The following is a 143728-nucleotide window of genomic DNA, read 5'->3' on the forward strand; positions in this document are numbered from 1 at the left end:
GCAGCAGCTGCCCTCTGGTTGGCCACAAGGGGGCAGGAGGTCGGCCCAGCCTTATTGAAGTCACTGAGGCTGTTCTTATGAGCAGCCAAGTCCAGGATAGGGAGGCAAAGCCTGGGCTGCCTGGCACCACCTCAGTGGCGAACCCGCCTATAAGGCCTGCTATTTAACTGAGGTTAAAGGCATGACCTTGTGTGTTGGTGCAGCTGCCCAGCCGGCGCTGCCACAGGAAGGGGCTCCCGTCCATTGCCAGAGGGATCCCCACAATGCACCATGCACTCACACAGTGCATTGTGGGATTTCCAGGATGATGCGTCCCGGCCCCCAAACCTACGTGTTGTCTGGGGCAGCAGCGGCTCATCTGGATGCGCAATCTGTTCACCCAGCAACTCTGCAAGATCGTCTGTGGGGAAGGTAAGCTGCTCTAGCCTTCCCTGCCGTCCTCCCTCAAGCCTGCTCATGAGATCGTGAGAAACTGCGCATTGGGAAGGAATGACCACAGAGTGTGTTGTGTAGAGTGGCACATTCTCAGATAGCAGCCCCTATTGCCACCGTGCTCTACTGCTGCCCTCTACTGCTGTAATGGGCAGCTGCAGGTTCAAGCAAACATTCACACATGATCAAAAACAGAAGGTAGTAGGAGGGTTCTGTTTTCATCCTACCTTGGTAAACACTGAGGTAGAAATGTCAGGCTACCGAGATTTGTGCAAGTTGTGTAGGACGGATTCTCCCTGGTCCCCTGCTAACTCTCAACAGAGAGAGAGGAAAAAGGGGTGGGAAGAAAAGAGACAATATTCTAGCTCAAATAAAGCCAAATAAGTTTTATTCAGGGAAAGACAGCACACAGATAAATAGGACAGATTGCAGCTCCCAGCAGTTTAAGATCATACCCCCTGATTTGTCCATCCCAGAATACTTGCAACAACTACCTCAATACAGTATGATTGCAAAGGAAAAAAGGCGGCCAGATTTAGAGTCACTTGTCCTTGTTAATTAATTCCCTGAGAGTATGAGTCAACTAGGCAAAAGGAAGATATCACCTCTAAGTTTGTACTAGCTGTGATGAACCTGGCCTATATTTGTCATGATTTCAGAAGTTTGGCCATCTTGGCCTCCATTATAAAAGCAAAGCTTGTAAAGCCACCAGCCCTTACTGGGTGTGCGTGCGTGGTTGTTTTTTTTAAATTTATATATTTTTATTCCTGGACTTGGATAAGCTCCTTTTGAGCACTGAGCTGCTGAGAAGGGAGACAAGGGGTTGTACCGGTCCCGGAGCTTGTGCCGAGCTTCCAGGTGCCTCCAAAGAACAGCACAATGTAACTCCCTGACTGTTCTCCTCTTGAGCTTTGAACTATTGGCGCGGGGGTGGTGGTGGTGGTGGTGGTGAGATCATTCTTGCATTATGATTCAGAAGCACTCTGAGCACTGTTGAAGCTCAATGTGATGTCAGGCAAGATGCTGCTCCTTTCCTGAAGGGGGAGTCAAAGCCTCAGGTTAGGCACACCTGCACCATTTCAGAGCTCCTTATGTAAAACAGCTTCCCTGCGAGAATACTCTGAAAAGACTGTAATCACATACTGGCATTAAATGCACACACTCTTAACATTTTACATTGGTCCACTCCAGGCTATTAGTGCTGGGATTCTAGGACTAAGCAATTTATTGTGGCTGGGGAACCATGGGAGCTGTAGTCCAGCAATTGCAGGAGTCTCTCAAGTTGCCACCCCTGCTATGCAGCTATGCAAACAATCGATTAAAATTACATGTGGGAGTCATCTCACCCAAAAGGTGGCCACATTTCAGGGGAAAGACATTTAGGATGAAATCCTGTAGCACTTACAGGAATTAAGCCCCATTGAACACAAAGAGACTTACTTCCAAATACCCAGGATTAGGGGCCACCTTAAGTGGTGCAGCAGGGAAATGCTTGATTAAGAAGCAGAAGGTTGCCAGTTTGAATCTCTGCTGGTATGTTTCCCAGACTATGGGAAACACCTATATCAGGCAGCAGCGACATAGGAAGATGCTGAAAGGCATCATCTCATACTGCATGGGAGGAGGCAATGGCAAACTCCTCCTGTATTCTACCAAAAGAAAACCACAGGGCTCTGTGGGCATCAGGAGTTGAAATTGACTTGACGGCACACTTTAGTCACTTTAAGTGGCGCAGTGGGCAAATGCTTGACTAACAAGCAGAAGGCTGCCAGTTCAAATCCCCACTGGTACTATATCAGGCAGCAGTGATATAGGGAGATATAGAAGGAGCCAGTGTGGTGTAGTTAGAGTGCTGGACTAGGACCGGAGAGACACAAGTTCAAATCCCCATTCAGCCATGATACTTGCTGGGTGACTCTGGGCCAGTCACTTCTCTCTCAACCTAACCTACTTCACAGGGTTATTGTGAGGAGAAACTTAACTATGTACACCACTCTGGGCTCCTTGGAGGAAGAGCGGAATATAAATGTAAATAAAATAAATAAATAAAGATGCTGAAAGGCATAATCTAATACTGTGCAGGAGGAGGCAATGGTAAACCCCTCCTGTATTCTACCAAAGAAAACCACAGGCGTCGAAATCAAGTTGATGGCACACTTTACCTTACCCAGGATTACAATGCACGTTGAAGAATCTGCACAGTCAACACTTAACAACTGAAATTCCTGAGCAGTGTTGACTGTGCAGATTCTTCAACATGCAATTTGGGATGGCAAGGCACCATTCCTAACTGGAATCATATGATCATATTCAAATTGCATGGAGTTATTGAAAACAACACCTGCAACCACAGTTTGCTCCTCCTTCTGTTCTGCGTATTTCCTTCTCCGGGGTAGCCATCCTGAGGCTTTCCAGCTGTTGCTGGACTATATGTTCACAACTCATGGCCACCCACCTAGTCCTACAAGTTCCATAACAACAACAGCTGGTCAGATCATCAAGGTTATACAAATCTACTTCTGCAAAACTGCCACTGTCAGTCACAAGATCTTTTCAGACGTTTTTACATCTTCCATTTTTCACCAGTGTCTCACAGCTTCTGGTATTTCTTCAGAAACTCACAGCCTCTTTGGGACAGTTCACACATGCAAGTCAACTACTTAATTGTCTATGAGATCAGTCAGTGAGACATCAGTATGGACTGTGTAACGCATACATTCTGCAGTGATCCACAGCCATTCCTGCCTGGAACAAACACTGTTGCAATCATAGGCATGGGTGGGTCATTGGAGCTCTGTCTGTGTAGGGTTCATGCTGAGGTTTCTCCATGTAACTGAGAAACCTCAGCATGAACTGTACACCCATGGTTAATTCATATGCACATGAAAGGAACATCTTGGCTATACAAAAGCCCAGAATCAGGGCTGCTCAACGTCAGCCTTCCCACATATGTTGGCCTAGAACTCCCATTATCCCTGACCACTGTGACTGGGGATTATGGGAGTTGTAGTCCAAAAACATTAACTAACTAGCTCTGAGGCTGATCACATTGTTGCCTAGCAATGCCATAACGCTGCAGCCCTGTGATTGATGGTGCTGTGGGGTCCTTGCCCAGGTAACAACTTGCATGGGACTGTTCCTCTTGTCTGAATGAGCATAATTTTGTGATATAGGGTGACATCAGGTTTGCTGCTGCTCTGACCTTGAGATGGAATGTTCCCTTGTCTTCAGATGTCTGAAACCCAGGGATGCTGTTAGGCATGGACCTAAGAAGATGTACGGATCCTTTGCAAGGTTGTGTAGTCTCTACCCCACCCCCCATGCACTCTGGCCCAGACCTGTGGGATTATGGTGGAATGTATATATAAGGATGCTCGTTTTGCAAGGTGATGGGGCTTAGGTTCATTAGGTCCAGGATCCAAAATTACCTAGCTGCACCTTTACTGAAACCAGAAACATTAAAAAGCAAAAAACGAAGGAAGAATTAAACGTACCTATTTTGACACTCAGCCAAGACAACTGTGTGTGTGGGGGGGGGGCGCGTGGTGGTGGTGGCGGCGGGAGCAGGGTATAAAACGAGAGCATGCCCCTAGGATTCAGCGCTTGCGATAGAGAGGGATACTGTGACTAGTAGAAAAAGAAAGAAAGAAAGAAAGAAAACACACACACATCGTCATCTCTAACGAAGACATACATCTCCTAAAAGGGAACGGACTTTTAGCTGAACCGACTTTTAGCTGAATATTTGGAATTAACCCTTCCGCTGCTGAGAAAACTACGTTTCCCAGGGCGCTCTTCGGCATTACGATTTGGTCCCATGAACCTTTGCGGCTTAGAGCGCAGGTCATTGGTTAGATTTGAAAAGAACCCGCGGCTCAGGTGAACTCGGGAGCAGGATGGTGGCCCTTGAAATAGTGGGATTGATAGCATTTAGGCCCCAATAAGTGAGACAGGGCAGCTACTTGAGGTTGTGTTTATATTGGTGAAGAACGTCTTCGATCCTTGACGGAATCGGGCTCACAGATCGGACTAGTCCCGTGGATACGCTGCCAGCCAGAGCGGGTGCGCTGGTGGGCTTGGTGTGATCTCAGCACATTTTTTCTTTCCGGTAAGCTTCGACTTCTCTTACGAGATCTGTGCCTCGGCTCCATGCATATTAACTTAGAAAGAAAGAATAAGTCGAGTTGTGTTTTTATCTGTCCAAAGTAGATTGGGTAGTAAACATGTAATTACTAAATGCAGCACTGCAAGCAGAAAGATGTATGTTTGTATGTATATTTCGTGCGTATTTTAAACAATATGTAGTGATCTTTAACAAACTTATCTTGTATTCTTACCCAACTTCTGATACTGTGTAGTAGAGAAGGATTAGGAGCAGTTATGCCAGATCTTTGGCAATGGTTAAATCAGATTCCCGTCTCTTTATTTTTATTCTAAATATGAACAGTGCCACTATATTATTTATTTATTTATTTATTTGATTTGATTTATATACCGCCCTTCCGAAATGGCTTAGGGTAGTTTACAATTAAAACAGAAAACATTAAAAACAATTAAAACAGAGATACAAATATAAATACCAATTTAAAACAACTTAAAAAACAAACAATTAAAACCCTGAAAACCAGGTATTAAAACAATTAAAACTGATTAAAAACCCTGAAAGGCCAGGCCAAACAGATAGGTTTTAAGGGCTCTCTTGAACGACAGCAAAGAATCAAGATTACGAATTTCCGCTGGGAGTGCATTCCACCGTCCAGGAGCAGCTACAGAGAAGGCCCACCGCTAAATCGTCACCAAATGAACCGGTGACAACTGGAGACGGACCTCCCCAGATGACCTTAACGTGTGGTGGGGATCGTGTAAAAGAAGGCGCTCTCTAAGATATCTTGGACCCAAGCCATTCAGGGCTTTAAAGAGAATAACCAGCACTTTGTATTTTGCCCGGAAACATATTGGCAGCCAGTGTAACTGTTTTAAAACAGGCATCATATGGTATCTCCGGGTTGCCCCAGAGACCAATCTGGCTGCCGCATTCTGAACTAACTGAAGTTTCCGGACTACGTACAAAGGCAGCCCCACGTAGAGCGCATTGCAGTAGTCAAGCCGGGAGGTTACCAGCTGATGCACCACTGTTTTGAGGTCATCCTCTTCAAGGAATGGGTGCAGCTGTCGAATCAGCCAAAGCTGATAGAAAGCACTCCTGGCCATGGCCTCCACCTGAGATACCAGGGTGAGGTCTGGGTCCAGGAGTACTCCCAAGCTATGCACCTGCTCCTTCTGGGGGAGTGTAACCCCATCCAGCACAGGAAGATCTAACTCACCCCTCAGATTCTGAGCCCCCACAATGAGCACCTCCGTCTTGTTTGGATTCAGCTTCAATTTGTTCTCCTTCATCCAGCCCATTACTGCCTGTAGGTATGCATTTAGAGAATGAGTGCCATTTCCTGGGGATGAAAAGGAGAAGTAGATTTGGGTGTCATCAGCATACTGATAACCCCCGGCACCAAATCTCCTGATGACCTCACCCAGCGGTTTCATGTAGATGTTAAAAAGCATTGGTGACAGAATGGAGCCCTGAGGGACTCGATATAACAGCTCCCTTTTTGAGGAGCAACTGTCACTAAGCTCCACCATCTGGAATCTGCCCGAGGGATAGGAACGGAACCACTGCAAAGCAGTGCCCCCTATCCCCAACTCATTCTCTAAATGCCTGCCTACAGGCAGTAATGGGCTGGATGAGGGAGAACAAATTGAAGCTGAATCCAAGCAAGACAGAGGTGCTCATTGTGGGAGCTCAGAATCTGAGGGATGTGTTAGATCTTCTTCTGCTGGTTGGGGTTACATGCCCCCAGAAGGAGCAGGTGCGCAGCTTGGGAGTACTCCTGAACCCAAGCCTCACCCTGGTATCTCAGGTGGAGGCCATGGCCAGGAATGCTTTCTATCAGCTTTGGCTGATTCGACAGCTGCACCCATTCCTTGAAGAGGATGATCTCAAAACAGTGGTGCATCAGCTGGTAACCTCCCGGCTTGACTATTGCAATGCGCTCTACGTGGGGCTGCCTTTGTACGTAGTCTGGAAACTTCAGTTAGTTCAGAATGCGGCAGCCAGATTGGTCTCTGGGGCAACCCGGAGATACCATATGATGCCTGTTTTAAAACAGTTACACTGGCTGCCAATATGTTTCCGGGCAAAATACAAAGTGCTGGTTATTCTCTTTAAAGCCCTGAACGGTTTAGGCCCGAGTTACCTCAGAGAGTGCCTTCTTTTGCGTGATTCCCACTGCACATTTAAGTCATCTGTGAAGGTCCGTTTCCAGTTGCCACCGGTTCATCCGGTGGCGATTCAGAGGCGGGCCTTCTCTTTAGCTGCTCCTGCGCTGTGGAACGCGCTCCCTGCCGAAATCTGTAATTTGAATTCTCTCTTAGCCTTCAGGAGAGCCCTTAAAACATATTTGTTTGGCCTGGCTTTCCAGGGTTTAGGAACATAGGAAGCTGCCACATACTTAGTCAGACCATTGGTCTATCTAGCTCAATTGTTGTCTTCACAGACTGGCAGCGGCTTCCTCAAGGTTGCAGGCAGGAATCTTTCTCAGCCCCATCTTGGAGAAGCTGGGGAGGGAACTTGGAACCTTCTGCTCTTCCCAGAGCAGCTCCATCCCCTAAGGGGAATATCTTTCAGTGCTCACACTTCTAGTCTCCCATTCATATGCAACCAGGGTGGACCCTACTTAACTAAGGGGACAAGTCATGCTTGCTACCACAAGACCAGCTCTCCTCTCTGATTCTTAAATCTGTTTTAATACTTTAACCATGTTTCAGGGTTTTTAATTATTGCAATTGTTTAATTGTTTTAAAAGCCAGCGTGGTGTAGTGGTTAGAGTGCTGGACTAGGACCGGGGAGACCTGAGTTCAAATTCCCATTCAGCCATAATACTAGCTGGGTGACTCTGGGCCAGTCACTTCTCTCTCAGCCTAACCTACTTCACAGGGTTGTTGTGAGGATAAACTCAAGTATGTAGTACACTGCTCTAGGCTCCTTGGAGGAAGAGTGGGATATAAATGTAAAAATAAAATAAATAAATAAAATGTTTTTAAATTGTTAATTATTGTTTATATTGTGTTTAATTTACTTTTTTAGCTCTTTACTGTTTTAATGGTTTGTTTTAATTGTAAACTGCCCTGAGCCATTTTGGAAGGGCGGTATAAAAATCAAATAAATAAATAAAAATAAATAGGTGAATAGAAGGGGTACCTTTAGCTGGTCTAGCTCTTTGCACATGTGCATGGCCTGTCAAAATTTCCTTGTTTATGCTGTTATCAGAGCCTTGTGTCCCCTGTCTGTGGTCACCCAGGAGAGGAGGAAGAAGATGAACACACAGTAAAACAATTAAAAGCACGTCCCTATGTTACAAATGAAAATTAAAGCTGTATCCCGAGTCTGAAAAGATTCAAGAATACTATTTAACTATGTTCCATCTAAATGATGAAAGAACTTGCCATACTCGTAAAGTAATGATTGCCCTTTCTATTTGTGGTTTATGTTGTTTAAATTCAGCGTATGGCTGAATAGTGAGATTAGATAATATCTTCAATGGAGCTGTGAAAAGAATCAAGTTCCTGAATGCTTTGAATTTCTTTTTGTGCCCTGCTAACAACTGTAGGACTTCGGTCAATCTTGACTGATCATCCATTAATAAGTATGCCTGCCAAGTTCTATTAGTGAGCTGTTCCCCCTTTAGATTTTATATATTTGGACAGAAGTTTGTACACTAGTGCGGAAAGCTGATCCTGTGGTAGCATGCATCACTTGTCCCCTTAGCTAAGCAGGGTCTGCCCTGATTGCATTTGAATGGGAGACAACTTGTGAACACTCTAAGATATTCCCCTTAGGGGATGGAGCTACTCTGGGGAGAGCAGAAGGTTCCAAGTTCCCTCCCTGGCATCTCCAAGATAGGGCTGAGAGAGACTCTTGCTTGCAACCTTGGAGAAGCCACTGCCAATTGGACAATGCTGAGCTAGATGGACCAAGGGTCTGACTCAGTGTATGGCAGCTTCCCATGTTCCTAGTGGCATTACTCACTGCCCCTTTTGTCCACATTTAAATACCACATACTGAATTGGTACTGAATTGGCTTTCAAACTTTCTGCCTTTGAGGAACATATCTGCTGAGGAATTTTGCATCGCTGTTGCAAGTGACTCTGGGAGAGTAGTACAGGGCACAAACCAGGTCCACATGGAATGTAGGGAAAGTCCCAATGCATTTCAAGGGAAAACTTCTTGTTCAGGACTATGAAAATGAAAACGTATAAACAAATCCCTGGGAGCATGTAGGGAACTTATTTGAAAATAAATTGCTATACTGTTTCTCCTTCTGCTATAGGTATTTTTGGTGCGGTGCTGTCCATTTCCACATGGAATGTTGACTAGGTGCGTAGAACCTCCCTTTTTCCGAGGAATGGGGAGGGCATCCTAACTTGATGGGTTGTCAGCCTTCTCATGCTTCAAGACAAGGCCAATCAGATTCACATCTGTATATACTATGCTGCTCCAGCCACATCCAACCCAGTTCTGGTCTTGTCTCGCTACAAGGCAGTCCACAAGCTGCCCAGTCTATTCTAGCTTCTAGCTGCCTAAGCCTTGTTTTTCCTTTGCTATCCTCTACCTTTTTGGTTTGTGTCTCCACACTTGTTCCACTCATGGAGCTTTCACATTGCGGTGACATGCTGAAGGGCACCCTTTCGGAGGGCCCCCTCTCAGATGCTATGCTGGCACCCGCCTATGCGGTGTCTGGGACCGCTGCCGTGTGCACTGCTGAGCTTTCTGAGGGAACGATTGCTAGAAGCTCTGAGATGGCTCCGTGCCTAGAGCTCGTTCTGCCCCGAAAAGCGGCAAAGACCGAACACTTAAAGGGCCCAGATGTGGCCTAAAAAAAAAAAGGAATGCAGGCTGGCCTCCGGCGGGGCTCCGCTTTGTGGGAGGCTTCAGCAACAGGCAGTACGGGTGCAGCTATCACCGATGACAGTCTCTGAGATTCCCGCCAGAACCGTGGCAGCCATTATGGTCTCTCCTCAGCCTGTGCCTGTTTCTAAGGCTTTGCCTTTGGCCATGCCACTCGCTGCTTCTGCACTCGTACAGGGGGTGTGCTCAGAAACGCCTGAGACTATTACCGGCCCTAACAACGAGGCTTTGTCAGCCGGTGAGTTGCAGTGGTTGGGGAACTTTTTTAAAAAAACAAAAACAAAACAACAACCCAATGTTTGTCCCTGGTGTCTCCTTTGTTGGAACAGTTGAGTTCTTCAGGGCAGGTAGCTGCCATCACTCCCCCACCCCCTAGGTGTGAGGGGGCTGCTTTGTGGAGTGGGAGTGGCATCTGAAGCCCTGGCTTAGGTGCCCTTCCTTTTCTTCTTCCCTCGATTCAAGCCCTCAGAAGGGCTATTCCGCAGAGCAAGCGGAATTTCAGCGGAGTTTTCAGAGCAATTTTCAGAATTTTCAGAGCAAGCGGAGTTTCAGTTTTCCCTCCCCTCTAAAAGGAGGCTCCATAAAAGAAAAAGAGTGCCACTGTCGGATGAGGGCATTAGGGAACCTAAACGCCCCCTAGTGGCTCCTCTTTCAGCAGCAGCCTCTTCTGTTGTTACTGCTGTGCCTCCACCTCATTGCTCTGCTGCTGTTTCTTCTGACACAGAGTCCTCTGAGTCAGAAAAGGAAGAAGGGGAATTGTCTGAACAGAATCCTTCTCAAGAGAAGCCCAGCTCTTCTCATTTGTTTTCCTTGTCAGAGTTCGAGGTTTTGTTGGCCAAAGTGAAAAGTTATTAAGGATGTGTCCCCAGAATCAGGGGTTCCTTACACTTCAGGTTTAGATCTAGAGGTTTTTCCCTCTACCTCGGCTTCAACAGCCACGGTTCCTTTTCCCACTCTCTTCATGGATGTAATGTAATGTGGAAAAAATCTCTCATATACGGGCTAACTTAGACTCCGTCTCCACAATTACCTCGGTGTCTGATGTGGAGGTGTCCAGCGACTCCTCTTGTGTGATTAGGTTGGATTGGTTCCAGTTTGTGACTCGTGAGGATGTGGACAAGCTGATTGGAATGGTGCGGCCTACTACCTGTTCTCTTGACCCTTGTCCGACATGGCTTATATTATCTGGCAGGGGGGTTGTTGTAGAAGGCCTGGTAGAGATTATAAATGCGTCCCTGAGGGAAGGTAGGATGCCTCCTTGTCTTAAGGAGGCAATTATTAGACCACTTCTGAAGAAGCCTACCCTGGATCCCTCGGACTTGAACAACTACAGGCCTGTCTCCAACCTTCCGTGGCTGGGCAAGGTAATTGAGAGGGTGGTGGCCTCCCAGCTCCAGACAGTCTTGGATGAAACTGATTAGTTTGACCCATTTCAAACTGACTTCCGGGCTGGCTATGGGGTGGAGACTGCTTTGGTTGGCCTGATGGATGATCTCCAATTGGCAATTGACAGAGGAAGTTTGACTCTGTTGGTCCTTCTGGACCTCTTGGCGGCTTTCGATACTATCGACCATAGTATCCTTCTGGAGCGTCTGAGGGGTTTGGGAGTTGGAGGCACTGCTTTGTAGTGGTTCTGCTCCTACCTCTCAGGCAGGTTCCAGATGGTGTCCCTTGGAGACTGCTGTTCTTCAAAATGTGAACATTTGTGTGGTGTTCCCCAGGGCTCCATATTGTCTCCAATGTTGTTTAACATCTTCATGAAACCGCTGGGAGAGATCATCAGGAGATTGGGTGCAGGGTGCTACCAGTATGCTGATGACACCCACATCTATTTCTCCATGTCAGCATCATTGGGAGATGGCATAACCTCCCTAAATGCCTGCCTGGAGTCGGTGATGGGCTGGATGAGGCATAACAAACTGAGACTGAATCCGGCTAAGACGGAGGTACTCATTGTCCCGGATCGGAACTCGAGAGATGATTTTGATCTGCCTGTTCTGGATGGGGTCACACTTCCCCAGAAGGAACAGGTACGCAGTCTAGGGGTGCTTCTGGATCCGAGCCTCTCCCTGGTGTCCGAGGTTGAGGTGGTGGCCAGAGGTGCCTTCTATCAGCTTCGGCTGATATGCCAGCTGCGTCTGTTTCTTGAGGTGAATGACCTCAAAACAGTGGTACATTTGCTGGTAACCTCCAGACTGGATTACTGTAATGCGCTCTATGTGGGGCTGCCCTTGTATGTAGTCCAGAAACTACAGCTGGTCCAGAATGCGGCAGCCAGGCTGGTCTCTGGGTCATCTTGAAGAGACCATATTACTCCTGTATTGAAGGAGTATATACTACTGGCTGCCGATATGTTTCCGGGCAAAACCTATAAAGCCCTAAACAGTTTGGGCCCTGGGTATTTAAGGGAATGCCTTCTTCTGCATGAACCCCACCGCCCACCGAGATCTGCTGGAGAGGTCCGTCTGCAGCTGCCACTGGCTTGTCTGGTGGCCACTCAGGGACAGGCCTTCTCCGCTGCTGCCCCGAGCCTTTGGAATGTGCTCCCTAGTGAAATAAGAGCCTCCCCATCTCTGACAGCTTTAAAAAAAGTCTTTAAAAACACATTTCTTCACCCAGGCTTTTAATTAATGTTGTTTTAATGGTTTTAATGCTGTTTTAAAATATTATTTAAAAAATTTTAAATTGTTGTAATGTGCATGTCCCCCCCTTCCCCATTTTTGTCTTAACGAATGTTTTACTTTGTTTTTATTCTGTTGTAAACTGCCCAGAGATGTAAGTTTTGGGCGGTATAAAAATGTTTTAATAAATAATAAATAAATAATAAATGTTAGCAGAATGGGGGGTGCCTGTTACCACTAAACCTGTTTTGACTTTTCCTAAGAAATTATATACTGTACCGCCTGGCATTATGACTTGGTTAGCTACTCTCATTGTAGATGCTCCTGTGGTGCAATTAGTGTCGTGTGCGTAGCTGAATAAGGAAGGCGATGAGTTTTTTAAAGTCACCTGAGGAGAAGGCGGCGGATCATCTTCTATGAAAAGGTCACGAGGCCTCAGCCACTGTCATTAGAGCAGTGACTACCTATTCAATCTTTGCTAGGGCGTCCATTCTTTGGGCGAAAGAACTGATAAGCTTGGTGCCGCCAGAAAATGTTGAACTTCGGCAATGTCATTATAAATTGGCCAGGGCGTCTGCCAGGAGGGCGTCCACCTCTTGCATATATCAACTTACCTGGCCTGCCTTCTGTTCTTGGACAGCAAAGCACGACGTCCTTCCGACTTCTGCTAGAGTGTTAGAAGTTTTGGGGTTTCTGCAGTCTGGTTTAGAGAGAAGTCTTCATCCGAACACCTTAAGGCGGCAGGTATCTGCTCTATCATCTGTTTTGGACCTCAGGGATTCTGGTTCTTCATATTTGCATCCCCATATTAGTCAGTTTTTGAAGGGAGCGAGTAATTTGGCTCTTCTCCCTATCCACAGGTTTCCCACTTGGGATTTAAATAAGGTTTTAAATACCTTGACCAAGGCTCCATTTGAACCTCTCAGTTCTATTGCTTTGAGGTATTTGTCCAAGGTTTTATTCTTAATGGTGATAACCTTTAGCCGCCTTAAGCCATTTTTGGAAGGGTGGTATAGAAATTGAATGAAGAAATAAAATAACCTCTTTTAGGAGGGTCTCTGAGTTGGCTGCCCTTTCAGTGAGTGATGAGTTGTGCATTTTTCAAAAAAGAGTCAGTTGTTTTAAAGTTGGATCCTACCTTCTTGACGAAGGTCATTCTATTTTCCATAGAAGCCAGGAAGTGGTGTTAACTTCGTTCTGTTCCAAGCCCATGCATCCTAAGAAGCGTGTGGCATAAGTTGGATGTGTGAAGGGCTTTAAGAAATTATACCCACCGAACTCAGTCTTTTAGGAAAACGGCTCTTCCTTTGTTTCTTTTCAAGCAGGCGCCCACGGGACCCAAGCTTCTAAACTGTTTTTGGCCTGGTGAGCAAGAGCTCCCCTGGAGGAGACTTGTAAAGCAGCCACATGGAGTTCTATTTCTCCTTTTGTGAGACACTATAAGATTTCTTCCTTCTATGATCCCCAGGCAGCGGTTGGAAGAACAATTCTGCAGTGGGTGGTCTAGGCATCCACTCCCCGCCCTTGATTTCATTCAGCTTGGGTACGTCCTGTCAAGTTAGGATGCCCTCCCCATTCCTCGGAAAAAGAAACATTGGTAGACTTACCATGAATTGTTCTTTTTCAAGGTATGGGGAGGGCATCCGGCCCTCCCGCGGATACTGGGAAAGGAATGATATTCCTTGGGTGGCAGGGCTACTCCCAGGGTTCAAGATTGTGCTATCCCTGTTCTTTCTCTTCCTTTGGAGGTCTCTGGATTTCCCTGGTTGACCTTTCTTCTGTTCTTGTTCATTCTGTTTCTCTGGTGGTTGAAAGCCAGAGTTTTTTTCCAGTGTGGGGCTACAGATTTTTCGCTCACAGTCCCGGAACTGGGTTGGGTGTGGCTGGAGCAGCATAGTATATACAGATCTGAGATCTGATTGGCCCTGTCCTGAAGCATGAGAAGGCTGACAACCCATCAAGTTATGATGCCCTCCCCATACCTCAAAAAAGAAAAATTCACGGTAAGTCTACCAATATTTCTTTCAACATGCATGAGCTGGAGAATGTGTACCCTAGATGGTTCTTTGCAGTTGCATGTTGTCAGGGTAGTTTTGCAGTGGGCAAGCTGATCTTTTCACTGATATTGCTTAGGAACCTCAAAATTCCCCAGGAAACACTCTGAAACACCGTACTAAACCATAGCACACCCCCCCCCCCCCGATTCATATCCCACTCTTTCTCCGAGGAACTCAGAGCGGTGTACATGCTTATTTTTATCCTCACAACAACCCTGTGAGGTAGGTTAGGTTGAGAGATACATGACTGGCCCAGAGTCACCCAGTGAGTTTCATGGTTGAATGGGGATTCGAGCACAGGTCTTCCTGGTCCTAGTCCAACACTCTAACCACTGCACTATGCTGGCTCGTTCTGCAATATGCAAAGAAGTTCTGGTTAAAAGGACAAAGTGAAACATGCTTCATGAGAAGAATAGTATTTGGCACACTGGGCCAGGCATAACATGGTCACATAAGCCAAACTTCAATGTATTGGATGTTCCATTCAAGCAGCTGTCTTTCTCTCCACCATCCAGCCCCCCCCCCCTCCCAGCCACCCCTCTCTCTAATAGGATGGAGGCAAATCTGGATAAGTCAGCATTTCCCAGGCCATCCTTTGTTACTGCTGTTGAGATATCTCCAAAAACTAGCCCCGTGGATGCTAGTGACATTAAGAGAAATCTTTATGGGGATTTTTCTTCAACCTCCAATATAAGCCAGGTAAGAGAACTGAGCAACTGAAATTTCATTTTTAGCTCAAAATATGTTTTAGTCGTAGAGAGCACAGTAGGTTGCTTCTCTCTACATTTTACTTAAACTCATCATAAATATTGTGTGAGAAAGCAGCATACATTTTAATGATGATGTTTGTGTCTTTTGTGCCTGTCTTCTGTAATTCTTAAACGTATTAACACTTATTTAGCCAAGTGTGTTAAGCAGTATGGCTACAACTTGGCTTTTCAGTCCTTTATAACAGAAACCTTGTTAAGCTTTTATCCTGCCTTTTTTTTTTTTAATCCTGTCTCTTCCCACCCTCCCGCCCCCCAAAAAGAATATTTAAGGTGGTAAGCAGTCTCTATTCAGTTGCTTGTGGAATTAAACAGTTTGGCATCTAATCTCTGTGAAGGAATGGAAATCATTTGTCTGTTTGGTTGACAAAACCTCACAGAAATGTCTGAAAACTGCAAAAAAATATTGAGATGTAGAGAAACGAAAGGATAGGGCATCCAGAGGTTTGAAGGGTGAACTGAAAGAGAGGAACCTAAAGCAAAGGTAGGTGGAGAATGAAGTTTGAGGACCAAGACAGAGAAAACAGAGGCAAGAAGGCACTAATCAGAAATGGAGATCTGAACTCGTTCTGATCAGAAACTGTTGAGAAGGAGCTGTATTATGGGAAGTGAGAAGACAGTAGCCCTACTCAGACTTATGTTGAACTCTCATAGAGTACATGGCTACAATTAGTCATGTTTGACACAAGCACAGGCGTACACTTCCTACCTGTACCATGCATTCAAGGGGTCTGTACCCAGGTTCACTTTTAAAATTAATGCAGGTATGGTCCTGCACACAATTCTCCCCCCCTTCCCCCCCCTGCCTCCAACATAATGTCTGAATAGGATTACTGTTGGGAAACTAGGATGACTAAGGAAACACATTGCCAGGTAGAGTCTGGTGGAGGAATGTTGCCATTTTATTGTCACTGCAATCCTTATTGCCCCCTTAGCCTGGATGTGGGTCACTGCTTCTAACACTGTGCTGGTACAACCATGTCTTGTGTCATGTGGGTGGGGATTGGCGATCTCTTTTCTTCTGCAACTGTTTGTTCCTCCCACAAAAACAACTCCAAGAGTTGTGGGATTGGTGGGAATGATGAATGATTTACACTGTATCATCAAAGGACATAGACTGGACTGAGCATAAATTTGGGAGGAATGCTGTTACAAAGGAGCCTTTGGGAGTGAGAAGTGGTGAAAAAGGTGTGCCTCTGTATTCTTTAGAGTTATCTTTAGGGCAGATAAATGAAGATCAGGTGGAGAGCCTGATCCCTTCTTCCCCTTTCAAAAAGAGAGAGTAGGTGCATACTGGCCCAAAGTCTTGGTGCCCCGAACCCATGCTCCTGCCCCTTTTATCTGCAGCTGCCCTTTGTGGTGCTTCTTTCCTATCAACAAGTGTTGCCTCTGCTGCTCCTTGCTGCTGCCATGTCAGCTGAAACACTGCAGAAAAGCCAGCATTTTAAGAGTTGTGCTGCTAAAAGTCAAAGTGAGAAACTAGGCAAGAAAGTGTACCCAACTGCTGCTAAAGTTCTTAGCTTTGTGCTTTCTGAATTGAAGGTGGAGCAAAGTTACCCTCCTGCCCTGCTACCAGGCTGAAGGGATGTTGATATTCTTATAGTACCTGTCAGCAGCACTCATTGTGGTGAACAGATTACCTGCCCTTCCAGGGATGATTCATGAACTGCTAAGTTATCTGTATGTGAGGGAGAGATGATTGGAAGAAATGGCTTGGCTGCAAAAAGAAAGATGTAAGGTTAAAGGCTAGTTGTGAACCAGTCAGTTTAGCATATATGTTATTTCTTGGACAATAACAACTACATTTTCTCTTGCATTCTTTTCCTTTTGTTAGAAAGACAGCTTGGGATCCAAAGAACATATTCATGTTTGCCTTCGCATTAGGCCACATATGTTGTCGGAAGAAGAGGTTGATTCCCAGGTGTGACCTTCTAATTGTGTTAATTTAAGGACAAGTCTTCATTAACGACATGCCATCTCTGAGACTAAAAAACAACATTCTTTTTCTTACAGGACTGCATTTCTGTCCTTGACTCCACAAGCATTATATTAAAAGCCCCCAAGAGCTCCATGGTGTTCCATTTTAGTGAAAAACACTTAGGGCAGACAGTGCAAAAATTCACTTTTTCACAGGTAAGTTGAAGGCTGTAGGCTAGGGCTGTGCAGTTCAATTTGATGTCGAATTGGGAGTAATTCGCTGATTCAGCCTCAATTCAAATCGCCCTCAAAAATAGAGGGCCCAATTTGGGGTCGACAATAATCTCCCCCAGTTTGACCAAAATCGATTTGGGTGATTCAAGCACCATTTTGAGGCCCGTTTTGATGGACCGAGGTGGGCAGACATGCTAAGTCTGGAGCAGAGGGCTGGTCTACCCGCCAACCCAATGGGTGGACCAGCTCTCCATAGGGAAAAAGGCATTTTGAGGCCCACTTCCCCATCAAAACGGGCCTCAAAATGGTGCTTGAATCGCCCAAATGGTTTTGGGTGATTCCTCAAGACAGCCGGCCAAGCTGGCTCTTTTGGATGAATCAATTCAATGATTCTGCAATTCAGTTTGAGATTGAATCACATAATTGATTTGTGCACACGTCTACGCTTGGCAACTTGTACTATGGAAACAATTTACATTATCAACATGTTTGCTTCAGAAAGCATAAAAAATGAAAATTGCAAGGGGAAGGGTTTTAAATGAGGCAACAAAAATAATTTCAATATCTAAAATGGAAAAAACAAAAACCCAACCTCTGTTTGCTAAATCATCAGGTTTTTGGCCCTGAAACAACTCAGGAAGAGTTCTTTCAAGGTACTGTGAAACAATCGGTGCAAGATTTCCTGAAGGGACATAGTCGACTCATATTTACCTACGGTGTTACCAATGCTGGGAAAACCTACACATACCAAGGTACAGCTGAACTTGCACGATTTTTATTTTGAAAAATGCTTACTTGAATTGTATGTTAGCTGTTGAGACTTTCTTTGTCTAAGTATGCTACAGTTACATTAACTCTTGATGTACGTATGAAACATGACTTGTTGAACACCTCTACTTCCCCTGAAGAAATATTGCAGATATATGCAAGTTACATTTGCATTTAAGCTAAGAGCTGATGTCATGGCACCTCAGTTATAAACACATTAGGGTAGTCCTTGTGCAGTATAGTAGCTGGCATATTGTGCAACAGTATCCTAGTGGAAGCCAGAAACTTGCACAAGTTCAAGAAGATACTGTAGCTTCGTTGTGTCTGAATGCGCAACCAGCACAATTATGCAACTTATCTTGTGCAAGTGCAATTGCTCTTGTCAAGTTCACAGGTTACATACTGTATATAGGAACATAGGAAGCTGCCTTCTACTGAATCGGACCATTGGTCCATCTGGCTCAGTATTGTCTACACAGACTGGCAATGACATCTTCAAGGTTGCAGGCAGGAGATTCTCCCAGCCCTATCTGGAGATGCCAGGGAGGGAATTTGGAACCTTCTGCATGTAAGCATGCAGATGTTTTTCCCAGAATGACCCCATCCCCTAAGGGGAATATCTTAACAGTGCTCACATGTAGTCTCTCATTCAAATGCAAACCAGGGCAGACCCTACTTAGTAAAGAGGATAATTCATGCTTGCTACTACAAGACCAGCTCTCCTCCCATAAGTGCGGTCTTATTTCTTGCACTATCAGTTGTGCAAGTAGAAACATTAGTGAACACTGCAAACTCCAAGTGGAATGGAACCCTCTTGTGTTTTGAACATTGTACAGTCATAATGTTGCACATCACATTGGCCATTATCTTTCAGCTTAAGCCCCTCCACCTCACTTCATTATTCTATTTTATTCTATTTATACTGCCCAAACTTTCATCTCTGGGTGGTTAAAATAAAACAATTAAAACACATATAAAAAGTTAAAACAATTCAACAATTTAAAATCAACCATAAAACTAAAACAGACAATTTTTAAAAAGCTTGCGTGAAAAGATGGGTTTTCAGGTGTTTTTTGAAAATTGCCAGAGATGGGGAGGATCGTATCTCAGTAGGGAACGCATTCCACAATCTTGGGGCAGTGACCAAGAAGGCCCGTCTCTGTGTAGCTACCAAATGGGTTGGCGATAACTGGAGATGGACCTCCTCAGATGACTTCAGTGGGCAATGTGGCTCATAATGAAGAAGACGCTCTCTTAAATACTGTCAGCAGCTTCTCTAAGCTTTGTTAGGAGTCTTTCCTAGCCCTACCTGGAGATGCCAGGGGTTGAACCTGGGACCTTTTGCATGCAGAGTAGATGCTCTTCTGCTGAGCTACAGCCAGTGTTCCCTCTTACAGGGATTCCCGGATGATCTTGACTACAACTCCCAGAATCCCCAGCTGTAATGGCTTTTCCTTGGGGATTATGGGAGTTGTAGTCAACATCTGGGAATCCCTGTTAGAGGGAACACTGGCTATAGCCCCATCCCAAGCAACTGCCTGGAAGTACTATGTCTTTCAATTCAGATAATGCCACATTATAGCAAGTAGGTTGGCTTGATGGGTTAGACTGTTGACTTGTTTTTCCCCCTCTTTTTAAAATTATTTATATCTTAATTGTATTGTGCCCCCCCCCCCGTTGTGCTGGTCATAGACCGTAATAAACTTTGAATGAATGAAAGTAGGTTGGCTTTGTAATGTGTGAGTGCTGTTCACTGCTACTATGAGCCCTATATTTTGCTCAGCTAGGAGCATGTAGTGCTTTCTGTTGCTGATTCCTTAAAGTAAGAAGAAGAACAACGGAAACCCATACTGTGTGTGTCCTTGAGAATTCACCTTGTCCCTGCTCAGGGGATGGCTCAAATTTCAAGGTATATGCAGGTTGATCTCTGAAATGATACTTATTTGCTGTTCCTTGACTGTGCTCTAAAACAGCTTTCAGTATCCTTATATTTCTTGCATTCCATATGACAGGCACAGATGAAGATGCTGGTGTTCTCCCAAGAGCACTGGATATGTTGTTTAAAAGCATTCAAGGCAGACTCTATACAGAGATGGATCTCAAACCCCATCGATGCCAAGACCATAGAAAGCTGACCAAAGAGGAGGCAAGAGAGGAAGTAGTTGTCAAAAACTCATTACTTCGTCTTGTGAAAGAGGTATTGTATGACTACTTATTAGGGTGCCTGAAGTCACATCATGCAGTCAGTCTATCGGAGTCGAAAGTATCATTGACAAAAGTGTTTCTACCCCACTTTTTGACCTAATAGGTGCAATGTAGTTTGTACATAAATGTAAACGGCCATTTGATTGTATCCTAACCTCTTGTGCAGATACCCTGTACTCAGCATATTGAGTAAAGATTCTTTGTGGGGAACACCTCTGCAACAGCCTGTGCCTCCCAAAAATATGTTCCTGAGGGCTAGGGGATCCTTAGACATATTTTTGGTAGGCACAGGCAGTTGCAGAAGAAAGCAGGGATTGCTGAAAATTGCCCTCGTTAGCACATGTGGAAATGCTATCTACATATAACACTTATTCAGTATGTCTGACTTGGAGACTACAAGCTTTTTCCATGCACAGATGGGGTCTGTCCATTGGTGAAAAGACCGTTTGCATGAATATAGCTCTGCTATATGCAAGCAGTTTGCAGCCATAGGATACTTCTATGTGGAAAAAGTACAAACTAAAACAATCAAAGCTAGCTTAACCCGTGCAGAGCATCTGTGTGCTAGTACTTGATTGCTCCCCTCAGCCCCTGCCACAGCCCCCCTCACTTGAGCCACACTCCTGCTGCTGCTCCTCATCCCATCCGGTTGCTTCCACCACCTCACCCCTATTGGTCGCTCCTCCAGCCCCCACACCCCTCTTGGTCATGGCTGCAGCGTTGCTGGTGCCTATTGGCCAGGCTGCAGCCCCCTATCTCCAGAGACCTCCCCACCCTCACTCGAGCCCCACTCCTCCTCCTCCCCACAGGAGGAGCAGCAGTGGTTGACCGGGCCCTTCCTTGCTTCCACCACGGCTGCTCATTCCCCTCAGGCTGCTGACAGGCCCGGGCCCGTCCCTTGCCTGCCTGCCTGCCCGCCCCACTCAGCCAATGGCCTTGGTAGCCCCAAATAGCAGCAGTGGTTGACTGAGCCCTTCCTTGCTGCCAATAGGCACTGCCATGGCCGCTCATTCCCCTCAGGCTGCTGACAGGCCCGGGCTCGTCCCTCTCCCGCCCTTCTTTCTTTCTCTCTTCTTTTTCTCTCTTTCCCCCTTCCTGAGTTAACAGATCGTGTTCATCTTGTTTTCTCATTAATTCATACAGCAGCAGCTCCCATATCCCGAAGGGGCTCCTCCCTCACGACCCCTCTCTTTGCAGACCCCTGCCCAGTATCTCTCTCTCTACCTCTACAATCAAGAACATCTTACGACCAGTAACAGTTGCATTCCAACTGACCTTAAACATCACAGGCTCCTCCTCCCTATCTGCATATGGAATCCCCACTGCCCAATCACCACAGTGCTTCTGCTCATGAACTCTCATGAGAGCTGCCATGAGGGATTAGCCACAAGTATGCCTTAGAGAAATAAAATAAGTGAGTGTGTAGACACACACTAAATCAAATAAGCAGTGAAACTTAACCATAATCTAAACAAGATTTTCCTCAAGCAAGCCATCTTAGAACTCCAGAGACTATCTGAAAAACTGTTTAGTCAGACATCTAGGATTGGAATGTACTTCTCCAAGGAGGAAGTGCCTCAGCTTTGTTATCACAACCACAGCCAAAAAGGCCCTGTCCTGGATAACAATGCTATAGAACATTTTCATTAGCATATGTGGAAGGACAGTTTTCTATCCTACCACATATGGAGGAACCACCCCACTGCACAACCATGAATTATGGATCCTACCTCTGCCACCACATGTGGAGGAACAGCCCTCTATTCTTCCTGACCTTTTTACTGCTGCCACGAAGAGGACTCTTGGTATGGCTGGGTCCACTACACCAGCCCTTCACCTTTATCAAAAATTACTAACAAACAAAAAAACCCTCAGTAGTATGGAAAGGCTTATACGTGTGGGGTGGAGACAAATTGACGCCTCTATTTTTTATATAACCAGAAAATTTACTTTTAGGAAAAAAATTTCGTTCAATTAAAACACTACTTTTACAGCAATAAACTCAAACCGGTTCCTTACAGAGCAGGACAGGGGAAAACAAAAAGCTGGCAAAACACAGTCACTACTTGGCCCTATACTGGTCCCTACACAGATTCCTCTATGCTTTCTTTTCAGCTTCTGGCTTGCTGGGTAGTCTCTTGTTCTAATTACAGTACGGGTCTGGGACTCAGCCTGGCTCTTTTCTTCCAGTGATTTCAGCTTCTCTTCTTGCTGGCTGCTCACTCTCTGCTTTCCAGGACTCACTCTAGCAGTCTTCCAGATTCTCTTCCTTCTTCTGCAACCTCCAGCTCTGACTCTCTCCAGCAGACTTGACTTAGTCCTGACTTCCAAGACTCTCGCTTTATATACACTTTTTTTGGCCCGACTGTTCCTCCGCCCAGCAAATCAGAACAAACAGAAATTTCCCTCCATTAAAAAAAAATAAAAAAAAATCTCCCCCCCAATCAACTGTCAAAATGCTAAGCCAATCATGTAACAAGAATGAACTCTTGACCCCGTACGGAGACCAGACAACGTTCTATACATATTTACAATGGAGGAGAGGTTTGTACCTCATTCTTCCACAGCATATAATTTTCAAATGTTATAATGAAAAGAATGACAGTTTGCATCTTTTAGAATATTTTTGATAACCCAATCTTTATGCCGGTCTTGATTTTCAGGTGGATTATCAAAATGACATTTCTGGGGATTGCAGCAAAACCTCTGATCATTCTGAAGGTAAGTTGCTTATCAGAAGGAGCAAAATCCAATCTGCATATATAGGAAAACCTTGATATTCATGGGGGTTCCATTTTGTGCTACAACCATGGCTACAGAATCCATGAATATTGATACAGTGGGGATGGGGTGTGTGTGTTGGTACCTTCTTAAAATCACTGCTGTGCGGCAGGGATGGCTGAGGAGGCGGATGCAGCAGCAGGGAGATTGGTGGAGGCAGTCGCAGGGGCTTCTTCTCCTTCCCAAGCTCTCTTAGAACTGACCACATGGGTGCTCTGCATCCCATTTTGGGCCTCTCCAAGCACATGCACGGGGGTGCCAGGGAGGGATAAGGGGTCTCCACTGCTGCCTCCGTCATCCCTGAAGCAACCCCCGCCGCATAGTGGAGGTTTTAAAAAGTGCCCCCATTACTCCCCTGACCCACATATACGCGAGTTGCATGGGATATTTTGCAGTGTATGCAGAGGTTGGTTGCTTGTTCCTCAACTGTAGATATGCAAAACAATATCGAGGTTTGTCTATAGTCAATGGGGGATGGTGCACTCCCTCCTCTGCAATTCCGCCTTGGGCATTCTCTGTAAAAATAGTCCGATGGGGCTGCAGCGTACCTCCATGCTGCCCAGTTGATCCCCTGGCTGGAAGTGCCTGGCATGCATCATGGGCGGGCATGTGTGATGTGTGCATGCACACTGGGCACTTCTGGTCGGGTTATCCAATGGGGCATCAAGGAGGTTTGCTTCCACCCCACCGGACTATTTTTTACACAGAGCACCAGAGGGCAAGCGTGGTGGAGCAGGGAGTGCACCCTCCCCCGTCCTTAAAGCTATTTGCCCCATCTGCTCAAAGGGTGCCAGTTCCGTGCATATCCCTAGCCCATGTATCTTGTATGTCCTAACAGAGTTGGGGGATCCCTTAAAAGAAGCTGAGCAATCTAATATAGATGAAGGAAGAGGTGCAAAATTCTCTGTCTGGATTTCGTTTTGTGAAATTTACAACGAATGCATTTATGACCTGCTGCTCCCAATATCCAGTGACAAGAGAAGAAAAGTGCTGTGCCTTGCCCAGGACATAAAAGGCTGTTCATATGTTAAAGGTAATGAATATCTTAATTGCTGGCAACTAAGATTTCAGTAGCTTGAAGTCCAAGCCTTATTCAATGTAATTTTTTCCCCTGTCAAAAACCACGATTTAGTCCTGTGACGTAAGGAAAACTTTTCTTCCCCTACCACCCCCTGCCCCATGTGTTTCTGCTTCTCAGGATAGGGCAGACTACTATCTCTTGTGCTTAGATGTATCCTTCCCTTCTTTAAATTCTGTGTTTGTCAGCTTAAAATCCCTTTTGTAGGCAGTAGGCTCAATATGTTGTATTGTACCTTTGAGTCTGGGTTTATCATGTACAGTATCTTCTAAACAGGATAAAATCGCTTTATCATTTAAAAACCTTAGGGGTAGACTCATACTTTGGACTCTAAGGATTTTTAAAACTCTCGACACATACACTATCAAAAGTGCTCCTGCAATTTAAGAAATGCAAGATCAACATTTCTCTTTCCTTCAGCAAAGCACATTCTACAATATCTAGTTTTAAGGCTCACCCCATCTGCTTGTCAAAGATAAGACTACTAAAAGTAGTTCCACAAACATACAGGCATAATATCTGAGAGAGTTCACACATGGCTTGGGTGTGTAGATTATGTGGTAAAGTGCAGAAGTGTGACTCGGACTTTCCCTTGCTGCCCCTTCTGCCTCCTCCGCCCCTGACTTCAAAAGTCCCATTTGCACAAATATCCAATATCTTAAGCAGGTGATAGGGGAAGGATGAGAAACTGTGCATTACAGGCTATGCCTGAACTTGATGTATATTCCTATACATCATATATCTAATCTCAAGGTTGTTCACATGACTGGGGCAGTGGGGAAGGCTTGTTATACTCACCTTCTCCTTCCCTCAAAAATCAGTTTCTTCTTTTGGAACCACAAACTGTGCTCCCAGACGAGCAGTGCTGCCTGCCTGCAGCACACAGCTCTGGAGGCTGGAATGATGTGTCTTGGCCTCCGGAGATCCCACAACGCACCGTGTGATAGATGGTGGGATTCCCCAAGGAGATGGTTGCTCTAGGAACCAGTCTCTGTGAGTGGCTGGGCTGAGAGCAGCCCTTGCTTGCAAATGAGCAGCAAGCCCAGGCTAAGGGAGCACTTGCTCACTTAGCATCAGCTAACGGCCGGACTAGAAAGCTGGGTTAGGTGGTGCTGGCCTTCTGGGATTGGGCCCGATCCTGGCGGTTGTCATACATAGCTTGACCCAGTTTGGGTGTCCCTAGCCTGGTTAGGCTGCACGTAAGAACAGCCTCCTAGGCCGAATGAGAATTGGGTTTTGAGTCAAGGTTCTTAATTCATAATCTCTTCCCTGTTCCCACCAGTTTCTCAGTACTACACATTGTTCAATAGCTAATAAAGTAACTTTGGTATTTCTTAAAGATCTACAATGGATTCAGGTGTGCAATTCCAAAGAAGCTTTCAAACTCATGAAATTAGGCCTAAAGCATCAGAGTTTTGCTTCGACAAAACTGAATGCCAACTCCAGTAGAAGGTAAGAGATGGCCTGGATTCTGGAGGTCGTGATTCCTATTCTGTTCATCTTTATTAGATGCCAGTCTGTTTCTAAGCATCTTTGAAGGGGCTAGTTATTAACTTTTTAAAAAAGAAGGCTGTAACTGGTTTAGGACTGGATTATTCAATTGATTTCCTGTCCCCATATGAAGCTGCCTGCCTGCTCCAGTTGTCATTGGAGGCCCTGCCTCACATTCCCTTCCCATTGGAAGTCGGGTTGGTGGGAACTTGTGTTGCACCCAGATGATGAAACTCCTTGTCCTTTGAACTCTGCCTTGCCCTCTCACTACTTGTTTTTCATCACCTGGAACATTCCCATATGGGCCTTTAGCTCTCATCTCCACTGGAATGGAGGGTGTGCATTCGCATATCAGCCAGGTTTATGCCAAAGTCTGTGCAACATATCAGAGGGTACTCCATAAACGATTTGGGTTTCCTCCTGAGTATTGGAGCCTAGCCAGATTTATGTCCGGTGGGGGGTGGGGGGAATCCCCTTTTTGCAATGGAGTATCCAATATGCCCTGAACTCACAGTAAACCTGCTTTCTGGGAAAGCTCCTAGTGAAAATCTGTTCTGCCTGGAGCTTAATTTAGGGTGGTGGTCTCCTCCCTGATGTGTCCATACATCTGTGCTGCTCTTGGGTTACTGCTACTGTGGTTCTAATAAGCTGGTGTGTGTTAATATTTGTCTTAATTCATGTGTTTGACTTTGTATTTGAATAGATTGCAAGCTGCTTTGGTGGTCCTTGTTCGCCCAAAATGGGATGGGGGTAATAAGTTCAATAACACAATGAGACTGGCTCAAATGAAACTTGGTTGCTGGCCCTAGCAGATGCAGTAAGGACAGTGAGTATGCACATCCTTCCCACGCCACCTGCTGACATACCAGGGTGCCTTTCTCTAATTGCATGGGGTACCACCACCATAGCCACCGCCACCCCAGTGCAATTAGGGAAAGGCACTCGAGTATATCAGGAGGAGGGAAGGATGTGTGTGCTTACATATCCTTTTTGCATCAGGGTGGGCAGGAGGAGTACTGTCTGCACTGATCCAATGGATTCCATGCGGAATAACATTAAGGCAAGGTTGGCACAATGGCTGCTTTCTACTAACTTTTGTGAGCTTGTCAGATCCAGACTTGTTCAAACAGTGCTCCTGCAGATACATGCACTGTTGTTTCTCAGCTATTTCTTCAAGTAAAACTGTTCAGTTTTAGTGTTCAGTGTTCAGGTCTTGTTTGGAGTCTGTGGAGGCTTTTTTTAAAGAGCCAATGACTTCTTGGATGCCCAGTATGGTCTTCAATATTAACTGAGTGAGGCAGTAAAAGACTTTGAAATCCACAGCCAGGGTATTAGGAGGATATATGCATAGTGATAGAGCTTCCATTTTGTGTAAAGATATTTTAAAAACTTTTGTTTGTGTAGAGCCAAGCTGAACACAGTGTTCTTGACATGGTGGACGTTTTCCCAAGGCTAAGAATTGGGCTGCTCAAATCAATTGAAGGCTTCAATAATGCTTTTACCCACATTCAAAGATAGCAGTGCTGAAAGCAGATAAGTTTCTGTTTTATCTTTCAGCCACAGCATATTCACTGTGAAAATGCTAAAAATTGATCCTGAATCTGCTCGTGTAAAGCAAGTTAGTGAGTAAGTGATCTTGCTTTGAAAGAAAACCGCTTGGTTTTTATTTCTTCTAAATTTAACAAATAGCAACCTGAACTTTCTGCTCTGTGTGTACCCTTTTTCTACCTTTAGGTTATTTCTTTGTGACCTGGCTGGCTCGGAGCGTTGTACCAGAACACATAATGAGGGAGAGAGGTTAAAAGAGAGCGTCAGTATTAACACTTCATTGCACATTCTAGGCAAATGTATTCATGCCCTGAAGACCAGTCAGCAATCAAAGTAGGTTCTGGAAGAGTGTTTAGCTTAGCTCAAAAGAGTTTAGCTGGTGCTTTGTACCAAACCTATGCATATTTATTTTGCTGCTTCTCCACCGCCCCCAGTAAAAAGAAGTATGTATAATTCTGTTGCAGTACACTAGCCAAATTCCCTTGGGGTCTGTGTGTGTATGGTTCAGCTGTCTAAGAGAACTCATTGAACATCTATGCAAAACATCCCAGCTACATACATACCACCACTTCCCAGTGGACTGCTTAATCCTCTGTCCCTCATTGCTTTTCCCTCTGCTTCTCCTGTCCACTGTTGTCTCCATGGGAAACAAATTGTAACACGGGGAGAAAAACTCAAAAAGAGTGTACAGGCTTACCTCACTATCACAAATCCGTGGGTAATGGACACTCAAGCTCTGCAAACACGAAAAAAATCTGGCCAAAAGGGGGTTAATTCTACAGGTCCTCTGAGGTAATTTCTGACCGCCGTTTTGAGCATGGGGGCCATTATATGGGGGGGTGGGGGGGGGGGAGAAATTAAGAAACCCCATGATTTTCTGCCAGATTTGGCAGACCTTTGCACTTGTGAGGGGCATCCTTGGATTCATGATGGCCTGTGGCGCATGGTAGTGCACTTTATTTGGCCCATTTTTGCATTTTTGGGTGTGCCTGGGAACCTAACCCGTGTGTTCCCATAGACGGAATGACTCATCTGTGGTTTTGTTACCTGCAGTAATCCGTAGGAACAGAACCACTGTGGACAATGAGGTACTCCTGTAAAGAGTCCGAAGATGCCTTAGTCTCCCTGATGTCTTCATAAACCTCTGAATGGGTGCCAATAAGTTTTTTTGTTTCTAAAAAGTTCTGAGGTTGCTCTTCTATGACATGCATCATCCTTTCAGCACTAGGTCAAGCAGATCCTTCTATTATACATCAGTTACAGGACAACCAAGCAATTCTTAAAATCATCACTGTAGGCTGCAAGCCTCCCCCCCCCCCCCACAAATGGACAATCCCTCTTTATGTTGGATAAAATCTCCTTTTTACTTCTGACAGCGCAGTCAAAAGTATTGATTACAGGGCCTCAGCATAGACTGTAATGCCAATAAACACACGGAGCTGGGGAGAAAGCAGTGGGGCATTAGAACCACATGTAGTTCTCTGCCATGTGTCCCCCTGTGTCTTTGCAGACACGACATTTCACCTTCAGATGTTGGTCTACAGGGAGGCACGTGGTGGGCAAGTAGCAAACCTGCTTCCATATAATACATGAGTTAGCACTCAGCCCATACTTGCTTGAAGAAAACTGGCTACTACAGCACTTCACAAGCTAGCAGTTATTGCCCTCATCTGCTGAAAACAAAATGAGCTCAACTACTGCTATTGTAATGTCTGTTTCCTTCTAGGCTGCAGCAGCACATACCCTTTCGGGAAAGTAAGCTAACTCGCTTCTTCCAAGGCTTCTTCAGTGGTAAAGGGAAAGTGTGCATGATAGTAAATGTCAGCCAGAGTGCCTCTGCATATGATGAAATGCTCAATGTGTTAAAGTTTTCAGCAATAGCTCAAAAAGTAAGTATGTTGTGATCCTGAGTAAATTTACCTGAAAGTAAGTCCTTGATGGCTTATCAAGGCATTTACCATGCTTCTGAGCCATTTGATGCCTGAACAGTCTTTAGAGCAATAACTGTCCCGCCCCCGCCCCCCCCCCATTTCTTGATTACCACAACTTTGGAGCAAAGCTGCTCAAGATTATAGGGTGGCGTCCTCCGTGAGCTGCACATTAAAATGTTATAAAAACAGAGAGCACATTTGGCACACCAAGGCTGATCTGATATGCAACACTTGGCACCTTGTCTATCAGTATTGTCTCTGCTGATGGCAGTAGCTCTCCAAAGTTTCCGATTGGCCTCTTTCCCAGCCCTGCATGGAGATACCTCGAGTGGAATCTGGGATCCCTTGCATGCAAAGCATGTGCTCGGCCACTAAGCTATGGCTTCCTCCCGTATGGTGGCTTGTTACCTTTTCTAGTTAAACTTATTTGCTTTTTTGGCATTTCATTCTACCCTTTTCCTGACATGGATGGTAACTTCTCAGACCAAGATGAATTTGGTCTACAAGCCATCCAGATTCCTCTGGGAAGCTGGCATGGTGGTCATGGCCATTCCCTGCTTGTCCTAAGCACCTGATACTTGGAGACATTCTTCCTCAACATGATACTTCCATTCATTTGCTGTGCTGCATACTTATTGGTGGTCCTTCCCTCTGTGAGGAAACAAATTAGCTTAGGTTCATTTTTAAAATCTATCTTGCTACATGTTGTGATAATTAATTCCATAAAACTATTCACTAAGTGAAGAGCTCTGTTTTTGTCCGTCCTGAAACTTTTGCCAGCTGGCTTTGTCGGATACTGGCCAATTCTAGTTTTCTTAGACAAAAGCTTCCCCTCTCAAAACACATACTTGTACATACCACTACCCTGAGCACACATGAGTTTTGCAAGATGTATGCACTTCTGAGACCTGGTCTTTTCTATTCAAAGGTTGTTTCTGTAAGACCCAGCATTGAACTAGGCCATGTGTTCTGTCTTCTACATTTGCTCAATGACAACATTGTGTGTCTAGGTTTAAGAAACGGTATGCCATTGAATACCAGTTGGCAAAATGTGGGAGCAGGTTTCCTCCAGTATATCACATGGCCACCACAAATGACGATAGTATGACATTTTTGTTGTTGCCCCTTTTGAAACTTTAACTGTCCTCTACTGGGGCATGGCTATTGTCCTCAGCAGTAGGACAGTGAATTAATAGCTAGGCTCCCCAGACCTACTTGATTTGTGGATCCATAGAAAAATGTCTTGCCACAAATATTCAATTAACAATATAAAAGTGTTTTATTATGCTTACGACTGGTCAAGATGAATATAATAGTTTCAGCTAGCTATGTGACCAGGCCTTGCAGAGTTGGTGTGGAGCTTTATCTGCAGAACTGACAACATCTCACAATCTTGCTCAAGTATTCTTATACTCCATCTCCCACAATGAACATGTTATCCTTAACCTCTTAGAAATGGTGGTTGGCTAGAACCCTTATTGCTTGACTAGAATTCCTTATCCCTTCATATCGCCTGATACATGTACTTCAATTGTGGGTTTTCACATGGCAGAGAGCATTCCTTGATGTAGATGAATATCACTTTTGTTGTGGGCTGTATGCTTCCTTAACACACCTAGTTTAATACTATTGATAGAACTGAAAGTTGAGTTGATCTACACGTTGTGAACTTAAGATCTTTTGTTATAAGATGAGCTTGATCAGAATCATGGAACTTGACCTTGTGAGGAAGATGGAACGATGAACGTAGAAAATAAGATTCTGACCTTTTGCAGAGATCTGAAATTATAGTTCAGAGGTTATACTGCTCTTTTAAAGTTCAACAAACATGTTCAAGCCAAGCTAATAAATCACCTAATATTAATTCTAATATGCTCTGTTGATAAATATTTCCTCTACTAATAGATTGTGCACAACAGTATGCTTCTGGCTTTGCATACTTTAAACAAATACTGGAATTATTTTTACAAATAAAGCTCACTTAGAGCGGTATGAGTTGTTCATGTAGGTAGCAGCATCAATGGGATTTGCCAAACATAAAATATGAATTACATCTCCAGAAAATAATAAAAACTTGCCACTTTATCCCAGATAGTCACAACTTGTATAATCTGACCTTAACAATTAACTGCTGTGGTCTTCTCCACCAAAGCAATTCTTTTCCATGGTTATTTTTTAACCTTTTAGCTAAAGTAGAACAATGCACAGACTTTTCTAAATTCTAAGATGATATCTAACAGCTTGGCAAATGAAGCCATTTAGCATGGTTCTTGGCTTGTGATGGAAAAGGTGTGGCTTTCACAGAACTCTCCTGCGCATATGTGATGTGAATACTTTAAAACTGGAGCTTTTGGGTGGAAAGTTCTAATAGCAGCTAAAATGACTCTTGCAATTGTATGTCAATATGACAGTAATGTTCCCACTGAACAGGTTGTGGTCCTCGATGCTTCCAGTTCTTCCCAAGAGGAGTTGTGTGACCAGATGTCTATCAAAGCAGGATCTGAAGTTAATACTGAAAAGGTGTTATTACCTGTTAAAAGAACAACTATGCTTTGGGAGAGGACTCTGGAAGACGTGGCAGAAGATGAAGAAGAACTGGTAGCGGAGAGCTGTGGAGTGCAAAAAGTAAATTGTGTGGCAGAAGACCTATTTGGGAAGGAGGCAGAGCCTGAGTCACCAAGCCAGGCAGGAGACGAGGAAGACAATGTTTTGGTCATTGAAAAAGAAGACTATCAGGTATGCCCTTGTGCTGGAGTAGTAGTTCTGTAGACCTGTTGTTGCCTGATCTTACAGTCAGTCTAACCTGAGCTCTTTATTTGGGTGAGCATGCAGAAAGAGTATCTTTGAAAAATGGATATGTGCCCTGAATGTGTTGGCACTGATGGTTTGAACATACAGGAGAATCTCTGTATTTGTGGGGGTTCTGTTCTCTGTTACTACTGCAGATACAGAAACTGCGAATACTAAATAACTGGGGCAGTAGAAATCTGGGGGTTAAGTTCCTGGAGTTTGGGAACATGTCAAAAAAGGGGGTAAATGCAGGGGGAAGTGGTGTACCATGCTCCAAGGGTCCCCAGCAGCAATGCCCCTCAGGAGTGAAAAATTGGCCAAAAACCACAGGGTTTTTTTGGCGGTTCCTTGTATCAAAAGGGCCCACAACCTAAAAAGAAATACAATGTAGACACTAGCAACAGGCACAAGAAAGACTCTGTACTGGGGTATTTAACTGTAAATGCTAGGGATAGACCTCTAACGTACAGTACAAAAGATGTTCTATACCACTGAAAGCAGTCAGTTTGTCAGGCAGTAGCAGGGAGTGCTATGTGGTCGCTAAGAGTCGACACCGACTTGACAGCACTAAATCAACCAGCAGGAATTACTTGGTCTAAGCCTGTGTCCTGTATGCCCAGGCAGCCCTCCCCTAAGTGAGGGGGGAAAAGCAGGGCTCTCTTTAGTTCCTATGGAGAACTCCATGCATGTGGGTGCTGTACCCATGCATAGAAGGATCGTGTCTATTGTGGGTAACTAGAACTTCATTCTGACATTATTATTATTTAATAATTATTTATTTATAGCATTTTTATACCGCCCAAAATGTGTGTTCTCTGGGTGGTTTACAAAACAATAAAAGCCAATAAAAAGATCAACACATTAAAATTTAAAATGTTTAAACTATTAAAACACAGTTAAAACAATGTTTAATTAAAAGCCTGGGTGAACAAATGCATCTTGACTGCCCTTTTAAAAGTTGTAAGAGATGAGGAGGCACTTATTTTAGCAGGAAGTGTGTTCCAAAGCCTTGGGGCAGCAATGGAGAAGGCCTGTCCCTGAGAAGCCACCAGATGAGCTGGTGGCAACTGCAGATGAACCTCTCCAGATGATCTCAATGGGCGGTGTGGTTCATAGCAAAGAAGGCATTCTCTTAAATACCCAGGGCCCAAGCTGTTTTGGGTTTTATAGGTTATAATCAAAACCTTGTACTTTGGCCAGAAACCTATGGGCAGCTAGTGTAAACCTTTTAAGATAGGAGTAATATGGTCTCTCTGAGATGACCCAGAGACCAATCTGGCTGCCACATTCTGGACTAGCTGCAGTTTCCAGACTACATATAATGGCAGCCCCACATAGAGCACATTGCAGTAAAGTCTGGAGGTGACCAGCATCTGTTCTGAGGTCATTTATCTCAAGAAATGGACGCAGCTGGCATATCAGCCGAAGCTGATAAAAGGCACTTCTGGCCACTGCCTCAACCTGGGACACCAGGCAGAGTTCTGTGTCCAGAAGCACCCCCAGACTGCATAAACTGTCTGGTACTCTGTTATGGGTTAGAATGAATACTGGAAATTGGAGTATGGATTCAACAGCCTTCTCGGCTGGTGTAGGAGGTCACCCAAGCTTGGGATTACATCCCCCCCACATGCTCCAAAAGGCAGGAAGTAGTCATACTTGAAGATCCTTAACCCAGTGCATGTGGGCGGATCTCCTCAGTTCTACTTCCTGCCTTTGCTCCAGAAGGCTCGCATTACAGCTCGCAGGCTTTGGCCTAGTTAACTAGGCCTCTTCTTTTCTTCTGCTTATATTCCTATTGTTTTTGACTATTTCCAATCTATTCTTCACCTGGTATTCTACTACTATTAGTTCTCTCTAGTTACTAAAGAAAAAAGAAAAAAAATTTTTTTAAATTAAAAAAAAAAAATTCATATCTGTTCTTCTACTGTCCTTTCTGTTATTCATTACCTCTCCTCACCTCTTGCCGACCTTTTGGCCGATGTCCGCTAAAAAGACCTTCGGACTCCTGGCTATTAGGGAGAGATCCGCCCATCAGCGCCTGTTCCCGCCAAAAACTCGGGACTGCGCAAATCCTGTAAGGAAAATGGCAGATGTATCAGATGACCTTGCTGGCGCCTGTAGGCCACAGCGGTCCTCTCTGTTGCCAGATACCGGTGAGGAGACTGGGCGCAATTCATGCCACCAGCAATCCACCGACGCAGGTGGCGGCACCAGAATCGGAGGCTTCCCTACAAGGAGGCCCCGTTGGTGGCCAGATACCGGTGAGGAGACTGGGCGCAATTCATGCCACCAGCAATCCACCGAAGCAGGACACAAGTGGTGGCACCAGAATCGGAGGCTTCCCTACAAGGAGGCCCCGTTGGTGAGAGAGCTTTCGCCTGGCAGCGCGAGCAAGGTAAGCCTGTGATGTTTGGCCTCGCCCCCCCCCCAACTCCTTTCCCTAGCAGTTGGGCGTGCAGGAGGAGGACTGCCTCAGCGAGTATTGGGGCCACGCTGAAAGGAACGTCAGCAGGAGTGGCTGCCCCAGAGCCTGTCGGAATCAGACGGGGAAGACGTGCAGGATGATGAGGCAGGCGGTGCTGAGCCCGTGGATGGGGCGTCGGAGCACCCAGAAGGCCATGAACAGCTCCCTCCGGTAAGATCGGGACTTGCTCGGGGGGGAGGAGGTGAGTGCAGATGCCCCCTATGTGGCCCCTCCCTCAGGGCCTACTCCTACAGGGAATGTGGGGGTTCCCCCTCATGCTGCCACTGCAAAGGGCTGGATTCAGGAGGCCGTTCAGGTCTCACTGGCAGCGGCGCTTAAAGCGCGGAAGCCTGCAAGGCATTGCAAGGCAGGCTGTGATCCATGTGTCGCCCTCAGACTCTCAGGAGGAGACGGTGCCCGCTAAGCAGCCCAGGGTGGCTATACGCCAGGACTCTGTGCCCTTGTATAGGGGGAGGTCTTCAGATGAGTCTGGAGAGGACTCCCCAGATCTATTGTGACCCAGGGTCAGTGGGTCAGAGACATTGCTGGGCAACCCAGACAAGGGGCCCTCCTCCTCGGAAGAGGGGGAGATGATTGAGGACTCTGCTGCAAACTTACACAGTCAGAGGCTCTCTCTTATGGTGGATTTTCAGCCACTAATTAACCAGGCTATTGCTGCGCTTGATCTGTAGCCAGTTACAGAGGAACAGATCTCTCCTGTGTCCAAGGGCTCCTTGGTGCTGCCTAAGGCTAAGGTACCGCAGATTAAATCAGTGATACCTGAGGGCTTTACTAAGACCATCAAGGAGGAATGGGCAGCTATTGCGACTCCCCAAGCGTATGTTGACATTGGCTAGCAAATTGTACAACTTTGAGGAGGAGACTCTGGACTTGCTGAAGGTGCCACTTACGGTTGCTCACTTCGGGGCCCTACTTAGTAGCACAGTGGTACCCAAGGATGGGGACTCCTCTTCTAAGGAGCCAGAAAACAGAAAAGCAGAATCTGCACTGCGCAGGGCCCACGAGGCTTGAGCAGTGGCCATCATTGCTGACACCACTGTGTCCTTGGTGTCTAGAGCATCGGTCTTGTGGATTGGCGAGTTACCCAATGACCCACTAATCAGTCTAAGATGTGGCATAAGCTACTTCGTCTGCAGAGGGCGGCTGCCTTTTCAGTGGATGCTACTCTGGACAGTGTTCAGTTCTCGGCACGTGCGGTCAGTGCAGGTGTCCTGGCAAGACGCAACATATGGCTAAAATTTTGGAAGTTGATAATACGTCTAGGGCTAAATTAGCCGCTGTTCCCTATGCTGGGGGGAAAGCTAATTGGGAATGAGGCCCTGAAAGAGGTCCTCATTGAAACTAAGGATAACCGCAGGGCTCTGCCATCAGCTCCTAGGAAGAAGGACAAGAGTTTTAATCATAGACCAATGCAAACCTTCAGGGCGTTTAGACCTCAGTTTGTCAGAGGGAGCCTTTTAGGCCTTTTCGATCGCAGTGGAACAGATCCAGAGGCCAAGGCAGGCAAGGGTTCACTCAGCAGAACCATCAGTCTCTCGGAAACCAGCAGCGGGGCCCCCAAGCAGCAGTCCTGACTCCCACTCAGGCAAAGTGGGGGTCTGCCATTTGGCCTGTTTGGAAAGAATCCATCGACAGGTGGGTTCTTTCCATTAGCCTACACGGGTACGAAGTGGAGCTGGCCAGCCCCCCAGGAAACAGATTCCTCCTTACCCCTAGATCTGGGAAACCGGAAAAGCACAAGGGGTTGTCCATGGCCATTCAGTATCTGGTGGCTATAGGGGCCATAGAGGACGTCCCACCTCTTCAGAGAGGCAAGGGCATCTATTCTGTGATTTTTACGGTGCCAAAAAAGGACGGATCGGCCAGGGCAGTTCTCAACCTACGCCCAGTCAACCGTTTTGTGATAAAAAGGAGGTTCAGGATGGAAACCCTTTGTACCATCTCAGAGGCATTGCAGATGGGGGACTACATGACTTCAATAGATCTCCAGGAGGCGTATTTACACATCCCCATTCATCCACGCAGTCGACATATACTCCACTTCTGCTACATGGGGAGGCATTATCAGTACAGAGCCCTTCCTTTTGGTCTCTCATCAGCCACCCGAGTTTTTATGAAGGTTCTAGTCTGCTAGTGGCCACTTTATGCACTGAGGGGGTCCACCTGTATTGTTACCTCGACAACTTGCTCAAGAAGGGGCAGTTCAGTCGGCTCTGTCCAGAACAATGTCTGTGTTACGTGCGCATGGGTTTCTGATAAATGTGGGCAAGAGTCACCTGATGCCCACACAGAGCCTTCGTCATTTGGGCATGGTAATGGACACCTCAGTAGGCAAACTGTTGCTGCCACAGGATCGGATGGAGGTCTTAACGTCACTGGCTCGTGTGATTGCTTTGAGACTGTGGGCCAGCCTTCTCAATCTAGCAAGTTTGTTGGGTCTCATGGTGGCGGCTATGGACTCGGTGCCTTGGGCGAGGTTTTCATCTACGCCAGTTACAGTGGGGTTTCCTCCCTTACCAGCACAGGATTGCCCTCTAACGTGACAAGAACATTCCTCTCTAGGTGTCTCTTCGCGAGTCGATTCGTTGGACGGCCCGGGGAACCTAGACAAGGGCAAGCTGTTCATAGAACCCGAGAGAGTGATGGTCATGACGGACACCAGTCTATCGGGCTGGGGGGCTCACTGTTGGAACAGTGCTGCCCAGGGGCTTTGGTCGGTGGAAGAGTTGCTCCATAGCATAAACTGGCTCGAGCTGTGGGCTGTCTTTCTGGCCCTAAGAGCCTTCACGCCCTTGGTGAAGGGAAGGAATATCTTAATGTGTACAGAATTTCCAATGTTCGGGCAGATTGGCTAAGACGGCAGGAGATCCAGCCGGCAGAATGGGGCCTGCACCCTCAAGTATTTAGGTGGCTGACAGAGCAGCTGGGGTGTCCCCAGATAGACTTGTTTGCATATCCTCAGAATGCCAAGATTCAGAGGTTTTACTCACGTTTCCTGATGTTGGGGGCAGAAGAGACGGATACGCTATCGGTGCCATGGCCTCCGTGTCTGCTGAATGCATTTCCTCCAGTGCCGCTGCTCTCCCGTTGCCTCAGGAAGCTGCGGGGTTTCCGGGCATCCCTGATATTGATTGCGTCTTTTTGGCCCCGAGGGCCTTGGTTTTCCGAGATCGTCGACTTGACCGTAGGTCATCCACTCAGTTTGCCAGACCATCCAGTTCGGCTGTGTCAAGGTCCGATTTATCATCCTTGCATCTAGAAAGTGTTCAGCCAACAAGATTTACCAATCGACTTGGCGTAGTTTTCTGCGCTGGACAGCAAAGCTCTCCCTGCAGCTGGACAAGTGCAGGTCGAGGGGATTACTAGGTTTTCTTCAGGATGGCCTTGCGCTTGGTCTGAAACCCAACACGCTTAAACACCAGGCGGCGTGCTTGATCCAGATGTTGTTTCTTCATCAGCGTTTGTTCAGGCGTGGCACCCTCTTCTACGCAAGTTCTTGAGGGGGGCAGCTTTGTTGTCTCCTCTGGTCTGCCATCATTTTCCGTCATGGGATTTGCATATTGTGTTGTGGGGTCTGCAGTTTCCGCCATTTGAACCACTTTGATCTGTATCATTGCAGATGCTGTCCTGGAAGGTGGCCTTTTTAGTAGCTGTAACATCAGCCAGGAGGGTTTCTGAATCGCAGGCTCTGTCAGTTCAGAGTAATTTGTGTAATTTCTCTAAGGACTCTGTGAGACTTATCCCGGATCCTTCGTTTATCCCTAAGGTAAAGTCTCAGTTTCATCGTGAGGTGGTCATTTAATTACCTTCTTTTTGTCCGGATGCTCGTCACCCTGCAGAGAAGGAGTGCAACCGGACGCAGGCTTTTCGTAAGTCAGATGCTCTTTTTGTGGCCTTTAAGGCTTCTAAGATGGGATGCAAGGTCTCTTCAGCCATTATTGCTCAATGGGTTCATTCATGCATTACGATGTTGTATGAAGCCCAGAAACTTTCGGTGCCTGGTCAGATTACGGCGCACTCAACTACATCGGCAGCCACTTCCACTGTGTTATCTTCACCGGTGTCCCATGAAGAGATTTGCAAGGCGGCTACTTGGTCGTCGCCTTTTACATTTTCAAGGCATTACAAGTTGGATGAACATGAAGCTGCCAGAGCAGCATTTGGTCGGAGGATCCTGCAACAGGTCCTTCCGGGTCAGTAGCTCCAGCTTGGGTATTTTCCCTCCCGTGGTTGGTGCTGTGGTATGTCCCAAGCTTGGGTGACCTCCTACACCAGCCGAGAAAGGTACATTGGTACTCACCGTGAAGGTGTCTTCTGGCTGGTGTAGAAGAGGTCACCCAAGGCCCGCCCGGGTTGTGTTAGGCTGGAGCTGATGATCTGGTTGTAGGGGGACAGTTTTTCTGTCTTTCTCTGCATTATTGTTTGTATATTGTTGTATATTCTCTGTTGTGTTCTGTGGTTTTCATTCCGTAGCTTGAGCTGTTTTAAGCACTGAGGAGATCCGCCCACATGCACTGGGTTAAGGATCTTCAAGTATGACTACTTCCTGCCTTTTGGAGCATGTGGGGGGGATGTAATCCCAAGCTTGGGTGACCTCTTCTACACCAGCCAGAAGACACCTTCACGGTGAGTACCAATGTACCTTTTTGATTGGGATAATCTAATGCCAAAATATCCTATGTGAGCATTAAACTACTGCATGTTTTCAGACTAGTTCTAGCTATGGTATCTCTTTCTTTTGTTCTTGTGACCAAAATGGTGAAAAGCAATAGCCTGATGATTCTACAAGAACCTTCACCAATGCACTTAATGCGTAGCAGTACATGGAACATAGGAAGCTGGCTTGCACTGAGTCAGTAACATTGGTTCATCTAGCTTAGTATTGCCTTTGCTGACTGACAGCAATTCTCCAGGATTTCAGGCAAGAGTCTCTTCCAGCCATATCTGGAGATACCAGAGGTTGAATCGGGGATTTTCTGCATGCCAAGCAGATGCTCTACCACTGAGCTATGGCCCTTTCCCCATGGCTGATGTTTTCCACATGCTGACTCCACTCCATGTGCTTATGTTTAGAGGCTGCTTAATGTAATAGAACAGCTGAAAAAAAAGTTGATTGACGAAAGAAAAGAGAAACTATACATGGAGCTAAAAATCCGTAAAGAAGTCACAGAGGAGTGTGCTCAGTATCTTGCTGAACAGAATGTTGATCTCAAGTAAGTTTTGCTGTTGGCTTGTTTCTTGGGTGGTCGTCTTAATGTTACTTGACATGTAAATGCAAGTTCACCAGTCGGCTGTATGTGAATTGTGTACTGGTGGCCAAGGGGATAGGGGCAAACCTAGTGCGTCCGAGTTCTTAACACATGAAACAACTTTGAAGGTATCTGGTGTTGGTGGGTTGAAACGCCCCTGGAATGTAGATACTGTAGCTCATTTGTAGTAAAATACAGAGTCATGAAACTTGAGGGCTTCTTCAGATAATATTTCTGTGCTATCTCTACACTCTCGGTCTTAACTACATGAAGTGAGACAGAGTGCATGCTCCTTCCATTAGACACTGACTACATCTTAGGAAGCAATGATTGCACTAGGATATCTCGTTTTTATTTCAATGTAGGATTTTCCTGAATCTGGTAAGTTCACCATCCCAATGCACAGCTCCCTGACCTTTCTTTGCCTCTGCCCCCCAATTGTTAGGTGGTTCCTTGCTATAAAAGGAGCTTGTTTTTGGCACATTCCTTGTGACTTTTAAACTATTTAAACATGAGAACAACCCTTTCTAGGAGAGAGTTTATATTGGTAGAAAGAGTACAGTATAGAGTGTTTTGCTTCAGGAGAAAGACAAAACATGTAATCTTGCTTCTGTTGCTTGTTAGGGAATTGTTTGAGCATAAGCAAGAACTGATGGAGGACAGCTGTGAGGAGCGCATACGGCTGTATAAAGATCTGGTGAAGGAATGCATCCCACTGACAAATGGCAGAAGGGATGCAGAAGAGATGCACTCTAATGAGCAGGTTGGAACTTGGGTCACCGTCTTTTCTGTCTTCTAGAGATGGCTTATATACATTATGGGACTAAACAGATGTCATGGTTTCAAGGACTCACTGTGCCAGACTTTAGTTTATTGCTGCATATTAAATTGGGCTAAAAGGTATTCATGATGCTTGCAACTTGAGACATTGGATCTTTCCAAGGGACATCTCCTTTCAAAGTGAAACGAAAAACTCTTAAAAGAGGTGGATAAAAGAACAAACCACTGAGTTCACTGATCATAACAAATGAAACTGGTGCAGAAAGAGCAGCCTTTAACTCAATCATCTGCCCTTGCCTCATTATGCAAAGTTAAGTAGGCTGCATGAACAGGCCTGGCTGGCCTGGCAGTGTTTCTGATGGCCTGGTCTGCCTTCCCCATTAACCCTCATCCAGGGTCATGGTTTTTTACACACATGTAGGACCTCTTATGCTCAAGTAGTCCTATTGGTTACATTGAATGCTCCCCAATGTTTCCAGGCTACAGAACCTACAATAATTTAACATTCTCAACTAGTGTAGGAGGTCACCCAACATGGGAGCTCTAGGGCACTGTGGTTGGGTTAAAGGATCTTCAATTCTATTTCCTGCCTCCTGGAGCATGTCGGGGGATGTAACTCATGTTACGTAGGAGAGCTCATTGGGTGACCTCTCCCACACCAGCAAGAAGAAACCTTCACAGTACCAATACTCCTTTTCACTTCAGGGGAGTGCAGTGTTGACCAGTGTTTCCTCTAAGGCATGGACTTATGTGCACGCTCACATGTATTTTGTTGTCCACTCCATTAGTTTTTGATCCTGCTCAGGTTTAATCAAGAAGGTCCCACTCTGAATGCCATGCACACACACTGCCTTGATACTGCCAACCAGAACAAAACTCATTCTGCACACAGATGAAAAAGATAAGAGAGAACCCTGGTGGTGACCCCCACATTCCAATCATGGTGCTGTGTGTGACTGCATGATTAGCTAAGAATGTGAGTTCTTAGCTAAGAAAAAGGGACACTTCAAACTACTGTCTAGTCTATAGACAATATAGTCTCTTGATTTTGGGGTGGATTTCTACCCTGTGTCATAGTTTTATTAACATAAATATATGTGGTGAGGGGCCATATTTGCAGATATATTATGTACCAGAGTGCAATTAAGACTTTGACAACAGGAACATAGCTGGGAGTGCAATGGTTTGCTTGTTTACGCACATTTACATAGCTAGGGGTGAAAACTTACTGCAAAATCTGGATGAGAGTTACATACAGCAGAAGGTGTCCAATAGTGCCAGTGGTGTGATACTCGAGCAGCCTTGGTAACCACTGAGGTGTCTCTTGCAGATTCACAGAAACAATTTCCAATCTTTCCCTTTTTAAATTTTGTTTTGCAACAAGGTTGATGAAACTAGAGAACCTGGGAATACTACTGATCTTGTCTGCATGGTAGGATCACTGCAACAGAACGTCATGGATATCAGGCGGGGGACAGAAACTGTATTCGAGTTGCTCAGTGCTTTTGAAGATCCTCAAAGTACTATTGAGCGGCTTGAAAAACAATTGACTGAAGTTACAGCTGAATTATCCAAAGCTGAAAAGGAGATGTCATGCAGGTGTGAAGGTGGGTCTGGCAGGGTTAAAAACAAATTAAATGCAAGCTGGTTGTTATGGAAATCATGCCATCGATTCCATGCTTCCAAGGAAACTTGGGGGTTATGTTTCTTGAACAGCAGCCCTTCATGCCATAGCAAACTACTTTTGAAACTGAGAAGCTTTAAAAAAAATATTTGTGTGTGGGGGTGGGGAGTTACTGCTTTTGGTGGGGATGTGAAAAGTTTATCATCCCATTGGCCACCCCTAAATAAGTTCTTCTCGGTTGCTGAGGCCAGGGACATCTCATGGGTTATCCTCTCTCAAGAGCTCCAGGCAGGACAGAAAGTAAATAGTTAAAAAACTAAGCAACACCCACTACAGCCTGAAGGGGATAACCCCACCCCAGTTCTTTCTGTCCTCAGCAAGCTCCAAGGCAGCGTTTTTCTAGCTCTCTATTTTCCTAATAATATCACCCCTAAATAAGTTCTTTGGATTCTAGCCATGATGTAGCATGGCCTACTAATGTGACACTTCTTCTTATGATATAAGATGATGCCATGCTTCACAACATAGAAGTTAGACTGTATTTTTCTAGTTGAGGTGCTATGTTGGAGGCAAATATGTAGAAACAGAGACCTGTTTGGGAAATGAGCACAGATAAGTAAAATGGCAGAAATAAAGATCCAGTTCTTCATGGACCCATTACTGGTTTTATTCAGGTATATTCCATTGAATGTGCTATGAAAAGTAACATAACACTGAGTTAATTTTAAACACATTTTTCTTGCATAGTATTTGGGGTAAAAGAATCTTCTCGGTTGATCGTTGCCAGGGACACCTCTGGGTTATCCTTTCTCACTAGCTCCAAGGCAGGACAGATTTGATTGGTTGAAGACATTTCGGCCACGCCTCCTTGGTGCTAGGAGGATAACCCCTCCCAGTTCTTTCTGTCCTCGCTCAGCTCCAGGCAGACGTGTTTTCCTTCAGCTCCTCGCTTCCTTCAGTGTTTGTCTTCCTTCGTGAGTGTTTTTTCTCCCCCGTGTTTGCTGCCATCCATTCTTTTCCCTCCTCGCCTCGTTTAAAAAAAAAAAAAAGTGTGAGAGAGAGTCTTTTGTTATAGTTGTCTCTGCCCCCCCCTTCCCCGCTCCCCTTGTATGGAGTTTGAGCGAAGGAGAATAGTTTTTAAGTGCCCCGGGGCCCCCGCCAATGACCGTTGGTTCCGGCACTTCAAGCCATTAGGGCTATCTCTCCCTGAGGCCGCTATACTGCCCGCCTGTGAGTTTGACTGCCCACCACCGCTTGCATTCCCGCCTTCACCGCCGGTAGCTCCTGGGTCAGCGCTCTACTTTTCAGACCGCTCTTCCCCTCAGCCGACGACCGCAGCAGCGCCAGTTCTTCGGTCCTCTGCTGCTCCTCGTTCAGCGACGGCTGCGCTACCAGCGACGGCGACGGCCGCCTTGGAGCCGCCCGCGCCGATCGCTTCTGACCCCCACGCTGTTCTCCCGCCTGCGGGCCGCGAGACACGCGCTGCGGCGGCCAAGCGGGCTACACAGGCACGGTCTGCCTCCGCTCCCCAGCAGTTCTGCAGAGTTCCCTGCCCCGACCCGCCTCCCACCTCCCTGGAAATTCGTGAGATCGGGCTAAGGCACGAGCGGGAATGCGCCCTAGGGAAGGCGAAAATGGCGCAAAAATTGGGAGCTGGCGGCCATTTTGGACCTTCCTGGTCTACACTTATCAGAGGTACGGTCGCTAGAGCCCCCTGCTGGCAGAAGCGCAGGAGAGCCTTCAGACTCTGTAACTATTAACGTGGGGCTACCTGCTACTTCGGGAGCTTCTGTTGCTGCAGCCCCTGCAACACAAGATAGCTATTCCCCAATCCGTGCCTCCAGAATGGCAAGCATGGTTTCAATATGCTATTATCGATTCTGTCTCCCAATTGAAGCCTACAAAAAAGGGCAAGAAAAAATACAAAAAGCAGAAGAGGATCTCCTCCTCCTCTGGGAGCACTTCCTCCTCCTCTGAGGCTAGCCCACCTCCTAAAAAGGCTAAGGCAAAAAGAAAGCACCTCAGACCTAAGAAGGTTCAGAGACCAGAATGACGCTCTTTCCCCTCCCGGCATTCCTCGGAGGCCTCAGAGCACGAGTCAGGGGACCCCACTCCTCTTAACCCCAGGCCAGTTAACCTTTCACGGTCTGTTGTCTTGGACTCTGATATAGAGGTCGACCTCTCTAACCCAGGGGGTCTTCCACAGGATACCGAACCTGTGGACAGTGAGGAAGGGGATCCTATAGACAGGGAGGAAGGAGAATGGTCTGGCGGGGAGGACAATGAGGCACTCTCTGTTTCTCAGAGGCCCTTTGTGGCTGAGGATTATAATCCCCTAATGACTCGTATTTTAAAAACCATAGGGCTGTTTCAGAGCACACCCTCAGAGGTTGTCACTGCTGATAAGGGTGAGGTGGTCTCCGCCAGGTCCAAGGACATTCTCCTGCTCCTGCCTAGTTTATTCGAGTAGGTGGTTAAACAGGAATGGTGCCTTCTAGCGGCCAATTGAAAGCCTATGTCAATTACTAATTTTTTTTCTTACCAGCAGGCTCCATCTGACCTCCTCAAGACACCTTGCACGAATGCCCCCATAGCCCAGCTAGTCTCCAATTCTTTGGTACCCCGGGATGGGGAGGTGACTCTAAAGGATCCAGCTGATAAAAAGGCTGAGATTGCTTTTAAGAGAACACATGACAACTCTTCCTTATCTACCAGAGCGGCCACCGCAGCTTCTATGGCTGCGAGAGCCTCCCTCTTATGGTTGGATGATCTCCTTAATAATACCCCATCTTACCTGGTCAAGCTAAGGCAACAGCTGGTTAAGGTCCAGAAGGCTCAGGTTTTCATAGCCGATGCCACCCTGGACTCAGTAAGATTTTCCTCTAGAGTCGCTGCTGCTGCAGTTCTGGGGCGCTGTCACCTGTGGTTAAAATATTGGCAGGTTGACAACACCTCAAAGAGTAACCCTTGTGGTGACCTATGACGCAACCAAACCTTTTGGGGAGGCTGCCCTTAAGGACGTCCTCGTTGAGTCCCATTATAAACTTAAAACCATGCTTTCAACGGCACGTGAATTCGACCGCTCATTCAAAAGGCTTTTTTCACAGTGGCAGCCCTTTCGGGGTTCTCGCCCCCTCAGGGGCAGGGATAGGGATACTAAACAGCAGCGCGGCTCCTGGGGCCACCAGCGCACCCTTTTTCGAGGCAGGCAATTCTTCAGGCCACAGTCCTCTACATCCAAGCAAAAGCCGGCCCAATGATGCACTCCAAGGCTCCCTCGGGGGTCGCCTGGGTCGCCTCCTCCCCGCCTGGGAGTCCTCCGTGAGAGACAACTGGTTTCTCCAGGTCATCCAAGCTGGTTACAAAATAGAAATGGACGCCCCTCCTCCCCCTCGGTTCCTTCCTCCCCTCGCTCTTGATCGACTATCAAACACGCAGAGATGGTCCAGGTGATTCCCATCTCCTGGAGATCAGAGCAATAGAACCAGTACCACCGTCTCAGGAGGGGAGAGGCGTCTATTCTATTTTATTCACCGTCCCCAAGAGGGATGGCTCCCGAAGAGCCGTATTGGTCCCAAAGGACGTCAACAAGTGGGTCCGGCGAGAACGCTTCCGCATGGACACCCTACGATCCAACTCTGAGGCCCTACACCATCGGGACCTCCTCGCGTCCGTGGACCTCAAGGTAGCGTACCTGCACATTCCGATTCATCAGGAAAGCAGGAAGTTCTGCGGTTCAAATATGCGGGCCTCCACTACCAACACACGGCCCTACCATTCGGCCTCTTATCTGCACCCAGGGCCTTCACCAAGGTTCTAGCTCCGCTGGTGGCCCTGCTAAGGCTTCAAGGGGTGCGGCTCATGGTGTACCTGAACGACTTGTTTCTTCATTCGCGCTCACTCCCAGAAGCACAACAACATCTGTTGTTGACCCTCTCAGAGCTAGAGCGCCACGGCTTCATCATCAACCGCGAAAAACGTCAGCTCTCCCCGTCCCTCCAGCTTATCCACCTGGGGGTTCTCATCAACACAGAGCAAGATAGCCTCTTCCCCCCACAAGAGAGGTTCACAACGCTGACAAGAGAGGTACAGAGTACCTTACAGTCTCCATCCCCTTGGCTGCTCTCTCTGGCGAGACTTCTGGGTCTGATGGTCGCTCCCATAGAACTAGTCGCATGGGCCAGGCTCCACTACAGACCTCTCCAGTGGTTTTCTGCTTTCCCACCAGTATTCCATCGCTCGGAGGCGAAAGGTGAGAGTGAAGTTACCTCTATCTCTCCGGACAGCCCTCCACTGGTGGCTCTCCCCGGACCACCTCCTCAGGGGAAGGGATTCCCGGACACCCCCCCCCAAGATCATTGTGACCACGGACGCCAGCGACAGGGGTTGGGGTGCCCATTGCCGCAATCTGACAGCTCAGGGCATCTGGTCAGTCTCGGAGCAAAACCACAGCATCAACCGGAGGGAGCTTTGCGCCATCCGGTTGGCACTTCGCTCTTTTCACTCCACAATCAGGAAGCGTCACGTTCTGGTGAAGACCGACAACAAACCGCCAAAGCGCATGTAAATCGGCAGGGGGGCACGCATTCATCCTCCCTTCATCAGGAAGCGGTTCTCTCCTTTCCTGGGCGGAGAAAGAACTGCACTCCCTGACAGCTCATCACATCAGGGGAGACCTGAATGTTCTAGCAGCTTGGCTCAGCAGGAAGCATGTACAGCCAGGGGAGTGGTCACTCCATCCAGCAGTCTTCCAGCAAGTAGTAGACCCAATGGGGAAGCCGACGGTCGACCTCTTTGCCTCTCCGCTGAACGCTCAACTGCCCCTATTCATTACCCGGTTTCCCTGCCAGATGGCAATGGCACGGATGTGCTGTCAACGGACTGGCCCTCTGCCCTCCTATACGCTTACCCGCTGACCCCTCCTAATCGCTCCTTTTGGCCCCGGCGCCCCTGGTTCATGGAGCTACTGCATCTCTCCACACAACCTCCATGGGAACTTCTGGTCCGCCCTGGCCGGCTATCCCAGGGGCCAGTCCTTCACCAAGACCCAGGATGGTTAAGGCTTGCCGCCTGGAGACCGAGCGGCGAGCCCTAAGGAAATTCGGGTATTCCAGAAGGTCATCTCCACGATGCTGGCATCCCGCAGGTCCTCCACCAACCGCATTTATCAGTGCACCTGGAGGGCCTTCCTGAGGTGGTCATCTCGACACTCCATCCCTAGGGGCACTGCTACTCTTCGCCACCTCCTTCTATTCCTTCAACAGGGTTGGACAAAGGCCTTCGTTCCAATACCTTAAAACGACAAGCTGCATCGCTGGTCAGCCTAATCTCAGGAAATCCCCCTAGTTCCTGGCAAACGTACCCACACCTGGGATGTTTTTCTTTGGGTCGCAACTCTACTGTCTCCTCCGACGGTTCACCGCTTCCCTTCGTGGGATCTCCATGTTGTATTGAAAGCGCTCAAGAGACCCCCATTTGAGCCCCTCACAAGCCTCCCTCTGCGGCTGCTCTCTTTCAAGCTCGCCTTTTTGGTGGCAATTACGTCAGCATGACGAATTTCAGAGTTGAGAGCCTTGTTTATTCATAGATCGTTTTGCATCTTCTCCAAAGAAGCAGTAGGACTAATTCCACCCCCTTTTTCAGACCAAAGGTGGCTTCCGTTTTTCATCAGTCTCAAGATGTTTTCCTCCCTTCATTCTGTCCACAACCGACCCATGAGCGGGAACGACTCTGGCACAACCTGGACGTTCGGCATTGTCTCAAAAAATATATTGCACCTACCGCCTCTTTCAGAAGAACGGACCAAATGTTCGTCTCCTTCCACCCGAGATCCATGGGTTCTCCCGTCTCAGCACCCACAATCGCACGATGGATACGGGCATGCATCTCGTTGGCGTATAAGACGCAACGCTTACCTCCACCTTTAGGCATTTCGGCGCATTCCACTAAGGCAGCAGCCACATCAGCGGCTTTTTCAACCAATGCCCCAGTTCAGGACATTTGCAGAGCTGCTACTTGGGCCGCCCTGTCTTCAGGCAGCTTTTTGGTAGAAGGGTGCTCCAGCGGGTCCTCCCTCGGGAGCGCACCCGCCCCTGGCATTGGACAAGCTGTGGTATGTCCCAGAGGTGTCCCTGGCAACATCAGCCAGAAGAAGCCTTCACGGTAAGTGAACACCAATGCTCCTTTCCTGCCCTCATCTCCTGCCTGTGGGTTTCTCATGGGCATCTGCAGGGCCACTGTGTGAAACAGGACTAGATAGGCCTTGGGCCTGATCCAGCAGGGCTGTTCTTGTATTCATCCTCCCTAATATGATAGTTACTGTAAGTTTGGGATCTAGACAAAATTGCATCCAATTAAATATAGAAAAGGAGACTGCTGAGCAGGAATCTATGGGAAAAGTTGGCAACTGCTTGGGAGTGGGACAGAATACTAACCTGGGACTTTCTTTGCTAAGCAACTATGGAGACAGAACCTAAGTTAGAATTACTTGCTTTATTTACTGTATATTAGCTTGTTGACTCCTGTTGCATGGTGTGACCAGTTGTTACTTTACACGCTGCTTCGTTTTTTTAAAGAATAAAAAATGCTTTGTTGCGCTGCAGTACCAAACTTGGGGAATTCAGATGAATATCATGTCTGATTATTAGTAAATAGATTTGATCATTATTTTCCATGCCTTTGAATTTAATACTTGCTAATGTGTAAAATTTTTGTATTATAGAGGTGAAAATACAAGAGACTAGACTGAATGAATCTGCTAAAGTACTTCAAGATGCTACTGAGGTAAATGTTTGAATTCTTTGACACCAGTATTTACTGCTGTCCAGCGAAGTCTAATTTATTTTATGCTTTGAGTTTAACAAACTGCATGGATTTTAGTGCATTGTCATCTTACTACCTAACCTACTTCACAGGGTTGTTGTGAGGAGAAACTTGTGTGTAGTACACTGCTCTGGGCTCCTTGGAGGAGGAGGAAGAGCAGGATATAAAAAATGTAAAATAAAATAAATCTCTGTTCCTCCTCTTTTTGAAGAAAATTGCTCGACAGAACAAACGCATCCAGGAGCTCATGCAAGTTGTAGAGCAAAAAGATGATGAAATAAGTAGACTGCAAGACCTGATAAATCACTTGGAAACTATTATAAAAGACTCGGTAAGTGTGTTAGTTTTTAACTTGTTTGTTTATCTTGAAAGTAGTAGTTGCACACTAATATAGCAATACCAAACTAAAGTTATTTTTTGTCATACAGCCAAAATCTTTAACTACCAATTATCCAACTGAGCTTTAGATTTGTGTTTTTGTAAAGTAGCCCTGTCTTACTGAGAAGCAACTACTTCCAAATTTGTTTGTGATAAAGCACAGGGGTCTGCTGTTGAATGGAAAGCAAATGTTGGCTTACATCCAGACTAGTGTTGTGTGAGCGCAAAGACATAGCACAAGGACACTGTGCAAAGAAGGGAATGTCTGTTCTAAATTTAGTTTTTGTAGTTGTGAAAGATGTTGGGCAATATTGCAGATCACCATAACTTCATAAAGCTCTGCCAACTTAAGTGTGAGTGACTTCTCTCATTGCACTTGTGCAACACTAGTCTAGAAGTCAGATATATTTTTTGGTCTTTTTAACTACTGTCATCACCACAAAGCATGTCCAATCCTTTAAGTGGATCTAAAGCAACTTTATGGTTCCCAGATTCCTGGTTTTAAACTTATTACTTCCAACAGGATGTAAGACCTGCATAATGGAATGATCTACCTTGCTGCTTTTGGACATAGAAAATGCATTTGTTGGTCCAAGGGCATGGTCTGAAGTCATGTGATGCAGCAATTTTACTAAAGCTAAGCAGGTCTTGGTCTGATCAGTACCTAGACAAGAGACTGCTATATCTTGATGTAGGGTCACTGCTCAGTACATCTAGAGGGGGAATTGGGGGGAACTTGCAGAAGTTGTCTGCCAAAAATATTATCTGTTGAAGTCACTGCTGTCCCCAAAGGAGTAGTGGGGAGGGGCAAAGTTGGTTTTTTAATTGAGCTCCATTAGAGAGGTAAGCATCCCTGCAAGTGTTAAATAAATAAATGTATATATGCAAATCCTCTGTTATTTTTGAGAGGGAGTGGAGTGCAGCCAGGCCTGACTTGTATAACAGAATAAAACATGATAGCAATGAGCAGTGAAGTGGTGGAATGGGAGGAACTAGAGTGCACCAAGAAAAGTGGGGTGAAACACGGCAGAAGAGAACTAATGGAAAGGACTTTTTGTTTCCATTTTTATTTTTAATAAAGGTTTCAATAAAAAGGCCTTTGCAAGTTTCCACCCAACAATAAATTATCAAAATATGTACAAATATGGCAAGATGTCTTCTGTCTAATGAATCCGGAACTACTGTGAAGGGATTGGATTGATGTTCAGGTTTACAATTTTTTTGGAACCAAAGTTAGCAGGGAAATTATGTCAACATAATGATCTAGAAAACCCACTGGCAAACATTTAACATAGTTTCTAATCAATGCTTCTGCTACTACTTTATTTTATTTGCTTAGAGGGAGTGGAGTGCAGCCAGGTCTTACTACCATCACCACCACACTGCATGATCTGCAACTGAATGGCAAAAAAGCAATGGGTCTTCTGTGCCCTCCCCCCAAATTTTGGTGACATGGCCAGATGCTGGGAAATTCTCCAGTTTAATTTCAGATTTAAAATGTGAGAAGGTTTATAGAGATTTTTCATCTCTGTTGCAAATGATCAAAGGCTGAAGCCTGGAAACCTGAAAGCCAGAGCTTGCTTTGCTGCTCTGAATATGTATTTCCCCCCCAAACTTGACACCAGAATTGGTTTCCAAAAGGTCATGAAGAGAGCTTTGTACAGACAGCAGGACTTCTCACCCTCCTCTCAGACCACTGTTAGCCTGTGCTTCATGACAGGCTGCTCCTGAAACCTCTGGGAGCCAACTCTAATGTGTTATGGGGAGTGGCAAGGGGATTGAAGCTGTTCTGCATCCAAAGGAAGACTTGGTGTGTTGCTATTGAACTCTTTGGATCCCAGGCCAGTAGCTGAAGCACACACTTGTCTTTAAAAATAGAAGTAAGAGAGACATCAGTTTGAAGGGCCATGTATGGGATCCCCCTTGGGCCAAATGTCCAAACAAGCAAACTGCTAAAGATTACTGAATAGAATACAACAGTTGCCCAGTGAGTTCATGGCTGAGAGGAGATGGTTTGAATCAGGTCTCCCCTCTCCACCCCCATCCCAGTCTAATATACTAACTGCTACACTCAAATGGCTTTCAGTGTGTCTGCTACTACAGATATTTATATATTGCTCTTCAACCAAAGTTCTCAAAGCAGTTCACACAGAAAAGTAATACATACGTGAGAAGGCAATACATAGGTGAGAAGGGTAATAATACATACGTGAGAAGGAGGCATTGATTGGACCACTCCTAAAGAAGTCTTCTCTGGATCCCTTAGCAATGGACAGTTACAGGTCAATCTACAATCTCCCTTGGTTGGGCAAGGTGACTGAGAGGGTGGTGGCCAACCAGCTCCAGGCAGTCTGGGAGGAAACTTATTATCTAGACCCATTTCAAACTGACTTTTAGGGTTGGCTATGGGGTTGAGACAGCCTTGGTCGGCCTGATGGATGACTTTTTCCGGGGAATCGACAGAGGGAGTGTGACTCTGCTGGTTCTTCGGGATCTCTCAGTGGCGTTCGAGACCATCGACCATGGTATCCTTCTGGATCGCCTGGGGGAGTTGGGGATAGGGGGCACTGCTTTGCAGTGGTTCCGCTCCTATCTCTTAGGTAGATTCCAGATGGTGGAGCTTGGTGACAGTTGCTCCTCAAAACGGACGCTGTTATATGGAGTCCCCCGGGGCTCCATTCTGTCACCAATGCTTTTTAATATCTACATGAAACCACTGGGTTACGTCTGGAGATTTGGTGCTGGGTGTTATCAATATGCTGATGACACCCAAATCTACTTCTCCTTTTCATCTTCAGGGAATGGCACTCATTCTCTAAATGCCTGCCTACAGACAGTAATGGGCTGGATGAGGGAGAACAAATTGAAGCTGAATCCAAGCAAGAGAGAGGTGCTCATTGTGGGGGCTCAGAATCTGAGGGGTGTGCTAGAACTTCCTGTGCTGGATGGGGTTACACTACCCCAGAAGGAGCAGGTGTGCAGCTTGGGAGTACTCCTGGACCCAGGCCTCACCCTGGTATCTCAGGTGGAGGCCATGGCCAGGAGTGCTTTCTATCGGCTTTGGCTGATTTGACAGCTGCACCCATTCCTTGAAGAGGATGACCTCAAAACAGTGGTGCATCAGCTGGTAACCTCCTGGCTCGACTACTGCAATGCGCTCTACATGGGGCTGCCTTTGTACGTAGTCCAGAAACTTCAGTTAGTTCAGAATGCGGCAGCCAGATTGGTCTCTGGGGTAACGTAGAGAGACCATATTACGCCTGTTTTGAAACAATTGCACTGGACTGTTTCCGGGCAAAATACAAAGTGCTGGTTATTACTTTTAAAGCCCTGAACGGCTTAGGTCCGGGTTACCTAAGAGAGTGCCTTCTTCTACATGATCCCCACCGCACGTTAAGGTAATCTGAGGAGGTCCGTCTCCAGTTGCCACCGGTTCATCTGGTGGCGATGCAGAGGTGGGCCTTCTCTGTAGCTGCTCCTGGGCTATTGAATGCACTCCCAGCAGAAATTCGTAATTTGAGATCATTGCTGTCCTTCAGGAGAGCCCTTAAAACCTATCTGTTTGGCCTAGCCTTCCAGGGTTTAAAATAATTGACTGTTTTAAACTGTCTTAAATTGCCCTGATTTCCAGGGTTTTTATCTGTTTAATTGGTTTTATTGTGTTTTAATAGTTTGATTTTAATTGTTTTTATCATGCTGTAAACCTAAACCGCCCTGAGCCATTTTGGAAGGGCGGTATACAAATCGAATGAATGAATGGTCTCCTGTCCCCAAGGGGCTCACAATGTTAAAAAAAGAAAGAAACATAAAGCAGATACCAGCAACAGCCTTTGGAAGAATGCTCTGTTGGGGTTGGATAGGGCCAGTTGTTCTCCCTCTGCTAAACAGAAGAGAACCACCACTTCAAAAGGGGTCTCTTTGCTCAGTTAGCAGGGGCCTAAGTCTTAACCTGTTCCTTGAGAGCCAATGAAATATTGATTGAAAAATATGCCTGCAATGGAAGACTCATTAGGCCTTTTGTTAAAGATATTGAGGGCAAAATACACTGCTGCAGCCTAGGGCACATATATACCCTGTATATACCCTGTATATATATACCACAGGTTGCTTTATCAAATAGTTCAGATAACTTATCTCTTAACTTCACTAGTTCTTCCCCTCAGATGGATCAGGGCTGATAATACATCCAGACTACTGCTGCCCTGGAACACTGAGAACTTCTTCATCTGGCTTTTTAAGTTCTGAATGAGAAAGAGTATTACATCTCCTCAGATGAAATATGTATAAATAAAAGGGAGAAACCCAGAGCTTTCCAGCAGTCTGGGTGTCTTAGTAGCCTGCATCAGCAGAGGAGAATTGCTAGTGAAGTTAAGAGAGAGGCTATCTGGACTTTTGAGTAATCTCAACAGATGAAGTAACTGGATACCCTTGTGGGAGATGAATTTTTTTTGAACTGTTTATTTATAGTGAATTAAACCAACTTTAGAATTTTCTTTCAATGCAAGTGTAAACTAGAAACTTCAGATTGTGAACAGGGAAAATTGGAAATATTAATATAATTGCCTGCCTTATTTTAAAATAGGAGACCACAATTGCTACAATTAAACAAGAAATAGAACATAAAAACTCTACCAGGAAAGCATGCTGCACCCATTCTTGTGAGTCCATGGAGCAATATGTGGGTACTGGGAGAAAACGATGTTTAGAAAGTGAGGAAGATGAGGAGGAAGGTCCACCTGCAAAGCAAGGTATCGCTTCCTGTTCCGCACATGCAGAAAGACTTCTGAGGTCAAAACTTACTTGTATATCGGAGTGAAAGAAAATGCCACGAAGTGCATTGTAAAAGCCAAGGAGAAGAAAATAGACTGTTCAATCAAATGCAGATATGCATCTTGCATGAACTTCTCTCTCGTTTTAAAAGTCAAAATAAATGTGTTTTTGTAGAAAACCTGTTTTTCCTTTTGTATGTTATCTTGTGTCTGTCTTGTAGAATAGATGTAAACTGCCCTCTGTTCAATGAACCTTTTTAAGAGTGAGAGCGGCTATGATTCCCCTAAGTTTTCTGGTCAAAGAATCTTCATAGGAACATAGGAAACTGCCATATACTGAGTCAGACCATTGGTCTATCTAGCTCAGTATTGTCTTCACAGACTGGCAGAGGCTTCTCCAAGGTTGCAGGCAGGAATTTCTCTCAGCCCTATCTTGGAGAAGCCAGGGAGGGAACTTGAAACCTTCTGGTCTTCCCAGAGTGGCTTCATCCCCTGAGGAGAATATCTTGCAGTGCTCACACATCAAGTCTTCCATTCATATGCAACCAGGGCAGACCCTGCTTAGCTCCTATGTAGTCTTGATGCAGATATAGTATTTTGTGAGCAATTAACCATGGTTAAAAGATCAGGAGTGCCCTGAAAACTTTCACTCTTCTTCTATGCACAACACTACCCATGGTGTATCATCTGCACTGAGGCTAATGCTAACCATGGTGGTTACTTAACCCAGGGTTGACGCTAGTTTAATAGCTAGAACAGAACACACCATTTTATTAAGTACTATGCAACAAATTCTTTGGTATATAACTCAGTGCTTCTGTTGAGAAATGCCTTGTACTTGTGGTGTGTAGAGAAATCCTGAAAGGCTATTTTTGGCCCTGTGGAGATGAAAATTGGTTTTAATTTTTTTTAAATATTGTATCCTATCTTTAGATTTAGATGTCCAAAGCAGTGCATAATACATATTAAAACAAGAACACTTCAAAACTAAACATTAAAACTGTTTTTCTGTTGCTTCCCTTTCCCAGTGGAAAAACTGCCCACCTTGGAAATGGGTCTATCCAGGGCCTTCAGTAAAGAAAACAATGTGTCTCATTTTGTCCCTACAAACAAACTCTGTTTGTCACATAGCTCTCTTTCCCTCCCCCCACCATCTACTATGTTTGTAATAGAAAGATGAAATTAGTTGAAACAGTCTAAAAACTGAATTGTTGCTTTCTCTTTCCTCAGTTATCTATTAAGGATGTGCAGAACCAGTTCGATAGCAAAACGGGCCAGTTCAAGTGGCTCAAGTGTGACCCATGTTAAACCAGTTTGAGCTGGTTTATCAAACCAGCTTGAATACCCATGGTTTGCTTTGAGTTCAGACCAAACTGATCCATGCACACCCCTATTATCGTTATCTTACTGCAGAAAAACTGCATGTGTATAGATGCATGTATGACAAGGCTGCACAACTTTGGCCTTCCAGCTATGTTTGGACTACAACTCCTGTCATCTCTAGTTGTCAATAGTTATGGATGATGAGAGTTGTAGTCGAGCACCTACAGGAGGGCCAAAGCTGTGCAGCCTTTATGTATTGCCACTACAGTACTAGGTGTGTGTGGTTGTTGGTTTTTTGTTAATTTTTTGGGAGTAATATGAATATTCTGTACTAGGATAAAAAGACACCATATTACCTGATGTTACTGAGATTGCAGCTAAAGCTGCTTTCATCATCTGTATGTGCTTTGCTCTGAGAAATGGCTTTTAGCAAGTATTTTGCATGTGCCAATGCATGTGGATTTTGTAGCCATCTGCTTAGATTCTTCACCTGCTCCTTAACACATTGCACATTTCAAACATCTTATTAAGCATAATTTATCTTAATGTTTGGAAAATGCAAAGCCTTTAAAAAATCCATTTAAAATGGAAGAGAGGTTGTCTTGGCCTCTACTTTCTCGAATGTTCCTTTGCAGTCTTTGTTTTCCAGGAAAGGAATATTCTTCTGACATGAGTTGCCGTAAAGACTGGTGATGAAAAGCTGTGTGGAATATTAGTTTCTTTGGAAGCATCTGCTGTCCAGTGTTCTCTATAAATTTTTCATCTTTGTGCAGAATTAGTTTTGTTCTGAGCAGCAGTATCAAGCAGTGTGTGCGCATGTGCATTCAGAGTGGGGCCTTCCTGATTCAACCTGAGCAGATACTAAAATTAACTGAGTGGACATCAAAATATGTGTCTGCGTGCACCCCTTAGAGGGAACATTGCTGTCTTTATCTAAAAATCTAAACCAGCAGTGCTAGATCTTGCTGACCTATCAGCAACTGGAGGAACTCCATATGTTCCTCAGACCTGGAAGATGCATTCTTGCGTCTAGAGAAAAAATCAAGATGATAGACAAAGATTGCACTGTGCAAATGTCTTAGAGGCTTTTCTTGGGACTAGATACTACTTGCTGCTTATAGATCCTCAGTAGCTTTAAGGCTGTAAAGCTGCTATTCCTAGAAATTAAAGCTTTTTTAGGTTGAAACTAATGCCTGCCTAGGAAAGGGTTAGCTCAGTCTGGCAAAAGGAAAAAGGTAAGACTTGCCAGTAGGGAATACTAACTTAGAGGAATTATTCAGAAATATTTTCTTCCATCTCACTAAAGGCTATTGACTCTGCTTTAGTTTTTCGGTCATTAAGAGAAATCTTGCCACCGATGAACTGCCAGTATGTTGTTCACTTGAAGCAAACGTCCTAGGGTTGCCAGGCCTCGATTAATGATGGTGCCCATATATTTTAGACATTTCCAGGACAATTGATTTATGTTACCCTTAACCTGAACAAAAATGAAACTGAATGTAAAAAATAGTGCCCAGGGGTGTGAAAGCATATATCCTTTTTGGAATGAAGGTGGTGTTCTCAACTACCTCATTGTCCACAAATCTTTTCAAAAAATTGTTGCTTGGTACAAGTATTAACCTATGATTGAATAAATGTAACAACCTTTTTTCTTAATTTTTGTAGGGTCCAGTAACAGTTCAAAAGATGCCATCGAGACAAAGAACCTTGAAGAAATGCAGCCCCACAATTTCAAGGAAAAGGGAGAAATTGTAGCAATTGAAGAAAAGAATACACTACTAGAAATTGAGTTGGCTACACTTAGAGGACAGCTAGAAAAAGAGAAAGCTGAGAATAAGGGACTTTCTAGTGAGATAACTAGCTTGTCTCAGAAGCTTTCTTCTTCAGAAGAAAAAGCTTCTGGCTTGTGCAGGGAACCCCAACAACAGAAGGCTAATTGTGAGATGATGTCTGAATTAGTTGAACTGAAAGATGTAAATAAGCAACAAGAAGAGAAGATTCAGCTGCTCCTTAAAGAAATGGCGGCAGCCAGCCAAATGCTTGCAGACAAAAAATCTAAGATAAAAGCAGTTGAGGTAAAAATAGGTGAGCTAAGCAGGTTAGGTTCACAGTGCCCTAGTGCAGATATTGACTTGGCAAATGGAAAGGAAGTGGTAGAGCTTCCAAAAGAGAGGCATGAACAAGTGCTTGTTAAACCTGGTCGAAAGAGTTCATTTCACTGTAGTGTTGAAAGTATCTGTGAACTGACCAAGCAAATAATTCATCAGTCTGCTCAAAAGAGTAGTCAAATTCAAGACGTCTACCAACAAGTTGAGCAATGGCAGAAGAGGGCATTAAATGCTGAAAACGAGAAGTGTCAGTTAACCGTAAAGTTGAGTGAAACTGTCAATCGGGTGGAAATATCCTTACAGGAAAAGAAACATCTCCTTAATCAGTTAAGGGACCTTCAACAGGAAAATGCTCTTTCTTCTGAAAAATATAGGGAAGAGGAGAATAAAGCACTTGGCTATTTGGAGAAAATAAAAGAAATGGATGGCCTCTTGGAAGAGTGTAGGGTGAAAGAAGCCAATATGGCCTGCTTAGAACAAGCACTTAAAGACAAAGAGTCTGCCATGTTAGTAATGGAAAAGGAACTAAAAGACATGCAGCAGAAGCTTGACGTTTCACAATCAAACATTAAAAAGTTAAGTGATCAGGAATTGCAACTGAAGGAGCAAGTTCTAGAGCTGAGGAATAACTCAAGAACTATTGGACTTCAGGAAAAGAGTAGAGAACAAGCTCTGGAACAGTAAGTAACCCCACTTTCCCACCTGCATTATACAGACATGAGCATAAATCTAAGGTGAGATTAGATTTCTGTGGCTGGCATCCTGATTAAGGAAGTACATTTCTAAGAAGGCTCTGTGGGGATGCACCAGGAGCAACTGTCCCCAGTTCTCCCATGCACCTACTGTTGTGCCAGTGGACGAAGACTTGCAAGTGCTGCTTGCACTCTGTAAGATCAGAAACGGATCACCAAAGGCCAGTGACATGCTTCTGATCTTGCAAAGCGCTTCCCGAGTCTGAGTGGTGCTTGGAAGTCTTAGTCCTCTGGTGCAACAGTAAGCACCCATGAAGAGCTGCGTGCAGGTTCTTCGCACAGCCTCCTTACACATGTGTGTTGTTAGTCAAGATGTCAGCTTGTTTTTCTTGCTCTTCTTCAAAGGAACCCAGAATGGCTGTCGGAAGGTTCCTAACTAACTTACATCCAGCAGTGTTGCCTGTCAGTAGCTGAACTGCATCCTGAATCAAGAGTGACTCACTTGCTGTCTTATTGCTAACTTGTGTGGTGTTTGCTGCCTCCTGTTGCTTCTGTGTAGAGGGCAACTAAGGTATCTAAGAAGAATAATTTGGGCCATTATGTGAGCCCTTTAAAGTTATTAGCTTGCAGCTTTTGTGATCAGCCCAATTCAAGTCAATGGGCAATTGACAGAGTACTGAAAGCTCAGGTGTTAAGGCTGCAATCCTATCCCCATTTACTTGGGACTGTGCCCCAATTGGACTTGCTTCTGATTTAACCATGCTTGGAATCGGACAGCATGTTTATTAGCCTACTTTCCTGAACGCTTATGAGATCATCCGGCATTCTGTGTCTCCCCCACCCCCATCAACTTTGCAACTCCTGGACCAATATAAACCAAATTGGGTATAGTTGTAGGGACACACGAGGACACTTCAAGGGCATAGTTTGTGATGATGTCATCTACCCCAATCCAAGATGGTGATTGTGTGAACATCTGAGGTACAAGTGCACTAACTTGATGCCTGTCTAACCAATTTGAACCAAATTGGGTACAGTTGTAGTGAGTGCCACACAGGGACACCTTAGTGGTGTAGTTTGTAATGTAGTCATCCACCCCAATCCAGGATAACACACAAACACTTGAGGTGCAAGAGATCTAACTTATGGACGTTGATTTGAACCAAATTTAGTCCAGTTGTAGAGACTGTGAAAGGAAAGTAGGCTGATTTGTTCTTACTAGAACAACTTGTTAAGGTTCTTGGAGTAAGACTTCAAAAGTAGATTTATCCTTTTTGCCTTGAGTTCTGCATTGGGTATTGATTGTTTTCTACTCTCTAAAGTCCATTGAATGTAACTACTTGAGTAGATGATAATGGAACAGGACTGGAGTACACTGCATGAAGATCTCATGAACTTTAGAGCAGAATCCAATCCAATTGCTGCTGAAGTTAGTGGACAGTTTGCCATGGTCCTTATTGAGTGGGTGCATTTCTGCAAAGCTGCTTGCAGTGACCTGATGATATTGTGGCTAGATTCTGGTTTTGGGTATATGAATACTAGAGCCTCCAAGAGCTCTGCAGATAGCTTGTAAAATCTGTTCTTCTAATGCCCTTGATATGCTGCTCTTGCACCTTCTCATTTGAAAGTTTTGTCTAGCTTCCTGCAGCCGCCTCAGTGGGCCTCCTATTGGCTCAGAATTCCAACATGTCGCATATTAATGTCCCCTGGAGTTGGCCACAAAGCCAATAGAGGAATACCAGAAAAGAGTCAAATTGCATCTGAACCCCAAACCAACTGAGATGTTTTCCAGTGAACCAGAAATGAATCTTAGCCAAATATTTCTTGGTTGCCTTGAGCCTGAACCAGAATGGAACAAACTAAACTCATAAAAATGTAAACTGGTTCATAAATAGTTCAATAATGAGGCCTTTAGGTTCTTTTGAGGAGCAGTGATAGCTTCTCTCTGCTTCAATTATTTTTAGAGTAACTATACTTCCCAGTTTGTCTGAAGAGAAGAGAAGCAGCACCAGATTGGTATCAAGGTCTAGGAATGCCTGATGGTGCTCCTGGTATTAGTGTTGCTACCTACAGGCTATTGTCCAGCAACAAGGCCTCACTGTGGATGGTTCTTAACTTAACTTGATGTTGGAAGCTTCTTGTGTTTTCCTGGCACTGTATTTCCTCCTTGCTGTCATACCAATGCTAGCTGGACAAAGAAGCACCTTCTAAAGTGGTGGTTCTCCTATATTTAGCAGGGGCCAGAGCAACTGGCCTTGTAGTGTCCCCCTGGTGATTATCGCTGGTGTCTGCCTCGTGTTGCTTTTTAGATTGTGAGCCCTTTTGGGACAGGGAACCATTTTCTTATCTTCATTTTCTTATGTAAATTGCCTTGAGAACTAACTAACTCTGTCTCTCGAAGTGTGGAGTTTCCCTGGCTTTTTTTGGTAAACACCTTTTTAAAAATTGGGGGGGGGATCTAAACTAATACCTATTTTTTTTTCCTCAACTGAAAGAATTAATAGCGCATTCTGCATGAAATTTTTCTAAGGGATTCAAAATGTCTGAACCAGTTGCCAGATGACTTTAAAATTATAGTCTGAACTATAACTGAATTAAAGAGTTAAATACTGATGAATAAGAATGAAACCCAAAACTTGAATGGTTTGATTTCCAAAACACCAGGAAGCCATTTTGGCCAGGAGTTAGTTGTTTCATACATGCTTGGCAAAAAATGAATTATATTGAAGGGCAAATGCTATAGAGATTTCAGCAGAACACTTTGGCAGAATTATGCAAGAAAAATATGCAATGGCAAGTAGCAATAGAAAAACTTAAGAGCCTTGATTATGTTTGGTTTGCTAAAATGGTTCTGAGGCTTGGTGAAATATTTCTTATGGGTCCCACCACCCCTCCCCTGGCCCCTTCTTCTCTCTTCAGCTTAAATAAAGAGCTCTTGGAGAGCACTTCTCTTTCCTCCCGTCTGCAAATCGAAATACAGCAAAAAGATGAAGAATATGCTGATCTGAAAGAGAAGCTGGCTGATGCCAAAAAACAAATTGATCAAGTCCAGAAACAGGTTTGTTAGAGAAGTAACTTGGGTGCAGTTCCTCTCTTCTCACTTTCCCCATTTGGGAAATCACTGCTGGAGATGGGATATGAAATGACTATGGACTAGTGTTAAAGCACACCAGTGACACAGCTGAACAGGTCAGCCTCCCTACAACCCTAACTTAACTGGTAGCCAGATTAAGCAGTTATGTTGTTTTCCATGGGCAACTTTGTAGTTTCTTTTTATAAGGTGAGGCACAGTTGAGTTTTTAAAAAATAAAACAATTCTCATGTTTCTATGGCTTCATGTATTGTGATCCATATGATGGAATTGCCTCAACCTCATTTGGTCTTGGAGTGCTACGCTTTTAAATGTCCTTTTTCTGTCATTTTATACTCTTGTATAGAGACAAATGTTTGGCCCTTGTAAATGACAGAAGTAGATATTAGCTGATGATGCTATGAACTTAGAGGAATGGGCCTCAAGCCAGCTGTCTGAGAAGAACTGTGGCAAGATCAGCCTTGAACACCTATCCTTGTTTGCTCTGCTCTCAGATTGGTCTGGCGGGTGGGTGGTTTGCAGAGGGCTTGCTCTTTGCCCAGCAGCCACTGTTAAGGCATTGCTGAAGAAGGATGTCGGAGGATACTGGTCTACTGGTGGCGCAGTGGTAAAGAGCCCCTGGTGGCGCAGTGGTAAAACTGCCGCCCTGTAACCAGAAGGTTACAAGTTCGATCCTGACCAGGGGCTCAAGGTTGACTCAGCCTTCCATCCTTCCGAGGTCGGTAAAATGAGTACCCAGAATGTTGGGGGCAATATGCTAAATCATTGTAAACCGCTTAGAGAGCTCCGGCTATAGAGCGGTATATAAATGTAAGTGCTATTGCTATTGCTATTGCTATTACTGGCATGGCCCTTCATAGTGTACATTGGGGTAGGATTAAGGGGTGCATTTGTTGTTTTGTTCACATCTTGTAAAAGCATACTGTTTAACTAAACTTCATTAAAACATGTTTTGAAAGCCATCTTGAAAACCTTAATGGTGGAAAGGCAGGATATATAAATAAAAGACTGTGACTTAAGTCCAGATTTGCTGAAGTCTTGGCCAACCAGATGTGTTCTGTAAGTGCCTGATCAAGCTGCGTTCTCCTCAGCACTCCAAATTGCAACCTGAATTAGCTGAACAGGAGTCATGAGAGAGTTTTCAGACATGAAATGTGTTGTTTCAGTTCTTCGGAAGAAACCACAACTGAGCTTTATAAGGCTTTGCTTTGTATTTGGCCAATTCTGTGTGATGTTTCTCTCTTTTAGGTTTGCACGATGCGTACTGAAGAGAAAACACTGAGGAATAAAGTTGGTGAACTTGAAAAGGTTAAAAATCAGCTCACTGAGGAGCTAGATATCAAACAGAGAACAATTCAGCAATTTAACAAGGTATTCTTTCTTTTTAAAAAACAGGTTTTTGATTGGAGCTTCTTTCATATGATATGCAGGAAAATAAGCTGACTTAAAAAACCCACACCCCCAGAGCTGCTGTAGCATAGTGCTTTAGAACAGACAAGCAGAATGCTGTTTGTGATCTCTTGTTGGCTCCTGAGATGATTCAAGACAATTCTGCCTCCCAGAACTGATTGTCTGTCCATCCACCTGCCTGCCTATCCACTGTGTACTTACTGCAGCAATCCAGCTATGGGCCTGACCAGTCATTCTCGTCCCCCTCCAGTCTCAGTTGGCACACATGTGCACTGGAACAGTGCAAGAAGAGGAGCAGAGCCCTCCTAGCCAGCAAGCCCAGCACCAACTCTACAGTCAGGCTCACCTGAGCATCCCCCATGTCGACCAGTTCACCTCAGTTTTCCTCCCCTTAACCAGCAACACCTTGAACCCAATTACATTAAATCAAGATTTTATGAGTGCATAGTTAAATGGGATTGCTTTAGAGCAGCAATTTATTGTAGCTGGGCATGATGGGAGTTGTAGTTCAGAAATATCTGGAGGCTCCTAGGTTGGGAAACACTGCTTTAGAGTTGTGGTGGGATTGCGCACAATAAGGAAAATGAGGAAAGAAGCAAAAATGCACACAGAATCATGAAAGAAAAATACAACCAATAACTGAAGCATTGTTCAGAGCATGCTGGCTGAAGGGAGTATGAATCCTTATAGCATCTCCCCTTTGGATACCAACTTGGAAAATGAGAATTAGCAATGCTTGTCTTAAGCTGGGACTCGGATATTAATAGGAGCAGAAGTGGGAGAGGACGTCCCACTTTTCCAGGGTTGGACAGGTCCTGTGTCTTGTGAAAAGGCTCCCCCATTTCTGATACAGTCGTTTCTGATGCCCCATTTCTGATGCAGTCGGGTACCTGGCCAATGTGAATTTAGGGTTTTGCCTCCAAATTTAAGGTTCCTCCTCCTAAATGGGTTTTTTGGGCTTACATGATTGAAGGTGGCTCTGGATTGAACTGGTTCTCCTTCATGAAAAAGGGATTGAAGTTATACCTTGATTACTGAATCCACGCTGTGGGGTTTTTTTTTAAAAGACAAGGGTTAGTTTTATTCAGAGCACTTGGCAGGGTGCTGAAATCCTCAACTTCCCAAGTGGTGCTCTGAAGCTAAATCTGAGGTGTAGGGTTTGTCACGGAAGAGCCACTTAGAAATCTTTTACATTGGACAAATTCTTATAGTGTTTGGTTCATAGCTGCCCTCTATGCCTCGCCTCGCTGCTCCACTGTCTGCAATATGAAGATTGTAACACTGGTCTTCCTTGCAGGGGTGCTGTAAAGGTCAATAAAGCACTTGAAACACTTTAAGCACAGTACAATAAGTAGTATTATATAAACACATTTTTTAAAAAAGTTTGTTGTCACTCCATCTGAAACTATTGTAAAGATCTCTTGTAAAGATTGTTAAGACCTATGGGTCTTAAATAAGATCAGAAATAAAATGGTCAAGAACTTCTTGTGTGCTTAAGTGAGGTGCTTGGCTCTCTGCCAGATCTGATTATCTTTTCTATGTAAACCACTGAGAACTTTCAAACTGAGAAGCAGTGTATATACATAGTAGAGAAGCTAATTTGTCGAGAATTTGTGTACATAGTAGAGAAGCTAATTTGTTGAGAATTTGTATACATAGTAGAGAAGCTAATAAACAGTCTAATATGTATGATGCTCTGCTGCTAGACACAAAGAAAAAGCTAGATGGCATATCACTACTGTGCTCTAGAAAATGCCCCTCCTTTCTCTCCAGTGGTGGTAATAGCATCCCTATAATCTGCCTTGCAGGCCCTGCTGTCTTTGGCAGCAATGTGTTGCACTTGAATCCAGTTTAAATGGGACAGTTGAACTTCTGCTGTAGAAAGGATTTTTGGCTGGATCTTGCCTTTTCATGCACATCTACTGAAGAATGACTTAATTACTCATAGTGTAATGAGGCTTCAAGCTTTTGGTCCGCTAATACAATTGGTGTTACATTCATTCATGTCGGTGTATACCCTCTCTTTGTGTCCAAATTAGGAAGAGCTCAGCAAGAAACTGAAAGATGTTTCACAGCAGTACCAGAAAGCCTGTAAAGGTATGTAATGACGAGTGTTCTCCCTCTCCTACTCCCACATCTTCTTCAAAATTTGGAACATAATACTGGACCTGCATCATGATCCGTTGATACAAATAAATATGGGTTCTGCGCCTGGACAGATCAATTTGGGCAAAATTTGTTAGCTCCTTGTGGTGCCAATAACCGCCATCTGCATGAGAATGACCTAAAGATCTGAAGTGCCCAGTACAAGCAGAGGGGTTAGTCTGGCAGCTCCAAATTGTATTGGGCCTGGTGCCCATGCACCTTTCAGCTGGTGGCAGAAAGGCAGGGTAGTGGAGATGTTAAAAAAATAATAATAACCAGCAAGGACGGCTCACCAATATGCAGAACTAAACCGGGGCATCTGTTAAAAGATCCTAGATTTCCTATAGAGGGAGATCATACATGCTGAACAGGAAACTGCCTTCTACTGAATCAGACCATTGGTGCATCTGGCTCTGTATTGTCTACACCAGGGATTCTCAATGTTGGGTCTCCAGATGTTATTGGACTTCAACTCCCATAATCCCCATCCAAAGGCCACTGGAGCTGGGGATTATGGGAGTCAAAGTCCAATAACATCTGGGGACCCAACGTTGAGGATCCCTGGTGTAGACAATACAGAGCCAGATGCACCAATGGTCTGATTCAGTAGAAGTCCAATAACATCTGGAGACCCAACGTTGAGAATCCCTGGTCTACACTGACTTGCAGTAGCTCTCCAAGTTTTCAGGTAGGAGTTTTTCTCAGAGATACCAGGGATTTAGCTGGGGCCTTATGCAAGCGAAGTGATGGTCTGCCTCTGAGCTATGGCCCTAGCAAACAGTTGAACTATCTCTTTCCAGCCTCTGCAACTAGAAAATCAAAAGGCGCTTCAAGGAGACGTTAACCATTGTGAAACTGAAAGTGCTTTAAGGGAATTATTAGATATTTGTGGAAATAGAAGAGTGAGACATGAACCACTTTGACAGAAGTCTATAAATTATTGGTGAACTGCTATAAATACAAGAATTGATCATTTCCTCCCCTGTAATGTAGAATTTAAAATGAGGTATAAATGAGAGCAGGGATAATAGTGGGGGGCCACTATCATATTGCTTATTGGATGTCTGCATTTTCTACTTTGCTTTATCTATGGCATGAAATGGGGCAAAGGAGGTAGCTTTCAAAGCAAATTCAGATGGTAGTCTCTCACAAAACAACAAAACCCCTCCCTTGAGGCAGCAAAAGAGAAGATACTACTGGGGAATGTTTTAAACTTTTAGATCTATCTTCCAAAGAGAAAATAATTGAAGATATGAAACTGACTTTGGAGGAGCAAGAACAGACTCAGCTGGAACAGGATCAAGCACTTGAGGCCAAGATAGAAGAGTGTAAAGGTTTTGTGGAAGGTAAATGAGGAAGAATGACACACTTCCTACCTCCTATTTCTTTGGCATATTAAACTAACAGAACTCCTCATCAATTTGATTGGTGTAACTTGTATTTTTATAAAAAAACAAACCACCACCTTTTGAAATCCTTCAAAGATCTTGTCAGTATCTCTGGTCCAGTGATTGAATTCCTCTTGTGTTTGTGTTGGCTGACACAATAACCATGAGTAATTTCTAATAATGAAGTTCTGTGCAGTGTCTTGAACTCCCTATTACCTCACTCCCCACAAAACAGAACTGGAAGAATGGAAAAAGGGATACCATGAGCTAGAGAAGCAGATCAGTAGTTTGGGACAACAAAATGTTGATGCAGAATGTGAAGGAGGTGAAGAACTGGCTAGAGAAGAACTGAGGAGATTGAAAGACAAACTGAAGGTAATGCAAGGCCTCCTGCCATGCGTTTTTCTAAAGCCTGTAGCCCTGCTCAGGCATCATCCTACTCTTGGTCTCGGTACCACTCCACAGTACATCATCCATGCAAAAGTATACAGTGTACTGTGCTTGATTGGCCAGCAAACTCGCCTGACCTTACCCCATAGAGAATCTATGGGGCATTGCCAAGAGAAGGATGAGAGACATGAGACCAAACAATGCAGAATTGCTGAAGGCCGCTAATGAAGCATCCTGGTCTTCCATAATACCTCATCAGTGCCACAGGCTGATAGCATCCATGCCACGCCGCACTGAGGCAGTAATTGCTGCAAAAGGGGCCCAAACCAAGTACTGAATACATATGCATGCTTATACTTTTCAGAGGTCCGATATTGTTCTATTCTTCAATCCTTGTCTTCCTGGTTCCATGTAATATTCTAATTTTCTGAGATTGTGGATTTGGGGTTTTCATGAGCTGTACGCCATGATCATCACAATTATAACAAATTAAGGCTTGACTTATCTCGCTTTGCATGTAATGCGTCTGTCTCATATATCAGTTTCACCTTTTAATTTGCATTACTGAAATTAATGGACTTTTGCACGATATTCTAATTTTCCGAGTTTCACCTGTATTTCTTTTTCTTCTGTTCTGCTATCCCCTGGTATTGCTATGTCGATTATTTTGACTTGTTTTTCTTTCTTCTCGACTACAGTGATATCTGGTGTATTGTGTGGCAGATGTTTGTCTGTTTGTAGTCGGAAGTCCCATAATATTTTTACATCTTCATTTTCTACCACTTTTTCAATTTTATGGTCCCACCAATTCTTGGCTACAGGTAGCTTGTATTTTTTGCAGATGTTCCAGTGTATCATCCCTGCTACCTTGTCATGCCTTGTTTGTAGTCAGTCTGTGCGATCTTCTTACAACAGCTGATCAGGTGGTCCACTGTTTCATCTGCTTCTTTACAAAGGCGGCACTTGCTGTTTGTTGTGGATTTTTCGACTTTTGCTCTTATTGCATTTGTTCTTAGTGCCTGTTCTTGTGCAGCCAGTATTAAACCCTCTGTTTCTTTCTTCAAGTTGCCATTCTTAAGCCATTGCCAGGTCTTGGTGATGTCTGATTTTCCACTTATATTGTGCAAATATTGACCATGCAGGGGCTTATTTTTCCATTTTTCTGCTCGGTTCTTGACTTGTTCTTTCTTGTAGGCCTGTTGTGTTTCATTGGTGTTGAATAGTTTCGCGTTCTTGACCATTTGAAGTGCATCTTCTTCACTGTCCCTTATATATTCTTCAAGGCCTCTTTTCTCCTCCTCTACTGTTTGATGGACTTGCAGCATTCCTCTTCCACCTAAGCTGCGAGGGAGGTAGAGCCTATCTACATCACTGCGGGGGTGCAGAGCATGATTGATGGTCATGATTTTCCTGGTCTTACGATCTAGCATCTCTAGCTCTGCCTGGGTCTAGTCTATTATTCCTGCAGTGTATCTGATAACAGGTATAGCCCAGGTGTTTATGGCTTGTATGATGTTCCCACCATTGAGCTTGGACTTGAGGATTTTTCTGACTTTCCTGATGTATTCACTTCCAATTTTTCTTTTAACTTCAGTGTGTGCAATGTTATCAGCCTGGAGAATGGCCAAGTATTTGTAAGGTTCTTTCTCTTCCAGGTTTTTGATCTTGCTTCCATTGGGCAGTTCTATTCCTTCTGTTTTTCTTATTTTCCCTCTGTTCATTATTAATGCAGCACACTTGTCTAGTCCAAACTCCACTGCTATATCGCTACTGAATATACGGACAGTGTTTAGCAGTGATTCGATTTCTGACTGGGACTTTCCATACAACTTCAGATCGTCCATGTACAGCAGATGGTTGATTTTACTGGATCTTTTAGATGTTTGGTATCCGAGGCTTGTTTTGTTTAGTATTTGTGAAAGTGGGGTCATGGCGATTACAAACAATAGAGGGGATAGTGAGTCCCCTTGGAAAATGCCTCTTCTAATGCTAACCTGTCCAAGTGTCTCGCCGTTGATTGTTAACTGTGTACTCCACATGCTCATTGCTTTTTAAATAAATATCTGAATGTTTTTGCTGACACCAGTTGTTTCTAAACATTTTAGTATCCATGTGTGAGGCAATGAATCGAAAGCTTTCTTGTAGTCAATCCATGCAACACTTAGATTTGTTTTTCTTCTCTTGCAGTTTTTAAAAATCATTTTGTCAATCAGCAGCTGGTCTTTTGTGCCTCTGGTTGTTCGGGCAATTTCCTTTCTGTTCAACTGGAAGCTGTTTGTTAGTTAATAAGTGTTGCATCACTTCATCTGCTATTATTCCAGTTAATAATTTGAACATGGTTGGCAGGCAGGTTATTGATCTATAATTACTTGGAACTGCACCTTTTGCTGGGTCTTTCATGATGAGATGAGTTTTCCCAGTTGTTAGCCATTGTTCCATATCACCGCCTTTCATAATGTGATTGAACTGTTTTGATAGTTGTTTATGAAGGCTAGTTAAGTGTTTAAGCCAGAAGCCATGCAGTTCATCGTCGCCTGGCGCAGTCCAATTTTTAATTTTCTTTGCTCTTTCACTTATTAATTCTGGTGTTATTATTAGATCTTGCATTTGTTGGTTACATTTTTTGACCTCTTTCATCCAGCCTGCTTTTTTATTATAATCTATTGGATTGTCCCATAATTTCCGCCAGAATTGCACTGTTTCTTCTTTATTTGATGTTTCTATGTTTCTTGCAGTTTCTCCTTCTATGCTTTGGTAGAAATGTCTCTGATTCGACTGGAATTGGAGATTCTGCCTGTGTTGTTGTTGTTGTTGTTGTTGTTTTACATTTATATCCCGCTCTTCCTCCAAGGAGCCCAGAGCAATGTACTACATACTTGAGTTTCTCTTTCACAACAACCCTGTGAAGTAGGTTAGGCTGAGAGAGAAGTGACTGGCCCAGAGTCACCCAGCTAGTATCATGGCTCAATGGGGATTTGAACTCAGGTCTCTCCGGTCCTAGTCCAGCACTCTCGCCACTACACCACACTGGCTCTTTGACGGTCAACTAAGTAAATTGGAACATCTAGGACGAAGTGATTGAAATAGTTCAAGTTATTAACACTCTTTTCTGTGCATGAGTGCTTCTTTACTTAAACTTGCCTTAACATATGGGCTGTATGTGCCATCTTGGAGTAGTGCATGCATTATATGTAGGACTAGATGTTCCTCTTTTTTACTTTGTATTTGCTTGGTGCACTGATGCTACTGTGAGCAAACTCCTAGCTGCTCCATCTGGATGCAGGATCCTGACCCCAGTCATGCATTGGCCTTCTCTCGATTGGCTTTTTCTCTATGAACTGTGAACTACAATGGCACCTGGCCTGAACCCAGTGCCATCTAAGGGGTGTGTAAGAACAACTAGAAAAAGGCTTATTGTGTTGATACATGTAGTGTTGATCCTGGCCAGCTTTTGAATGGGGCTTTAGTTACTTGTACTCCAGTCCTGGAATAGAGGAGGGGCTAACAAACAGCTGGCAGCAAGAACACTGAAAAGCAGTCTGCACTTGCCTCTCTGTATATAATATCTATTTCATTAAACTATTAATATTTCTGATTCCACTCCACTGCCTTTTTGTTGCATCCCACAACTCTTTCCCTTGGATTTTACAGTACCCAAAGTAAGATCACATCTAACAGCAAAACACAATAGAAATGTGGTTTCTAGATGCTATATCTCTGATCTTGTAGTTACCATGGCTGATCATCACTGACTGGACTCTGCTGTTCATGAGGCAGCTGCTAAAGCACCTGAATGTGAATAAGCGACCATGGCTTATTGGCTCTCTCACTTGGCTGGAGGATCTCCATTATCAGATCCTCTTACCAAACTGGTTAGCTGGCTGCATCTCTCCAAAGCAAAACATGCATCTCTGCCCTCTTGAAGGAGGACGAGAGGTGAGGATTGCCTCACGTCTATGAAGATGGGCTGGCGGGAAAACTTATTGCAGAAGAGAAGCTAGATTAATCCAGTAACTGGTGACATGGGATGAATCTCCAGCCACAGTGGATAATGAGAATTGTAATCCGATATCTGTAGCACGGCTGAAGGTACAGCCCTGGTTTAGGATGTCAGCCAGTATCTGTAAAGGTTTTTTTTTTTTTTTTTTAAAGGTACTTGATCAACAAATAACTAACTAGTGAATGTTTAATGTCTCCTTGATAGACAGGCAGTCTTCTATAGAAAAGAAAAATATGTTCTTTGTATGACGATTTAGAATTTAACCTTTTGGGGAGCCTTTCCAATTCCCTAAGAAGAGCTGGGCTCACTTTTGATTAATTTTGAAACAGGAATGTGAAGAACAACACGTAATAAATCACAAAAAGTGGTTGGCAGAAAAAATGACCCTCTTAACTCAGGCAAAAGAAGCAGAGACTTGCCGTAACAGAGAAATGAAACGGTTTGCAGGAGATAGAGAGCAACATACCAAGCAGCTAGCGGAAGCAGTAAGTAGTAAACAGAAAACTTTAATTTGCATAGCAGAATAAAGGTTATAAATATTGAAAAATCTGCAAAACAAAAGTAGGCTCTTGAAGTGTTCTAGAAGTAGATTACATAAATCAAGTCGTGTATATCCAGCTCATTCTTGCTAGATTTTCATAGTGCAAAATGACCTCATTTCCCAATGTCATGGTAATGAGATTATTACTCTTCTTTATGATATTTCTATTGTGTCCTTTTTGCAAGGAGCTCATGGTGGTGACAATGGGCATTTTATCCTATTTCCTTGTGACTGGGTCACAAGGTCACCCGGTGGACTTTGAAACCAGGTTTTCCTGGCCCCAGCCCAAACCTTTGATCAGTCTGGAACATCAGGATTGCAAACTATAATGCTTTCAGTGTGAGGTTGTCCTTGAAGGTGGTGCAGAAATTTCATGTGGTCCAAATGTAGCACCACTATTAGTCAGAGCTGGCCACTTGGGCTCACACCTGTACCAGGAGAACATCATTACAGTGATGGTTACAGATTAGTTTTAGGGTGAAATCCAAGTTGCTGGTGATGTCAATGATGAATATTTATATACTGCTTTTCAATAAAAGCCCCCAAAGTGGTTTACATAGAGAAATAAAAATGGATCCCTGTCCCCAAAGGGCTCACAATCTAAAAAGAAACATCCACTGGAGGGATGCTGTGCTGGATAGGGCCAGTTCTCCCCATAAGAGGGACCAGAATATCTTAGAATGGCTCCTTGCCTATGAACTTCCAATGACTCTTAATTTGAAAGAACCAAGTAATGTGCTCAGTTGTAAATTGGAACACATGTTACTGCTTTTCTGCTGAAGTGCACAAAGTGGTGGGGTTCAACTGAAGCAAATAAGATCCCATATTGAGAGCATTTCTGTCCTTGTGGAACTACTGCTGTAGAGAATATTGGTCATGTGTTACTGCACTGTAGCTTTTATCAAGATTTAAGAGTTTTTAATCCTCCCATTTTAAAATAAAATAGCATGCCAGGTGGTGAGGATGCATTATATGTTACATATGTATCTGATCTGGGATTTAAGGTGACATATAATGTGGCCAAGTTCTGTATTGCTGCAATGCAGATTTGCCAACAAATTTTGATTATCTAGCTAATAGAGTGAGATTAAGATAAATTTTAACTGCTTTTTATTTGGTACTTTAAGTAATAACACCTGTACATTGTTTCATAGTACTGTTACTGTTTTGAATGGTATACTATATCGTATTGCTGTACTGGACACGGGCTATAAAAGTATTCATTCTAACTGAAGCAAAAAGAAATGATGTGGACATAATTTACCGTGTAGTAAAAACAAAAAGCATATAGTTTGGGACAATTCATATCTAAGGTGACTTGGCAGGGTTTTTTGAATTCATAATTCCTTGTCTTCTCCTCAGGAAAAACTTGTGACAGAAAAAGAAAACAATCTTAAAAAATGGCGCTCTGAGAGAGATCAGCTAGTAGCAGCCTTGGAAGTTCAGCTTAGTTCTCTGCTTTCTAGCAATGCACAAAAAGACAAAGAGATAGAAGAACTTAAAAAGTCTGCAAAGAAGGCTTCTGGAAATGTTTGTATAATCCATTTTCTTCCTTTTTTTTGTTTGTTGCTGCCTTTTGCTATCTAAGTCTCACCCAGAACTATTCCATTTTTACTTTATTATAAATGCAATATCTAGTGAAAGTGTTTTTTAAGGTAGCTATGTGTTTTTTTTAATACAGATAAATAAAATTTGTCCAAGCAAGCAGTGGTCTCTAATTTTTCTCATCTGTATGCAGAATGAGTTTTGTTCTGGGTGGCAGTATCAAGGCAGTGTGTGCGCAGATGCATTCAGAGTGGGACCCTCCTGATCCAACCTGAACAGGATCTAAAATTAACTGAGTGGACATCCAAAAACTTGTGAGGAGGCACCTGTGCACACACCTTAGGGAACAGTGCAAGCAAGTTACCAGTAGGACCTGGTTCACAAATGCATGCACATTACTTGACTGCATGTGAAATGATATGAAAATGCTGTCTGTTGTGTGGCATATTTTATGGCCTGTTTACACATGCAGATGATCACTTCATGAGGTCAGTAGACAAATGATGAGTCAATCCTGGCAGTAGGATGCATCCTGTCACCTGGTCAAACAGGCACTCAAGCATCTAGTAAAAAACAGACATTTGTCTTGTTTTTTCATATGCATTTATTTGTATCCCACCTTTTCCTGTTAAAAACAGGTACAAGGTAGCTCCCTCAAGACCAGAAAGTATAAGTGGTGATAGACAGTACTAGGAATGTGCATGAAACTGATTTTGTATTCTTTCAAGCTCAAAATGCAAACAGCTGAAATGTTTCTGCAGTGACAAAACAAACTCAAAATGTTTTGATTGTTCTTGGCCATAGGGAAACACGAAACACCCTATTGTTCCCTATGGGTGGCCACCCAGACCAAAGTGGATTGGGTGGTAGGGTATGATGGGTGCTACCTACTACCCACCCACCCACTCCAACCCACCAAAGAAATGGGCATATGGGTTACTTTAAACACATCTTTAACCTTCCCTCAACTAAAAAGGTGCCCCAATTAGAGAGATTGTAGATGCAAATATTTTATTAAAACTGCAGGTGGTAAGCACTTTTTAAAGAGGCAATCTCCCTTCTTTCTCACACAGGCAGAAATGTCTCTTCAAGGATTGAGCCTGTGATACAAAGAAATTATGCTATTTTTTTTTTACAAAGCAAAGTATGCTTTCTGTCTTACAATTACTTCTCTATACTAATTTAATCGTTCTCCTAAAACTCAATTGACTATAAAAAACTTTAGTTATTTGTATGAGTTTTAGTAGATTAATTTATTCAGTTTGCATAGATTGGCTGACAGTCAGACTAACCCTCCTCTTTAACATGTCAAGGTTTGCTGTTGTGTGAAAAGGGAGGGGCATTTTCCTTTGTAGCCATCTGTACCTCCTGAAATGGTTGTTTAAGCATCGCATGACCCTCGGGCACATAATCTGGAGAATAACCGGCAGTTTAAAAGGGGAGGGGGCATAAGCTGAAAATCATGGCCAATGGAAAACCCTGGTGTGTTGGCAGTCTGAATGTGGGTCACTAAGAATAGTTCTGAAATGGCAGGTGTGCTCTTAAATGTATGTGCACATCATAGCAGGCATGATCTATGAAGAACCATTCCCTTCTATATGATAGGAAAGCATTAAAGATCATGTGGCAGCCTTAATTATTGTGTTTTTGTGGCTGTTCACAAATCTTTTTTTTTAAGATGCAAAGGGAGAAGTTGTGTAGCTTTCTTACTGTCTTCAGTGTCTTAACCTTTTAAGCATTTAATCAGAGTATCTTGCCCCACAACCTTCATACTGAAGATCTCCTTGAGTTCTTTATTAGCGGTATTTCTGTTCTGTAACACACCAATGCACTGTAATGTGATGCATCTTAAACTTGTGTTTTACCAATCCTTTCAGAATTTGTATTGCTAAACATTGTGTACTGCTTTTCTTTTCTCTTTTCAAAAAAGGGTTGTGAAACCATAGAGGAACTTGGACAGTCTGCTGAGAGGGATTATGTAGAACTAAAACAGATTGGTTGTGAGAATTCCAAACCTATAATACCGCCCATGCTAAAAGCAACAGAAGAAGCAGAAGGTCTTGATAAACAGGTAGCCTTCATTATCTTAGAAACTGTATGTCTTGTTGTTTAGAGTAGTACTGCCCACTTCATAGCTTATGACACTTCCAAATACTAACATCTATTTGATTTAAGTAGTCCAAAGATACAATGGAATTTCTTTTTATTATTTATAAACTCTTCTACAAACATCAAGGATACAAAGACACTTTCTTTTTGGCCATCCAACTTTCATTCTGATCTTGTGAAATATCTGGGTAGAATCTGTTCTTTGCCGGAAGTAGTCTTGCTTGTGAAACGGATAGAAGTAATTTCCCTCAACTTCAGAACCCTTTAGAGATGCTGTAGTATTCATAGAGAAACGGCTTTCATTCTCTGAATGTACAGTCTCTCCATCAGGTTCTTTGCCTACTCCTCTTAATCTACCATTAGTGCAATTCACACAGTGGCGTTTTCTAGGCTTAGGGGAGAAGAGACCTCTTACATAGCAACTATACTATAAGTACTTCATGTTCCAGTTGATAGAGCAGGTACAGGAGATCCTGTACTTTTCTCATAGCTTTCTTGCAGTTGTCCACTTTTGTGTATCCAAAAGTGAAGTACAGGCAGATGGGAACAGCTGCAAGAGGGCTCTATTAGAAAGTGCAGGAGACAGAAGTAGGGAAGATGGAGTTGGGAAAGTTCCATTGCATTAGCTCAGAGGTTCCCAACCAGTGGTACTTCAGATGTTAATGAACGACAACCCCCATCATCCCCAGCCACAATAAAGTGTAGCTGGCATGATGGGAGTTGTAGTTTATCAACATCTGGAATACCACCTGTTGGGAATGCTTGCATTAGCAGAACTCTGCCTGCAGGCCTTTAGATATGACATGGTATTTTCTGTAGAATTCCTTCCAACCTTAAAAGTGCAGTGCAGAGGGGTTGGTTGGTTGGGGGTGGGTTCTGCTTGCTAGCAAGAGTTCTCAAAGCAGTTTACATAGCTAAAGAAATGAGAAAATGGTTCCCTGTTTCAAAAGGGACCATGCTGAAAAGAAACACCAGCAACAACCACCAGGTGGTTGAATGGGGCAGTTGCTCTCACCTTGCTAAATATCAGAGGCACTTTGAAAAGTGTATCTGTGCCTAGTTAGTAGGGGTTGCTTAGCAAGTACTTGGACTATAGATAGCAGTACTGATTTTAATTGGCTTAAAAGCAACCCGAACATTTGACTGCTACAGGTGCTCCTCTGTCTAAGGCTTTAACATAAGTTAAATCCCCAAACAGAAGAGCTTCTGTAACAGTTGAATGTTCTGGTTGCTCTTGCTAAGCCAATTGACTTGGATCTTTTTCTTTTCTCCTCCCACCCCTGATTTTGTTTATTTAGATAATATAAAAGAACAAAATTAAGTATGGTTACAACTCTTGAACCACAAGACAAAGCAGAAATTTTAAAAAGTAAAATGTTAAAATAAAAAAAGGACAAGCAACCAAAGAAAAAAACTGAGTTTGCATGTCTGCTGGCATAGATACAAAGATAATAGTTATAGATATATTGAATAACCTACAAATCAAACCCTGATCCCAGAAATAAATGATGACCTTGTCAGATATTAAAATAAAAGGTTTCCAGACCAACATAAATGATTCTGTTGAAATATTATTCATATAAGCAGTGACTTTTGAAATAGAAGCATAATCCCATATCTTAAGAAACCAGTCGTCTAAAGTTGGAATTGTTGAGATATGCCAGTTAGTAGCGTAAAATTGACTTGGATCTTGATAACTTCTGCAACTAGGAAGAACTTGATTTCTCATGCTTAGTAACTGTGGAAATAATTGCTTTCCTGATCTTAGTGATGCTTTCTCGGTAGCTTCTGACATATGTAGTACCCATGCATGCGGTTGGAGCTGGTACTTGCATTACACTGTGAGGAGGGCTTACTTAAAATTGCTACATACACGTATTGAAATATGGCAGCATGCAGGCTAGTTTATCATGACTAAGTTGCATTGAAATTCATGGGACTAAATTAGTAATGACTTAAGCAAGTCCCCATTAATTTCACTGGGACAGCATCCAGACTAACTAGCCATATGTCGACACATTCACTCAAGTATACACACCAGGGAGCCAGAATTGATCCCCTCTATCATGTACATGTACAGTAGGGGCAGAAGCATGTTTACTGCTATAATATCAAAAGCAACCTTACCTGGATCAGCTTAAAAGCTTCTGAACAGAACCTTTGTTCTGGTCTAGTTCTCATACACACATTAAGGGTATTCACATGCACAGCCTAACCTGGGTTAGGCTGTGCGTGTGAAGTGCTGGGAGTGAGGTTGCTCCCGGCACTGCACCTGTGCCAAGCCCCACTTTCAAACCCGGTGTTTAGCCGAAGTTAAGTGAACCCATGGTTTGCTTAACCTTAGCTAGTGATTGTCTGGGCAATCACCACTGGGTTAAACAGCTTCCCCCGGCCTACCACCATTTTTGGCAGCAAGCTGGGGAGGGAGAAGCAGCCGTGCAAGTGTAGTAGTTGCTCTCATTAGAACAGCCGCCATGCTTGTGCCCCAGGGCACTCTGGGATGTGGAAAGAGGGAAGTCATTCCACTTCCCATGTCTCCCTCCGCCACACCACTGCTTGTGTGGGTGAGTAGTGTGGTGGAGGGAAGGACGGCAGCAGCTTGTCTGCTGATCTCCTGCCTTCCCCTCAGTGCTGGGAATCCACATCACTGGGTCTGCTGTGACGTGTCATGGCTTCTACAACATGGCCGCTCACGCCTTTAGCAGCATGAGAAAGGTCTCTGTCTCTCTCTTGGAGGACTCCACCACCGCCTCTTGTTTTCCTGGCGTAGAGGTTGCCGGCAATGGATCCCACCACTAAAGCATGCCCCAAGATGACCAAAGAGGTGAGAATGTACTGCAAAGCCACCCACAAGTTGAAATCTGGTCAAATGCAGTCCCTCAGCTCCAATTCCCCAGTCATGCAGGTTCAGCAAATTCAGCCCTCAAGGCCGGAGGAAGCCCAGTGGACCACTGGTTTGGTATAGGGCCAGCAGCAACATCAGATCTCCCTCGCGCCCCCAGCAGACAAGCCAAGCGCAGCAGTCAGACAACTCTTGTCATAGTGAATGTCAGTACCTCCTCATCAGGCAATTCCCAAATGGGGGAGGGGGAGGAAGAAGAGGAGATTCCTGTCAACATCCAGACATTGCTCAGATGGCTGGTGACAGAAGAACTCTGCAAGAAGCTCACCTCTCCAGATCCCGCCAATTCCACCCCTAGCCACAAGGTCCTGCCATTTTTGCCTGGCACCCCAGATCCCGGTTCGGCAGGCAATAACAACCATAGGGAGCATTCTAGCACCAAAACATGTTCTGGCCACTCTTCCAGCAGTTCTGAATGTGGCTCTCCAGCTCATCATGAGCCACCCAACCGTCCCAAGCTGGGAATTGAACCACCCATGCTTTCACCTCACGGTTCCACTAGCCCAAAAGGGCTAATTCCCATGGAGATTCAGGACGAATTTGAAAAGAGGGACCAGTTTGATGCCTCTGTTAGATCAAGAGGAACATGAATTTTCAGAGGATGAAGCGGGACCTTTCCAGCCAATTCCTATTGCCTCTTTCTTCAGTTGGATTTTCCAGTCCTATGCATGGCATGTAAAAATCCATAAACTGGAAGAGGCTCTCCCATTTCTCCCCCTCCCTCACCCAGCAATGCTGAAGGATGCTTCCCTTAGCACAGGCACCCAAAGCAGTTATGCCATGCCCAGGGCCAGTGGTTGGAAACAGAGAGACAACACAGCATAAACTGGCTGGAACGTTGTGTGGTGTACTATGCCCTCCGGGTTTTCCTTTCAGTTATCCAGAATCAGCATGCCCCAGTTTCGATGGACAGTGCTACTGCAAAGACTCATGTCAGTTGGCAAGGGGGCACAAAGTCTGTCTCTGCCTGTCTTGAGCAAGATCAATCTATTGTCTCTAACAGTGGACCACATAAAAGGCAAGCTGAACACTGTTGCAGAATGGCTAAGTGGGTCTCTGATAAACCAAGCGGAGTGGTCCCTCAGCGCCTGGGTGTTCCATCATATTGTTCAGAGGTTCAGCATACCCATCATGAATCTATTTGCTATGCCAAGCAGCGCCAAACTACCCCAGTTCCTATCGAGATACTACAACAACAAATACTTATATACAGCTTTTCAACAAAAGTTTTCAAAGTGGTTTACATAGAGGAATAACAAACAAATAAATAAGATGGATCAAGGCCCCTGAAGGGCTCACAGTCTAGAAAGAAACATTAGATAGACACCAGCAACAGTCACTGATGGTGCTGGGGGTGGATAGGGCCAGTTACTCTCCTCCTGCTAAATAAAGAGAATCACCACATTTAAAAGAGACTACAAGACAGAAGGAGCCCAGGGCATGGATGCCCTAACAGCCCATGGCCAAAGGAGTTGGTGTATGCCTTTCCACCCACTGCAGTCATCCCTCAGACCATTCAAAAAGTTTGAATGTTAAGAGCAGAAATGGTTTTAGTCACCCCCTACTGGTCTCAGTGGCTGTGGTTTTTGGATCTGGTGGAGCTTTCCTCAGAAGTCCTCCTGGACCTGGGATTGGAACCTCTGCTTCTCCACCAAGGCCCAGTATTCTACCAGAGCCAGAGTGGATGAAGCTGTTTGCCTGGGGGTTGAGTGGAGGTCACTAGGGGCCTGCAGATTTCCCCAGGGAGTCCTGAGTATTATTCTGGCTTCCCACAGGTCCTCCACTAATAAGAAATATCAATCCACCTGGAGGACTTTTGTTAATTGGTATAAATCACAGTCAGTGTCTCCTTTGTCCGCTTCTGTGACACCTTTTGGGTTTCCTTCAGAAGGGTATAGATAATGGTTTCTGACCTAATACACTCAAATGACAGGTGGCTGCCATAGCATCAGTCTTGGGCACAAATGGTAGATTAGCATTAGCAAAGCATCCCCATGTGAAGAGATTTCTTAAAGGGTCTCTGTTTTTAATCCATCCACAGATTCCCCACTTGGGATCTGAGCATTGTTCTTTTGGCTCTCACTAAAGCTCCCTTTGAACCATTCAGGTCTGTTCCATTAAAGTTCCTTTCCTTGAAGGTCTGATCGCCATTTCTTCAGTGTGTAGGGTTCTGGACCTGGGGGCCTTTTCTATTTGCAAGGAGCTTTGTCTGATTTTCTTCTTCTTCTTGACTATGTTTTGTTAAGGATGGATCCTTCTTTTATCCTGAAGGTTAATTTTTGTGTTTCATAGGTCATAGGAACTGTGACCATTATTTTAAAAAGTCCTCCTTTGATTCCTCCAACCTATAGATAACTTTAGACCTGTCTCTAACCTTCCATTTTGGGGCAAGGGTATAGAACGTGTGGTGGCGTCCCTGCTGCACTGGGTTTTGGATGGTACAGATTATCTAGACCCTTTTCAATCTGGCTTCTGTCCTGGATATGGGACTGAAATTGCCTTGGTCGCTTTAGTGGATGACCTCTGCTGGGAGCTAGACAGAGGGAGTATGTCCCTGTTGGTTCTGCTGGGCCTCTCAGTGGTGTTCAATACCATTGACCATGGTATCCTTCTGATCTGGATAGTGATCCGTTGCTGGGAGACTGTTCAGCTCTGTGGTCATTGGGGTCCCACAGGGCTCGATTTGGTCCCCCATGTTTAACATCTACGTGAAACTGCTGGGAGAGGTCATCCAGGGATTTGGGCTGAGTTGTCAGCAGTATGACACTCAGCTCCATCTCTCTTTGTCACCTGATGCTAGGGAGGCAGTGGACGTCCTGAATTGGGTGCTAGAGGCTGTGATGATTTGGATGTTGGCTAAAAAACTGAGATTGAATCCGGGCAAGACAGAGGTACTTTTGGTCAGTAGGAGAGCCATTAGGGATGAGGAGATGCTGCCAGTTCTGGATGGGGTTGCACTCCCCTTGAAAGAGCAAGTGCACAGCTTGGGGCTACGGCTGGACCTGGCTCTGCTTTTGGAAGCTCAGGTGGAGACGGTGGCCGTGGTGCCTTTGCACAGTTTCAGCTAGTGCGCCAGCAGCATCCCTTTCTCAAGAAGGCAGATCTGACCATTGTTACCCATGCCTTGGTCATGTGACGGCTGGATTACTGTAATGTGCTCTGTGTGGGGCTGCCCTTGAAGAATATTTGGAAACTGCAGCTAGTACTAAATGCGGCACTAGAATATTATCCAGAGCTGCCTGCTGGGACCATATTAGCCCCATTTTGGCTGCCAATCTGTTTCAAGGTCCAATTCAAGGTGCTGGTTTTGATCTTTAAAGTCCTAAACCATTTGGGCCCTGGATACCTGAGGGACTGCTCCCAAGGGTTTCTGTTCGATGAGGTCATCAGGGGGCCCTGCTTGTATGCTAACAATGAGGGAGGCTTACCTGTCGTGTACATAGGACAGGACCTTCTCAGTCATTGCCCCCAGACTTTGGAATGCTCTCCCAGTGAGCCTTCGCTGCCAAGTCTCCATCACAGTTTTTAGAAAGCAAGTAAAATCTTGACTTTTTACCCAGGCTTTTAAATGAGTTTTGTCTGCTGCTGCTGCTGCTGCTTTGTATGTTATGGTTATATTATATATTTTTTAAAATTCTTATTGTGTAGTTTTTACGGTTTTATATGGTTGAATGTTTTATAAACTGCTTTGAGATTATTTTAATGAAAGGTGGTGTTGAAATAGAAAAATAATTTTCCTAGAGGAATTACAGTGCTTTCTACCAGAAGCACAGCCACCTCTGCAGCTCTGTCCACTGACTTTATCTGCAGGGTTGCTACCTGGACTTGTCCACATTTGTTGAGCACTATAAGAACCAGATTTTGGCCTTGGCAGATGCCTTTTTTAGGAGAATACTGTAAAAAGTGGTTCCATCATAAGGAGCAGACTCTCTCCCCCACCTGGAAAGGTCATAGTGGCTCTGGTAGGTCCAAGCAGTTGGATACCCTCCCCCACTGAGGGAGACTGAATTATTGGCACTTACTTGAAAGGTCATTCTTCTCAGTGGCATGGAATGTATCTATCCCATCCGCTTTTTTGTCCAGTCCTTGTTTACCTTTCTTTCCTTCTCTAACGGGTAGTTTCCTTTCTGGATGGCCATTGTCCCTCAGGTGTTTATGCTAGTGATAAGAAATATTCCTTGAGATTTTCCTTCCTTGTGCATGTTTTCATGATAGTGATAGTAAAGTGTGTTGTCAAGTCGATTTCAACTCCTGGTGCCCACAGAGCCCTGTGGTTTTCTTTGGTAGAATACAGGAGCGGTTTACCATTGCCTCCTACACATTGTGAGATGATGCCTTTCAGCATCTTCCTATATCACTGCTGCCCGATATAGGTATGGGAAACATACCAGTGGGGATTCAAACCAGCAACCTTCTGCTTGTTAGTCAAGCATTTCCCCACTGGAGTATTTTATCTTGAGGCTTTAAACTGGCAGCTGAGGGGATAGCTCCTCCCATATGACCGGTGTTGAGTTTTTTCCTGATTGGCCCTGTCTTGGAGCAGATGGGAGGAGCAAACCAGCCCCCTACCACTGAGGAAAAATTACCTCTCAGGTAAGTGCAGGTAATTCACTTTTCCACAGAGAATTTCCCAAAAGGTGTAACATTTCCACTACTAAATTTTTCAGGAGAAAATGTTACCCACTCCATCACTGTGCTAAAGTTAGACCAGTAAATTAGCAGATAAGTAACGTATTTGAACATGCTAAAAAGCAGTATATGTTAATATTTTTGCAGCGTTGAAAGAAAATGTTTGTGTGCATCGCTAAGTTGTCATGTTAAGATATTTTGAGTTTTCCAATATAATCTCCAAGTAAACTTTGAACTTGTTCAAAATGTAACTTTTAAACAATGTTAAGTGTGCTTGTTAGGTTTCCTCCCCAGTAATATACTTGAGTTCAACTACTTGGCTTCTTGACAAATTTTGGAATAGATCTTACAGCATGTAAAAGTAATATGGTGTATTATTTTTGAGGGGGGGGCTTTTTTTTTTTAAGAACTATAAATATATAGATCAAATAACATTATAAATCATATCAATTCAAAATGCATTTAGGAAAAGTTTGCATAGTAAATTTTTCTGATTTAAAATGTATGCAAATAAGATTCTGGAGTTCCCCCCCCCCCCAGAAAACCCACATCAGTGCTAATGAAGCTCTTCTCTTCTGATTCAGTGAACTCACTTGATGTTGCTTTTAGAATTAAGTCTTGTACTGTGTTTTCAATAGGGTACTGTAGACTGTTTTTTTTTATCTTGAAAAATTTCTAGATAAAATTTCAAGGAATCAAGATTTACTTGCTATTTTAAAGTTGATTATGAATAGTGGGCAAGAGTTTTTATTAAATGATTAGTCCAGACATCAGATGATTGTTTTAACACTGTATGCATCAAAACATGTTTCTTACACACAGTGGGGGAGGGGTGATTTTTGACTATCCTCTCTTCGCTCTGCAGCCCACTATGCCTCTCAAAAATATGTCCGTGAGGGTTGCAGAACCCTTAGGGACATACTTCAGGAGGTACAGACGGCTACAGAAGGAAGAGGGATCCCCTGTTGCATGTGTGAAATGCTTCCTAGCATGCACAGCAGTAATCTGCATGTCAGCCATGATTTTGTTCTAGAAAATGGCACCTGAAGTGGCATTAAAACAAAACACCCTAAAATCAAATCCACTCATCATCTATGAAAGTACCATTTTACAATCAAGCAGATGATAAATCTACAGCCACTGGATAATAAAAGCAGTTAGCCCATCAGGAATGCCCTTAAAGTCTTTTGGCACTGAAGAGCCACCAGTGTAGGAACCACTGGTGAGGGGAAGGTGTTGTCAGGGAGAATTCCTGGTTCCATGTCCTTGCCTTTTGAGAAGGAGGTAATGCCGAGCAGAGTACTTGCAACTGTATCCTCTACCAGCACTATTGGTATCCAAGAACTGAAGTACTTCTGAATTACATAAATGTTCATGCCTAGACAACTTTTTAAACTGTCACTTAACTTTTCCGCCCTTTAGCCTAAATTAAAACAAACCAACTCACTGCACCATAATGAGACTGGGGACACTGATCCATTGCTGCAAAAGTCTAGCAGGACATCATTGGTAGAAGACCTTCAGGTATGCCTCCATCCTTCAAGAAAGTTGCAATCTGTGATCCTGGAATGCTTTTTCTTGTGTAAATAGCCCCAGAAGTAAGTTCTGGAGCTTTCTCCTGAGTATCAGGACTAGTAGCAATTCAGAATTGATTTCAGGGTCTGAACATCTCTGTCCCGAGCTATTTGAACTATTGCTCAAACCTGTAAGAGGTGAGAGCTGATGTCTGGTCTTACTAGGAAGTTGCTGTGTGAACTTCTTGGAAAACTGACTGGATTTTGCTGTATGGAAACTCTCTTGTTCCTTTTTTTCAGCCAAGCTGATGTATGATGTGGGAATAACACCTCTGTGCTTGTTGGTGTAATCTTTTAATGATGTTCAACTAGTAGACTTTGTAGATCATTAAAAAGGCACGAGGTATCTTGATTTCAAAGGTTTTAAAGACCTTTACCATGCTGCTCTTCAATAAAAACTGCTGACTTTGCTTCCCCTTTGGGAAGGAAAAATGTTTAAATAACTACTGTGTGCTTAGGTTATTTTGAATGGTGTTATTTTTGTGGTTGAAAAGCAGTATATAAATATTCTAAATAATAATACAGGTGAAACTCGGAAAATTAGAATATCGTGCAAAAGTCCATTAATTTCAGTAATGCAAATTAAAAGGTGAAACTGATATATGAAACAGACGCACTACATGCAAAGCGAGATAAGTCAAGCCTTAATTTGTTATACTTGTGATGATCATGGCGTACAGCTCATGAAAACCCCAAATCCACAATCTCAGAAAATTAGAATATTACATGGAACCAAGAAGACAAGGATTGAAGAACAGAACAATATCAGACCTCTGAAAAGTATACAGTGTACTGTGCTTGATTGGCCAGCAAACTCGCCTGACCTGACCCCATAGAGAATCTATGGGGCATTGCCAAGAGAAGGATGAGAGACATGAGACCAAACAATGCAGAATTGCTGAAGGCTGCTAATGAAGCATCCTGGTCTTCCATAATACCTCATCAGTTCCACAGGCTGATAGCATCCATGCCACGCCGCATTGAGGCAGTAATTGCTGCAAAAGGGGCCCAAACCAAGTACTGAATACATATGCATGCTTATACTTTTCAGAGGTCCGATATTGTTCTATTCTTCAATCCTTGTCTTCTTGGTTCCATGTAATATTCTAATTTTCTGAGATTGTGGATTTGGGGTTTTCATGAGCTGTACGCCATGATCATCACAATTATAACAAGGCTTGACTTATCTCGCTTTGCATGTAATGCGTCTGTCTCATATATCAGTTTCACCTTTTAATTTGCATTACTGAAATTAATGGACTTTTGCACGATATTCTAATTTTCCGAGTTTCACCTGTAGTATTTTACAATGGTTAGTGAGTGGCAAGACTACTTTTTGCTGAGGACTTGTGTAAAGTTTGTGGCTTTTTGTACAATTCTAAATAATGCTTATATTTTGTGTCCATTCCCACTCCCACCCCCTTTCTTCTCTTTTTTTCTCATCTTTCCATTCTACTTAAGCTACAGGAGGACCAGTCAGAAGCGATCCTAGACTCTTGTGAAGTATCTGCAGGGAGTGACCAAACCAGCCGCTTTCCAGAACCTGAACTGGAAATTAACTTTACACCTCTGCAGCCCAATAAGATGGAAGTGAAGCATCAGGGCAGTCCTTCTGCAGTGACTATAAAAGTGCCCAAGGCAAGAAAAAGGAAAAGCAATTCAATGGATGAGGTATTAAAATCAGACTGAAAGCAAATGTTCTTAACTTCTAAAGCATGGCGGACCTATCCTTTGCCTATGCACCAAAGTTCTTCATAATGAGAAAGTGGGTGGCTGATTTACTTATTTATTATTTTGGGGGCTGATTCTCTTCTCTGCAGCTGCCTGTGATTCCTGAAATTATTTCCCTGAAGCTTCAGATGGAAATTCATGCTCACTGCCACAAGGCCAGCTCTCTTCCCTAACTACAAAGTATGTTGAGAGTACACTCAATCAAAGGTAGTTATGTTTTGATTCCCCTGCATACAGAGGAAGCAAGAGCATGCTGGCTAGCCAACACAATGTTTGACCATGCCCCCTGCAATAATTCAGTACTTGCCTACAGAGGCAAGAAGTGAATCTGGGGAGAATTTCTGGGTGGTCAGCATTTGAAACTGCAGGGAGGGACTCTCTCTGATTCAACACTTTCTTCTGAAGACAGGTGCTGAACCAGAGAGTAGCAGTGGGCATGGCCATGGAGTACATTGACACAAGGCAGGGGGGAGTAGCTAGTCAGTGCATGCCTGTTTCACCGGAACTTGAGTCCACTGTTCAAAAAGTAGGTATTACTGAAAAGGGTAAGTGTGTGTGCATGGGGTTGGGAGGGGCAGAGGGCAGTGTTCTCTCATTTGTTTCCATCCGTGTGTGGAATGCATTTTGTTCTGGGCAGCAGTATCAAGGAAGTGTATGCACACATGTATTCAGAGTGGGGCCTTCCTGATTCAACCTGAGTGGGAACTAAAATTAACTGAGCGGACATCAAAAAACATGTGAACGCACGCACATGTGCACGCCTTAGAGGGAACCCTGGCGAAGGGGAGTGTCAGACAGACACACTCCTCCTAATTTGTAAGGAAGGAGGCTGTGCACGCACAAGGATGCACGCACAAAATGTCAGCCCCCCACACAGCAGTCACTGCCAAGCATGCAGTGATGCTCCCGCCACTGCCACCCAACTGGTTCTGGTTTCCCTCTCTCCCCGGCTGGGCTGCCACTACTGCTGCCGCTGTCTCCCAGTTTCCCCTTCTCCCCAGCAAGGTCCTTATTTCCCCCTCTCCCCAACTGGAATGCCACCAACCTTGCGGCCCCTGCCTCCTGCTCCGGCTTCGAATGCAGATCTCGTCCGAAGCCCTGAGAGGCCAAAGTCCCATTTTGCGAGACTTCTTTTGGGATCTGCAGATGGAGCCAGAGGAGGACAGAGGAAGCAGATGGCAGAGGCAGCTCAGTGAATAGGCAAGATGGTGTGTGTGTGGGGGGGGGGGGGGTTGTGCTGCGTTCATGGCAACCTTTACTCTGTTTTTTAACAACTTGAAATCCTAAAAAGCTGGAGTTTAAAAAATAGTATAACATCCAACACACAAAAAGCAACCCTGTCTTCAAATTCAGTCCACCACTAAATGTATTAATTCCGTGTGTGTGTGTGTGTGTGTGTGAGAGAGAGAGAGAGAGAGAGAGAGAGAGAGAGAGAGAATTCCAGGATAATTTTTTTAAAGCGTGTGTGCATTGATATTTTTCGTATGTGTGTATGTGGGAGTGTGTGCATGCACACTGCCTTAATACTGCCGTCCAGAACAAAACTCTTTCCGCTGATTCATGATAAAAATTAGAGGGAAGACTGGAAGGGGTAAAATAAAACCAAGCTTCTGAATTCACTTGATTGGCTTTGATTTGACTTGCACAGGCAAAATTAAAATTCTTTGTCTTAGACTGCATATGAAAGCAAAACCAAAACTGATTGCATCTATTTCCACAGAGTTCTGTGTCATTCCTTTGGTTTAGCTGGAGAGGTTGAAAGTTGTGTTTGTCTTTAAACTCTTACAAATATTCCAATAGAAATAATTTCCACATAAAACTTTGATTTTGTTTACATGCAACATAAACAAATCACATTAAATATTTTCTATCCCCCTCCCACTATCACTGTTCCTTCACACCAACTTCTAGCTCCTCGCGTAGCAGTTTCTGACAGGCGTGCTGGCCAACTGCCCAGGATCCTGTTCCTTTCACCTCCCCGGCCAGGAAGCATTTCCACGTTTCCCCACTCTCCCCGGCTGGGTCACCGCTATGCTGCTGCCACCGCCTCTTCCAGTTCTGGCTGCGGATGGAGGAGGATGGGAGGCAGTGATGGCTCTCCCCACCCCGCAGCGGCTCCCCAGACAGAGCCCAGAGAGACCAGAGTTAGGGACGGGGGGTGGGGAGGAGGCCTGGCAGCAGCTCCCCCTGAGCGGCTGCAGATGGAGCAGCCAGAGGAGGATGGGGAGGAGGTGGTGGCAACAGCTACCCCACTGCAGCTCCCCAGACAGAGCCCAGAGAGACTGGGGGGGGGGGAGAGGATAGGAGGCAGCGGGGGGAAATGTAAAAACAATAATAATTGCAGGTTTTTTTAAAAAAAGTATGTCGATGTTCACTCCCATACAAGAATGACCACTACTTCTAGCAAGCTGTTGTTTGTAGAATAGCAACTATTACTTTGAAGTGGTTTTTTATAAATGTCTGTTTAATGTTTTGTTTTCCCCCCAGACTGCCCCTGACCAATCTCTTAGAAAGGGTTATCCCTCAAAAAAGAAGCATATTGTGCATATCACGGATTCACCTGTAAGCAGAGGTAGAACGCTAAAAAAAGTTGGATTTTTCCTGCGTTCTCCTACAATCATACACTCCAAAGGTAAGTGACAAACCAGAGAATAGGTTCTCTGCATATGGTCTGTTTGGTTCTGTGGCATCTGCTCATACACACATTATGAACAGGGGACTGCTGTTTTAAAAATGGTGGGGGAGGGAAATTGGCTCCCATTGGAGGGCTGAATCGAACGTTCCATTTTCTCTTTCTCTTTGCTGTAAGCATACGTTAAAACTTTTTCAGCCTACACGTACAAGAGGCGCTTGTTATCTGGTTTCGCAGATCACAGTTTCGTGTGTCTATGAATACTGTAGGTCTTAGGCTCAGTTTCTTTATCTGCAGCATGAAATATAGACAATTTTCACCTATCCACGGTTCCTGAGTAGCTGGAAATTACTTCAGATGTAATTTCTGGTTGCCATTTTGCAGAGCCATTTTGTGGCTCTTTTAAAAAAAGGAAAGAGAGAAATTAGAGGATTTGGGAGGCATACCTGGAGAAAAAGGGAATGTAATAAGGTATGCATATGCTGTTAGTTTGCTTATGCAACAGAGGTGTATAAATGTATGTAAATGCCTCTTGTAGCAAAGGAGTTGTTGACAGCGATGAAATCTCCCAAGCCTACAGAGGAAGAATCTGTTAAAGAAAATGATCACAATCCAAAACAAGCAAAGCACAAGTTATACTCCACTGACATTTCTTCGCCTGTTGAATTTTCAGGTCATATGGTAAGTGAGATAATGAACTAAACCCTTTAAACAAAAGGGATACCACCCTTGGACGAAAGGCAGAATACAAGTGGTGTTATGTGCCATATGGGTGGGTATGCTTTACAGAGCTAATAAGACAAGTTCCTGTTTGAAGGGCTCCCCATCCAAGAGAGACAACAGAGAGAAGGAAAGAAGGAAAGTGGAGGCAGGTGAAGATGGGGGGGACTGTAAGAAAATGTACCAAGTCTGAGGATCAGGCATTGTCAAGCTGAACACTGGTGCACAGCACAGACAACCTAAATCGGCTGCACAACTGAAATGATCTGGTGGGCTGAAAGCAACTGTGACTTGGCTCATGGGGGCAAGTTCCATTTTTAGGATGCTGATTATAACACTTAATATTAATCAAATTTAACTTAAGTAAAATTAATATGAATTTAATGAAAATTTAACTTTTGAAGTTCTGGCAGGCCAAGATTAATTTAAATTAATATTAAATAAATTGAATTAAAATTCATTCTAATAAAATAACAATAAAATCTATTGTTCTTCTTTTCCACCTTTGCCAAATCATCACACTTAACATGGAGCACTTGTAAGGAGAAGTTTAGAAGTTTTTCTCTTAAATTTTTGATAAGATTACATTTTGATCAGAAGGGAGAGAGGGAAAGGATGGGGCAGGAGTTTTGGCTTTAGAGAGAGTGAAAGAAAGAAAGAGATGGAAAGAGGATGGGTAGGTTTGGCGAGGGAAAGAGAAAGAAGAGGGGGGAAAGAGGAAGGGGTAGGCTTGATGAGGGGGCAAGGACTGTGTAGGCTTGATGAGGGGGCAAGGACTGTGTGGTAGGGTCTTGAAACAAGCACAGTCAATTGCAAAAAAAGCACATTTCAGCCACAAACTGAAAATACCACCATCCCACCCCCACATAAAATGTGCCTGACCAACCCTCAGCATCCCCACAGCCTCCACAACCCAACTCCCACGGGCTGGGCACTCACTTCCACTTGGTTCCTGAGCCCTCCATGCCCAGCAGGTTGGTGGGAAAGTGCAATGCTAGAGGCTGCCAAGGTCTGGGGGGGATTGCCTTCCTCCCGCCACCCTGAACCTCCGTGTTCTTTTTAAAACCTTAGTTGCTGTGCGGCTGAGGGGTGGCTGCTGGGGGTGAGGCAGTAGTCCTTCCCGCACACACACTCGGCAGTGGCGCCCAGAGCAACGCTGGGCCTGCTGTTTGGGCCTACGTCTCTTCCCAACTGCGAGGTGCAAAGTTTAAAAAACAATAACACGGAGGTTCATGGCAGCTGCAGGAGGGAGGCAGTGGGGAGGCAAGCGGAATGGCCCCATGTTGTGCAGGTCTGCCCTAAATCCATTTTGTGTACATTTCTGGTTTCTAGGTTTTGCACATGTGTTTTCCCCCCTTTGCCTCTTGATATAAGGGGCTTCAAAAGATTGAGCATACTGACTTGATCTTCTCAGGATATGATGCACAGTGACTGGGATATGAAATTCATAAGGCTCCCTTGTGTACCTCTTCCTCCTTTTCTTTTACAGCTTAATTCTTTGCATGTCTACTTAGACGGTCTGAAGCAGACTTGATTCATTGAAACAAAGCAGATGTTTTGAAACAGATTGAGGGGTTTTGGGGGGGGGCTGCTATTTTGCCTAATTTTAATGCCAATATGTAGTCCATTTTCTTGCAAGCAATTTTGAGGGAGATAAGCTGCTAATAGAATTTACTTGTCACTAAAAAGTTTAATGGGGGGATATACTGTGTGTGTGTGTGTGTGTGTGTGTGTGTGTGTGTGTGTGTAATCACTCCAAAATACTTTAAATTCTTTAGTTACTTCAATGAACATTAGATGTTTTAAATAGCCCTTTTTATGTGTTGTTTTGACTAAATATCCAATCCAGCTTTTCCACAAAAGTGCTCAAGGCAATCCTTCCTCCTCGTTCACCACCTCCACATGTCTGGAACCTCTCCTGGGGTAGCAGATCATGGCTCTCCCGTGTACTACTTGTCGCTGAGCATATTATTTTACAGTGTCAGAAAGATCGTTTCAGCCCCTCAGTTTATCAATGGATAAAGACCTCTCTGATCTGACTATTTACTGTTGTATGCTGAAAGAGGACTCCCATACCAGGATTTGAAAGGACTATTTAGAGTTATTTGCATAATTTCTTCTCTTTATTTCAAATGAATAACTGTTAACCCCTTCCTTCCCCCCTCCTGTTTGTTTGTTATTTCTCTCATATTCCCGCCTTTTGTTATTGCTTTGTTTTAATATGAAAAAATGGAATAAAACTGTTAACTGGTGGTGTGGGGTGGATGCTCAAGGATGTTTACAATTCCATGTTTAAAACTAAATGCATAATGGAAAGTGGTAGTATTTTGAGTAGGTTTTGTGTTTAGACAGCAGTGATGACTTGTTCAAACTGTTACTTCAGGAATTATAAGATAAAAATACATTCTGGCAAGGAATTATTTTTCCAGCTGCAGAGGCAACCGAATTCTTAGGGCTGATACTAGGGATGTGCATGAAATGGGTTTTGTGATTTCTTTCGAGCTCAAAACAAATCTCAGAATCGTAGAATCGATCTCAGAATCCTCAAAATGGCACCCAAGTCAGCTGCTTTGATGAATCAATCTTGAAACACTCACTGTTTCAAGTGCCATATTGAGGCATGTTTTTGTGGGTAAAATCAGGTAGACCAGGCCTCCACCCGATTTTGGCACATGGGGTAGACCAGGCCTCCACCCTGGAATTAGTGCATTGGTCCACCTCAGAGGACTGGTCTATCCATCAGTCCCAATTGGTAGATAGCTCTTCATAGAAAAACAGGCCTCAAAATGTCACTCAAAACACTTGAAACATTTCAAGATGAAAAGAGCCTGTTTTTGTTTCGAACTCAAATTGATTTGCACATCTCTAGTTGATACTAGCCTTTAGCATCATTAGTAATGGAGAGCCACTTCCCACTTTACATTGCCCCTGCCCAGCATGGGAGTCCTTGGGGCCAGTAGAAGGCTCACAGCAGCCTACCTATTTATACCCAGATTTGTGCAACAGCAGTGGTGCCTTGTCAAACCTCTGTGATTACACAAATTGCAGTAACCATGTGTATTTTTGGCATTCCTGGGTCAGTTAAATTGGGCTGCACATGCACAGCAGCCCATTGCTGACTGGATAAATTAGCACGGGGGCACTGTAATGTGTAAACTGGATCAGGAGGAACAAATGCCCAGAATGTGCCATAATTGCAGATAACATCACACAGAGTGTGTGAAAGCTATGCTGTCACAAACATGAACCAGGAGAACTGTGCGCCATTTACTCAAATGGTGAAGCAAGGACTTTCTAAATGAACAAGTTCCAGATTAGATTAATTTTATTACGATCGTAGATCAGACAGTACAACAGAAAAGAGAAAAAAAGAGAGAAAAGAAAAAACATTACATGAGACTAGAGCGTATAGTACAAACAATGTAGCAAAACCTAGCCACATTGAAAGTAATCTCTTTACAAAAATTGGATAGCAAGTTCCAGAGTTGTGTCTGGTCTCAAATTTTAAGTGTTGCTTAAAACTGGGAATGCACAAGAAGGCTGAAACTTGTTTTGAAAGTCCTCTGGGCTTTTTGAGTATTCCAGTCAAACAATTGAAATGCTTCAGTTTGACCAACATTGTCCTCTCTGCCATTGTTAGCTTTCCCTTTCCCAACACACACACACACACACACACACACACACACACACACAAAATACCGCCAGGAAGAAGGGTAGGCAACAGTGGCAGTTGTTCCTGTAGGTATAGAGCATCTTGTCTACCCTAGAACAGAGTCCTAACAACTAGTGGCAGGTCTCCAGCAGAGAAAGATGCTTTGTGCATCAATGAGAGAGCCTACCACTACTTTCCCTTTTCCCTTCTTTCGGCCTCCCCCCTACATCGTCAACTTACCTTGAAGCAGGAGGAAGGCAGAGGCCTGGACAAAGTAGACCGCCTCAGAAGAAGTGCAGAGTGTGCCGCATGTTCGCACTAGGAATGCTGGGATTTGTAGTTCTAGTCCAGGGCCTGGTGAGAAAATACACTTTGGGCTTGGATTGCCTAGAGTGCTTCTACCTGCTCCAAATTAAATTTCTGGTGTGTAGGTGTGCCTTGGGGTAAAAAAACAGGGAGATGGTGGCAGTGGCTTCAAGAATTTGGGGCAAGCACAGTCTGTCTTGCTTGCTTCTATTGAGAGCTGGCCTTGTGGTAAGAAGCATGAACTGTCTCCTATGCTAAGCAGGGTCAGCCCTGGTTTGCATATGAATGGGAGACTTCATGTGAGCACTGTAAGGTATTGTCCTTAGGAGATAGGGCTGCTCTGGGAAGAGCATGGTTAGGGCTGTATTTGCCCCAGTCCTGCTTGTGAACATTTGAGCAGGGGTTACTTAAAATCCTATGCAAATACCTCTATTTAAAATGTCAGCTGTATTAAAGCTTACACTTTATTTCACTGATTACAATGTAGTAGGACCAAGTTCACGCCAACAAAAGAATGACTGCTACTTATAGCAAGCACTTCTTTACAGAGTCGCAGCTAGTACAGACTTTGAAATGGTCTATATAAAATATGCTAAATGTCTGTTTAATGTTTTCTATCCTTTCAGACTGCTCCTGACCAATCACTTAAAAGGGATTATTCCTTAAGAAGTAAGCATGTTTTTTTCTAATATAAAATCACTTGGACCATTTGACACTGTCTTCCAGAGTTCCCCTACAACCATACACTCCAAAAGTAAGCAGCAAAGCAGAGGGTAGTTCCTGTGCATGTTGTCTAAAAAGAGTTACATGGCTCCTGCTCAGGTGCATACTCTAATCTGGGGACAGCTCATTTTAAGACGGTGGGGGAGTGGAATGAGCTCCCATTGCTAGGTTGAATGGAACGTTCCCTTTATTCTCGGAAACAATGTTTCCAAGTTAGTACTTTTACAGAAGCTAGACTTAGTTACTGAGGTGCCTGTGTTGGGTACAACAAGCATTCCCTGACTCCTAGCCCTTTTCCCTGGAAACAACCACTGTGGTTGAAGATCCGCACATCCAGCATTCATACATAAGGGTCACACTTGCTAACTGGAGGTGTTCACTGGTGTGTACAACTTACAACCCACCTCCCACTGACCCTCACTAGAGATCCTAGCCTCAACCGTCCTTGTCACGGGCTCATCCAAGCCCTATCTGAATCTGAGAGCTACTACTTAGACAGTTTAACTGCCACTCTGCTCCATTCTAAAGCCCCTCCCTCAGGAATCCCACCTGGAGGGCGGTTTCTTGGGATTCATTCATTCATTCAATTCATTCATCCGATTTCTATACTGCCCTTCCAAAAATGGCTCAGGGTGGTTTACACAGAGAAATAATAAATAAAAATAAGATGGATCCCTGTCCCCAAAGGGCTCACCATCTAAAATGCTTGCTTCAAAAAATGATTGACAGTTCTGATGCTGCTGCCAACCATTTCGGCGTACTTTAAGTAGTAACACATTTTCAGTCTGAGCATTTATATGAAAATATGAAGCACCCTTATATCTAGTTGGATCAATGGCCCATCTAGCTCAGAAGTGCCTATTCTGACAGGGTGCGATTCTCCAGGGCCCCAAATAGCCTTTCCCAGCTCCTACTACCTGATCTTTGACAGGAAGTACTAAGGTTGGACTTGAGGCCTGCTGCACATGCTCTACCACTGAGCAGTGACTCCTCCCCTAATTCACAGGACAGCCTTTGGAAGTGGCCATACCCTCTGCTCTGAAGCAGGGGCCATTGGCATTAATGCCCCAGCATATATTGCATGGTTTCCCTCTGCCATTTTGCACTTCAGTTGTGGGAATCAGGGGTTTAAAAACAGGGGAAACAAACTCCACCCACCCTCAAAGGCAGCTCAGTAAAGTGTGTCTTCAGCTGTGATTTGATCAGGATACAGAATATGCAATAAGGTATGTCTATGCTGTGCTTATGCAAAAGAGGTGACCTGTATGAAAATGCCTTTTGTAGCAAAGAAAGTGATGACAACAGTGAAATCTTCCACAGAGGAGGAATCTATTAAAGAAAATTATCGCAAGCCAAAGCAAGCAAAGCGCAAGTTGTACTCCACTGACATTTCTTCGCCTATCGAATTTTCAGGACATGTGGTGAGATCATGAGCTAACCTTTTAAATAAAATTAGCTGAACCCGCCCAGGGCATCTGTGTGCTAGGAATTTGATGCTCTGCTTGCCCCCCCCCCCAGCCCCTACCTTATTGCTCAGTGTCACCCACCCATACTCAGTCTCCCCACTGCTTACTCACTCACTTGCCACCGGCTGCTTGCTTGCTCCCTCACTGTCTCCCTACCCGCTGCTCTTCCCTATCTGCATATGGAATCCCCACTGACCAATCACCATGGTACTTCTGTTCTGTTACCTCCTATTGGTAAAGCACTGTGTGGGCAGGGCTTGCCATGCACAACCTTAGTGTATTATATAGAGAGATGGATACTACCCTTTTGACAAATGATGGAATACAAGTGGTATTACAAGCAGATTCATAAATGGGTGGATGTGCTTTACAAAGACGAATGAGAAGACAGGTTCCTGTTGGAAGGGCTCCCCATCTAAGAGAGACAACAGGAGGGAAGAAAGAAGGAAAGTGGAGGCAGGTGAAGATGGGGGGACTATAAGATAACATACCAGATCCAAGGATCAGGCATTGCAAAATTGAACATTGGTGTACAGCCCCCGAGAACTTCCCCGTCCTCCTATTCTAATTTTTGCCAACTCATGACCAATTCCTGGGAGTACCCCTGGGGCTTGGAGGCTGGCTGGACACTCCTACCCAGCTTATGGTCATGAGAACCAGCCTCCTGTTTCTCAGCCTATCCTGAACAATGTTGGGCAAGGCAGTGTTAACTTTCCCTTAAACTGTTAAGAGTGCCGGTGACTGTTTTGAAACCAACTAGGGATGGTTGTCTGTGCTCATGGTGAAGTGCTAGTTATTTAAATAGTTTATCAGGACCTCAGGTTCTCCACTAGCCTAATGTGAGCACAGTCTAAAATATTAATTGGTTTCAAGGTGAATTGGCCAACTATTGGGGGTTGCAAGTGAATAACTCAAGACAATTGTGAGGACAAGAACACAGCTTTTGAATGGCCCTAACAGTGTATGGGCCAGGGACAGAGGCAGTCTTAATGTAGCAGATTCCTGATACCTGTTGATCCTGCTGCCCTCCAGTTCTAACAAAGGAGTGAATAGGGTGTGCAAGAACAGAGGTTTATGCACTGTTTTGGCCCCAAACTGGTTATGACGAGGTCTGAACCAGTTCAGCATCATAAGGAGGGGGTGGGCACTCTAAAAAAAGAGGAGAGCAGGTCCTTACCTGCTCTCAGCCACTGATAGCAGCTTCCTGCTGCAGTGGCTCTCATCCCAAGAACCCAGATGCACATGCTGTCCGTGTGTCCATGGACAACATGTGCATCTTGGCGCTGTGAGGGATTCTTGGGATGAGTGCTGCTGCAGCAGGAAGCTGTATGTGGAGGCAGAGAGCAGGTAAGAACCAGCTCCCCTCCCCGCAGCGCTGAACTAGTGCTTGGACCTCAGTCCGTGCACATCCCTGGAAGTGAACACACATTCTAGGTGACTTGCCTAGAGAGAGCAGTGATCAGAAAAAATAAGAGAGCTCCTTCAATTCCTTTTCAGATCATTATGGATCAAAAGGAAAATGATCATGAAATCATCAAGCGTCGGCTCCGACCAAAGAAAGCTCATTAATTTCTGTCATGAAGAATCATGTGTATAATTTGTCAACGGCTGAATTCCAGAGCATAGCCCATCTGCAATGAACAAGAGCGGCTGTGGACTGAAAACAACATAGTGTTTCTGCTATTAGTTATATGTACATACAAACGTTCCCCCATGTTTCCAAAATGTTTGTATAGGTTTCATTTATAGTCAAAGTGGAAATTATATTAAATATATTCATATTTACCACTTTGTTTTAAGGCGCTGTGTGTGTGTGTGTGTGTGTGTGCGTGCGCGTGCGTGTGCATGTGCGTGCACATGCATGTTAAAGTTTCTATTCTCTCCAGAGGAAATAAAAGACAAAACTTAATGTATTCTATAATTATACCACACATGCTTTAAAGATAGGCTTTGGTGGCAGAAGTCAGCATTTTCTGAATCTTGGCTTTCATTGGGGTTCTTGCATGAATATCCATGTAAACACATGTGCCAAGCTTTGGAGTTCCAGTTGAGAAGGCCCTCTGTTAGATAAGGGTCATCTTGAGTCCAGGAACAGGCAGTAGAGCTAGTAGCTCTTGAACTTGAAGCAGGGAGATCTAGGTTCAAATCACCATTCAGCATTAAAGCAGATGTGGTGGCATTCATCCTTTCTCTCCAACCAGCCTTACAGATTCAGGAATTTGCAGAACTTCTACCTTTTTGTTACTTCAGTCAAATTGTACTTTCCTTTGAGATTTCCCTTAGCAAATATTCAATCCCCACCCCATGTCAAGCATGGGGTGCAGGGTTTACTTTCCCCACAATGACATCCCCCTCTAGTGCCTCTTATTCCCCCACCCTTATAGGAGTGAATAGCAGTCAAGAACATCAGGAGCATGAAAAGCATATATTTCGAGAGGGACATGCAGTTACAATGGCAGCCTAATGTCTCCCTGGTAGGTTTAGTATCTTGCGAGCAGTGGGCTTCATCCTTCTCACAAAAGTCTCCTATCTGCTGTAGCTCTCTAGCTTTGCTATATGGAACGTGGTGGAGGCCATGGAGAATGGCTGTGCCTCTCTCCATGGCGCAATCCTAGAAGAAGAGGGCAAAGACTAGTTCTCTGCTGCCTCAAAAGACAGAACTAGATCTAATGGGCTTCTATTACAGGAGGGTAGATTTTGGTTGGATATTAGGAGAAACTTCTTAATGGTAAGAGCAACTTGACAATTGCCTACAGGTGATAGTGGATGGTCCCTCACAGGAGATCTTCAAGCAGAAGCTGGACAGCTATCTGTTGGGGATGGATGACCGCTCTGGATGTCATGCATTAAGAAGAATAGGTGGCCTTCAAAGCCTCTTGGTGATGCCACCAGTTTCTAGCCAATCTGCATAGCTTTTGACTCTAAAATGCATAATTAGTTTCCATGAGCTTGAACCAGCAGAGTAGACTGTACATTTAAACACATGGCAAATGTGTTTCAGTACTGATCAAGAGATATTCATATGCCCTTTGCCTAAATTTCACAGAGGTAATTAAACTTCCACTAGGTGGCACTTGAATACTTCTTAATTAAAGAAAATGTGATATCAAATGATTTTGTACATGCAGACACACACACACACACGGAAAAATAAATAATGTAGCATCTAAACAATAGCATTAAATAGCAAGACCTATATATAGGCCACTTCTGAGGACCAGTTCAAATTACCCAGCTTCTCGTCTTAATTTAAAATAAGATAGAAAGCATAACCAGAGTATTTGTGTTGAGTGGTTGCAAATAACAGTTGCTGTTGGAAAAACAAGGAAGCTTCTTGAAAGCTTCCTATCAAATAGGCAGAGAGCAGCTCTTGCCCTTCAAATTCATTGCTTTTAGAGATCATTTTTAAAAGCAAATTTGCATAGCAATTGCTGCTTTAGATGCTAACTTTTGTCTTGGAAAAACGTACAAGAGAACTGCACATTACTTTAAATTCATGGTTTTGGCTCTCCAAGCTTCATCACTTAAAAAAAAATACACCAAAGAAACAAACCACTAAATAGCACTGCTGGGAGGTGTGGTGGGGAAGAATTGGAAAATCTAAATATTCTCTCCTTACATATTGTGATCTTGACGCTGCTTGGAGTACACCACCACCACACATAGTACTGTTTATAGAGGAATTTTTTAAAAAATCAAACCATAAGCAGGGCAAAATGATGCCTTTGAAGTTTGGCCCTCTGTATTCTTGTGCTGCTCTTTACATATTTCCTGTCATCCTGTGCGTAACTTAAAAAGTCAAGCCTGAGCTGACGGTGCCTATACATATGTCAGTCCCTTTGCTGAAGCAAACCAAGTTTTTATTGGCCCATTCTTTTAATGATTGGCCTTCCAGGGTTTTGCAAACTTTTTAAACCGTAAAGGTTTGGCCTGGTTTTCCAGGGTTTTAAAAACTGTTTTAATAATGGTTTTATGTTTTTACAGTTTTGATTTTGATTTTAGTTTTTTTAATGTAAACTGCCTTGAGCCATTTTTGGAAGGGTGCTATAGAAATCAAATAAATAAATAATTTTATTGGTACTTCTGAATTTTACTGCTATGTAGTTTTAGAACTATTATGCTTGTGGTTTATACATCTGCTGTTTTATCAGTTTGGTATTGGATTCCATTGTCTTTTATGTTATATATGTAGTCTATTTTACGTGGGGAGCTGTAAATTGCAAATTGTTTTTTCTTAGGACATGTCAACATTGCAAAAGAAGTGCAATTCTGAGAGAGATTCCTCTTTCTGGTACCTGTGGCTATGCAATGTCAGAAAAATGCAACAAGTACATAAAATGAGAGACCTGCTAATGGGAACTGGAGATCTTACTTACTTTTACATTTTATATTCTGTCCTTCCACCCAGGAGCTCAGGACGGTGTACATGGTTATCTTTATCATCACAACAATCCAGTGAGGACTGCTGAGAGAAGTAACTGGTTTGCTTCTAGGTTTTCAATTCCCTAGTCCAGTACTAATACACCACCCTCACTTTCCAGTGGGAACTATGGCCTATGCTATCCTTCAGATTCTCTTTTAGATTTGGTTTGATGTAGGCACCAATAATGCATGCCAATTAATTGGAGTTTCTGGTGAGCCATCTAGTACCGTTAATCCTTCCTACCTACCTGGATGGGAACTGAAACCAGAACTCTATTCAAACAATAGGAACTCTCACACAATCATGTTGGAATGAATTGAGGGGTTAGAGAGCTTCACTAATAGCAACAGGCGATCAGAACCTCTGTTTGGATCAGCAAGCCCAGGAACCATACAACTAAGTCAGGCAAGGCATTCATTACTGAAATCAGGAGTTGGAAACAGAGGCCTCTGAAGGCCTTGCAAGCCTTTCCAGCATGCTTTGTGCTTCCAGTAGACTGGAAAATCCTATTACATCAGCAGCTGACCTCTGGGCTATGAAGGGGCAGGAGTTGGGCCCAGCTCTGTTGAAGCAACTGCAAAGTATAGGATCATGGAGTGTGTTTTGCAGAATGGCACATTCACAGATGGCAGTCCCTGTAGCCACAGTTATCTATTTTCCCCAGGCCTTCTAGTTCCTGGTAACTGTTAGAAAAGGTAATTGTATCCACACAACCAGAAAAGCAAGGTAGGAGAGCTCTTTCTCCTGCCTCGGTTAAGAGCAGGGTACAAAAGCTAGGCTTTGAGCAAACGGTTGGAGGAGTTTTCATGTGTTCACACAAATATGCAAATCAGGGTAGGTTCAAACTACCTTTCTCCAGGTAACTGTGCCAAGCCTCTACATGACTCGTGCTGCCAGGAGCAGTGCTTTCCGTGCTGTTTTACTCTCTGCTATTCCCAGTAGTGCTGGTAAACAGAGGCCAGGACTCTTTGTCCTGGCCCCCGTGAATCCCACAGTGCATTCCCACAGCAGATGGGCACTCTAGGCACCCACCTCTGCAAGCAGCTCATGCTGATATACAATTTTCAGAGCTGGATCCGCACCGATCCTGGCAGTACTGCAGCGCTAAACCCAGCACCACAGCCTGGCTCTTAGCTAAGTTTAAGGGTGCAAACATGCCCTTAACCTTGGCTAAGAGCCAGGCTGTGGTGCTGGGTTTATGCTGGAGCACCGCCGGGATCTGCACAGATCCCAAAGGATCTCACAGGCAGCCAAGCCTATGCTTGGCTGCTCATGAGAACAACCTCAATGTGTGAACAGGGCTAATGGTTGACCACTTATTTGAGGAAGGAGCAAGCAACAGTTTGTGCATTGGAAGGTGCTACTGGCAAGAAGGTGTTGGGTGGGGACTGAAAGAGTATTGCATTTGCTGTTGAGAAACTGGTGCTTCAGGACAGGGGCATAGTTAGGGAAGGGGGTCTGTGTTTGCCCCTCTCCCCAGCAGCCCCTCGGAGTGAGAGAGAGAATGAAGGAAATAGGAAGGGGTGGAGCTGGGGGGGATGGGTCCAGGATCTTTGAACCCAATTATAGCTCAATGATAGCTACACCCCTGCTTCAGGAGTAGCATGGCTTGGTTGCGTACATACTCTGATTGTGTTTGCCTGTCTGTAAACAAACAGATATTTACAAATGAATGCTGCAAATCTCTAATCCTTACACAGAAGCTGCCGCCGTAAAACTGCTTTGGAACACCTTGCTGTTCAGGGGCCTGGGGCAGGCGAAGCATGCCAGGATTTTATTACCCAATTTAAGCTTCCAAAGGCTTTCCAGAAGGTGTTGCCACTGCAGGAAACTGGATGAATATCATCTGACCAGAACTACTGCTGCTGCTGCTGCACCTTTGAATTCATAGTGAACTAAAACTAACTTTAAAAAAAGGGAAAATAAACCAAGCAAGTAGATTGGGCTGTTGAATTTTTAATGGAGGAAGAGTTTTACAGAAGTCACACAACCACTGGGATGATTCAGGCATGGTGTGGCATGCAGTTAAGCTGTCTCTGAGGCTTAGGAATGCAAGAGATCTGTAACTCCAGTTCTTAAGCACAGATCTTGGGTTATTGCAGGGAAGTGGGTTAGACAAAACCAAGATTGGTCAGGTCACACTTTGTGACCAGTCTTGGTTTATTCTAGTTGAGATTGGAAGTAGATGCCCGAATGGGCCTGGAAGCCTCTTGGAGACATTGCCTGAGACCAGGCTTAACGGTGGCTCTGTTATATCAGAACTAGCCCATCCTGAGAATTTACAACTCAAGGAGGCGAGTGTCACGATCAGTGAGACTCACTGAGAACAGGTTAGTGGGGAGAGCAGGCTTAGCCTGCTCTCCCTGCAGATGATCAGGCAGGAAGCCCTGGGCAGCTGGATTGGTCGCCCACATGACTGCAGGCTCCCTCATGAAACTGGCAGGGGCTGTGGGGATCGGGGGCTGTGGGGATCGGGGTGGCCCTCGGAAGCTCCAGGATGTGCCACGTGAGAGTGGGGGGGGGCACCCTGGAGAGACCCCCAGGGCCGGGAGGCTTGTATCAGCCTCCTGGCGGGGGTCTCCTCATGTGTTGCCGCAGCATGGAGCCATGCCATGGCAATACATGATCAAATAGATGAGGTTAGTGGAGCACTCACTCCGCTAACCTCATCTAAGGGGAGGGCGCCGTAAGCGGGTGACCAGCTTTGGCGAGCCCAGGGGTTCTCATGCTCGCCAGAAAGCGGGCTAGGCTTTCTTAGCCCGCTTTTTGCCGATCGTGAGAATTGCCTCAAGGACAATTTGTGCATGTCTAAAGCCTGATTTTTATAGCACAGTTGGTGAACATGTAATAAGTATCTGCTAAAGAGTTTTCCAAGAGTAGTAGCAGTAATGATACATCAAGAAGTTTTTACACCTGCAGTATTGCCTTGTTTGGGTACGCAGTGGGACACAGGAAAGTTGCTTTTGTGAGACTGACTGTACTTCTAGACTAGAAGTGGCTTTCCTGGTAGAAGGTAGAACTGGTTGGCTGCATTTTCTACTGCCAAAAAAGGATCCCTCATAAAATAACCAATAGATTGAGAAAGACCACAATAAGATAGAAATTGCTATATTGTGAAAAATATGCAATATTAGCTGACCCCGCACAGAGCATCTGTGTGCTCTTTGGGGCTGGCGGTTACCTCCCACCCCCCTTCTGCTCCAGTCTCCGCTTCCTAACCAAGGCCGGCCCATGCCAAGCCCAGCCGCCTCTCCTCCCCACTGCTACTTCTGCCCTCCCCGCCTTTCTTTCCATTCTCCTGGGCCTTGCCTCCGTGGCCAGGCTGCCACGGTGACCAATCCTCCTGGGTGTGCCTCAGCCAATCAGGCGCCTCCGCCGCCCAGCCAATCAGCTGGGCGCTGGGACACACATTCCCAGGCACACCCAGGAGAATTAATAATATAGATGAATCAATTAAATGTGCATAATACAATGGTATAAACCAATAATAGATGCCACAATAGATATAATCATATAAATGATAAAGTCCACAGACTGCTTAACACTCCCTGTTGAAATAAGAGCCTCCCCATCTCTGGCAACTTTTAAAAAGGCACTGAAGACGCGATTATTCACCCAGGCTTTTAATTAGATATAAGGTTTTACATTTTTAATGTTAGTTTTAAATGATTTTAATTGTTTGTTTTAGTTTTGATTTTAATAGTTTTGTTCTTATTTTGATGTAAATTGCCTTGAGAAATATTTGGAAGGGTGGTATATAAATCAAATGAATGAACGAACAGAGCATATGAAGTCTATAACCAAGTTGGTAGTAAAGATGGCCACATACCTACCTGTACACTATGGTGACCTGGTGAACCTCTGCTTCTAAAAGAATGCTTTGTCAAGTTATGATGGACATAAGCCTTGTATGTTGATATAAATCAATGTGTTCACATTTCTTGATATTAATAGACTGGTGAGTTTTTTTGTCAATTTTGGTAGAATCATTCCTGTGATAGTAAGATTGGAGCTGTTGAAATGCTCAGTATTATGTTGCCTCTTCTGATTGGTTCTCAAGAATGCCCTTGTATAGATAGGTGCAAACCCCAGGGTGGGTAGAGCAGTGCTGACTCAAGATCTCTGTGTGCCTGAGGCTGGGTGTTTAAAGGTGGGGGCAGAAGAGCTCCTTACTGCCCCCTGGTGCCCTAATAAACTACTACCCAAGATGACTTACCTAAACTGAGAGACAACACTGCTTGTGGGACATGCCATGCTTTGTGCCTGAAAGATTTCTGTAGTAAGTGACCGCATGATATGATGGCAAGTGCTACATCTTCTAGTCCTGGTAGGTGCAGGTCATGACATGGCAGAGGTTTCTGGCAGTCTCCATGTGGTTTTCAGGATGAACATATCAGCTCTCTGATTCCAGCAGCCTGATGATATCCTTTTCTAGTATCCATGATAGCTGATCATGCAAATGACATGGCAAACTCTTCTTAAAGAACTATAATTTGATCAGGAGGTACTCAGCAATGAACCTTTGGTTAACGCTCAGAATTTGGAGGCAAAACAAGTTGGGTGACCACAGGGTCAGATAAATAACTGTGGAGGAGCCTGGAGATATTGTGATGCCAGCCTAGCTGGGGTTAAAGCCCACTTGGTCTGGGCATGGCATCTGTCAACAGCCATGGCACACAAATTCCCCCTCTGTTTCTTCACATGCACTGACTCTGCTTTGTTTCAGTAAGAGCTAAACTTTGCTTTTGCTTAGGACAAGGATTGGTGGAAAGAAGGAGCCATGATGTGAGCTCTGAGCCATTTTGGAAGGGCAGTATATCAATCAATCAATCAATCCAAATAAATTATTATTATTATTATTATTACATTTATATCCCGCTCTTCCTCCAAGGAGCCCAGAGCGGTGTACTACATACTTGTGTTTCTCTTTCACAACAACCCAGTGAAGTAGGTTAGGCTGAGAAAGAAGTGACTGGCCCAGAGTCACCCAGCTAGTTTCATGGCTGAATGGGGATTTGAACTCGGGTTTCAAATAAATAAATAAATAAATAAATTAAATAAAATAGAAATGTGAGGACAACTGTTCCAGCTCATTAGCTGCTACATGTAGTCTGAGCTCCTTCTCTGTGGCTCTGCACTTTGCTACTGGGTCCGAAAGAGAGCAAGAGCAAGCGTGAGAGTGCTGTCTCTTTTATCTGCCAATGTTTGCTCAAATACTGTGCTGCCTAGTGGCTCTGCTGGAAAACACTAGATTGCCATCTGCCTTTCTCTAGTCCTGAGAGGCCAAGCTGAAACCACAAAAGCAGGTACATAGCAATAAATAGGGGCTGAGGCAGCACACGGGCCACCAGCACCCAGGGGCCTGCCAGCTGCACCTTCCCATCAATGCTGATGTGAATATAGTCCACCTGCCTTTGTGCCCCCCACTGCCCACCCACTGCCACTGATCAGCCTATCTGCAATGTGATCTCATGATGTCACAGCATGCTGGTTCATGTAGGCAAAATAGGCAGCATATGAACACACCGAGCAGTGGCTGGTGGTTGGGGCTGCCCCAAATCTCACCCCTGGGCCACCCTCAGTCACTACCCTCCTGTGCAAAAGGGACACAAATGGTGTTTCTGACTACCAAGCCCAACTGAAATGAGGATCTATATAATATAATACATCTACCTTTTGAAAAGGTTAGTATTTTTAAAACCTCTCCTCTTTTCACGATAACAGTCTCAAGTACTGCTCTAAATCAGTGAGAAGGCTGGCTGGAGAGTGGCTGAGTAGTGAGAAGAACTGAGTGAATGATCTTATGCTGTTTAATTGCTGTAATTTTTTTGGGGGGGAAATGTCATCTTGAAGTGTTTTGGCTCTTAGCTTTGACTCATAAGCTGCACTTGTAGACTTCAAAACATTGCCTGAGGGACATATCGATCTCCCAGCTTTTTAAAAACACCTTTGTTTTCAAAGTTTTGATATCCTTGAAGCTTGGAGGTACAGAATATACTTCATCTCACCTGGGAAATTTCTATGTATAAGGGCTGACGAAAGCAAGATGAGATGTTACAAGCACAACCTGAGAGTTAAGGAGCTACCATTCAGTTGCCATCCTGCTTTGTTTATTGCTTCTAGACCTTGTAACAGTTGTTTTGGGAGTTCCTGCCAAGACTACTTAGGAACCAGTTTTATATTTTGTGAAAGTACCCGTTGACCAAATACTTGAAGATTGGCGGGGGCAGGGAGGCAGGCACAGGAGAAAGGAAATTCTGGCAGGGCTGTGCAGAGGAAGCAAATGGAGGGGGTCCTGCATGAGCAACCTATTAATGTTCAACAGGTGGAAGTGAATTTTTCTCATTGCTTGTAAATTAAACTGAACTTACTTAAGGCTCTGGTAACAAGGTTTGTGACAATGGAGCTCCTTGAAGAGGGACTGCTGCTCACCTCTCCCTGGGGCAAAATAACAAACTGAAACTTTGAAAGCGCAAAAGCAAAAGCTTGATAGACTATTAATCAAAGACAAAACTTGCCTTTGAATTACTTTGAAGGGATGAGTGCTCATTGGTATTGCAATCAATACACCTCAAAACAAGAATAAAGGAACAATTCTCTTTACAATTAATATAGACGTCGTTCAATGCTATTTTTACTCTCTCATGCTTGCTGCAGTTGTGAGCAACAAGATTCCCCCCCCTCTAATCCAATACTGCATAAACCAATTTCCCTCTTTTCTAGCAGCATTTTTCACATCTTTGACTGATGCTGGTCCTTGCAAGGTTTCTCTGTAATGATTAAAATAAAATAAAAGGTGGTTTTTCAAAAAGCCAGAATCCCAAATTACATGTAATAGCATATTGAAATCACTTTTCAGTGTAAGTAGCTTTTAAAGAGCTCCAATGAAGGGAGTTTGGATACTCACAGATGACCAGAAAAAAATATCCCTAGTTTGATGGGAGGAAATATTTATAGCAAGATAAATACCTGTCCTGTACTTTGGAAGTGATGGTGTATTGTACATATTTTCCTTTCAGTTTCTTCCATCCTGTGTAAGAAAATGTGGTTGTGCACATGACCAATTTAGGTGGATGGGGAGGGTGCAGGGGGAGGCAAGACCAAGCTTACCTTCTCCCCAGACAACCAGTCATCTTCCAGGTGCTGCACGGCTTGCATGCCCACACAATCCACACTGCTCTGTGCAGCACAGATCCCTGGAGGCCGGGACTCATTGACTCAGCCTCCAGAGATCCCACAATGCATCACGCGACAAGTGGTTTCCCCCAGGAGTCAAGTGCTCTAGGCATCCAACTCAGTATATGCTCAGATTGTGTGCAACCCAAGCATACACACGACTCTGGCACCGGCTTTAAGGGTGCACCTGCACCTTTAGCCCTGGCTAAAGGCCGGGGTTCAAAGTAGGTTTAGGTGAGGTGGCAGTGCTGGGATCCGCCCAATCCTGGCACTGCACCCGAGCAGCCTAACCCAGGCTGGGCTGCCCTAGCCTATGTTAGGCTGCTTGTGAGAATAGCCTTAATATGTTGCCCATGAAGTAGCTTTTAGGGACATAGGATGCCAGTCAGAAGATTGGCCTGTATAGCTCAGTATTGTCTACACTGATTGGCAGCAATTCTCCAAGGTTTCAGGCAGGATTATTTCCCAGTCCTGCCTGAAAAATGCCAGGGACTGAACCTACGACCTCCAGCATGAAAGCAGTTGCTCTACTTCTGAACTACAGCCCCATCCCCTATCAGGAAAACCTTACAGCAGACAATGCTCAGCTGTAGTAATCCATCCAAATTCAAACCAGGGCAAACCCTGTGTAGCAGAGGGGCCAATTCAGGCTTGCTACCGCAAGACCCCATCTCCTTCCTACTCTTCATGAAATAGATCTTAGAAACTGGAGTTCATCCCTTTGCTTCTGCCTTGCTTGTGAACAATACTGTAGTTATAAAACAAAAGGCCTCAATCTCATGGAATATATTTTACATAACCTCGGCCTAGGGCACTGTCTGGAAGCACATGATGCAGCCACCTTGCTGAAGCTAAGAAAGCCTGGGGCTGGTCAATGCCTAGATGAGAGACGGCTGGGGACCTTCTGTGTACCATCTTGTGTTTCATCATGGATGAAACAACTTCATAAATGCAATAGTAGTTATTTTACTGTTCTTGACCTCTATAGATATAATATTGATGCTTAGCATTTATATAGGCCTTTTTGAGTGTTAAAAAGATAGCATGTCGTCTCAGCAACAGATACACAGCCCAAAGGAGAACACCAAAGGAAGGCACCAGGTAATGAGGCCACAGCTCAGTGGCAGAGTAACTGTGTTGTGTGCAAAAGGTCCCAGGTACTATCTCCGGCAGGTAGTGGTGGGTAAAAGTCCTGGAAAGACACTTCCAGCCAGTGTAGACACTAATGATCTAGATGGACGAATGGTCTGACTCAGCATAAGGCACCAGCACATGCCCAGCTATTTAGAGATGGCAGGGTGGACTGTTCTCTCCTGGGTTTCTGATCCCATGTTCATAAAGGATCTGTAGGTCTTATGAGATACAAAAGCAACCGCAACAAATGCTTTTGATGTGCCTCTTCCCCCCACCCCGAAAAAACAATCTTGAATATATCAAAGAGCAGGCTTTTGAACCCAAGTGCAACTTATGTCCCTCCATGCCTCCCACTTAGATCTGAAATGGTGCCTGTGGTTGCTCAATGCTTTAGATTATGGATGGATACATGTGTCCTTCAATTATGGGGACTCCAGCCCCACAATAGGGATAGAAATCAGCTGTTGCACTCGAGTGTTGTGTTGGATGTTTTTTCCATTACAAAGCCATATCTAGGAGATGATTTGTTACTTTTTGCAAATGTCCATAGTGCTTGGTTTCATTTGAACCTTCAGTGAAGTGTGTGACAACAGGAAGTGCTTTAAAGGCAAATGAACAAAACCCAGAGTTCCTTTTAAGTGTACTGATGAAAGTCCTCAACACAGAAATTCAGCTGAAATGGACCTGCACGTTCTTTGTATATCAGATATTTCACCCTTACCTTTAAGCTCTCTGATACTATCAGGAGCCGACCTACCAATTAATTAATTAATTAATTATTGTGACATGGGCATTCTCCATTACTACAAATTCTAATGTTTAATTTGGTATTAAAATGGCATATTTTCCCATTTTATACTGCATTTTATATATTATTATATTAAAATAATTTTATATATTATATTTGCCAACATAACATGGCAAATTTAGAGTAAACTATGATACTAAAAAAGAGAAAACATGCTGGGAAATGATTCAGTCCATTGAACACGATGTACCTGGATTGAGAGAGTGGTTGAAAATTACCATTTCAGAGAGTATGTGAATGTTACTGCAGACTTATTATCCGTTCCCTGCAATATGATTCTCTGCTACCCCCCAGTTAGGATTTTGGACCCCATGAATTCTAGCTAACACCATTAAAGTGCTATGTAGGAAACAGACATTCCTTTAGTTTGGTACAAGCACTGGTGTTGATGGAGTTGTGTGTTCTGAATGGAAGACAGATTGAGCCAGTAAACAGAATTGTTATAAATAGCAAGTGTATGTGGTGAACAGAATAGGGGCCCTGCTGTTCAATAAGTATTGTCTGCCAAATTCTGTATGTTGCATTGGTTGAAATGCTCAGCATGCTTGGGATGAATTCTCCTCCATTGTTCACTGTAGTGGGAGGACATCTCTTATCCTACCAATTAAATGGCAAGGCAAAGTATGGTTCCATGTTGCTTAAGCAAAAATAGACTTGGGCCTAGTCCCAGGCAAGGGAACTCTATGGTCCTCCTTCCCAGATCTAAATTTCACCAGAGCACACACATATATATAGTACATATTTTATATATTGTTGCTAAAATCTAAATGTACTTTTCCTCAGTTTATTTTGGGGTAGCAGACACCACCCCACAAATGCTTGAAACTGTGGTACCACAGCTTCCATTTTGGATACTTCAGTTTGTGGGATCACCAACTCTGCACATGGCCATATTTAGCAAGACTTGCAACTGGTTACTTAGCATAAGCAAAACGCGGGGCAATGCTATCCAAAGGTCGTAATAACAATGAAGATTGAAAGGGAATAATCCTCAAATTCCTCTCTTTGTCTCTCTGTTAAAGAAAAGGAAGCTGGCAAAAGTAGACCCCCAAGTCAAAAAAAATCTCTAGGGAACAAACAAATGCCCTTTTGCAAGAGAAATAGCATGAGCTAATCTTCTCTGCAGTAATTCAAGATAAGCACAATGATTCCCCACCCCACTGTCAATAGCTAATCAGCTGGCAAATGACCAGAAGGAGTTAAACTCGTTAAAACTCAGGACCTGAGTTTTAGGATCTCAGGATCTTGCACCTGAAGAACCATCTCATTTCCAGATAAAGTTATGTTCAGCCATTCAACCTTCTGCGTAGACTTCACCCAAGCCACTTCCAGCCTTTTGTTCACTGGTTTACACCCAAGTTGACCAATTCATGCAAACATGAATGTCTTTGTTCAGCCTAAGTTTCAGCCCCTCCAGCCAGGGCGTTGTTAAAGACCAGGCCTGATTTATACACCAAATATGCTCGTTAGCTAGTATACAAAATCAGGTCTGGCCCACAATGTCATCAAGTTCTTTATATGGTGACCCGTGTGTGATCTGGGCGCAAGAGGAAAGGAGATCAAACCACTCCTGAAAGGGTTCAATGGGCTTTATTGAACATAAAAGGCTTAACAACAACCTAGCAAAGCAGAATTGCTAACAGTATTAAAACAGAACATCTAGCCAGTACCAACATACCACCCAGTGTGCCTAACTAAATTTATGTGTGTGTAATTAAATCTTCCTAGAGTCTAGTACAGTTTAGATACAGGCGGAAAAAGAAGGGGGGGGGGAGGCTGCGGGTTGATAAGGTTTTGGGGGAGATCAGAGATTAGTAGAAGGGAAAAGGGGAAGGGAGCAGGAGAAGGGGAAAAGATGAAGGGAATTCCCAAAGTTTGTAGCATATTACCAGGATCAGAGGCTGGAGGCTGGAGAGAATCACTTCAGTTGAAGGAGTGAGGCGCTGGTGGAGACAGGAGCTGTGCAGTTGCTTCAGATCAGGCAGCTAGGGCAGCAGAGCTCAGGCACTGCTGTAGTTTCTGTTCATGAACAGAGTTCCTGCTTAGCCCCGCAGCTTTAGCAGCAAACTCTGGGATCTTGTGAGCAGCTTTGCTGTAGGCAAAGATTGCTAGCTCTCTGTCTCAAAAGCCTCATCTTATAGTCATTATCTCTTTGATCCTTGAATAGGATCTATTCAAAAATTTCCTCTTTTCCTGTATGTCCAAACAGGTGTCAACTTCCACCTTCGGAACAAAATCTTAATTATTCAGGATATCAGCTAGTCCAGAGATATCTTTGGATTTCATCTCTGTAAACTGCGTGTGCTCAGGAAGGGAGGGGTGGGGAAATCTGCATCTTAAGATGCTGCAAATTACATCTTGGCAGTCTGGTCCCCAGAAGGTGTGAAAATTCAGGGTTAGTAAATGGAATTTGTGGAATTGGTCCTATTTGGTGTCAGTCATTTCATTATGTACCTTTATCCAGTGTTTTGCTTGTAATTGAAAACAAGATAATATTTAGAGGAACATACGTGTGTGAGACTTGTAGCATTAGTGAGGTGAGAATTAAAGTCTACAAGCATCATCTCTGTATCCATTTGGCTGTTCCTATAGACAGCAATTGAGCTTAATCACTTGGGCCTTACAGGGCCATTACTGACAATGGAAGGAGGAACTCAACAGGTCTGGCCAACCCGTCCACAGCCACCTTGGTAGCTAGTTGCAACTTAGCATAAGAAAGCTTCAGGCCAAAGCCTTTGTTCCCTTGCATATCCCATTTTAACAACACAATGCCAGGTTCCTCCTGCCTCTACAAATCATTGACCAGGCAGTCATGAGATTCACCTCCAGTTCAGACATGGAACTGAACTCTTAAAATAAATCAGACACAGGCCTATATTTGTATTAATATTTTGGGGTGTTCATAACAGCGTGTGACTTATGCTTGGCCCCAGGGCATGAATTTGCCTGCTTGTACCTCAGATCCAAACACATGCGCTCAGAACCTGTATTGGAATCTATACTGGAATCTTCATCGGGACCTGCACAGTGGTCTGCCTGCATTTACACCATAGTGGTTCTCAAGCTTCCAAGTGGTAGCTCTACACCATTTGCCCCTTTTCTTTCCTGACTTTTTGCTGTCTTCCCACTGTGAGAAAATCTGCTTAAATGCCCATCTACAAGTGCACCAGATGCACCAATGGATCAGGATCAGTAATGCTAACCTCCTGCCCCTCTAAATTTCCTCATCCACTTCTCTTCCATCTTCACGCCTGCACTTCAGCCCTTTCTACAGAGTGCCTTAGATTGATTTATTTACAATTTTGACCTCAAGCTAAAATTCCTCTTTGTGAGTGTAACAGATTACAAGCCTTTGTTTCAGAGCACACCCATGTGAAGGGAAGAAAAATGCTGAATCATTCCCTCTATGCTTTCCGAGCAAAGGAAAACTTTCCTGTAATATTGGTAGGATCTAGGCTGCCGCAGCCACCCTATTTTGACAGAGTTTAACCCTCCCCCACCAGCTTGGGCAGAAATCCCAGGGAACTCTCCTTCTTTTACTACTGGAAAAGTATACAAAAACCTTCCACATGCAAGCTTACATGTGGTGAGAAAACTGGTAGTTGCTGAACATATGAGGCATGTTGCACCAGAGGTTGACCCCCTTCCAGCCCCTGCCCTTTTCCTGAGATAAAAATCCACTCAGAGAGTGGATTCTTTGCAAAATGCAAAGGAAAAAAAGAGAGAGAAAAAACCTTATTCAAAGGCTACAGACTGCTTCGGTCTGAGGCTCTCTCAGCTTTTAGTTAAGAGGTAAAGGAAATACTCAGTAGGTTACAAGAATACTTCGAAAAGCACCCCAGATGATGGTGGGGTGGCACACTTTAAAAATTGTAGTTACCCAGTTGCAAAGAAGGTGGATGTAGGAAAATACAAAAGCACCTTTAGAAACTTACAGATAGATCATCCTAGAACAGTATCAGGGATTTACAAAGCCTACAAAAGAAATATAAGTTTCTAACACAAAATCTAACTAACAAACTGTTCCTTAGGGTGAATTCCCTTTTCCTTGAAAACTCACCCACCATCTGATGAGAATCAAGCTTCCTGCAATCCTGTCTCTCAAGGATCTGCAGAGGTCATCCCATGAGAGAACACTCCAGGCTAGCTTTTGACCATGCAGGAGCAAAACTCCATTGCTCTTCGCTAAGCCTTCCACCAGTGCTTCTCTCACCTCCAACCTAGCTTCTTCTAACAAATGAACCTTCTCTTTCTCCTCATGGCTCTCTAGGTCCCACCCACCTGGTATGCTGATTGGCTGAGCTCTGGAGTTCACCAGCCTGTCAGTCAGGACAGGGTTCACTTCCAGTTTACTCTTTAGGGAAGAGGATGGACTGATCAGTGACTGGTCACTACAGTGAAATTCTTGTTGAGACTGTTAGTTAAGATTTTATTGCCTGCCTAACCAATCTTTTCATTTCCTGTACCCCCTTTCTCTCAAATAAATCTTGAAACTGCATTTCAACCTTTTCATTACTTCCAGATCAAAACTCTGCTCAAAATAAATTGTAATAGATTGCTCCACCTCATAGTCAAGCTGATACCCCACATTAACACAAAAGCATAGTTAGAGTGCCTACCACCACTGGAGCAGACCTTTTAACAATACATATACAAACACGGAGACAAAGGAAGCTGCCTTATACTGAGTCAGGTCATTAGTCCATCTAGCTCAGTACTGCCTACACTGACTAGCAGTAGTTCTCCAAGGTTTTAGACAGGTATCTTTTTCTCAGTCCTACCTGGAGATGCCAGGGATTGAACCTTGGACCTTCTACATGCAAAAGAGATGCTCTACCATTAAGTTATGGCCACATCCCCAAAGGATATACATACACGGGCCCTCTGCACATAACCCTCCTCTAGCCATTTTAAACTGATTTTTTAATCTAGATGGCTATGAAAGCAGAAGTAACTGCAGGTTGGAGGAAAACAGATGAAGTAGATATTTGAGGGGTTGCAGTGTTTTAAAAATATTTAAGTGGGCTTAAGACCTTTCCCAGTTTTACCCATTGATCCTCCACCATAGATGCCCTGTTGTATTCCCATTATCTCAGCAAATGAGTGTTGGAAACATACTTTTGCCAAGAGAACGCCTAGTTCAGCTCAAAGTAATCAATTCCCATACAATTGCTTTCCTTTTTAGAAATAAAAAGATGTTCATTATGGAAGTAGAGAATATATGTGGTAGTCTGTATGGTAGACTTGCATGGACTTAAATTATCAGCCAGCTCATTGGCCTTTGGAATAAATGTGGTAACACTTGCTTTCAACCAAGTACAAAAGAGCCCCCTGCATTTTGTTCAGCGCCAGTTCACAATAGCAGCAGGACACATGTCCCCAGTGCTGAGAAGGGAGGGGACATATCAATATTTCCTTTCATTCGAGTCAAATCTTTTCTATTGCAATATGTGCTTTGCTTCTCAGTGCTTATTCTGGAGACAGAATAATGGTGCCTTTGGAGACACAGGTCAGTGAATCAAATTAACCTCTTTTCTAGCACAACTTAAACAGGAAAAGGTTCATCTCAAAGTAAGAAAAGTTTCTTTAAATAAAATCAGACAACACTTTATAAACTAAACTAGTTAACAGACTGGGCTGATGGGAGGAAGCCAGCACACATTGCTTTATCGTGTGTGTGTGTGTGTGTATGTGTCTGTGTTAACATTTTCTTCTGAATGATTTTTTATGTTGCCACAATGATCTTGGTTTGTGCCCCAGAATGAATTTCTTGTGAAACACAGAAAAAAAACTCAAGACCAGACTATGCACAAATAAACCAAAGATCAACACATTGGTTTTAAATTTCATTGATTTTTATATTCTTAAATATCTCTATTGGAAGTCAATGGTAGTCACAGATGGGGAAGAGTATGTCTGCTTCCTTCCCTTTAAAAGTTCTCCAACCACAGAAAAGATCAGTGGCTAGCATGGTGTGCACTGTAATGGAACCAGAATGCTCCATATTGGGGCTGCAGTCAAGCTGGAAGGCAGCCTCGATGCTGGAGAGAACTGGTGGTCATGCAATCAGTGTTACCACTGTTTCTCCCAGAAAAAACTGTGATAACACTGATTGTGCCACCACGGCTTCTCTTTCACCAGTTCTCTCACCAGGGCTACCATCTGGCTCCACTGCAGCCCTGAGAGGGAGCATTCTGGCTCCATTACAGTGTGCATTGCGTCAGCAGAGTTTCAAGGAAGAATGCAGTGAGCACTAGGGGTGTGCATGAATCAAAATTTGTGATTCAATTCAATGTCAAATTGATTCGTGGACCACCCCAAATTGTTTTGTCAAAAGCACCCAGTTTGGCCAGCTGCCTTGATGAATCAGCCCCGAATCAACCAAATAGATTTGGGTGATTCACATGCCATTTTGAGGGCCCATTTTGCTGGAAATATGAGCATCAAAATGGTGCTTTTTTTTCAGGGAGAGCTGGTCTGCCAATGGGGGTCAATGAGTAGACTAGCCCTCTGCTCTGGACTTAGCATGTCAGATATGGACAAACTGCTTGGAATGGTGTGGCCTACCACTTGACCCTTGTCTAACATGGTTTATATTATCCATTAGAGGGGTTGTTGTAGAAGGCCTGGTAGATATTATTAATGCTTCTCTGAGGGAGGGCAGGATGCCTTCCTGTCTTAAGGAGACAATTATTAGATCTCTTCTGAAGAAGCCTGTATTGGATCCCTCCGAGTTAAGCAACAATAGGTCTGTCTCCAACCTTTCATGACTGGGCAAGATAATTGAGAGGGTGGTGTCTTCCCAGCTCCAGACAGTCTTAGAAAAAATTGATTATCTAGACCCATTCCAAACTGGTTTTCAGTTGGGCTATAGAGTAGAGACTGCTTTGGTCGACCTGATGGATGATCTCCATTTGGGAATTGAAAGAGGGTGTGTGATTCTATGGTTCTTTTGTATCTCTCATCAGCTTTTGATACTATCAGCCATAGTATCCTTCTGGACCAGGCACATAAAATAAATAAATAAATAAATAAATAAATAAATAAATAAATAATCAAGAGTTGCTTTTAAGCAAAACAATAAAGCAGATGTGTTATGAGACGAACAAAACAAGAAAATAATTAGTTTTTAAAAGGATAAGAGGAAAGTGTTTTTGCAATTAAGACCAAGAAAATATTTAAGAAAATTGAAAACTGCTATAGAAATTTTTATATAGCTAAATCTCCTAGGCAAATGAAGACAGAGCTATTTAAACAAAGTATTAACATACCTATAGTAAATAGAAATTCACAAAAACATTCTTGATGGTTTAATTATTTTACAAGAAATTATAAATGCCATTTAAGTTTTTAAAAAGCAAAAAGGAAGGAAGGAAGGAAAAAAGCAAGACTGCCAATCCAGTTCAGATGTTTTTTCTGCATTTATTTTAAGAAGTTTTTACATATAATAGCATTGCAAATTTATAAAAGTCATGAGTGTCTGTTTGATTATTGGTAAGTTGCTATAATTCTGACAAAAAGCATAAATAGAAGTAATATCCAAAATGAAGACACATAAGCTGTCTACAAAGCAATATCAATAGTGATGTAGAATAGAAAAATATTTGCACCAATTTTTGTTGCACATCTGGATAAACTCTTACATTTTATTCAAGTTTGCTTTATGCACAGAAGAAAATGGAAACATAGAATGCACAGAATAAAATGAAAACAGAAATAAAATGAAAACAGAAATAAAATGAAAACAGAATAAAACAGAATATGCACAGAATAAAATGAAACATAGGATATAAAATAGCGCTACTAAATCAACAGATGGTGAAAGGTGAGTGTGTTAATTTTCCTTTCTATAGAAAAGGCATTTGATAATGTAGAATGGTCCTTTCTCTTTGAAAATTTAATAAAACAAATTTATAGAGTTAATGGGACTCAAACATGTTTAATTGGATCTTTATTATGCCTGTTACTGGACTGTGTCTATAGACTGTGGAATGATTTTCACCAACAAACAAGAGGAGCATTGAGCTTACATCTCCCATCCATTTTGCCTCATAATAGCATGGGGACAGTTTGTTTGAACCACACTCATGGTACAGTTTCAGTGGGTGTAATGCTGCACAGAGTTATGAAAATGGAAGTAGCTCTGCAGAGATGCACACAGCTTAACTGTTCTGTAGTCTTTCCCCACAGCCTTATCCAGTGTGCTGTCCCATGTCCAGATCATAATTGGCATGTGTGTATGTGCAGGGGTTGGTGGTTGATAGTTCATCCAAACTGGAAACAAGTCAGGAAATCTGCTGCATAGGCAAAATGCTGCATGCTGCTCTAGAAGTGTTTATCCTGAGCAGGTATCAGCAACGGCCTACTGTGGAAGTGAGGTCATGCAAAATAGTAATGCTGCATTAGAGCCCCTACAAGTCCAAACTTGAGCTAAGCCAAAATGCAACAATGGAAACTACAGTAGTCAGAGTTAAGACTCGTCTCCCTGACATTTACTGTTCGATTAACCCTTTGCTTAGTTTTACTTTATTCAAATAAAAATATTTTTTAAGTCTATGCACTTCAGTACTGGAGAGCACATCTATTTGGATTTTCATTTTAAAATTGGGGTAATCAGCAATGTAGCTCCCCAATTCATTTAAAAGTGGACTTGCTATAGCACTATTCATAATGACTGTTGGTTGACCCCTTTTTTTTGTTAAGGGTCAGATATGATTGGCTGATATTTTCTCTGTGGGAGCTGCAGGGGCTGTGGATGCTTCTTTAATGGGAAAGTTAGTGGCAGAGAGAGTTCTGACTTCAGGCAGAATAAATTTAGACAAAGTCATCAGAGACCTGGGAGTTTAGTAGGGGTTAGCTATACTGGAAGCGGCTGAAAGTGGTACATCATGCTATTTGGGGATTTGATTACTAGTTACGATGCCTGCTTAAGGAATCTGCTTGCTTCACTATGCTCTTGTATATTTGTAAATGACCAGATACATCTGCAGGGGTCTTTCTCTTAACACAAGGAAAAAGATTGTGTAAAGAGGCTATTCCTGGAAGTTTCTGTGCTCAGAAAAGTGAGGTATACTTCTTTTTGGCAACATGCACTTCCTTTGAATTGAGACTTGGGAACTATCGCACAAAGGCTTGCATGCATTTGAACACACATTAACTCATAGTCAAGACAGGCTTTTAGAGTAAGAAAACAAGCTAGAATAAATAAGTTGATATATCCAACAGGAAATGTACTGGCTAAGCAATGATAATTGCTTCTGTATGTTTTACAGCTAACTTTGGAGAACCTAGATAAAAAATGAGAGAAAATGTAGCCTGTGATGGGCTCTGTGATGTGGGAGGGGGAAGTCCTCCCACTCCTGGCTTCTGCCTTCTTTGCATTGGCTCTAGTGTGGGCACATGGAGAAGGCAAAAATGAGGACACTTCTCTGCTGGGGAGCTCCTGCCTTCCCCACAGACCTCTGTAAGCGGAGGTCATGTGCACAACCTCAGTGACAACCTGATCTCCGTCTGGCCTAATTTTCAGCACCTCTTGAAAAGAAGGCCTTCCTATATTTTATGATACTTCTTAGGAGGTTGGATTGTAATGCAAAATGAGTGTTCTTTGAATGGTCCACAAGTCCTTTCAGTTTGGAGAAAAGTACTAATTGTACTAATAGGTATAATCAAAAGTAAGAGCATAAACTTTTGTGGGATCTGTAATTTGCATATAACTAATTTTCAAAAAGAAGCTGAATGGAAAAAAGAACTATATCTTGACATAAACTTTGAAAATAAAAGCAATTGTCTGCCACATTAAAATGCTTTTTTATATTCTTATGCAAATAATACCAGGAAAATGGTATGATTTTATTCCCTGCTGTGATACATCTATTAACGTACATAATATTTGAAAAAGTCTTAATTTTGCTATAGATCTAAAGACTGACACACAATTCTTCTGGAAATGCTATTTAAAGCTTTTCATATACATTCTATTTTGCCTCTGAATATGGTGTATATTATCAGTACTTAATCATGTCTACTTAGATTGGAGCTACCGTGCTTAAAATAATTTGTCCTGTTTTAAGAAGAGAAAGGTACCTTTTAATTTTCCCCATCTCCAATTTAGCCCCCACTGCAGATAGCTCTACTTGCTGGAACAAATAATCATTTGGTGTATTTCAATGCATTTTAGTATGGTTTAATGAATTCTAATATCTCTTGGCTGTTGCTGAAGAGAAGGAGCCCAAATGACTGCTGCACTGGCATTGTAGTGCAAATGGCAAATAAAATGAAGAGAGCAAAAATGCAAATTTCTTCAACTGAAGTGAGTATTCAAATATCGCAATATGCATTCTATGGTGTGAAAAGTGAATATGTCATTTCTACTCTGCTCATCTCTCACCAGCCCTAATTTTGCCATATGAAGCATACAACTTTCAGATACACACAGGGCGGAGCCACCATTGAGTGGATGGGTTCAAAGAACCCGGGCCACTGCCAATCTGGGGCTGCACCTGGTGCCCCAGCCATACCCCCTGCGTCTGTCAGCTGCAGGGGGTGTGGCCTTGCTCCCAAATGGGGACCGCACAGCCCCATTTGAGAGCAAATACCAGCCAGCATTGCATTCGCAGTGTGGCCAGGAGCTGCTCCCAAACTCATATTCCAGCCAGCACCACATTCACAGTGCGGCCAGGAATGCTCTCCCTGCCTTTAAAAGCAGGGCGAGCAGCTCCTGGGCATGCTGTGAATGCAGCTCTGGCCGGTATTTGCTCTGAAATGGGTCTGCATGGCCCCATTTGGGAGTGAAGCCACACCCCCTGCTAGCCATGCTGGCAGTAGCATCTGATGTCAGACACAGGGGGCATGGTGGGGAAGCCAGCGGCGGGAGGAACACCAGGCACTGGCTGGCTTTCTCCCCCAGTGGGTACACATCAGAAAAACACTATGGCTTTTGCTGGAGGGGATGGCGGGGGGACGACTGCCTTGTGCCCAGAAAACTGTAGGCAAATCTCATGCTAGGGATCATTAGGAAGTGGATTGAAAATAAAACTTGCTAATATAATAATGCCTTTACATAATCTATGGTGTGGCCTCATTTCAAATAGGGATGTGCGGTTCGGTCCGGATCCGGACCGGTTCGTCCCAACCGGTCCGGATCCGGCGGTTCGATCCCGGACCGAATCGGGCCCTTCTGGGACCGAGCCGGACCGAATCTGAGCCGGTTCGGTACCGAACCGGCTCGGGTTTCCCGAACCGGTCCGGGAGTGCCATTGAGTCTCTGGAGTGTCTCTTTAAAGTTGCAAGTGTGTCCTCCATTTTGTGTCTCCTTCCCAAAACTTTTGCTCCTCCTTGCATCCATTTTGTGATGCTATTTCCAGGCATTGTATTGGCTGCGCTATTGATCCTTGATTGGCCAGAATGAGTCCTTTGGTCTGGTAGGCTGCTTAGCTGTTGCACTGTTGAGAGCTGGCACCCTGTTGGCCGTGGGGGGAGTGCAAAGGTGGGGGCTCCCAAAGGAGGGAATTTCAAACCTATATAAACCCAAGCCTCTTCTCTGGAAACTTCTCTTGGCTGCAGTTGTGGGATCATCTCTGAGACCTTGCTTGCTCTTTTGCTGCTGGTGTCTGCTGTGAGTCCCTGCTGACTGTGTGTCACATTAGTGTGTGTCTGTCTCTCTGCTCTCTCTGTGTGTTGTTGTGTGCCACCTTGTCCATCTGCCCTCTGTCTGTCTCTGTCCAAACCTCTTTAATACTTTCCCCTCAACTTTTTCCAACTTTCCCTGTTGTGTTTTCTGTTCTCTTCACCCTTTCTCTCTCAACCCTTCTCCCAAAGTTTTGGCTTGCCCTCCTCCCCCCCCCAACCCCCCCCCCCCATCTTCTGCATTGCTTTCCTGTTTTTGTGACTTGCCTGACTTTTGTTCCACTTTTTGAGTTTCATTCAATTATTGCTTCTGTGTAAATTTATATATTTGCTGATTTTGGTTTTTAATTAATAACTTCTGCTATTGTTATTGCTGGCTGCCTGTCTGAGTTGTGTTCCTGAGGATTTAGTTTATATTATTGCTGCAATTGGATTCCTTGTGTTCTGATTTTGATTGTTAATTTGTTCCCCTCTGGCCCTGCTCCTAGCTTCCCCCCTCCCTCCCTCCCTCCCTCCCACCCAGATAAGATTGTTTCCCTCCTGTGCTGCTGCCTGTTGAGTCTTGCATTCTTTGGATTTCTTTGTGGAATTAGGTTCTGGTTTTGGTTTTGCTCCCTGTGTGTGTCCCACCCACTCCCCCAGTCCCTCCCCCTGGTAGTTGTTACCCCCCCCCCCGCCCTGAGACTTTCTGGCTGCCCTTTGGTTTCCTTTTTTTTTTAACTTTGTGTATAGATTCTTTTGATTCAAATTTGATTGTTCCCCTGTGTGGCCCTCTGCTCCCAGCTTCCCCCTCCCTCCCCTCCAGAAACCCACTCCCCCCACTGCCACCTCCTCCTCCTCCACTCCTGCCCTGCCTGCCCCCTCCCACCCAGACTGAGTGTTGTTCCCCATCCTCCCTGGTGCTGCTGCTGCCTGTTGAGTCCTGTCTTAGTTACTTTGGTTTTTTGTGTGAAATCAATTAGCTTCTTTTGGTTCTGGTTTTGCTGTGTGTGTGTGTGTGTCCCATTCCTCCCTGCTGGTTGTTGTTGGTTCTTTCCCCCCCCCCAGACTTTCTGCCCATTGGTCCCAGGGTTTTTTTGGGGGGGACTTTTTTTCATATTGTTTGGTTTGCTTTGATTGATTCATTGATTGTTCCCCTCTCTGTGTGGCCCTCTGCTCTGCTCCCAGCTTCCCCCCTCCCTCCCCTCCAGAAACCCACTCCCCCCACTGCCACCTCCTCCTCCTCCACTCCTGCCCTGCCTGCCCCCTCCCACCCAGACTGAGTGTTGTTCCCCATCCTCCCTGGTGCTGCTGCTGCCTGTTGAGTCCTGTCTTAGTTACTTTGGTTTTGTGTGTGAAATCAATTAGCTTCTTTTGGTTCTGGTTTTGCTGTGTGTGTGTGTGTGTGTGTGTGTGTGTGTGTCCCATTCCTCCCTGCTGGTTGTTGTTGGTTCCTCCCCCCCCCCCAGACTTTCTGCCCATTGGTCCCAGGTTTTTTTTTTTTTTTGGACTTTTTTTCATATTGTTTGGTTTGCTTTGATTGATTCATTGATTGTTCCCCTCTCTGTGTGGCCCTCTGCTCTGCTCCCAGCTTCCCCCTCCCCTCCCCTCCCCTCCCCTCCAGAAACCCACTCCCCCCACTGCCACCTCCTCCTCCTCCACTCCTGCCCTGCCTTCCCCCTCCCACCCAGATTCGTCCCCCTTTACGCATACTAATCCCCCCAAAACACACCCTGCCCTCTGGTCTCTCCCCCTCTTGCCCCCCAACTCCCTGCTACATACCCCAGACCCCCTGAAACACACTCCACCTCCCAAACACCCTCTGGTCTCTCCCCCTCTTGCCCCCCTGACTCCCCGCTACATACCCCAGACCCCCTGAAACACACTCCACCTCCCAAACACCCTCTGGCCTCTCCCCCTCTTGCCCCCCTGACTCCCCGCTACATACCCCAGACCCCCAGAAACACACTCCACCTCCCAAACACCCTCTGGTCTCTCCCCCTCTTGCCCCCCTGACTCCCCGCTACATACCCCAGACCCCCTGAAACACACTCCACCTCCCAAACACCCTCTGGTCTCTCCCCCTCTTGCCCCCCTGACTCCCCGCTACATACCCCAGACCCCCTGAAACACACTCCACCTCCCAAACACCCTCTGGTCTCTCCCCCTCTTGCCTCCCTGACTCCCCGCTACATACCCCAGACCCCCTGAAACACACTCCACCTCCCAAACACCCTCTGGTCTCTCCCCCTCTTGCCCCCCTGACTCCCCGCTACATACCCCAGACCCCCTGAAACACACTCCACCTCCCAAACACCCTCTGGTCTCTCCCCCTCTTGCCCCCCTGACTCCCCGCTACATACCCCAGACCCCCTGAAACACACTCCACCTCCCAAACACCCTCTGGTCTCTCCCCCTCTTTCCCCCCTGACTCCCCGCTACATACCCCAGCCCAGACCCCCTGAAACACACTCCACCTCCCAAACACCCTCTGTTGGTCTCTCCCCCTCTTGGGACCGTCACTGCTGCTGCTGCTGTCCTCCTCCCACACCCGAATCCCCCTCCCTGCTGCTACATTACAGCTCCTCCTCTCTTCTTCCTCTCTCTCTCTCTTTCTCTCTCCTCATCCCTTCACTTCTTCTTTCTCCCACAGCTGCAGCCACACAGTATCCTACCTCCGACCTCACCTGGAGGTCCCCGCCATCGGTTTTTTTTTCTTTTGAAAGTTGTTTTATTTCATTTGTCTCTGCTTGGGGGTGAGTTGAGCAACAACACATAAATAGTGTTGTCTCCTCACTTCTGCCCCTCCATCGTTAAACTACCCCGGTTGCCTGTGCCTCGTGCGGCCGCCCTGTTGTGTCCCAGCCCAGGGGGTTGGCTGGCGGCGGCGCATCCGTGACCAGCAGTGAGCGGCAGGAGAAGGACCGGAAGAAGAGGGGTTAGTGCGTGTGCAATTGTGCACCTTTTGTTGCCCCCTTTCTCTCCCTAGCTGGCGGTTTTAAATAGGGACACCCCTATCTTGAAATGCATTTGGGTGTGGGGAGGAGGGAGAGGAGATGTACCGTTGTAACTTGTGTCTTCATGCCCAATAAAGAAATTGCTGCTGTGTGTTGCGTTGCATTGCATGCGTCTTGCGGGTGGTTTTTGAACAGGTGCCTTCTTCCAGAGTGTTTCCTTGCCTCTGGGGCAGTCTGAGTGGGGTCAGGGGATCGGATGCTGCCACTACATGCTGGGCCAATGCCACGCCAGAGTGTTTCCTTGCCTCTGGGGCAGTCTGAGTGGGGTCAGGGGATCGGATGCTGCCACTACATGCTGGGCCCATGCCATGCCAGAGTGCTTCCTTGCCTCTGGGGCAGTCTGAGTGGGGTCCTGGGCTCTGATGCTGCCACTACATGCTGGGCCAATACACACATATGATGATGATCATGATGTTCAATCCATGAGGCTGCCATCAAGTGTTTGCTGCTGCTTGCTTGCCATGGCATTGGGCGGGCAGAGTCACAGAGTGGGTGGGTTCAACCTCTGTGTTGGTGTGACTGGGTTCTGGTTTTGGTTGTGTGCAATTTAGAGTCACTAAATAGGCTGCATTGAGTTTGATGCTCCCCCCACAGGAGCATTACTTGAGAACCACCCCCCAGAACCCACACTTTGTGTTCCAGTTCACTAAATAAGGGTTTCCTCCTTTGATCTGCAGGTTCCCAAGCATTGACTGCGTCCCTCCCCCACCCCCGGTAGGTGCTGTGCCCTCCCCCCATCCACTCTCCCCCCCCAAAAAAGTTAAAAACTTGCCACCCACACCACAACTACTCCACCCAACTGCCCGTGCCACCCTCCCACACCAGGGGTCCACCCTTTAACCCCCTATTTTTTTAAAAAAAACCCTCCCAGACCCATCTCCCCAATTGGCTTGGTGGTTGACTCCCAAATTCTAAAAGGACACCCTCCCCCTCACTTCGATTGGCTTCCCCCCCCCATATCAAAAAGTCTTCCTTTCCCCCCAATTGGCTTCCTTTTTTGAAAACAAACTTCCCCCCCGCCGTCTCCAAATCAGCTGCCTTTTTTTTGGCCCCTAAGCCCCTCCAAATTATTTTTTTGGGCAGGGCTCACTCAAGGCTGGCAGGCAGAGGTGGGAGAGGCCAGGTGCGGGGTGCGCCTGCAGCACGGGGAGGGAGAGGACGCGGGGAGCCTGAGGACACCCCAGTTCTCCCCATTGGAGAATTCTTTGCTCCGGCCCCATCTTTGGTGCGCAGGATTCAGTTCCCCACGCCTGCTGCCGCCAATCGCGGCAGAGGCAGAGGCACCGTTAGGGCTGTGGCGGGTCCCTCCTCGCCGGCGGCACCAGGTGCTGCTGAGGTACCGCCAGTTGTTGAGGTGGAGGAGACTGTGGAGTTGGAAGAGCAGGTAGAGGGCGGTGAGGACCGTGCGGCTGGCAGCGATGCAGCCAGGTTCTCCCTCCCTCTGGGGCCCCTTCCCCCTATCCTTTCGCCGCTCAGTGGGGCCCCCCCTCATGAAGCCCGACACTCTGGTGGGGAGCGGTCTGGCGAGGTGGTGGAGGAGAGGCCTGCCTCTCCGATGCCAGTTGAGCCGGGCCCTTCCTCCGCTGTGGAGGGCAGAAGGGGCGGGTTGGGTGGCAGCAGTGGGCAGGCAGTGGCAGCCGCCCCCCCCAGGACTGCAGCCACCCTGCGAGAAACGGCCTAGGATGGCGCCCAGGGCGCAGGAGGCCAAGGGCAGTGGTGCATGGGTGCATTTTGAGGTCCCTCAAGATGCCCCATTCCACGCCCGCTGTGTCCACTGCAGGATGCTTGTCAGCCGTGGAAGGGACCCTGCGCACCTGGGTACGACGCCTATGTGGAGACACCTAGAGCGTCACCACCCAGGTCTCAGGGGACAGGCTGGCAGCGCTAGTGCGCCTTGTGCATCTGCCACTAGGGCGGGCAGCGGCAGTGTGCCAGCCAGCAGGCAGGCTACACTGCCCGTCCAGCGGTGGACGCAGTCCTCGGGCAGCCAGCGTATTGTTCGCGTGGACCATCATCACCTCACCCGCCTCATAGGGGAGATGATTTCCACCGATGACCAGCCGTTTCAGGTGGTCGAGAACAACGGCTTCCGCCGGATTCTCCAATACCTGGCTCCCGAATACGCCATCGCCTCAAGGACCACGTTCAGCCAGAACGTGGTCCCCTCCCTGTACCGCCGGTGCAGGGAGCTCGTGTCGGCCGAGCTGCGTGCAGCTCCGGCCGGGACAAGCGTGCATTTCACGACTGACCTCTGGACCAGTGTCAGTGGGATGCACACTTCTTTCCTGGCCCTCACTGCCCACTGGTGGGGACCGGAGAGTGAGGGGACCTCCGCGGGCGATGCTTCCGGGTCCGGCGTGGCCCCCGCTGCACTACGGCACAGGTGGGCCGTCCTGCACGTGGAGACGATGGACACGAGGCACACCGCGGAGGAGGTGGCGGCCGTACTCGACCGCCAGATAGAGGAGTGGATTGGCGGGTGTCCACACCTCCCCCGCGGCTTCATTGTCACCGACAATGGAGCCAACGTTACCGCTGCTGTCGAGTGTGTATGGCACACACGCTCCATCTGACCGTCAGGGACGCCCTTGGCCTTAAGGAGCTGAAGGCGTCCCAGGAGAAGGGGGCCCGCCCCATCCCAGCTGCTGTTGCTGCCACGGCCACGCTTGTGGATAAGTCTCGCAAGCTGGCTGCCCACTTCCACCGCTAGCGAGAAGTCCAGGAGACTGCTTCGCCAGAAGCAGGATGACCTTGGCCTTCCTCGCCATCTCATCCCTACGGATGTGGAGACGCGGTGGAACTCCACCTTCCTCCTGTTCCAGCACCTGTTGGAGCAGGAGAGAGCCCTTGTCGCCCTGGCGAGGGACGAGTCCTTGGATGTCTGCGACTTCTCGAACGCAGAGTGGAAGCAGATGTGCGAGGCGGTGTCGGCACTCGAGCCCTTCCAGCTTGCCACAAAGGGCTTGTGTGGCGACACCACTCCCTTGAGCCAGGCGCTGCCCACAGCTGTTGGTCTCGAGAAGCTGATGGGTGGACTCCATATCTCTCTGACCACGCCAGAGGGTCGTGCTCTGGCTGGGAGGCTGAGGTCTGGGGTTGACAAGCGGCTCGTTGATGTGCTGGGAGACAGGGAGGAGTATGTCCTCGCTTGTCTCTGTCACCCAGCCCTCAAGGGCAATGCCGTGAGTGCCGACGAATTGCCCAGGTGGAAGGGCATCCTGGTCGAGAAGGTTAGGGAGGAGGAGGCCGCTAGGGCCCGCAGAGACCAGGGTGTTGGTAGTGGTGCGGGGGCAGCCCTCGCGGCCCAACCCGCACCCAGCAGCAGCATGGGCGGCCAGCCGGCGTCAGCTTCCCCTTCCCCTCCCTCTTCCCAGTCCAGCAGCGCGGCATCCCAGGCGGCGCCATCGCAGCAGCCACTTGCTACCGACTCGAGATCCGCCCAGTGGTTTCAGCGGTTCTGCTATGGCGCCATGCCTGGTATGCAGGAGGCTCGACCTGCCAGGCCCCCCTCCAGTGCTGAGCAATGCGTTGCGCAGTACTTGGAGGAGCCTGTGGAGGGAGACGGCGTGGACTGCGCACAGTTCTGGGCGAGCAGCCGCCAAGTCTGGCCGGACCTGGCGGTGGTGGCTGTGCGCCTCCTCTCCTGCCCCCCAACCAGTGTCCAGAGCGAGCGGGTGTTTTCACGTGCCGGGGACGTGGTGACACCCTCTCGCTCCCGCTTGGACCCTGGTCTGGTGGAGCAGCTGGTCTTCCTTAAGGTGAACCTCCCCCTGTTGGGCTACCCCAAGCTGGAGTTTGAGCCGGGCGAGTGATTACCGTGGGTTGCCCCATGGTTGGTCACCTGCCTGGCTCGACCTCTGTGCTTATCCCTCCCCTCCCCCCTTCCACCTCTAGCTGAGCTGACGTGACAGATGCTGAGCCGTGCCAGCCAGTCGCAGCGTGTAGTGTGCCCACACAGAGATGCAGTTGTAGTAGTAGTTGTAGTGCTGCGACTGGCCAGATGTTTACAATGCCCACGCCCACCTAAAAAGAAACCCAATGCTGACCAGCACAGGCCCTTTATCTATCCACCTGTCAGCATTTGGGGACCTGGCGTGGGCACGGCACACACCCCCAAAGTAGCACAGCCCACAGAGTACTAGACTTAGCGGCAGCGGCGGGTATACGTTCTAAAATGCAGTGTAGATATGTAAATACTGTATGTAAATAAACATGTAAATAAATTTTTCTTTAAAAACCCCATGTTAAAATCAAGCCTCAAAATTATGCAAAAGAAAGAAAAAAAGGTGACAAAGGGAGAACAAAATGATGAATGCCAAATGAATTGATTTTATTGAAAATGTTGCCAGAAATCATGTGTGGGGGGCTTGGTTTACATGGAGAAAATGATTGGATGATTTTTTCAAATGAAACGAATGAATTATTATCATCTTATGTTCATCTTGATTGTGGTCACTGTTGATGTTGGCTGATGGCAAAAAACCCAAAACCATCAGAACAGCAATGAACTGGCTGCCAACACAACATATTGATTGATAACTGTGCAGGGGGGGAATTGGGTCTGTGTGTGTGTGTGTGGTGCAGGCTCAGTCTGTCTCTTCCTGTTGTGTGTCTGTCTGTCTGTCTGTCTGTCTGTGTGAATGGATGCCTAGCACTGTCTCTGTGTGTGGATGCTTTCTGTGTGTAGTGTGGTGTGTGTCTGTCTACATGTTTTTTCCTCCCCCCTCCAACTCCCTCCCCCCCATGCCTCCCTCCATCCCTCCCCTCTCATCCTCCCCCCTTCCTCTTCACCACCCTCCATCCTCCCTCCCTTCCAGCCCACCACCGCCTCACCTGCCCCCAACCCCGGTCTGGCAGATGATGAGAGTCTGGTCTCTCCCACCGAAGCACACACGTGAGCACGTGTGTGCACAAATATGTGGCTGAGCAACTCTGAGCCGGACCCTCCCCCCCTTCAATCCCCTCTACATCCCTCTCCCCCTCCCCTTTCCTCCCCCCTGCCTCCCTCCCTGCCTCCCTCCCTCCCCCCTCCTAGCTAGCAGCGCACACATACACAGTACACACACAAAAAACACCTGTGGTGGCAAACACCACCAGCACACATGCACTCACACTTGTGCCACCACCTGCCTTGGGCCTCTCTGTGTCCTTGAGCAAATATGTGGTGGTGGACCAGAGAAGCATTTCTTTCCAGCAAGGCAAAAGGCATGCACTCACTGCACACACACACACACACACGAAGAAGAGGTGAAAAGACGAGAAGAGGCAACTTCTAGAACCAGCAGCAGCAGGTGAGTGTCGTGTAATTGTGTTGCTTCCCAAGGCCACTGCCCATGCTCAATGCTCAGTCTGCTGAAACTAAAGAACTAGCCACAATCATCCTTCCTCACACGCAGCGCAGCGCAGCTCAGCTCAGCTCAGCTGCACAGCACACTGACTAACTAGACACTACAGCTGGTGGTAGAAAAAACAGAAGTCTAGATTCTAGAAGATGTCCTGGTGGATTTTAAACTTTCAAATCTGTGCTAGGATTGCCTCGCCTCCTCCTCCTCCTCCTGCTGCCTGTAATTGTGCCCTCTCCCCTTGCAGTTGCGCCGTCGTGATGGGTTGGTGATGTGCGTGTGCCGTCTACTTAGCTCTCTCCTCCTCATGTTGGCTGGGCTTGCCAGGCACTGGCTGGCAGCAGCTGTTGGCTGTGTGCTAGGCTCAGGCTGTGGTGCGCGTGACTGGACTGGGAATGTGATTGTAGCGGAAACACTGGTTGTGGTGGTAGCAGTAGTACCTGTTGCTGTTGCTGGGCTGGTGGCTGCTGGCCTGTGCTGACTCTGCGCACTTGGTCTGGTCTGGTAATTTGGATGCAGATGTAGGGTGTGTGTGCATCATCCATGGGGAGCATCAGAGCAGAGCAGAGCAGGTTGGCTGGCTTCTGTCTGTCGGGCCTAGTCAGTGGCAGGCACTGAGTGAGGCGGTGGTTTCTTTGGGCATCACATCACCCATCATGCAGAGCGGCAGGTCTGCTGCTCTGCTGCTCCGCCTCCTGCTTCTTCTCTGTGTGTGCTGCTCTTGTGCTTAGTGTGCTTCTCCGCTGCTGCTGCTGTGCTGGCAGGCAGCACAGCAGTGGCCTTTTTGTTAGATCAGAGAGTGGGTGTTGTCTCTCTGAGTGTCCTCCTCTTACTTGCTTGGATAGGAGTGGTGGTAGTAGGTAGGCATTAAGATGGACTGACTAGGTGTTACGTGTTAGGGCGCCCAGAGAGAGGCGCCAAAAAGATGGGGTGGCAATTGTTGGGTTGCTCCTAGTATTATTGGTGAATTTTTGAAGAAAAAAATTTTTTTCCATTGGCTAGAATGGGGGTTTGGGGCTGCCCCAGACCCACCTCTGTGGGGTGGCAGCACCGCCAAAGTGGGTCCGGGGCCATGGCAAAAATGCCCTCAGTCCCTCCCAGCAATCCCCGTAGAGATAGGAGTGATGGTTCTGTTGTTTTTCTGAGGTGTTCTGAGTGAGTGTGGATTCTGTGATAGCAAATGAGAGTGGATTCATGGTGTCTCATTGGAAATCTCATTAGCTATCATAGAATCTACACTGAACCGAACCGGGAGAACCGGTTTTATGCACATCCCTAATTTCAAATACTGTGTACAGTTCTGGTCACCATATCTCTAAAGAATATTATAGAACTAGAAAAGGTACAGAAGGAAGCAACCACGATGAGCAGGAGTCTAGAGCATTTTCCTTTTGAGAAAAAGCTCCAAAATTCCTCTCCCTGTCTCACAACCTTGGAACCAGAAGTCACCCCATGAAACTGATTGCCAGGAAATTTAGGGCTGACAAAAGGAAGTACTTTCCACACAGTGCCATGGGATGTAGTGATGGCTACCAGCTTGGATGACTTTAAGTGGTGCTTAGACAAATTCATGGAGGACAAGTCTATATATTTTTACTAGTTTTGATAGCTATAGACTACCTCCAAGTTGAAGGCTGGGTGCCTCCAAATAACAGTTACAGGGGAGTAATGGCAGGAGAGGGGGCATGCTTGTGGGCTACAATAGTTGTACAGGCTATGGCCAGTTTGGGTAGAGTAGCAGCATTTTCCTGTTCTTGCCTTAGAGGGCAGCAGTACATAAGATAACTTCCAGCGGGGTAGCCCAGCGTCTAGTCTCCCTGCCTGCTGGTCCACGGAGGATAGCTCCCTGGATGCTCTGCCCATGAGCCCCAACAACTCATCTGATTGAATGGTGGCAAAACATGCTTTGAACACACAGGCTCTAGAAATAGATGACAACCTGCTGAATTACATAACCTGAGTCAGACTCTGATCAAATACACACTGCACAAAGTGTGCTTGACAAATGAGCTAGGATCTGTAGCGTGGAATTAAGAATATCTATCTATCTATCTATCTATCTATCTATCTATCTATCTATCTATCTATCTAACAAATTCCATTTGTTTAATTTTTGAACCCTTTAGATTCGAGTGTTTTGCAGTTTTTAAACTAAATCATCCTGCTACATTTTGAACCACCCTTCTCTTTCATGTTGTGATCACCTTCACTGGATCTGGGGGAAGGAAAGCTTTTCAGACATTCTTCATCCTTTCTGGAGGGGGAGTTGCTTTAGTCATGCATTGCTAATAATCTTCAAATATACACCCTGCTGTGCTGTGCCTTGTCATGACATTAATTACCCTAATTGACAAAAGAGTTGCAATATATTTACCATGATTAAAACTATTAATATTTGCAAAAATGAAAAATCCCTTTTGGCTCAAAAACAAATGTAGGTGCAATAGGCACTGTACATTTTCCCCAAACAGCCAAATGCACGCAAAGAGCAAAGAATGTACATGGAAGAGGTGCTCTGCATCACACACACACACACACACACACACACACACACACACACACACACTCCTAGAAGTGTGAACTGTGAGCCAGAAAATCATTGGGTGAAATCTTGCCTTAGATAGAACCCTGTAGGTGGCTTTAAGAACCATCTAGCATTAATATGTTCGAGGTTTTTAGCAGGACTGTACAGCTAAAAAAAACCCCACCCCAATGATATGTGATATGGTCCTTAGAGTCCATATGAAGGTTTTGAGTGTATAAAGCACTCATGCATATTATCTCAGTAATCCTTACAACCCTGTAAAGTGGTCCAGTATCTCCCCCATTGCAGCTGCGATTCTGAAAATTAGTAAACCACCTTCAGAGTTCATTGCTTAGGTATCATTTAATTCAGTGATTCTCTAGTTCACTACTTGTACTATTAGCCACTGTGGGTTGGTTCCTCCTAACCTTGCACCTAGAATAGAAGCTCCTTCCATGTGTTGGAGCTCTCCTTCTAGGAATGGAAGGTGCCTCTATTCATGGAATGCAAGGTTTAGTTCCAGCCCTATGTTACAATCTGGGGACTAGTGTTAGGAAATTATTTTCAGAATTTGGGGATGTTTTGTGAAATCACAAATCACAGCTAAAAAACCTACAACGTGTGACATGGTCCTATTGATGTTTCCAGAAATTTAGGATCTCAACTGAGAATCTCTTGATCCAATCTACATTGCTTATCAGCTTAAGATACTTTCCTTCCTAAACATTAATAGATCAAAACGTTTTTAAAATGAAATACTTTCAAGAACTAAAATGACAGAATGCTTTTCCACATTTTTGTTTATCGGAGGGGTTTTTTTGGGGCAGCCAAAATTCCTTTTTCCAGTCCTTCTATTAACAGGGGATCCAGATGGACAGCAGCCACATCGGGGACATAATCTGATGCATTCTCTTTTTTATCTTTGGACTTGCTTTCACCAAGGAATTGCAAAATACATACTTTTTGTAAGTATGAGTTGTAGGGAAATGAAAAGAAACTTATCAGAACATTACATAAGGCTGGCAATCCTATGCAAACTCACCTGGGAGTAAATCACATGGATTTCAATAGGACTTACTTGTGATGCCCAAACATGGATGGGATTATTGCCATCAATTACTTTGCCACATAGAACTCACTCAGAAACTATATGTTTATGATGGCTGGTCTTTTATGGTATTAGGTAGAGCAATTTGCTGTGGAGATGGAGAGTGTTTACACAGTACAGCTTTCAGCTGTCTGCCTCTTGCCTTTGTGACATCCCAGAAAATGAGCTCCTGCTTTCTAATTGTATTTCAAGGATTTCCAATAAGTGAGATGGTCGATGCCTGATACAACCCACTTCCTTATGAGAGGGTAAACTGATAATTAAGACCTTGCCATGAGTCATGTCAAAGCACTCACTTCTCTCTAACATGTAGTTTGCTCATTAAGAATCATCTTTGCAGAGGTGTATCTAGGGAAAATAGCGCCTAGGGCAAGCACTGAAATTGCGCCCCCTGTCCAAACATCTGACACCCACCTTGCAGATAACTTTACCATAATATCAGCTGAAAAATACAAGTCAAGCTCATTAATCTTTTAATATTTCAAAAACTATTTAGCAGTGGGCGTAGCCAGACCAAAAAATGCTGGAAAAATACAAATTTTAGTATGCTGGAGCTCATGAAATACCCAGATATTATGTGGAAGTGTACTTGGAAAACTAAACAGAAGTGCCTGCCTAATTCTCTACTATGCATTGTAGCATCACTATTACAGGAGTTTCAAAAATAAATGGAGAATTTGACTTTTCCCAGATACTCTGAAAAGGATATGCAGAGTAAACGGTGTCACTGCTTGGAATATATTCTAGTATTTCAGAAAGACAGTTAAAGTGAGAGAAAGAGAGTAAGAAGCTCTCAGTGGGCCTTAATATTAAGGATTTCACACTGATTCAAAGACAAACTCACCATTAATAGCCATATTATTAAGACATCACATTTAACTCACTTATCACAAGAAACAAAGTAAGAGCAAATGAATACAATCCCAGCTCATAAGCTTCAGCTCAGTGTTCACAAGCCCTGATTCTCTGTACATAGTACCAAACTGAATATGTGTACAGTGACTTATACTGATTTTTTTTTAAATTACCTGTAGCCCCTTCAAGGGGCTTCCTAAAGGTGTGTGTGTGGGGGGGTCTGCAAAGGTTACCCCTCCCCCACTGGCCTCTAGGGCCTCGCAGGGACCATTTGAGCATGTGCGGTGGCTATATATATATATATATATATATATTTTTATATATATATATATATATATATATATATATATATATTTATATATATATATATATAGCGCCACTGAAAACAAAATGGCCACCACACATGCTCAAATGGCCTCTGTGAGGCCTGGCATGGCCTAGAGCCTCACAGAGGCCATTTGAGCATGCACAGTGGCCATTGTGTTTTCAGTGGCCTTTAAAAATTTTTTTTTTTAAAAAATGGTCCCCCTTTAAGTGGCACCTGGGGCACATGCCCTGCCTGCCCTACCCTAGATACGCCCCTGCATCTTTGCAAATAAGGATTCCTTCTTGGATACTTAATGACATTATCTATGTGCAAGCCAAGAGCAGCTGAAGTTGTATGAGAAGAGAAGCTGTTGCAGATAAACTAATCAGCAGATGAAGCCTTTTGCTTGGTACCAGTAGTCGTATTCATACATTACATTCACTGTGTGTACAATCTATATACAGATGATTGTTGATCTGCATGAGCATAGGTAATTCACATTCAATGGGCATTAAATTCACGTTCAATGGGCATGAATCAGTACCTGCAATCCACACTCCACATTTCCAAGGGGTTCAGTCTCTATGCTGACTTAATGAATACATGTTCAGTCATCCACATGAAAGTATGGATGTACATATGATGTAATGTGTGAATTGCCCTTGTGTGTAATGCTTTGATACATCTTGTAGGGCACAAGCCACATCCCACTGGAATCTAAGGCAGAACTCCCATTCATTTTAATGGATCTGCACTGCATTTCTGATGCACCAATGGCAATAAGGCTACAGGGGTGAGGGGTTGGTGAGTTGGTGGTTTGCATTGTTCACAATGGAGTTTATATTGTGATTCAGTGTACATAGAGGTGGGGAGAGCAGACCTAGGAATATACCAATGAATCCTAGGGGAAGACCTGGATCAAATGAAACTCTGAGGCTTCATACCTAGAAAGGAAAATGTAAATAAGGGAAGGAAAAGGATCCTGGGGTTTGGTTCACTGTGACAAAGGATGCTCTTGAATACGACAAATATTTATATGCTGCTTTTCAACAAAAGTGTTCCTCCCTACCGCCCCTGCCCCCGTCGTTGCCCGGCAAAAAAGGAAGTTGAGTGTACGCATGCACCCGTTGTGTGTGCGTGCCTTTCGCCGCTGTGCACGCGCCACACACATGATGTGTGTGGTGCGCACGCAGCGGTGGCAGCAGACGCGTGCACGCCACAACAGGCGCATGTGTACACTCAGCTTCCTTTTTTGCCGGGCAACGACGGGGGCAGGGGCGGCAGGGAGGAACACTGCCGCCCCAAAAACTTTACAAGAAGTCGAGTGCCGGAGGGGGGAAAGTGGCAGGAGGGGAAGTACTACCCCCTGCCTTTAAAGCTCCATACCCCACCCCCGCCGGACTGCCAGACCGGTTCGGACCGGTCCGGTGCACATCCCTAATAGGGACAGTTGCTCTCCCCTTGCTAAATAAAGAGAATCACTGCTTTTAAAAGATGCCTCTTTGCTCAGTTAGCAGGCGATTTGCAGACCTGGGCCAAGGAGTCCAGGAAGCCTCGACACAATCTTATCCTCATGCTGGCTTGCCAGCCGGGAATTAGTCCTCTCATAAGAGGGCCAGTCCATAAGCGAAAAACAGAGACAGCATATGCTTCAGTTCTCCATTGGGCTGCACCCTCATGAAGTAGGCCTTCTAACTATAGGGGGCCTTGCTGATGTGGGGCTCCCAGTATCTCCAGTTAATAATAGAACACATACTCCATACCTTTTCCTCAACGCTTCCAGACTCTCAAGATCAGCTTCAAGTGTCCGAGCGGTTTCTGGTGGGTGGAGTTAGGAAAGACCAGCGAATGGATCATAAACAGGATGGGATGGGACCAACACTACAACATATGTAAATTGACTGCCACACGTGTGTGTCCATGGCCAGGGTCTTCAAGGAAGGGGCTGTCTTTGTTCATAGCTTACACTATTAGACTATCCATAAGGTCAATACAGCAATCCCGTGCCAAATGCGGGTTTACCAACTGCAGTTTTAAGTATCCATGAATGGGAAATTGTGGTGGGTCATGCAGATACTTGAGTATCTGCGGTTGGTGATGTATTTTAGTGTGTGTGTGTGGGGGGGAGAGGGTAGTGATTGTAGGGGGTTAAGAGGTTAAATTTGCTCATTCCTCTCGGTGACCCTTGCCGATTTCAAGTGTATTCGAGTGATTTGGGGGGATTCAAAAAATTTCCAGAGGTTCAATCTGCCCATTCCTCCTGGTGGCTCTGCCAATTTTAAAGACCCCCTTCCCTTTATTTTTAGATTTTTCACGATTGCAGTCCCCCTAACTCCCTGTTTTCTATTCATTTCAATGCCTCATCAAGTGCTAATTTGCTAAACATGAAGTTTTGCCAGAATGGAACCCTTGCTGTTGGCAAGGGATGACTCTACAGTTCGTTGTCTTCAGTATGAAGATGGAAGTATGGAAAGCGTGTGGATATACACACGTGGTAAAGGTAAAGTGTGCTGTCAAGTCGATTTCAACTCCTTGCACCCACAGAGCCCTGTGGTTTTCTTTGGTAGAATACAGGAGGAGTTTACCATTGCCTTCTCCCACACAGTATGAGATGATGCCTTTCAGCACCTTCCTATATTGCTGCTGCTCGATATAGTACCAGGGGGGATTCAAACTGGTAACCTTCTGCTTGTTAATCAAGCATTTCCCCACTGCGCCACTAGCCGTAGGCAAATAAGGGTGTTTGTGGCACACCCACCTCATATATTCCATTCTGAGTTTCCATACAGCTTCCATCTGGGAAACTAAAGGGGGGCAAAAAAAAACCTGGGACATGTAACTGTGGAGATTATTTCTCTGCTTGATAATTTCTTCTGACATTAATGCCAAGACAAGACAGCTTCCCCCTGCTTTTGACAGTGTTGCATCTGACAGTGAGGTCCATCCTTTGTTAGACTGCCTTCCAATAGCAAGGGATCAGTAAACATGTCCCTTGAAATGGCACTTTCAGGCATGTGAAGATACATATGGTGAAGGAGTAAATTTCTTTTAAGATTAGCTGGGCTTCTAACACAAGAGGAAGAACTCTGTTATTGTCAGTTGCCACTGTTGTGAATTGTCACTGTGATTATCTTATTGTCACAGACTGGGATAGTTGTGGGGAAATGCCTTGCACTTTCCCCATGATGCTTCCATCCCGAAATGTGCTGGGCGTGTTATTGCTAGAACAGTCTGTTTGGGAGCTACAAACAGTACCTCACTATGTGATTTGGAACTACAGGCTAGCAGTCTCTGTCTTGGCAATGAGCTCATAGGATCATTAACTCTGCACATGCCCATATTTGGCAAAGCTCTCCAGTTGGTCATTTAGCACAAGCAAACATGGGGTAACTGTTACCCAAGGTCAGTATAACCAGCGACTGCAAGGTATGACCCTATGGCTCCTCTTTATTAATAGAAGGAGGCTGGCTGACTAGACCCGAGCTAAGGGGAGAAATTATTTTCTCAAGAGAATAGTAAAACTCCCTCTTGGCATGAAGGATTAGTTTCATTAATTGTCTTGCAGGAATTCAGATAGGGCTGCCCACCCCACCTATCACTGTGCTAATGGTCTGGCACGAACCAGCTAGAATAATTGCTAGTTTCAAAAGAATCTTTATCTCCCCATCTGGAAGGTCTTCCTAGTGTTCCAGAAAAAGCCTTAACTTGCCTGTTCACTCCAGCCCACACAATTCGTTCAAACCATTTCATTATATTGTTCATTGAGACCACACCTACCAGTGCTCAAATCAAGCAATATGTTAACCACGGATGTCAGCCCCAACAGCAAGGAGGTGTGACCCACGGTTGGCCTGAAGGCATGATTTTGCCTATTTCTAGCCCAACAAATCTTGCACAAATACGAGTGCTTGTGCATGTGTTTTGGCTACAGCCATATCATCAGCTACAGCTTTTACTCCAGCCTTGATTCCAGCTTGGACCCCAGCCTTCGGTTTGCTCCTGTCTCAAGACCCAAACCGTGCAACACACTTGTCTGCCATAGAGAATTGGACCTTAGACACCCAACCACCTCTGGATTTTTCTTGGAATCAGACCCTACTGTGGTTCACTGGCTTGCAAGTGGCAGGCTTGCCTTTCCTTTTCTCTGCCTTCCTGCCTTGTCCCTGTGAGGAAACCCACCAGCGTATGTTACCCTGCAAGTGTGACCAACACATCACTGGATATTGGATTAGGTATTACTAAATGCCTATCTTCCTAAATCTCCTCAACCTCTTCTCTTTTCTCTTCAAATCTACAGCCGCTCTCCACACCCTTTCTCTTGCCAGCCCTGAGCTGATTTTGTAATAATTCAAACCTTAAGCTCAAACACCTCTTCGTGAGATTTCAAATTAGTAAATACTTTATTGCCTTCTTGCCTGCTTAATCAATTTTTCTATTCTTGTACCCATAAAACCCTAAATAAATCTGATAGTACCATCTCTCTCTCTCTCTCCTCCTCCTCCTCCCCCCTCATTATTTCCAGACCAAAGCTTTGCACAAATTGATACTGTAACAGGCTGTTCATCTGAATTCCTAGTTTTTCCTAACAGGACAACAGCCAGTCATCCTAGCGTGACAGTCATATCATCAGAGTGGCATCTTCATGAAGCTGTAATTTAGAAGTGACTGTTTTCAAACTAGAGGGGAGGAACCAACTGGAGAAACAGGGGAAGCACTTCCAAGGAGTGAGGTGCTGGTCACCTCAGGCTGCAGGTTATTAGGGACAACGGAGTGGCAAGAAACCCTCCTGTCCCTGTTTTTAAATGGAAAGAGAGGGAAGATGGTGTCCACAAAACGGGGGTGGCATTTGGCACAGAGGCCTTGAGCTGCTACTGTGGAGAAGAAATAGTGAAGGCAACTTCAAAACACAGTTCTTACTTAAAGAAGAGTTATTCTAGATTTAGCATCTTAGGGGTTTTTCAGAAGATCGAGGAAAATTAGAAAATTCACATAAATACCTATGCTGGCCTTGGGCCGAAATAAACAAATAAAACAGTTAAACTTAAATATCAAGAGGCAAAAAAAGGGTAAGATTAAAGCACACTCCATCTCCTCTTAAGCACTCATCACAATGGGTTTGTTATAAAGCATCTTGCCTTACCAATTATATAAAATTCATGGCTGACACTAATATACAACATGGTCATAACTACAGACTGCTGTGGAATGGAATACTCTCTTATTCTTATACACTGCAGATTGACAGTCAGTGTTCTATATTTGAATCATCTATATTTGATTTTTTCTTGTAGGAGGATGAGATGAATACTCTTCTGCAAGTTATTTTTAGAATCCAGGATTGGAATAAAATTATTGGAGAACTAACAGAAGTTTAATTCCTGTTTACATAAGTTTCAAACATTATTTATGCCTACTAAGCTCAATTTGCAGGTTAACTCAGAGATTGTTTATATTCAGGTATAGATTATTAGATTCCCAGTTAAAAATGTGTATGCGGATTGTGCCCTAAAAGGTCGGTCAAAGCATTACACACAAGGGCTTTTCACATGTTACACTGTATGTGCATTCACATTTCCATGTGGATGACTGTATTGTATTCCTTTTAAAAAGTCAAAATAGAGACCGAATCCCTTGAAAACATTGTCACCACCTTCAGATGTAATGCTGAACCACAGATCCAATGGACCCACGGTTCTGCGCCCCCTCCTCCTGCTCTCCTGTCCACATTCGCACAAAATGGAGAGTGATCTAACTACAGTCACGGGGACTGCAGAGAGGAGGAAGAACTGGCTGCTGGGGCTTCCTCCTTTACTGAAGGATAGCCCCGGCAACCAATGGCAGCCAGAGTGAGGGAGGAACCTCCTCCCTAAACTCTGGTTCCATGAGGGCAAACTGCAGCACCTGCATAAGGATGTAACGTTGGCATTGCACAATCAAAAGTTCAGATTGGAGTTTGGGGAGGGAAACTGTGGGTGCCCTTTCTCCCTTTACTCCGGTTTCCTACATTCGGATGTATAGCTATGGAAACCGGAGATGAAGGGACCTACGGTTTCCTGTTACATCCGAATTCAGCCAGCAGGGACATAACAAGGCTGGAAAGGACCTTCTTCAGAGAGATGTGAGGGGGAGAGCAGAGAGCAAGCTGTCATCCAGCCAGCAGGCCTCACCCTCCCTCAGGTGCATAAGGAAATTTGTCTCCCCCCTTGTAAAATTGTAGCTGCACACTGGATTACAGGTATTGCTGCATGCACATTGAATGTAATATGTGGATTACTGTAGATGCATGCAGGTCAACAATTATGCATCTATAGACTGTACACTAATTGAATTCAATATGCAAATAGAGTTATTGGTACAAAGCAAAAGGCTTCGTCTGCTGAGTCTATCTGTATTTAGTTTTTATGCTAATGAAACTATGCACTACCAAAACATTCAAGGTGGCTTTCAGATATGGGGTACACTTATTGAATGCATGCAACAAGCTCTTGTACATCTACTGCAGAAGGAGGCATATGGCAGGCTTTGTATCATCACTGAACATAACATAAGAACACAAGAACAGCCCTACTGGATCAGGTTCAAGTCATCTAGTCCAATACCCTGTTTCACACAGTGGCCTATCAGATGCCTTCAAGAAGCTCACAGGCAGGGGGTGAGGGATTGCCCCTTCTCCTGCTGTTGCTCCCCTGCAACTGGTATTTAGTGGCATCTTGCCTCTGAGGCTGGAGGTGGCCTATAGCTACCAGACTAGTAGCCACTGGAGACCTGTCCTCCATGATGTTGTCAAAGCCCCTTCTAAAGCTGGTGGCCATCACCACATCTTGTTGCAGATCGTTCCATAAGTTAATGTTGTGCTGTGTGAAGAACACTTTTGTCTGTTCTAAATTTCCTGACCTTCAGTTTCATGGAATGACCCCTGGTTTTAGTGTTGTAGCCTAATTGCGGGGCCAAGCTAGATGCCACATGCCTCCCCCTTAAACTGCAGCACAATCTGTGGCCAATGGAGTTTGGACTAGAATTTCTAGCATCCAGGATTGGCCTGGAGCCTCCAGGAATCGGTATCAATATCTAGGAGGGGACTACACAAAGCAAGCCTGGATATTTTAATGGCTTGATGTTGTGAAAAATATTGCGGGGGACGGGGATATTGTGGGAGGACAAAATCTCCAGGAATAGCTTCAGAGTTGGCAACCCTAAAACTAACCAATGATCTGAATGACTCAGGCTGCATTCACATGTTGCACGGAAATGAGGGTCCAATGGATCTGTGGTCATCCTCCCCACTCCTGCCAGGTGCTAACCCGTTTGCAACTGGACGTAACTGCCAGGACCCAAACTGCAGCCAGGAAGATTGTAGAGAGGAGGGGGAACTTGCTGCCAGGCTTCCTCCTTCTCATGATGGACAGCCGCGACAGCCAATCAGAACAGAGATAGGGAGGAGCTTCCTTCCCTCAACTCTGGTCTTGGAGAAGGCTGCCTCCGATTCCACCTTCAGACATAACGCTGCCGAACTCAAACCTCAGGTAGGAGAAGTGAAACTCAGAACAACCTGAGGGTTCAAATTGGAGTTTGGGGAAGAAAACTTCAGATCACTTATTGAATGGGACAGAGGTTCCATGCATTCGGATGTACAAGAAATCCAACTTTTGGCCCATTTAATTCTTGTTTTTTATTACAAGTGAATGTGATGTATAGGTCAGTCAGTCATAACTGTATTGTATTTAGCCATAGGCCCTCACTATTATTTTTATTTTTATTTTTACATTTATATCCCACTCTTCCTACAAGGAGCCCAGAGCGGTGTACTACATACTTGAGTTTCTCCTCACAACAACCCTGTGAAGTAGGTTAGGCTGAGAGAGAAGTGACTGGCCCAGAGTCACCCAGCTAGTATCATGGGTGAATGGGGATTTGAACTTGGGTCTCCCCGGTCCTAGTCCAGCACTCTAACCACTACACCACGCTGGCTCTCAGTATATGCCAGCTTCATATGTTTGTTGCTCTTAACAGGGAATTCTGCTGAGTGCATTATTATTACTCTGCTTACTGCAAAAGCTGCACAGAAGTGAGGAACAAGTAAATGGCCCACCTGGTGTTTTCATGCAAGATGCCAACATGATACACATAAATGCACCTTGAATTTCCAGTGAGACGTTTTTGTCATTTATGAGCGTTCTAAGCCAATCTCAATCAGCCTGGGCAAGAGACCGTGAGCTCTGTGTAATTTTGTGTGTCCGTTCTGCAGTAGCTTTAAAACCAACCTGTTTGGTCATAATTTAAAAGCACAGCACAAATTCAGCGACACAGTAAAGGAATGCAAACAAAAATGGCTTTCAAGAAGAGATTGAATTGGCTGATATGAGATATTCTTTTATACAGAAAAGCAACATAACAATCATGTTAAAAGTGCCAGTAGGAGGTTTCCCCCACTGTTGAATAGCATACATTAAGGGAAACTGGATGGGATCAGGGTTGGAGAAGAAGGTAATCCCTCCTCCTGCTGTGGATCTGATTCAGATAATGTATCATGCTATTTGACAAAGAAAAAAGACTAGGATGCCTCCTTGTCTTAAGGAACCTATTATTAGACCACTTCTGAAGAAAACTACACTGGATCCCTCAGATCTGTTTCCAGTCTTCCATGGTTGGGCAATGTGGTTGAGCAGGTGGTGGCCTCTCAGCTCCAGGCAGTTTTGGATGATGCAGATTATCTAGACCCACTTCAAACTGGCTTTCATGTGGGCTATGGGGTTAAGACTGCCTTCGCTGGCCTGATGCATAATCTCCAACTGGCTATCAACAGAGGGAGTGTGACTCTGCAGATCCATTTGGATCTCTCTGCAGCTTTCGATACCATTGACCATGGTATCCTTCTGGACCACCTGAGGGATGTGGGATTGGGTGGCACTGTTTTGCAGTGGTTCCACTCCTATCTCTCTGGAAGATTCCAGATGGTGTCGCCTGGAGACTGTTGTTCTGCTAAGCGAGAACTGAAGTGTGGAGTTCCACAAGGCTCCATACTGTCTCCAATGCTCTTTAACATCTACATGAAACTGCTGGGAGAGATCATCAGGAGGTTTGGTGCTGGGTGTTATCAATATGCTGAGGACACCCAGATCTACTTCTCCATGCTGACCTCATCAGGAAATGGCATATCTTCCCTAAGTGCCTTCCTGGAGGCAGTAATGGGCTGGATGAGGGATAACAAACTGAAGTTGAATCAAAATAAGATGGAGGTACTGACTGTGGGGGGACAGGACCTGAGAGATGGTTTAGATATGCCTGTTATGGATGGGATTGCACTTCCTCTGAAAGATCAGGTACATAGCCTGAGAGTGCTCCTGGACCCAAAGCTCTCCCTGGTTTTTATCAGCTTCAGCTGATACATCAGCTTTGTCCATTTCTAGAGGTGAATTACCTTAAAACAGTGGTACATATTCTGGTAACATCCAGCCTTGACTACTGGAATGTCCTCTATGTGGGGCTGCCTTTGTTGTAGTCCGGAAACTACAATTGGTACAGAATGCGGCAGCCAGATTGTTCTCTGGGACAACACAAAGGGACCACATAACACTGGTTTTGAAAGAACTACACTGGCTGCCGATACGTTTCTGGGTGAAATACAAAGTGCTAGTTCCTACCTATAAAGCCCTTAACGGCTTAGGTTCAGGCTATTTAAGAGAGCGCCTCTTAATTATGGATTAACGGATTAAGATATGGATTCCATCGGCTTGTTTGCTGGCGACCCATGACTGGGCTTTCTCTGGACTTTGGGATATGCGCCCTACTGAAATAAGAGCATCTTCTTCTCTTGTTTGTTTTCAGGAAGACCCTCAAGACTTTCCTGTTTTCACAGGCTTTTAATTAGAATTAATTTTAATAATTTTAAAACCTTGTTTAAATATCTATTTTATTCTATTGTTTTTATTGTCATGTATTTCAATATGTGACTTTTAAGCATTTTAAATTTTGTACACCACCTAGACATATCAGTCAGTCTAGAAATATGATAAATAAATAACAAAAACAAGGACAGAGATGCATAGCACATGCTTAAAGTTGGTAACCTCTGATTCAGAGCTGCACAACTTTGGTCCTCCAGCTGTTGCTGAGCTACAACTCTCATCATCCCCAGACACAGTGACCAGTAGTAATGGATGATGAGAGTTGTAGTCCAACACCTGCAGGAGGGACAAAGTTGTGCAGCCCTGCTTTAGTTTTAATTTTGAAATGTGTTACAGACCAAATTAAATTCTTTTGAGCCTTGGGCAGTTAAAAACAGCACCCAGGTTTATCCCAATTGTGTGGGTCTGTAAAAGTATTAGAAGCTTTTGTATGTGACAGGAACAAAGCAGGGCAGCAGTCATAAAAACTGAAAACTGAATCAGGCTGTTCTCATGGGCACCCTAACCCAGGCTAGGGAAGCCCAGCCTGAGTTAAGCTGCACATGAGAACCACTGGGATCAGGCCTGATCCCGGCAGGGGAGCACCGCCTAGCCTGGCTTTTTAGTCCGGCTTCTAGTTAGGGTTAAGGGAGCAAGCTCTCCCTTAACCTGGGCTCTGTGGTTGCGTGTCTCCTCAGCAGGCGCGTAACAACGATCGGGCAAGGGGAGACAGTTGTCTGGGGGCCCCACTGCCTGGAGGGGCCCCCCAGAGGCACCTCA

General features: G+C 44.9%; 1 protein-coding gene and 1 long non-coding RNA gene across 15 annotated transcripts; one reads left to right on the top strand and one right to left on the bottom strand.

Annotated features, from left to right (window-relative positions):
• Positions 1 to 4281: 4281 nt before the first annotated feature.
• KIF20B (kinesin family member 20B) lies at positions 4282 to 96723 on the top strand. Of its 11 annotated transcripts, XM_053305166.1 has the most exons (36): positions 4282 to 4540; positions 8817 to 8863; positions 14588 to 14771; positions 16674 to 16760; positions 16853 to 16972; positions 17604 to 17742; positions 19771 to 19955; positions 22627 to 22684; positions 23583 to 23777; positions 25163 to 25274; positions 26871 to 26939; positions 27048 to 27194; positions 28588 to 28750; positions 31223 to 31528; positions 39141 to 39280; positions 39941 to 40079; positions 41481 to 41703; positions 48442 to 48503; positions 48754 to 48873; positions 53503 to 53668; positions 56678 to 57800; positions 60732 to 60870; positions 62152 to 62274; positions 64353 to 64410; positions 65679 to 65804; positions 66082 to 66221; positions 70566 to 70721; positions 72140 to 72307; positions 74253 to 74393; positions 83385 to 83486; positions 84998 to 85207; positions 87755 to 87899; positions 88438 to 88580; positions 93204 to 93246; positions 94585 to 94721; positions 96264 to 96723. In XM_053305166.1, exons 2-36 carry the CDS (start codon positions 8853 to 8855, stop codon positions 96333 to 96335), a joined length of 5652 nt encoding a protein of 1883 aa, XP_053161141.1. In that variant the 5' UTR covers positions 4282 to 4540; positions 8817 to 8852; the 3' UTR covers positions 96336 to 96723. The 11 variants fall into 11 exon arrangements, 9 of the variants coding, with proteins under 9 accessions (XP_053161141.1, XP_053161145.1, XP_053161144.1 ...); XM_053305170.1 differs by lacking the exon at positions 8817 to 8863; XM_053305169.1 differs by lacking the exon at positions 8817 to 8863 and having other exon boundaries at positions 14605 to 14771.
• LOC128349171 (uncharacterized) lies at positions 42372 to 94941 on the bottom strand. 4 transcript variants are annotated; one of them, XR_008318598.1, is made up of 4 exons: positions 93705 to 93816; positions 92512 to 92625; positions 44515 to 44640; positions 42372 to 42748 (listed from the first exon to the last, which is right to left on the bottom strand). It is a non-coding gene; the product is annotated as an uncharacterized LOC128349171 (long non-coding RNA). The 4 variants fall into 4 exon arrangements; XR_008318599.1 differs by lacking the exon at positions 93705 to 93816 and adding an exon at positions 94882 to 94941 and having other exon boundaries at positions 42372 to 44640; XR_008318600.1 differs by having other exon boundaries at positions 42372 to 44640; positions 93716 to 94547.
• Positions 96724 to 143728: the final 47005 nt, after the last annotated feature.

Source organism: Hemicordylus capensis, chromosome 3 (genome assembly GCF_027244095.1).
Source record: "Hemicordylus capensis ecotype Gifberg chromosome 3, rHemCap1.1.pri, whole genome shotgun sequence".
NCBI lineage: Eukaryota > Metazoa > Chordata > Lepidosauria > Squamata > Cordylidae > Hemicordylus > Hemicordylus capensis.

Excerpts from the sequence above, each read along its gene's own strand:
- KIF20B (XM_053305164.1), top strand. The coding sequence starts at position 14,469 with ATGCTTCATGAGAAGAATAGTATTTGGCACACTGGGCCAGGCATAACA. Across the intron at positions 16,761-16,852 it reads AAGAAGAGGTTGATTCCCAG|GACTGCATTTCTGTCCTTGA; the intron begins GTGTGACCTTCT and ends TTTTTCTTACAG. Across the intron at positions 60,871-62,151 it reads TTGATCAAGTCCAGAAACAG|GTTTGCACGATGCGTACTGA; the intron begins GTTTGTTAGAGA and ends TCTCTCTTTTAG.